The 144179-nt window shown below is 35.5% G+C and overlaps 5 protein-coding genes across 6 annotated transcripts in view; 2 read left to right on the top strand and 3 right to left on the bottom strand.

Annotated features, from left to right (window-relative positions):
* The first annotated feature begins 14518 nt into the window (after positions 1–14518).
* LOC117330501 (extracellular serine/threonine protein kinase FAM20C-like) lies at positions 14519–55239 on the top strand. Its single transcript, XM_033888844.1, has 8 exons — positions 14519–15622; positions 34919–35043; positions 36532–36610; positions 38756–38848; positions 42379–42491; positions 43897–44187; positions 46912–46993; positions 49414–55239. Exons 1-8 carry the CDS (start codon positions 15105–15107, stop codon positions 49697–49699), a joined length of 1587 nt encoding a protein of 528 aa, XP_033744735.1. The 5' UTR covers positions 14519–15104; the 3' UTR covers positions 49700–55239.
* Positions 55240–70223: 14984 nt separating this feature from the next.
* LOC117330493 (nucleolar RNA helicase 2-like) lies at positions 70224–88795 on the top strand. The gene is made up of 14 exons (XM_033888804.1): positions 70224–70404; positions 71824–72061; positions 72421–72504; positions 72830–72849; positions 73164–73235; positions 73649–73766; positions 74674–74862; positions 75369–75517; positions 76338–76544; positions 76869–77093; positions 77397–77470; positions 78020–78179; positions 87476–87610; positions 87986–88795. The coding sequence occupies exons 1-14, from the start codon at positions 70324–70326 to the stop codon at positions 88307–88309; spliced, it is 2076 nt and encodes a 691-aa protein (XP_033744695.1). The 5' UTR covers positions 70224–70323; the 3' UTR covers positions 88310–88795.
* A 257-nt stretch (positions 88796–89052) lies between these two features.
* On the bottom strand, positions 89053–115220 carry LOC117330495 (interferon regulatory factor 1-like). 2 transcript variants are annotated; one of them, XM_033888828.1, is made up of 9 exons: positions 115018–115220; positions 104552–104789; positions 97155–97331; positions 96545–96663; positions 95341–95479; positions 95139–95237; positions 94611–94639; positions 93753–94041; positions 89053–91094 (listed from the first exon to the last, which is right to left on the bottom strand). In XM_033888828.1, the coding sequence occupies exons 2-9, from the start codon at positions 104775–104777 to the stop codon at positions 91054–91056; spliced, it is 1119 nt and encodes a 372-aa protein (XP_033744719.1). In that variant the 5' UTR covers positions 104778–104789; positions 115018–115220; the 3' UTR covers positions 89053–91053. The 2 variants fall into 2 exon arrangements, with proteins under 2 accessions (XP_033744719.1, XP_033744708.1); XM_033888817.1 differs by lacking the exon at positions 115018–115220 and adding an exon at positions 104915–105050 and having other exon boundaries at positions 90801–91094.
* Positions 115221–130748: 15528 nt separating this feature from the next.
* LOC117330485 (interferon regulatory factor 1-like) lies at positions 130749–137113 on the bottom strand. The gene is made up of 10 exons (XM_033888790.1): positions 136751–137113; positions 135467–135718; positions 134474–134644; positions 134044–134198; positions 133640–133787; positions 133219–133269; positions 132749–132795; positions 132431–132521; positions 132060–132187; positions 130749–131875 (listed from the first exon to the last, which is right to left on the bottom strand). Exons 2-10 carry the CDS (start codon positions 135696–135698, stop codon positions 131849–131851), a joined length of 1050 nt encoding a protein of 349 aa, XP_033744681.1. The 5' UTR covers positions 135699–135718; positions 136751–137113; the 3' UTR covers positions 130749–131848.
* Positions 137114–139077: 1964 nt separating this feature from the next.
* The window catches only part of LOC117339158 (mucin-5AC-like), a 12937-nt gene continuing 7835 nt past the window's right edge, over positions 139078–144179 (bottom strand). Inside the window, exon 3 of the mRNA XM_033900623.1 lies at positions 139078–143129. Within this exon, the coding sequence (XP_033756514.1) occupies positions 139078–143129 (4052 nt within the window). The remainder of the gene's footprint in view (positions 143130–144179) is intronic.

Here is a 144179-nt window from a genome sequence, read left to right as displayed (position 1 = left end):
AATGTATGTAAAGCTAAAGTCAAACAATATGTTTTACAGTCTTTTAGATAGGTATTATGTTTTATCTTTAATCATGATATATATTTTTTCCATATCGTCGCCAGGGAAGGTATTTCTGTTTATATACAGGTTTACGTGGTGACGTGAATCCTTACATCTGCTGCCAGATTGTACCAAGTGACATACAAGTAGTTTGTGTTGTTTGTGTGATGATAAGTATTACGTTGGTCTTGGTTTCGTGAAATAGGAACCGTTGCATTTACTATGATTTATTTTTCAATTGTTTATCGTAATTATTATGTGTGGCGAAGTTTTCTCATTTTCAAGTTCATACAATATTACACACAATAACACAAAGACAAGTTCATACAATATCACACACAATAACACAAAGACAAGTTCATACAATATTACACACAATAACACAAAGACAAGTCCATGCCAAGTGAACTGCGATTTGTACTCTAGCACCTCAACAATACAATACCGTACTTTGGGATATTTTGAATGTAGTTATATTTTGGCTCATTCTTCCCATGCGCCAAATAAACCAAAATATAACTACATTCAAAATATCCCGAAGTACGGTATTGTATTGATGAGGTACTAGATACACATGGAATTGGAAATAGGCATTGTCTATGAAAGTCTATAGTGAACAATTTACGAAAAACTCTTATATGAAGAAGACAAAACATATTGCGCTGTGGGAAAGTGGGGAGAGTTGTTAGTCGACTGATTATGACTAGAATGGTTTGACAACAGAGATGACTTTCACATTCACTCCTTGAAGTCTGTTGTATGATCACATTAAACATAGTCAAACATGTGACAATATGTATACACAGATTTGTTTCTAGCTTGAAGTAGTCAATTAGAAATGTCAATTATCTGTAATGAATATCTTAACCGTCTCCATAATAGTTATATTTATGATGCCATTACGTCTTTGGCATCCTAAAAACATGTCTGAATATTTAATGGAATAGGACCATTCAGGATAGAATGTCTTTGTTAACGACAGCAACTTAGAACAAATATGTTTCCAAGACAAAATCAATGCTACGTTACTAATCTCTGACAGTATACGTGTAAGCAACATATCTACATGCATATGGAAAATAATCGCATAGACAGGTACTAGAATCAACATTTGCACAAGAAATATTGTGTATTACGTACGTTCCTCAACAAAAGTAATGCATTTGTCACAGAACAGCGTGACAAAGAATAAATAAAGGAGACATTTAGAGATATATTCATGTATCCAAATCGGGCTTTTCGAATACTAATAAAATTTAAACAAAAACCTTAGATTTCACACAATTTGAAAAAATGTTCGGAATCGCCTTAGCATGAAAGAACCCTGTAACCAACAACCACCAACATGTTTATAGAAGTCAAGAAAGCTAACGAAAACTACGATGCACATGTTTGGATAAATTTCCTGTGATGTCCATGGGTTAATAATAAATTCCTGTGATGTACATTTGTTAATAATAAATTTTCTGTGATGTACATGTGTTGATATATAAATCCTGTGATGTACATGTGTTGATATATACATTTCCTGTGATGTACATGTGTTGATATATAAATTTCCTGTGATGTACATGTGTTGATGTATACATTTCCTGTGATGTACATTCATTGATATATAAATCCTGTGATGTACATGTGTTGATATATAAATTTCCTGTGATGTACATGTGTTGATGTATACATTTCCTGTGATGTACATGTGTTGATATATAAATTTCCTGTGATGTACATGTGTTGATGTATACATTTCCTGTGATGTACATTCATTGATATATAAATCCTGTGATGTACATGTGTTGATATATAAATTTCCTGTGATGTACATGTGTTGATGTATACATTTCCTGTGATGTACATGTGTTGATATATAAATCCTGTGATGTACATGCATTGATATATAAATCCTGTGATGTACATGTGTTGATATATAAATCCTGTGATGTACATGTGTTGATGTATACATTTCCTGTGATGTACATGTGTTGATGCATACATTTCCTGTGATGTACATGCATTGATATATAAATCCTGTGATGTACATGTGTTGATATATAAATTTCCTGTGATGTACATGTGTTGATATATAAATTTCCTGTGATGTACATGTGTTGATATATGAATCCTGTGATGTACATGTGTTGATATATAAATTTCCTGTGATGTACATGTGTTGATATATAAATTTCCAGTGATGTACATGTGTTGATATATAAATCCTGTGATGTACATGTGTTGATATATAAATCCTGTGATGTACATGTGTTGATACATAAATCCTGTGATGTACATGTGTTGATATATAAATTTCCTGTGATGTACATGTGTTGATATATAAATCCTGTGATGTACATGTGTTGATATATACATTTCCTGTGATGTACATGTGTTGATATATAAATCCTGTAATGAACATGTGTTGATGTATGATGTACATGTGTTGATATATAAATTTCCTGTGATGTACATGTGTTGATATATAAATTTCCTGTGATGTACATGTGTTGATATATAAATCCTGGGATGTACATGTGTTGATATATAAATCCTGTGATGTACATGTGTTGATATATACATTTCCTATGATGTACATGTGTTGATGTATACATTTCCTGTGATGTACATGTGTTGATATATAAATCCTGTGATGTACATGTGTTGATGTATACATTTCCTATGATGTACATGTGTTGATATATAAATCTTCTGTGATGTACATGTGTTGATATATAAATTTCCTGTGATGTACATGTGTTGATATATAAATCCTGTGATGTACATGTGTTGATATATACATTTCCTGTGATGTACATGTGTTGATATATAAATCCTGTAATGAACATGTGTTGATGTATGATGTACATGTGTTGATATATACATATCCTATGATGTACATGTGTTGATGTATACATTTCCTGTGATGTACATGTGTTGATGTATACATTTCCTGTGATGTACATGTGTTGATATATAAATCCTGTGATGTACATGTGTTGATATATAAATCCTGTGATGTACATGTGTTGATGTATACATTTCCTATGATGTACATGTATTGACATATAAATTTCCTTAATATAAGTCCTGTAATGTGTTATGTACAAGTGCTGATGGTAAATAAATCTCTGTATACAGGTCTTGTTATATAAACGTGTTGATATACTAAACTCCCCGTTATAAAAGTCCGGTTACATACGCATACTGGTATACAAACATCCGGGTATAAAGATAATGTTATATATACGTGCTGATATGTGAATTTCTTGATTTAGAAATCCTTGATATTTTTTTATATGTTTGACGCAATCTTTCTATCATTTCAACATGGTGTGATTCAGGTCCACGTAACGTTAGTTAATTTACACAACTGATAAGTTTGGAATACTTGTAAAAATCTCGTATGATACCAAGTATCAAACCAATCACGAAATAAATATCACTTTCAAGGTAAATTGAAAACATGATGAATATGTTCCGATATGTAAGTGGAGGATAACCACCCTCACTTGTGATGGATGTTAAAGTCCCCAGCTAAGGATACAATGGCACCGTTGTTAATGATAGACCTGAAGCTCAGACATTACAGACTCTGGTTTTTACGGCAAGTTAAATATGAAGCGTACGCATATCTCACGCGGTAAAGTATAGATAAGTATAGAGAAATTACAACGCTTCGTAACATAAGGAATGCTTCATTGAAATTCTTTATAGATTTGTCAGTCTTCATCATCAGTGTTTATACAATATATTACACCAGTAAAAGTTCAATTGTTATAGATAAATAGCCACCAGTTCCAGATTAATGTAATAGTATCGGGTGGATTATCAGCTATCTCTTCCGTTCTTTAACGACACAAAGGCAGCTCACTGAATATCCTTTATTTTCATTTCTAACAGATCCGTGATTAATTAGCAAGATATTGACTTGTGGTGGTGTAGCGGACCCTCTGTAGGTATCCAAATGTCAGGCATAATAGTGAAGACAACCATGATCTGTAGCATACACACAACAGTAGAAGTGACATTAGGCCATCCCTATTACATCCACTCGTCCTATTCAACCTTTTTAGATACTTTCTTTGACTTTGACCAATGATCAGTGAGTTAAGTACTTTTCCCCCTCTAACGTCTGTCACAGCCGTGAGTTGAATCAACCCCGAAAACTATCTTCAACCATAGACGGTTGCTGTTTGTTTTTACCAGGATACTGCTTACTGAATTGATGACAATTACGTTCGTCTTTTCCTATGCCGTTACACGACACGTGTTAAATTCTTACAAATATATTTACAAACAGAAAATACTTAAGTCTTTATATATTAATTAAGTATTTAATAAATGAACAAAACTGCATCTGTCAGCTGTGTTGTCGTACCTGGACACTTGATACCAAGTGCTCATGATTTGGGAATCCATAAAGGAGGTTACGACAATCAAACGTCACCAATATCGTATGATATTACTGTTATGTTAATATATAGCCTGTGCACGACGTGTACTAACTCAGTTACGATAAAGGGGTTTGGATTTCGTATCTATCCAAATTTCTATTCTCAAGATTGACAAAATTCAATGCACGTCGTAAGAAACCGTTAGATATTTCTGTAACTGTTATCCAAGCATCATTCCGAGACATACATGAATGTACACAATTTAATTATAATTATCACGGCGGCAAAGGTGATATCGGGACATCGGTCCCTTAAGGTTAGTTTCTGTCTTCTTTTTTTTTTGCAAAATTATCCAAATACAAGCGAGAATCTGTCAAAGCGATTTAAATGTGGTAATCAAAAGAAAATAAATGGACCTCTTTTTATCTAGTCAGCTTGTAATATTACCAATATATCACTTTGTTGAGAAAAAACATTATTGATATTCGTTAATTGATTAAAACTCTCTCAGATGTACAAAAGTTGACATCCATTATCTTGGACATAACCACCATTTTCATGAGTGATGGAGCTCCACCTTCGATCCCAATATAGTAAATATCAGTAACGTGATGATAAATCATTGTAAACACCTCCTACAAAGTCAGTACCTGTAAATTAATAATAGTGTATACGGTTTGCTGAGTATATGTTATTATAATTAATTTTCAATCGTTTGTACGCAGAATGCGGCTTTCTGATTGGTTGAGATTTTTTTTTCATACCACTATAATTAATTTTTCTTTGTTTTCATGGTAAATACTCAAAAGTGATTGGCCGAAAAATTCTTTTCATTCTATTATGAAAGAAATAATCATACCCCGATGAAACTAAAAAAAATGACATCAATGCTTAAATGTAAGTTTACATTTATCTACCGGGCAAGTTCATATGTAAGTGATACCGAATGTCCACACATTTATAAAATACTTATGTCCTAGCTAAATACGACAACAGAGAACCCATGCATGCAGACATTGCAGCGAAAGATGTTGCGTTATTACAAAGTTTGATATCTATTTTGGATAACATTCGACTTTTTTCAACATATTATCAATGTATTTATCGAGAAAATAACCCTCATCTTTAATTAATGGATACTGGATTATGTAATACTATCATTCAATAAACCAGAAGTCTTTTAAAACGTCTCTTTGGTAAACCCATACTATCAGTAAATAAAACATAAATAAGTCTTTTAAAACGTCTCTTTGGTAAACCCATACTATCAGTAAATAAATCATAAATGTCTTTCAAGACGTCTCTTTGGTATACTCATGCTACATGTATCCGTAAATAAAACATAAATAAGTCTTTCAAGACGTCTCTTTGGTAAACCCATGCTACATGTATCAGTAAATAAACATAAATAAGTAGTTTAAGACGTCTCTTTGGTAAACCCAATACTATCAGTAAATAAAACATAAATAAGCATTTTAAGACGTCTCTTTGGTAAACCCATGCTACATGTATCAGTAAATAAACATAAATAAGTCTTTTAAGACGTATCTTTGGTAAACCCATACTATCAGTAAATAAAAGACAAAATGGTTAATCCCTATAGCTAGATCTCTGTTAAAGTTATTGAAACGCATGAAGTTGTCCATATTCCTTTCAGTGTAGATAACTGTAGACATGACAACACTGGACTAATATTGTGTAAAATTAAGAAACTCACTATATTCATGGGAAAAGCATCGTGACTGATGGAAAAGATTCTCAAAAGTAAAATCCACTTACTGATACTCGTTATGCTTAAAAATAATTGCTTCACTCGAAATAGAAATATTAAATGATTCATATCTCGTTCGAAATCACCGACTGTTACCTGTGCATTACCTACAAGTTACATGTGATTTATGCATAATTTACCTGTGCAGTAGTGCATAAAGTGCACAGGTTTAAATGCTCCGGAGATCTTTTATTGATTAATTCATAAGATTGATAACCAACAGACACATAGAATAGCATATACCTAGTACAGATATTGCAACCACACACTTATCAAATTAACTAATTAATCATTGATTAGACGTATGCATACTTTAATTAAATCACGAATAATTATACTCGAAGAGCGTTTGCTATCTCTACAGTATTTCAATGTCAAAACATTACGCAAATTAATTCAATTAGTTTCTTAGAAATGGATTTAATACACAGACGCTACGGATAACTAATGAAATCACAGGTAAATTAATTAAGACAAACCGCTAAATGTGTTCTCTCTACATCATATCGGATTTACGTATTGATATTTTAAAGGGTGTAAATGATGTGTAGTGACTATGGCCTAGGGAGTAGACAACGGGAATAAACAAAGGACATAAATCATGATCACCTTTAGTTAGTTGATACTGTAAAAGGAACAGGAACATATGGAAGCATCCATACAAATGATGATATGGAAACAGACGCTAACGTACATATACATGGCTATCAAATATACAATCTGCTGACAATGTATGAGTAAAATTTACATTGACTGCTGATGATACATCTTAAAAATAAGCACTGAAATCCTCTCGGAGGTGTATATCCTACTTTTAAGTTATCACTTTGGGATATAACATTGTGATAGAGTATACATACTGCATATAGAATAATGAATAAAAAATAAAATTACGTGTGTCATATGGTTTATATACCAAATTAATGTACAAATACCACATGTAATTGTAATGAATATATAAGTATAATTCATAATTATATAATAAATTATTATTATTCCCTTTAAGCTTTCTTGCAGTAAGAATTCAATTATTTCCGAATGTAGCATTGCATATAGGAATTACATAAACGTACACTACAATTTATTTGGACAAGATGGCGGAGAACACAACCGAAATAATTACAAGAGGCCCATGGGTCTTAACGCTCACCTGAGTTTTGAAATATTTAAGTTAATTTGATTGACCATTTTTGGCCCCTCCCATAAGCCGAGGGGGTCAGTCAGGGCCAACATGTGCATACCATCAAGCTGTCATCTCATGCTGCTAAGGTTAACCAAATTAGAATCAAATTCCATTAGAAATCAAACAAATGATAGTTAAATTGTGATTTCCACATAAAAACCATAGTAAAGTTAACCCCATCCCCAGGGGCAAACGTTACACCCAAGGGTCATGAAATTCACAATTTTGGTAAAGCACCTTAAGACCCTTCCATACATGAAGATCATTTGATTCTACCTTATTGAGGTCTTGAGTAAAAAGTTTCTTGGAATTTCAGTCAATTCGACCCTTTTTTGGCCCCGCCTATAACCCCCTGGGGGTTAGTCAGTGCCATTATACACGTAGTTTACAATAGGCATCCCATACTCATGATTCTAACCAAGTTTGTATTATTTCCAATGGCAATTGGAACAAATAATGCTCAAAATGTGGTTTCCCTATATAAACTATGGTTAACTTTATCCCCACCCCAGGGAGAAACATGAGAGGCCAGGGTCATGAAATTTACAATTTTGGTAAAGCTTTTTAGCACCCTTCCATCTATATTCGATTCTATCTTATTTGAAATTTCGTTAATTTGGCCCTTTTTGGCCCGCTCATCAGCCCCTTGGAGTCAGTCGGGGCCAACGTGTGCATACTATCAAGCTGTTATACAATGCTGATAGTGTTAACCAAGTTTGAATGAATTCCAATTGAAAGCAAGCAAATGATAGTCAGAAATGTGATATCACTATATAAACTAAAATAAAGTTAACCCCCTCCCTAGGGGCAAACGTGAGACCCCAGGTTCATTAAATGCACAATTTTGGTAAAGCACCTTAAGACCGTTCCATCTTTTAAGAATATTTTATTCTACCTTATTTGGATCTTGCGAAAAAGATTTTTGAAATTTTAGCCAATTTTACACTTTTTGGCCCCGCCCCTCAGTCCCCTGGTGGTGGAGACCATATTATTCTCAATTTTGGTTGATCATAGGTCATGGAACGTTTCCTGCAAAATTTCATTAAAATTGGTTCCGGGGGTTCTGAGAAGAAGTCGAATATGTAAATTGTTTACGACGCACGACGCCGGACAAAAGGCGATCGCAATAGGTCAACTGAGAAAGGTCACCCAATAATTCATACCACCGCATACATGTATATAACACACTCGCCCAGCAAACAAAATAAGTAAACAATGCAGAATAACCCGTTCAGTTATTCAGTAGAGGTATTCTTTCGGACGAAGCATGTATTAGGTATTTACTAAAACATTCTAAAAGTTTGAACATTTTACTTGCAAATAATTCACTTAACTTGAATACAGACGGGCGCCGATAAAAATACGGCTTGATGTAAAAATTCTCAACTCCTAATAAACGGGACATACTAATATAAAATGGATTTCGTCTTCATCGGCCTTTGTACGGCAGTTACTGTACAAAATGTACATAATAACCACCACCCAGTATTTAACCTAAACCACATGTGTACACCTACCTGGCATAATGACTGGCCAGGTAAACAAGATATGCTGACGCATTCATTAAAAAATATCTCTGTCATCACAACAAGTGTACGGAAGTTTCATCTGCATAACCTTCATCGATGATCGATCATGATCAAGGTGTCGTCTGCCTTATCGATTTCCGATTACTGTCATTGAACACCGCCTTTCACCTGTAAAAACATGTAGATATGTCGGTGGAGGTCATCATGTAGTTATCTATATAATTTGTCTTCATCCTAAGCGACCTTACATGTAGCGATCTTACATATGTCTCTCTTTAAGGTTAATAGGGTCAAAGGTGACAGATTCCCTTGGGGTCAAATGGCTCGGTTTCTTTCAGAAATGCCGCACTACATTAGGAATGACCTTTTAGCCGTTGACCTTAAGATTTGCGGAGTGTATAGTTGAGGAGAACGCATATGATTGAGGTTAGGAGATAAAAGATAGTTTGGTCATAAGTACATTATCACATACAAAAAATCATTGTGTACTATACGATAGTCTCTTAGTCACTATGGTTTAGGTGTTTCAAAGTGATCATTGTTAATGTTACATATTGCATCTTACAGAATAATACCCAAATGAAAATGTTATCATTATTTTACAGAATAGAACAGTGTCTGTGCATAAATATGTCCCATGATTTCGTGAATCATATTATCTTTAAAACGTGAGTAAGTTTTTTTTTTTCAGATATAACACAGTTAGTGATCATAAATAATATAATTAATGTACATTATAATTCTAATGAGTAATGACACCCGTTTCGAGTATTTCGTGCTCTTTTATTGATATAATCAGATACCCATAAATAAACAGTTGATTAATTTCGCTGGTCAATGTACCTCCAATGTCAACATTAAGCCCATTGTGATTCCCCCGTGTTCTCATTATGGATCTGTACTGATGGATGAAACATTCGCGTTTAACATTTATTTTTCTATATAATATATCTCTATTACTAAATTCATATTCAAAGGTTGTGATCACTTGTGTATCTTTGACTTTCGGTTGTTCAAATACACACACACATACTCATTAAAATCATATCATGTATCTATCGTATGTGATTGCATGTCTTTTTCACACTTTTTTAACGCAACTAAAAACCATTTCCGGTTCTTTGTAAAACCCCTATGGTCGACAACTGTTCTTCCATACCGACCACACACAAAGACGCTCGCCAGAGTTTACGAATTGAGAGTTTAAAAACAATCTGTTGAAAAAAACTGTCGGTATTATGCACGCTATCACCAGGTCTTCGCTGGAGAGGAGCTTCAATATACTTACTCCCTCCTCACGGTCATGCCACAATAAATTTGGTTTATTGAAGACAAATAAACACATACAATGCAGTTTACTTTCGTGATTTTTGTATTTGTTTTGGCGAGACTAGTCAACATTAGATATATTTTTGTTTTAAATCTAACAACAGTAATATGAGGACAGGTGTCCAGGAACATCAAATAAAGAAAAAGCAACGCATTGTTTGTTTGTTTAACTATAGCAGCCAGCTAGAGGGCTTACTTATAACAATAACAATATTATCTGGTGAATTATTGAATTTTAGAAGCGAGGTATATCACATGTGTTTGAGAAGATGGTTGATGAACATGTTGTAAATCGTAAGCATTTGAAGCAGAAGACGCATTCCCTTCCGGAACACATGGTCGTATCATTTCCATTCTTATTCAGTGGCCGCCGTGTAAAGCAATATTTTGTTTATCGCGTATATATTGACATTTCTAATAGAATTTGAATTAGATCGCCGGTCTACACATCGGAGGTAATGTTATGAAATTTGAAATGGTTGATACTTATCATATTTAAGTATCATTACATCACATACATTTCAAAGTGCGAAAACAGTGGCTGGAAAGTTTACATTTTTCATCGTTACAAATAGTAGAGCCCTTAGCAAAGTCCACATCAAAGCAGATGACACCATAATCAGGAGTGTTGATGGAGAAGGTTAAGATTTGAGTTAATTTTCTTTCTCTCTGAATTTTATAATGATTATTATCGGCTTCATCTGATAAAGTTGTGAGATATGTCTCCATTACGTATGAGTTTTCTTTTTTGTTATTTCAATGGATGCCGATGTGGATAACGATATCACAGGCAGCAGTAAAGACTCGCTGAAATTGCTGATTTGGGATATGATTTAGAGGCTCTATCATGGTGTTATAGTATAGTTAGCCATACAGGTGATGTGCCGGGTACACGGTTTATTGAATAAGACGTATCAAAAAAAATAGAATATATTTTAGCTAGGAATGATTTGTTGTCGGTTGTTTTCTTGAAACGTCATGATAATGTTTTTAATGTACGACCAAAACAGTGTTCTGTAGATTACCTAAATGCCGATTTTCAACGGGCTTAGTAAATTTGTAGATAAAAAACTTATTTCTCTCTCCTCCAGCTGTTCAATTTTCGAAAATAGTTGCCTTCTATACGGGACTTATTTATTATGCATAAGGTGTTTAAATGAGAAGCTTTTGAGACATTAATAGAAATGATATCACATGGAAACAACGTTTAATACACTCAAACCAATCTTGATATTGGTGTGTGAGTGATTCGACTCATGAGAGTAAGGGATCCCCTCATTGTGTGACAGTCCTGGGCCTGTCAAACAAAAACACGTACAAAGGCAATACACAGAAAATACTAAATATAGAGATGGGACAATACATCACAAGGACCCCACTGACATCAAGTGATACATTATTCATTAGGAACTTATGCCGTATCAAAGTTGCCACCGTGACATTCTATCTGGAAAAAGATATTGCAAACATCACAATAAATCCTTGTTTTGTCTAATCGCTGTCAACACAAAACTACCTTGGTGCCTGTGGTATAAACGTTATTTCCGTTCATATTCATAAGTCTGGAAAAACAAAACATCTATAGGATAGACAACTTATTTAAAATAAATCGTTCCCTTTTATGCGTAAACTCATTTTTGAAACATGAACAAATGGAAGAGAAAATCAACTAGTTAAAATCGAATTATAATAAATCTTTTGAACCGATAAATGGTGGAATCAAAATATTCTGAACAAACATGTATGCGTACAAAATTGACAACATCATTTCTCAAGAAAATGACAAAGCGCAAAAATATAAATTATTATTTGCATTCGTCATAACACGGACATATATTATCTAATAAGTCCGTTGTCCTATTCCTTACAATACGGATGGCTTACAAATCCAAAATGTCAGAAGTAAATCGCCGACAAAGATCGGAAGTACTCGCCGGTTACTCCGTGTATATTGACTGTTCATGATTTGCCAGTTTCTTTATCGATGTGTTATCGGTCTACATTGTACTTCGAATACTATTTTATGTCCTTTTGAGGTGAGATACAGCAAAAGAGAGTATATGTACATGTTATAAAACACATACACACATATAAATGTTACCATGAAAGCTTCCCGGTCAAAATCGATCGACCTAAACTTTTACTGGCATATTGAAGGCGTAGACTTTCTATCTAATTCTGACAGAACAGCAATATTGATTCATTTAACCAGGTGTGACGAATCAGGTGTATAAACACTAGCATTGATACATTGTCCTGGTCGATAACCTTGATTCTAAAATTAGTAAAAGTTTGGTTTGTGATAGAAATCGATTATACCCAATCGATTCTATCTTTAACCAAGAATTCAGTCACGTGATCGTGACATTATATGTTGTTTGTTTGTTGGTTAGGTTTATTGTCCAATGAACAAACAGGATCATTTTAACACGATGTGTGTAGCCGCCAATGGCTATCAGGCTTAACATTCTAAAGTAATTGAGACAATGTTTTGGCCAATGGCACTAGAGGACAATCCACGACCTCACTACCCCGAGAATCACTAACCCTCCCAGGTAGAAATCGAACCCAAAACCTCGAATCTTCACTCGAGATTGCATATTCTTAAGACTGAGCTATCGCAGCCAATAACGAGAAAGAGTTATATAACGTGGGTCATAGAACTTACTCATGAATATGTTATATATTGGCTAGTTATGCTCTTGCTTTTATCTACCAAAAGAAATCATAAACCATTTCCATAGTTTTGAAATAACCCACGATAGTTGATAACAATTACGTGTGTCCATGACCTCTCGCAAAAGTTTTAAACCATCTTACCTTTATCAAAACTCTGTTATAGATCATAATTTTGTAAGCTGATGAGATTTCTACTGAATATGTCAATAAAGACGATACCGCATTTCTTCAAGGTATGACGTCATATCGAATATTTCTCACGGAAAGCATTGTTGTAAATAACTCCATGAAAGATGGCGGTAACAATTTGTAAAATTAATATCAATTTGGTGTTGTATTGTATAAATGCCTACTTCACCAGACTCGTGTGTTGTACATTGTATAATGAAGTGTCCTAGTGTCTAATAGAACGAAACTATTCTTTAGGAATGCAGTGCTTCCTCAGAACTCGCGATGAAACACTAATTTATATCTCACAGAAAAAAGTAATAAATTGTTTTTGAATGAGAATGTTTAACTAAAACAATATTTTGAAGCTTGTCGGTCCAATGTTCCTCCACAGTACGTAATAGTATATAAGTGTACTTGAAGTGTTCATAGGAAAGAGCGTAATTTCCCATAAGCTCTAATAAAATTGTGCTCTGCACTTTAGTGAAATCGTTTATATCCTAGGCCTAAAACTGTGGAAAATTGACGCAATATGTGTTTTTATGAAATTAATTTGGCCCATACATCACGTTGAGTCTCAGCTCGTAGTTAACAAGCCGTCGACACATGGGAAATCTTCTGACTGTGATTTGATTTTTGGCTGGCAGGTCTTTGAGAATCTTGTACGCCTAATCTGCAGCCATGGCCGTCCTTGTAATAAAATTACCGAGAAATAACGACCATTTACAAGATTTCCTACTCAGCATACTCCTGACCAGTAAGTAAAGAGGCTGGTATACCCAAGATTTGTTTTTAAATGTGCGTGACTTTGTATTCGCATGGAAACATACGCCGTGAAGAGGGAAGCCTAATTACGCCCACAGCAGTCGTCCCCTCTTGAAAAATTTAATGCTTGCACATAAAATGAGTATACAGACTGGTTAACACTTGTGTCCTTGTGAGCGCAACCCACCCCGCGCCAAAACAGCCAGTCTGCAACAGATGCTGAGGGGTTCCATGCTGAAGGCGGGAAGACTCGGTGCTTTTCACATCGATATCGTTCATGTGGTATTTCTATGTCGTTGTAAATGAATCAAAGCTTCAGGAAACCGTGTACTGTTGTGCTTCGAGCGTACGACTGAGGAACACTGTCGTCGGCAAAGTGTTTATGGAGCGTTTTTATATTTTCTGACGGAAGTTAAATTGTTTGTACATGTATTTATTTATAAACTGTATGTGATTTGATCACATTATTCTTCAATCGTTGTTTCGCTAAACGTACGGGTGAAACGTGTCGGAAAATTACGATCCATCTCCGCTGGTTGTCTATACACGTTGTGTGTCTATCTATATACTTTTCAGCTATACCCCTATCATCCTAGGTTAGCCAGTCAAGCATGAAAGAAACGGATAGTTTAAGTGCTTTTACCTTCAAGTAAATTTGATCAATAAACAACCTATAGCCAGGTCTTTGATTGAGGCACTGTTAGTACTACAGCCGACTCTGGGCGGACAGCTCTTTTTGTTCGTTACCGAATTGACTGCAGGACGGTATGGATTATTACGTGTGAATAGATACCAAAAAACTGCGCCGTGATGTGACATTGTCATATTGTCTGCCTACGCCGACCCTGGAGTATTTGGGCTGTTATATCTGACCGAGGGATATCGTGTTGTTGTGTGATAGTCGATATGCTTGTTACTGAAACAGGATTTCACCACCTTTATTAATTGATCCGTGCCAAAATGGATTACTCACTTTCATCGTTTTACGGGCTGTATATTTGAAAATCGTTACATAGTATATGTAAATACAGGTAATATACACCTATATAAACCAGTATACGTTATCATATAGGTGTACCTGTGCGGAGGCGACGTTTACAAATACGTATATATATATATATAATGAGTACACATACAGGTTTAAGGCTGAGCCATTCACCAGGTACGGCCGAAGTCACATGTGCGCAAGTCTTGACTAAAGGTATGGAGCTAGACAGGAGAGAATCAGTACTAGTGTCACAGCTCTCAGCATGAAGTTAAGACAGAGGGCAGTTATCTCCGGCGTAGGTTTAACAGTGTTAACTTTATTTTACGTGTTTGTGGAGACTATTTATAATGTTAATCCTGAAAAACTACCTGTCTTTTTAAAGAACTCTATGGCGAAAGCCGGAAACGAATATGACGGTTCGCACATCTCTGCAATTAGAAAGCGGCTAGATAAGAGTAACTATACAAGTGATGACTTCAGTCCCGAGGGAGGGGGCGATAAAGCGCCAGGGGTAAAGAAAAATAATTTGCATTCATCTTCTGATGATCGTCGATCAAGAAAAGATGGAGTTGAGAGTTGGGTTGTGTCACCTCTTCTGTTGAGAATTAACGAGACCGACTCGGAGGTGGATATGCTATTAGACAAACTTCAAAATTTTGACAGACGCAAATTCGATTTTACGAAATTAAAAACTATACCATACTATGATTATCTAAAAACACTCAGAAAACGGATTAAACGGAAAGGAACTAGCCTGGACGCTTTTAGGACTTTTATAGGGTAAGTATACTCCCTGTACTGTGTGTAAATAACTGATAATGTATTGTACATTATATTATGTCATATACAGGACAACCTCCAAATATGTCATCACCCAGGAAAGGCATAACACACACGAAATAAATCTAGTCAACTGTTGTTGGTGTGTAATATTCGCTGATAGTGGCGTCCCACGACCCCCTCGCATATGTGTATGGGGTGCTTCTTAGTTAAATTGTTTACATTTCTGACTAGTTTTCTATGGCGGTCGGCTGTCTCGTGTTTTGGTATTATGGTAGCACACCACAGTAAGACAGCCTGGCCATGGGCAATTTTTTTGTTAAGCAAATAACTCCTGTATTATGATATGTATAAAAAATGAAAAAATAAATGTACACTATAATTGGTATATCCAGTATGAAGTAGTACATACAGGCTTCACATTTATTAAAACAAAAATCAATAAATTGGTTCCGGATTTTAAATATCCGGATTTTCCGAACGTGTGTTTACACAGGAAATTTAGTTTCGCCTACAGCGCAAAATGGAAGCCCACAGAAAAGGTAAGATAGCGGAAAAACTTAATTTACAACATATGTCCAAACAAGATTAATTCTGTCTTTGGGATAGAGATATTTAATTTTAAATAGGTTTCAGAAAAAAAATTGTGTAGAGAATTGTGCTATTTTGGGTCAAATATCATAATATTTTGCAATTTTTGAGAATTTTTTGGGCTGTTACCATGGTATTCACAGCTCTAAAAATCACAGAAAATATCAGTTTACTTATCCTTCAGAGCTCTATTAAAATTGCAAATGTTGTACAGATTTCAAATATATATACTTTATTAGAGGTTATATGTAAGGTTAACTGGCAATGTTTACATATCTAAAGCATGTGCCATATTTTTCAGAATTTGGCATTTTTACTGTACACTGCTACCTATGTAGTTGTTGTACGATTGTACAGGCTGGAAACGTTTAAAGTGATCTTAGTTAAAGATAATCCCAGCGTTATATCGAATTTCGTGTCTGTCTTATTATCCTTCATACGTGAGAAAATGAAAGCCACGTATGAAATACCCGCTGACATATTACTATTGTAAGGCATGCTTGGTGTCCCCATTTCCATACAATCTTTAGAAATCTTATGTCTACACAAAAACATTATGTTTCTGAAAACCTTTAGAAACGGTGAATTGTATATGAATGATAATCTATATATGTGTCCCGGGTACCAAATTACTAGTGCAGCCTGTTTGGTTTTTAAAAGCCTGATAGTCTGAAGTACTGTTACCCTCTGGAATAGCATTAGGCCTAGCGATATTAGAGGGAAATTACAAAAGCTAAATCCATCACTTTAAAAATCAGCAATTTAAAATGACAACTTGATCAGGACATGCTCTCTCAACCTATATGTAAGTCAGTAGGTCTTTTCTTTGTTTATAGAAAGGCAAGAAGCTAAGATTTAAGGTGGTCAGATATTTAAACTGACCACCGACTAGCATCAATATTGACCAAAGAGGTGTAGTGGACACATATACGTGTTGGTCAGATCATGACAGCAGGAGGACAAACCGCTTGTATTTGTGCTATATTAGGAAGATTATAAATTGAATCAAACGGTGATATGAAGGATGGGGGTGTCCAGTCCTCGTCTAAACGACTGTCAGAGGGAAGGGGTGTCCAGTCCTGTCAGAGGGAAGGGATGCCCAGTCCTGTCAGAGGGAAGGGGTGTCCAGTCCTGTCAGAGGGAAGGGGTGTCCAGTCCTGTCAGAGGGAAGGGGTGTCCAGTCCTGTTAGAGGGAAGGGTGTCCAGTCCTGTTAGAGGGAAGGGGTGTCCAGTCCTGTTAGAGGGAAGGGTGTCCAGTCCTCGTCTAAATGACTGTCAGAGGGAAGGGGTGTCCAGTCCTGTCAGAGGGAAGGGGTGTCCAGTCCTGTCAGAGGGAAGGGTGTCCAGTTCTCGTCTAAACGACTGTCAGAGGGAAGGGGTGTCCAGTCCTGTCAGAGGGAAGGGGTGTCCAGTCCTGTTAGAGGGAAGGGGTGTCCAGTCCTGTTAGAGGGAAGGGGTGTCCAGTCCTGTTAGAGGGAAGGGTGACCAGTTCTCGTCTAAACGACTGTCAGAGGGAAGGGGTGTCCAGTCCTGTCAGAGGGAAGGGGTGTCCAGTCCTGTTAGAGGGAAGGGGTTTCCAGTCCTGTCAGAGGGAAGGGATGCCCAGTCCTGTTAGAGGGAAGGGGTGTCCAGTCCTGTCAGAGGGAAGGGGTGTCCAGTCCTGTTAGAGGGAAGGGGTGTCCAGTCCTGTTAGAGGGAAGGGGTGTCCAGTCCTGTTAGAGGGAAGGGTGTCCAGTTCTCGTCTAAACGACTGTCAGAGGGAAGGGGTTTCCAGTTCTCGTCTAAACGACTGGTTAAGAAATTGGACACATTTTGTTTAATGTTGTAAGTACGTCTTCGTAATGGACAATGCCAACTGTTGACGATGACTACAGTTGATGGGACTAACTCCGTGTTCAAATATAAATAAAAAAATAAATCAATTTAAAACATAGAAAATGTCATAACTTTAAAGAAAAGGCAAGTGTATGATGTAAAGGGTTTTGAAGAGACATGTGATTCTTTATGGTTCATTGTTGATCAGCTTATTGATAGTTGTCTCCGTTGACCTACGAAAGGACATATTTAAGGAGTAATTACCAATGCAGAAGCCGTAAGACTGGAAATATTGATTATGAATTGACCATTTAAAGCAAAACAAAAACTGTGTTTAGAAAGCGATGAAAATCTTGTGGGTGACTCGTGAGCCCCTCCGCAGGCCTCGACTTCTGATCCCTACAACGTGTTCGACCTTTGACCCTCGACCATAAAGAACCTATTGTATAGCTTGTTAAGTCTACGTCTAATTAGAAATACACGAACAAAATAAATGATGGAAAGTTATAATTAAGACACTTTACGTGTACCTATGCACGGTAGTTCACTGTATGTATGTATTAGATTGCTAAAAACAGAATGAGAAAAAAAACTCAGAATGTAAAAATTCTTAAATAATTAACACACAAAAAATACTCATACCGCAATAAAAGGAAAAAGTCACGATCCTAGGTTTCGTAGCTGATTCATATTTTATCATGTCATTCCCAGTATATTTATATAATTAGCACAGGGACTAGATAATATAAATATGATCATACACACACATACAAATGTCATGTATTATACGCTAGATTATACGATTGCAATATACAATAACTTCCAGACTAATGTGATTTATTTATTTATTTATTTATTTTATTTTATTTATTTATTTATCTACTTATTTTTTATTTATTTATTTTTATTAGCATGATCATATCGAAGAAGCCATTGTACATTTCAGATTTAACGTATTTGTATCGTCTTTGGTAGTGAACCTGTGGACACCAAGTTTCTGTACACATTTATTAGTAAAGACGGACGTTTACATACATACATTTGTATATACATGTATCTTATATGAAAAATATTATCTGTATTACAAATTAATTTTCGCTGACCTTTTTCAATAATATAAAAATGTATGGCCAGCTATAAAATCAATTTCTCTACCATTATTTTGTGATCTTAAAAGGTCGCATTGATGTATTTCGTTGAAGTTAACGTCATTTGATGATGGAAGAAAGTCACGATACGGTTATTAGAAATGATTGCGGCGGCCCTGTAGTAGACGATAACTGGAATGATTTCGTTATTATACCTGACCGTGGTAATTAATCAAGAACATAAATAATTTTTTTCCGGTTTCGACGTGCAATAAACATTTATCTCTGATATAAGAGAGCTACTTTGTGATTTGGAATCAGAATGCTATCTTTCTCAAAATGATCATTATTTAGGTAAAGTGGATATATGTGGTCATGGCTCAGGGGGCGTATGGAAGGCTATAAAGGTTAAAGGAGCACACGGAAGGTTACCGAAGGTTAAGTGGGCGAAGGGAAAGCTCTTCAAAGTTAAGGGGCGAAGGGAAGGCTATTTAAGGTTAAAATGTCGAAGGGACGGCTATTTAAAGTTAAAGGGGCAAAGAGAAGGCTATTTTAGGTTAAAGGAGCGAAGGAAGAGAAGGCTATTTAAGATTAAAAGAGCAAAGGGAAGGCTATTTAAGGTTATAGGGGCAAAGAGAAGGCTATTTAAAGTTATAGGGGCAAAGGGAAGGCTATTTAAGGTTAAAGGGGCGAAGGGCAGGTTACCGAAGGTTTTGGGGCGTGGGAGGAGGTTATTTCAGGAAAAGGGGGAGTATGGGAAGGCTATTTAATTAAGGTTAACGGAGCGAAGGGAAGGCTAGTTAAGATTAAGAGAGCAAAGGGTAGGCTATCCAAGGTTAAAGGAGCGAAGGGAAGGCTATTTAAGGTTAAAGGAGCGAAGGGATATTTAAAATTAAAAGAGCAAAGGGAAGCTTATTTAAGGTTAAAGGGGCGAAGGAAAGGCTATTTAAGGTTAATGGGGCGAAGGGAAGGTTACCGACGGTTTGGGGGGCGTGGGAGGATGTTATTTCAGGAAAAAAAGGGGGGGGGGTGTATGGGAAGGCTATTTAAGGTTAAAGGAGCGAAGGGAAGGCTAGTTAAGATTAAAAGAGCAAGGGGGAGCTGATTTAAGGTTAAAGGAGCGAAGGGAAGGTTATTAAAGGTTAAAGGAGCCAAGGGAAGGCTATTTAAGGTTAAAAGAGCAAAGGGAATGCTATTTAAGATTAAAAGAGGAAAAGGAAGGTTATTTAAGGTGAAAGGGGCGAAGGGAATGCTATTTAAGGTTAAAGGGGCGAAGGGAAGGCTATTTAAGGTTAAAGGGGCGAAGGGAAGGTTACCGAAGGTTTTGGGGCGTGGGAGGAGGTTATTTCAGGAAAAGTGGTTGGTACGGGAATGCTATTTAAGGTTAAGGGGTGTGTGAGGAGGTTATTTTAGGTAAAGGGGAGGTATGGGAGGCTATTTAAGATTACGGGGTGTGTGAGGAGGTTATTTTAGGTAAAGGGGAGGTATGGGAGGCTATTTAAGGTTAAGGGGTGTGTGAGGAGGTTATTTTAGGTAAAGGGGAGGTATGGGAAGGCTATTTAAGGTTAAGGGGTGTGTGAGGAGGTTATTTTAGGTAAAGGGGAGGTATGGGAAGGCTATTTAAGGTTAAGGGGTGTGTGAGGAGGTTATTTTAGGTAAAGGGGAGGTATGGGAAGGCTACTTAAGGTTAAGGGGCGTGTGAGGAGGTTTATTTAAGGTAGATGGGGAGTATGAGAAGGCTTTTTAAGGTTTGTGGTGTAGAAAAGGATATTCAGGATGAACGGATGCAACGTGACAGGTACATAGATCATGAGGAAGAGGGGATAAGACATATTTGTATATTTGTATATATGAAGTTGATAGGAGTTGTAAGGGTGTGTAAAGATATTGTCGTGGGGATGAGACCCATTGGTGTATAAGGTAGGCAAATGATATTAATACTTCATATTGGCAAGCATAGATGCTTGGAAACTCCGTCGAGCAAAGAGGCGTGTCCGGGCAATATTTTGAGGGGATGAGTACATGAATAGGTTATGGTATCACGTGTTACCATAGAGAACAATTGGTAGTATTTGAAATGTTCTGTGTAAAAGTAGGTTAAGAGTATAGAATGAGAAGATATCCGGGCACTAGTCAGACTGTTTTTGTTACTGTCATCAAAGTGTCCTTTAAGCAAACACACTCGATTTACTGTACGTCACTACGGCGCTATTTGTAAGCACGTGTCTTACCACTGAACTGTAAACACAGGTATACCACTCTCTGTAAACTTCTTAATGATGAATACGGATTGATTAAATGTCAGTTTGACAAAAAGCGGAAATAGAATAATAAATTTTTCGCTTTAAGATAAACGAAACATCATTAAAAGTCGTCTTTACAATAAACGGACACCATTAACTCTCAGCTTCACAACAATAGAAACACAGTTAACGTTCAGCTTTACTGTAAACTGGGTTAATCAAATCCAAAAGAAACAGAAAATGTCTTTTAATCTTTTAATTTCAAGCTGTTCAGATTGTTGTAGGGTGCATTAAAATTGGGGGGGGGGGGGGGGGGGGGGGGGGCGATAGGTAAAAGAAGGCTGTATTCAGAATGGTGAAATGGACTGCTTGTAAAAGTTCTGTCACAGAAATACGAATTAAATAGCAGTACAATATTATGATTTTTAGTTCGTCTTTTTTCACTCGAGACATCTTCAAAATAAATATACCTTAACACAGAAACGTGAAAATCAATTGTGTAACAATTTTGAGGGCTAGCGTTGGCTACATTACATAGATAACCGAGTATACGGGATCTGTAAAGGGCCTTCCGAGACTTACTGTGTACGTGTGTATTCACTGTATCTAGGTATATGTATTTATACAAGGTGACAGTACACCATCCATCTTTCACGCTAATGAACACCATTTTACTTATATATGTCTGCTCGCTGTAAGCCCCTGGCGTGGTGACAGGGAAATCATTACATACAAAGTAGATATAGGTGTTAAATTCATGTTTAACCCATTGTAACTCTAGTTACTACATCCTCCCCGGGGGTCAGTCCAAACCCCACTCCCTCACTAGTACACTGTTTCTCGTCCTGGTTGTCCTCTTCCTGTTAATGTAATGTGTTGTGATTATGTAAACAACAGGTTGTCATCTTCCTGTTGATGCAATGTGTTGTAATTATGTAAACAACAGGTCGTCATCTTCCTGTTGTTGTAATGTGTTGTGATTATGTAAACAACAGGTCGTCATCTTCCTGTTGTTGTAATGTGTTGTGATTATGTAAACAACAGGTTGTCATCTTTCTGTTGTTATAATGTGTTGTGATTATGTAAACAACAGGTTGTCATCTTCCTGTTGTTGTAATGTGTTGTGATTATGTAAACAACAGGTTGTCATCTTCCTGTTGTTGTAATGTGTTGTGATTATGTAAACAACAGGTTGTCATCTTCCTGTTGTTGTAATGTGTTGTGATTATGTAAACAACAGGTTGTCATCTTCCTGTTGTTGTAATGTGTTGTGATTATGTAAACAACAAGTTGCCATCTTCCTGTTGTTGTAATGTGTTGTGATTATGTAAACAACAGGTTGTCATCTTCCTGTTGTTGTAATGTGTTGTGATTATGTAAACAACAGGTTGTCATCTTCCTGTTTTTGTAATGTGTTGTGATAATGTAAACAACATGTCCTCTCTATCTCCTCAGTATGCACAAACACGTCCATTTCGAACATACTCCATCATCTAGAAATAACCGGTTTATTTCTTACCCGCCTTTTGGTATTATAGCCAATTTTTTGAATATCTACATCCAATATATACGGTAACACATACTTTGTCTTTGTCCTAAACACCAGAACAACACACAATCAAATTCCTCACCCGATTAGAATTTAGTGGTCATATGTCAAGGTTTAAGGTCAAAGGTCGCACTTTAACATCGACTGCCTGTATGTGCAAAAGCTGTCATATACGAGTTAGAAAGGGTACAGGGGTCGAGCATCCAAAACACATATAATACTTTTGATGACATGATCCAGCATCTGAACTGGCGATCTTTTGGGAACAGGAGGAAAGACCATGTACACAAAAACGAAAAACATAAGGCAAGACACCCTCATCCCCGTCCCGTCACACTAGACACCCACACCAGTATCCATAAGACACCCTCATCCCGTCACACTAGACAATCACACCAGTATCCATAAGACACCCTCATCCCGTCACACTAGACACCCACACCAGTATCCATAAGACACTCTCATCCCGTCACACTAGACACCCACACCAATATCCATAAGACACCCTCATCCCGTCACACTACACACCCACACCAGTATACATAAGACACCCTTATCCCGTCACACTAGACACCCACACCAGTATACATAAGACACACTCATCCCGTCACACTAGACACCAACACCAGTATACATAAGACACCCTCATCCCGTCACACTAGACACCCACACCAGTATCCATAAGACACCCTTATCCCGTCACACTAGACACCCACAGCAGTATACATAAGACACACTCATCCCGTCACACTAGACACCCACACCAGTATACATAAGACACCCTCATCCCGTCACACTAGACACCAACACCAGTATACATAAGACACCCTCATCCCGTCACACTAGACACCCACACCAGTATCCATAAGACACCTCTCATCCGTCACACTAGACACCCCACACCAGTAACATAAGACACCCTCATCCCGTCACACTAGACACCCACACCAGTATCCATAAGACACCCTCATGCCCGTCATCCACACTAGACACCCACACCAGTATACATAAGACACCCTCATCCCGTCACACATAGACACCCACACCAGTATACATACAGACACCTCTCATCCCGTCACACTACACACCCACACCAGTATACATAAGACACCTCTCATCCCGTCACACTAGACACCACCACCAGTATCCATAAGACACTCCTCATCCCGTCACACTAGACACCACTACCACAGTATACATAAGACAGACCCCCATCATCCCGTCACACACTAGACACACCCACACCAGTATACATAGACACCCTACATTCCCGTCCCACACTAGGACCACCCACCCAGTATCCATCCAGTCACACTAGACACCCACACCAGTATACATAAGACACCCTCATCCCGTCACACTAGACACCCACACCAGTATCCATAAGACACCCTCATCCAGTCACACTAGACACCCACACCAGTATACATAAGACACCCTCATCCCGTCACACTAGACACCCACACCAGTATACATAAGACACTCTCATCCCGTCACACTACACACCCACACCAGTATACATAAGACACTCTCATCCCGTCACACTAGACACCCACACCAGTATACATAAGACACTCTCATCCCGTCACACTAGACACCCACACTAGTATACATAAGACACTCTCATCCCGTCACACTAGACACCCACACCAGTATCCATAAGACACCCTCATCCAGTCACACTAGACACCCACACCAGTATACATAAGACACCCTCATCCCGTCACACTAGACACCCACACCAGTATACATAAGACACTCTCATCCCGTCACACTACACACCCACACCAGTATACATAAGACACCCTCATCCCGTCACACTAGACACCCACACCAGTATACATAAGACACCCTCATCCCGTCACACTAGACACCCACACCAGTATCCATAAGACACCCTCATCCCGTCACACTAGACACCCACACCAGTATACATAAGACACCCTCATCCCGTCACACTAGACACCCACACCAGTATACATAAGACACCCTCATCCCGTCACACTAGACACCCACACCAGTATCCATAATACACCCTCATCCCGTCACACTAGACACCCACACCAGTATCCATAAGACACCCTCATCCCGTCACACTAGACACCCACACCAGTATCCTTAAGACACCCTCATCCCGTCACACTAGACACCCACACCAGTATCCATAAGACACCCTCATCCCGTCACACTAGACACCCACACCGCTCCTGGTCTTTCGTCACGACAACAGCTTGATCCTAACTTAACAGGCACTCTTTCTACATAAACTTATCGTCTTTTAGATGAGGAGGGTTGCATTTAGTATGTAGTAAATAGATGTAGTTTGTATGAAAAAGGCAAAAACGAAAAGACAAACTTTAAAATCGACAAATATCCGTATCAAAGGACAAAGGAAAAGATGACAATTCGTCAGCAAATGGGTAGTTAGCTCTTGTGGATCCCGAATACCTTCCCAGAGCCGCGGTGGCCGAGTGGTTAAGGTGTCCCGACACTTTAACACTAGCCCTCCACCTCTGGAGTTGCGAGTTCGAAACCTACGTGGGGCAGTTGCCAGGTACTAACGGTAGGCCGGTGGTTTTTCTCCGGGTACTCCGGCTTTCCTCCACCTCCAAAACCTGGCACGTCTTTAAATGACCCCGGCTGTTAATAGGACGTTAAACAAAAACAAACCAAACAAACCAAACCTTCCCAGAGCTTAGGAACTTTGGAAAAAATTTTCAAAATCTCACTGTAGGTAATATCTAATATATAAACCTGTACACAAACAAGTGTTCCGGAAAGTTTCTGGAGTCACGCGCTATCGATCTTATCAGTTTGTTATTAAATTCATGAATCAAGTGCAAGTACATTCTCGTTTAAAAGGAAGTATGAGATTAACTTAACCTATATCTTTAACAAGATTTGAAGGAATTTGGTTAATTCATGGAAATGTTCAAACTAGTTCCCAACTATGTCCCCATATGAATATCAGGAATTTTAAAAGAAATGACTACCAAAGAAAAAAACTATCTAATCTTAGCGTATGGTAATTTTCATGTATTGAAATGCTCTACCAGCTCTTAACCTCCAATTACCAAACTGTTCAATTCAGTCGTTGTGTTGTCATGATTGAACACCTCAGATCTTCTGAACGGCATACTCTTAACATTCCCGAAACCGTACAACACGCCGAACTACTCAATCTTAATCCAACCGATATTTCGTTATGCGGCCATCAAATCTGGTCTTTCAATCTAAACCCAATTCTAAGTCTTCTTACTCCAGCAATAAAACCAACTCAATATCAACCCAACTCCAAACTCAAACGTCTAAAACAAACTCCCAACCAAATCTCTAAAACCAAATCCCAACCGAAACCTCCAAAATTAACCTCCCAACTAACCAAAACCTCTCAAACCATCAAACCAACTCCCAACCCAAACCTCTCAAACCAACTACCAACGCTGACCTTTTAAACCAACTCCCAATCCAAACCTTTCAAACCAACTCCAAACCAAAATCTCTCAAACCAACGCAAAACCAAACCTCTCAACCAAAACCAAAACTCTTACTTTCATATATCAAACGAGACAGCTCAACAACAACAACAAAATCCGAACCCAAATCTTATATAATTCCCAACCAAATAGTCGAATCAAACGACCTTTATCCCAACACAATCATCAACGAAAAGGTTCTCACTTCAACACATCCTTCTTACTCTAGTCACCGACTTAAATATCATCCAACCCTGTCTAATTTTCATTCCGAACCGTCCATATGTATTTAACTCACACTCACAGTTTTCCCTAACTAGGTTTTCAATCCCACTGAATAAAAGCCGTGAATATACTTTATAATCTGTAAAGAATGTCAGATACATGAGCCCTACGTCTTGCTGAACACAACCCTAGGACTATTTCTGACAACACTCCACATTATCTGGCATTGACCTTAATTTGCTTTCCGGGTGTCGTTGATGTATCTTACTCTCCAGGAACACCTGGTCCTATCAATAGGGCTTTAAGGTGTAAATCTAGTTTTTGTTACATGTTGTTCCCGTTTTATCGATATTCAGTTAGATTTTACCCTCACGTCCTTGTGCTCCATCCATTTAACCTGATGTCCTAGCATCTGACTTGCTGTGTACAGCCTCGCCTTCATGCTAGCGGAAAGTCGAAACACTATAATCCCTCGATCGCTGTCAGTTCAGTTTGGTTCATCAATAACGTGCTATTATGTCAAATTGCGCGAAATTGATGCGATGATCTCGACGATAGGAAGCGGAGCCAACAGTTTATGCTAAATCGGAGTCACACAATAAAACAATGAAAGTGTGAGCGTTAGTTATAATACCATAATAATGATAAATAGTCTAGATGGTATATAAAGTCCAAAAGATTGCTACATTACGTAGAGCTGCCAACTGAAATCAGGGGTAATGGAGATAACGTAAATTTAATATTGACAATAAAACATTCACATCTGAGCCGGATATGAACTTTAAGTAAGTAAAGACGTGTAGATTTATTAGAAAATTTTCTTCACAATACAGACAAATGATATATAATATAACCTTGCTTTGGTATCATGAGTCTGCAAAGGAAAGGTAAGATATGAGATAAATGGGGAATTGATCGCACATCCTTCATTCACTACCCATGAAGACGCCTTTAGTGTTTAAACAATCAAGATTAATTTGTTTACCTTGGTTTTCAGCACGTGGAAATAAACATCAGTGTTAATTTCGTTTGCTCAGAAACTGTGTCAAGCTTGTAACCTACAACAGAAGGATTCCAATTTCAAATCGTCTCGATTTTCTTGACGTTTATTATCAGTGTCATAATCATTCACATCACTGATTTTCTGACAGGTCCTGTTTTAAGTGTAAGGTCATAAAGTGCTATCTCCCTATCATTTAATGAGGAGCATGAATGATTCTAGTATTATAAAGGTAGTAAATTCTTACATCGATCAAACTTATGATCGTCGATGTGGTGAAAGGCATGTAATTTATAAGTACAATATGCATTCATTAGCGGTACATTTCCACTCCATATCTCTGTACCGGTCTACATATTTCTATAGACGTGGTATTATTTGAAGTAGACGACCTTTTCTTTACATATGTATTGCTTTCTTTCTTATATACGAGCATGAAACATTAATTTCGGTTATGGTGACTGTCTTTCGTTGATTTAGGGGTTTGAGGGATAAGGTGGTAGGTCGGAAAGGATTGGACAGCTGTTTACATCGGAAGTTAGACAGTGAGGATAAAATCCATGGTTCCATTTTCCTTATAAACTGTGATAACGCATATAGAACATTTCATAATATCGGGATGTTATTTAATAAGCATGTCGACGTATATATTTAATTATGATTTCGTGACACGAGAACCATTGTATGTGTCAGGAGGAGAATCGTGTTTGATACACGCCACCTAACCCCAATGTTATCCACGTAAGCATGATGATAGATGATTTCGTGAATGACGCGTCAGTATTGCACGTGCAATTATGCGAATATTCATGTTGGCTCTACAATGTAAATCATGACATTAGTGAAACATGAATAACTTGAGGGGATTTTAGCTTTCTCTGACCTCTGGTAACTGATACTAAGAAACGTCTGTGTTAGGGAGGAGGAAGCAATCTCTATGTAATTTGTAACTGTGTTCTCTTCTCACAACATCTCTAGCTTTTCCTTTAAGGATCATAATCAATTTCTACATAATTTGGTAGATATACACTAAGATAAATACGGGGAATTTGGTTAACCAGGAAAAATAACAAAGAAAAATAAGATAATTCGTGTCTGCTGAACGTTTTGTACAGCGAAGCTTTATATACTTCAAAACAAGAGCAAATGTTACTATGAATATTTACACGGTACTTGTTTGAATTATGCGTAAACTAAACCAGATGGCATTTAGTCTTTAGGACGGGTGCGAGACGCCATCAAGTCTTTGTTCTTATTTACTTAATTAAGAAAAACCGCATATAAATGATTGATGTTCATTGTTTAGAGACAGAATGAAACTAAAGCAATTACGTCGATAGGGTAGTCATTATATAGCCTTTAGGGCGACATCAGACTTCATTATCATTTATTTATATGTAAAATTCACGTTTTAACGGTTATCAGTTTAATTGATATATTGTTAAACTGCAGTAAACATGTCAACACGGGTTGTTTTTCTATCAATACAATACATACCTTTTCATCGTAATTTGAATCTGATATCAAGCATGTTGTAGGAAAATTTGCAACTATTAGGTACACTGTTTTAAGCTCATAGTGCCTGTGTTCTATATCTCCGAACAGGTAAATGTCTATAAATGAACTTACTTCTGAAGTGAGTTGATTTGTCTACTCGCGACCGTCTCATCAGACCCGTCGCGACACTCGCTTATATCAATTGTTTGTATTTTAGATTTGTGTACATGTCTGTTTTCTTCGTTTCTTGTTATAAACAAACGCGGGTATCTGATTTCTAGAAGCTAACTGATATAGATATTCCCATGACGAAAGGTTAAAGTTAATAATCGGATTGTTTTTACTGTATACACGATAACACGAATGTCTTTACGTTGTGTTTTAAACGATGCTGGTTTTATCGATGACAACGCACCTGTATCTTACACGTGTTACCACTCGATCAGGACATTTAACGCACGTGTACCAAAATCAGACGTCATATTGTCTAAAACATTCGCCAATATAGCATACCAAAGTATAAAATAATACATATAACACTTAAGAGGAAAAGATTTGCCCTTTAGGGCAAACATTTTGCTCTTGTGGTTAAAACATTTTATTTGACTTTAAGTAGCAATAAAGACGCTGTTTTTCATTAGCAAAAAAAATCCCCTTAAGGTCAAATATTTCACCCTTAAGTATGAAAATGCAATCAGCCATATAATGGCATAACATGTTTTTGTCCATATGTTAACATTTTTAAACATTAGGTGAGAGAAAACGTTATTGATTCTTAAGGTTCACAGATTGGTACATAATGGCAAAAGTTGTTTTAACCTTAAGGGAAATAAATGTTTTTCTGCCATTATGTTCAATATATTTTCCTTCAGGTCAAAAAACTTTCGACATTAATAATGTATGTACATTTTATTTACCCTAAGGTAAAACAAATCTGGCAGATATGTACATAATGACAAAAGGTTTTTGACCTTCAGGTAAATATTTGTTTGCCATTTTGTGACCCGATCATATGTATCTACACTTCAGGTAAAAACAGTTTACCTTAACTGTTCAATAAAATCGTTTACACCTAAGGTCAAATCATGTGACGCTACGGTAAAAAAACAAATAATGGCATAAACAAAAACAAAATTATTTGCCCTTGAAATTAGGTAAAACACTTAACTGGTACAGTGATTATAATAACACATACAAAACAAACTATTTGCTACAAAATATAAGTATACGTGGTTGTCATCAAGTTTGGAGATATAAACGGATATACAATTGAGACTTTCCTTCCGCCCCGATTTTGGGGGAGGAACAAGCGTCAAAGAAACAGTGCTTTGGACATGAGAGGCAACGGTTGGCACAATGCTGTAAGATAATACACTGTAAATCTAGGATTATCTGCTTACTAATTCACTGCCTTACTGATTTACCCAAAGAGGCATTATCAGTTATTTGAGTGACTGAGACCGTAAGTAACATCATTTTATATATAATTACATGATTATTATTTTGAATTATAATGTTATATTAGATGTCGTGGTACTGTGAGGTTAGAGAGCCAGAAACACATGATTTCAGCCTAAGTGTGACGTCAGTCAATCACCGCCGCTATATAGGGACTGTGTTCTAAGACGTCCACGTTACAGGATTCGCCTCCTGAGCTGCAGTCCACCTCGTTTATAGCTCCTGTTACAGTTCTGTATATCTTCTGCCACAAAAGACCTGCCTGAAGCTCCCTAACATGTGTCATTACTTCCTTTGATGAATAGTGCATCAGTCATAAGCGAAATGAGTACACCTGGCTTGTAGCCACACTCTCTATTCTGGAGTAAATTTCACAGTTCATGTGTACATTTTTGTTAAAAGCATATACCCACGCGGGCGTTTACACGCGGATCTAATACATTCACGCAAAATGTACACTTGTAAAACAAAAACACCAACTCACGTGCAGAACACAAACCACCGCACGGAATTCTTTGAATTAAGCATAACCAACGTAATAAGCTTATGATCGGACATGTTCTCGGGAAGAGGCAACATCGTATATTACAGATGTAGGGTAATAAGACAAAATATACTAAGTAAACAGGTCTAATCATGATACATCGAATTCACTTGGAGAAATTACAACATCTTATTATCTAGTTTAGGACAACTAACAGCTACATAAAATGTATGACGCCACAACAACATTGACGTCACGAGTCGATTTCAGCAAAACTTCCACAACGCAAAAGAACAGGGTGGGTCATTCAAGAGCGGTTTCGAGCATGGTCAATCGATTCAGAAACTCTGAAAATATGCCAAATTCGTATGTATTACTACCATCAAACATCTGGTCATCTGGGACTTCCACAGTGACACGTAAATAAACTTTTATAGCTTGCTGACGTTCCGCTTGGTTGGCGGAAGTGAATTTTCGGATTTTGTCAAACCGAGGCTATGGCGTCACGACTAGAAACATTGAATAAACCTGAGATCAAACAACTGAATACCATTTCGGAACTTCAGTTTCTTTGTGTTCATTTAAAATGACATAAATACCTCAGATCTGAGTTGTTCCGGACAGTAACAGTCAGTATCTTATGCACTTACTTACTCTATTCATTATCTTAATAAGGGCTGGTATTAATCATTTATCGTATTATTGTGTCCAGTGACCTAACGGTATCAGGGCGAGCGACGTTTAAGTAGACATGTATTATAAACCTGATTACGCCTGATCATTGGGGGTTTTGTTTTTGGCTCCCGGGAAAACGTCAACATTAACCGATATGCCATGCTTTGTTTAGCATGAATGACGAAGGTTCTTTCCATATCGGGCACTGTTCTGATTAGTCATATTCCGGAAGGAAAATGTACTTGATTGACAGGCGAACCTTTGTATGTTATTAGCAAATATGTTAGTAGAATATGCCAAACATGCCGGGTCAATTATTCCGAGTCTGTATGCTTCAGGGTACATCGTATGCATATAAGAAAATAAATGCTGGACCTGAGAACCATTCACAATTATTTCATCGGATACTTTAGCTACAGTATTTATAAAATATCGTGACAAATCAGTTTCCCAGACGTGCAATTCACATACGGAATACATTTTGAAAACGTATCAAATACTTTAAATTTAGTACTCTTTTAATATGCAACCATTAACTCAAATATAAGTGTACACTTTTTTATTTCTATTTATATATTGTATGTCTGTTATATTTATAGCTTTATAAAACGTATGAATAATCAACCATATATAAATCCGGAACGGAAGTCCAAAATGTTACAGGAGATACTTGCTGAACGCAAGCAAATTTTGAGGTAAATGTTTGGTTTTTGTGCACGCTTCCCCGAGTATCAGATGTCTAGGATTTCTCTGTATCAAGCTTTGCCATGACAGTGACTTATCACAAATCAATTTTTCATCTGTTGGTATTCCTTTTCGTTTTGTGTTTAAGATAAAGTAGATGTCTCGGATTTTAATAACTGTATAATTTTAGGTAGTAAACTTGATGCATTCGAGTTCTAGTCATCTGTTGCTGCGCATATTACACGAGCACCATCCTTACTTCACAATCAATGTATTGCGCTTGATAATAGTCTGCACGCGCGTATCCCGCGGCAGTTTTCGCATGGGAAACACGCGCATCTGCTTGCACAACAAAGCATCTTTTGATACAAATATCTAATTTGCACAACTACGCCAAACATTTTAATTGAATTATATCCGATTAAAAAAGCTGAGGATAACGTTTGTATACAGTGACATTAATATACATGTACGTGTAACGTGTAAAATTAATTTCTTATTTAACAACCTGTCATGAATGTAAATTATTTCGACTTTATGTAAATCTCGTCATGCTTGAAGTCACGTTCTCGTGAGCTGTACGTTAATGGAAATTAAATTTATAAATTAAAATAATACATGTCCAATTCGACCGTACAAGAGCTTTCAGAGGATTGCTAGTATTGAAGAGGTTTCCGAACGGAAAATATTTCGAACTCACTTTCCGAATGGAGTATATTTTACAGAATTTTACTTGAATTGTTATTGGTGAGCCCTATAGAATGTTATAAACAACTCGGTTAGCAACAAAACCAGCCGACATTAACACATATAGATGATGGATTTAACCCTCAAGGGACAAGTCCAATGATTAACTGTCGGGAATACTTGTGTAGTGTGTTCCTTCCAGATTAGTTACGGAATTCAACTCCAAATAAAAGCTATTGAATTCGCAAATAGAGCCTATGGAAGCGACAATGTTTCAGATAATAATGAAGACTTCGGTGAGAACTAAGTGACTTTAAAGGTATCTCCTTGCTTGATTATTTTATTCGAAATTAGGGCATGTCACTTTTTCCTAAATACATCCGCAATAGATATAAGGAAATACTCACAACCTTGAATGTCGGACAGAAAACATTCTACATGCCCTGTTGTATACGACCCAGTCGCGGAAGCTAAACAAACACCCCGAGGGTCACGGAGTAATACATCAAAGCACTATCGTAATCAGGTTTATGTGTGTTATGTGTAGAATGCACTGACTGCCTGTCACACAGACTGGTCACTCCAATGGTCAGTCTCAGTACGTACATGAATGGTCAGTGTCCGTTACTAATGAATGTCTGGACATTATTGTGACGGGGCCGTTAAACAGTAATCACGTATATCTTGTTTGACCATTCAAGGACCCCTGGCCATTGCTCTGCTTGTTGTTAATACACTATAAACATGTACAGTTTTTATTAGATACATAAACACGTACAATTCATTAGTGTGTCTCTATTTGTGGTTTGGAATTTATTGGTGTGATCATAACGCCACCTTAAATGTTATCATTGTTATGATACTTACCTACGTAAAAAGTCCTCCCTGACTGGTGACACACTCCCACGTTATTGATGTCCGAGATAGTTGTGAGACATTTCAGCTGTCCTTATTTTTACCTCACAATATTTTTGCTCAATTGATCTCTGTATACAAAAAAAGTGTAAGTTTGAATGTGAAGCGAAAGCAAATATTGGTTCGCTATTGTCTCGGGCCAATCACAACTGCCTGTCATATATTTAAAATGGTTTTATGGTATATAGAATGTAAACACCGACTATTTGTATATCTATCATATAAACTGTATAATTGTTGTTGGTGGTTGAGGAGAAGGGATGTTTAATTAAGGTTTTCAATGCTATCTTGTTTTTATTACATCGACATGTAACATGTAAATTGTTTTACGTATTGACTGTCGCTAGTGTTGTCAGCTTATATAATGGCTGTATTTAGAGTTGTGTTGAGTAGAAAGCATACCGTTGGTTTTGATATTAAAAACTGAACTGTGTTTCCGTAATGAAATTCTGACGTTGGTTTTTACATTAAAAACTTAACATTGTTTCCGTAATGAAATTCTGACAATTGGTTTTTATATCTAAATTGAACTCTGATTCCGTGAAGAAAATTTGATGTCGGTTCATAAGGGAATATGGCATTGTTTTGCGCCTGCAAAATAGACCCTCGTTTTGAAATAATAAACAGGAAACAACGTCATGTATGTCAACTTCATCTTCGCAGAGTCATAAAATCCTCGAGCGGTGCCGCATTCCCCCCAAGAAATATTGACTTACCTGAAACTTTCTGTATTTTTCGAATATATTTACCTCTTGACATGTTGTCATGTTTGGTGTGAATATTTGTAGATTTAATTTCTGTACTGACAATCGTTAACGTTAACTTTTGCCAATTTAGCATTGAGACTGAGTATTGTATTCGTATTGGTAATTCTTGAAAATATGAAGACATTCCCTGTGATAATTTCAGGTCCCTAACGACGAGTTGGGAGAGGTTCCACAAGGGTATCCATCAGTACCATCTGTATAACCCAGACGAGTCCACCGTCGACGATCTACTAAAGGATGTCACCCAGGAGCCTATCGTCGACGTCGGTACGTGATCATTGAACCATATTAACCTATAGGAATAATTATATACATTTTAGTTTTTACAGCTTATCAATGTGCTTGATTGTACTTGGGCCAATATTGGGGTCTCAGGGCCAATATTGGGGTCTCTGGGCCAATAATGGGTCGGATATGGAAAAGGTATGTACTATTCTCTATATATACATTGCACGCGCAGTAAATCAGTAATCACCAGACAGCCACATATTTATATATTTCGTCTGACAAAGCAACCTTAAAACTTTATAAACGCCTTTGCTATAAACCAGTTACAAGCCTTAATTACTGGGCATTGTCAGAGCGTTAGGTATTTAGATATATGCTGACACCTAGCGAACAGATCCCTATAAATTTGAATTTTGAATCTGAATTGATGAAATGGAGATAGTATATTCCAACTTATTGGAAAGGCCCAAAAGATTTTATTTTAGACAGTATGAACATTGTTCATATTACATTGCCTATGGGAAGTTCGAGCATTGATGCCCTTCAAGCAGTTACAATATCTATTGGCATGAGAAATTTTGTAAGGGAAAATCGTAAGATTTCAACACAGGACTGCGGTATCTAAGTATTTGGAATAGTCTTTATGGTTTTATCGAAGTGATATACATTAGACACTGGAAGTACATTTCCAGGAAATATAGACCTAGTATTGTCATGAGTACATGTATTTATAAATTAATCCATTACCTGACTATCGGTTCTCTTCATCACTTGATTTACAAGAATCTACTATTAATGTCGTGCCGAACACATGATCAAACAGTTCCAGAAATCTTGTAACGAAGTAAAACTTAAAAAATAGTATTTGGACGTGAGACTTGGCTTACTTAACTACTGATGAAAATTGCTGTTCGGAGAGGTCATTATCCTTCGTTTCTTGTTTGAGTATGTCGGCAATTCACTGTTACTTAATCTAGTAAAGATGTGTTATAGGTGTGAAGTGTTAGATACATGTCTATTTTGTTCTACAGAGGACCGACATATTTTGTTACTTTCGTGATAATGAAAACTGACCAAGACAACGTCCTTTATTCTGCATGCTTTTTGTCCCCTAGAAAATCCTTGTATGGACAAATATATACATATATATAACAAAGTAACACAAATAACGAAGAAAGACAATCTCGAACTCATGATCTACGGCACCCAATCGCCTAGCCAGAAAAAACCGCAGCTTAACCACTGCGTTATTTCCACGTTATATATAAGCTGTGACGTATGTTAACATGTTATAGTTTTATATCAAAATTTCTATATATTGTCCGTGTTCTTAAAATGCAAAATGCACAATTATATCTATATATCTATATCCGAGACTGTAACCTGGACATTGGGAACCCTAACAACAGGTTACATATCATAGTTATTATAGTTATTATTCAAAGTTAATGCTTTAAAATGTGATAAATTCAAACGCTAAAGTACGATTTAACTTATCTCTAACACTTTTTATATTTTTATTTTCAGAATTGAAAGAGGGTGGGACACAACTGAAGCTGATTATAACATTCAGTGATGAAGGACAGGCATTGTTCAAACCTATGAGGTGAGAAAACTCGTTAATGACAAAAGAATATTTCAAGTCACTTTAAGACGTCGGTATAAAATGTTACACAATTACCATTCGCTGAATAAAACGGATAATTGAATCGTTATGCGTCGTCATATGAGCGGGCGATTATTGTAATGAGTTATCTATAAATCAATTAATGTTATACAGCTGGCGTTATAGAGTTATTCTAGTCAAAGTCTGGCACCATCACCATATTTCTGTACTGTGTGAGGGAGTGTGTGAGGGTGTGTATATTGATAACATGATACACATGCATACATAATAAACCCCAATTCAGTCTAACAGCACGTATTACTCCGGTTCGAAATACAAAATGTGTGTGTATCAATGCGGAAGACCTGTCTATACATATGTGCACACATGATTAAACCCAATCTAGAATTAATAATTACCGTTTGAACTCGAGGCATTGAAATATGATAATAACATGTTTAAGGAGACCTTAGCAAAATGTGAACGCATTTATCGAGTAATTCAAGGCTAGATTTTTCTCCGAAAGATGAAATAATAGATGACTATCTATGAAGTTTCTTTCAAAATTACTTAACCGAATATTACCTATTAAATTCATATTTCAATGACGATGAAAAAATGACCCACTGTGAGATTGATGAGAGTTGTTAAGATGAACGTTCTTGATGTTGTTTATTGTAGAAATTGTCTTAATTAAGTGGCATATCATTGGTGCATGTTCAACATAGCTTATATCCACAGCACATACCGGGAAAGAGGACAGGGGTTGGAGTTGATTGGTTTCGTTACACTTCCTTAAATCACCCTGGCTGTTAATAGGACGTTTAACAAAAAAAAAGTTTCGTTATTCTTTTAGTAGCGGATTGTTTACAATCATGTGTAAACTATATCAATGAGTCTTAGGTAGGGGGTGCTCTAATAGCGAACACATTAAATGGTTAAGATTCAATCTCTGTATGACAGGGTCCGCGAATGTGCAAGTCGATTTATATTACTCTTGAAAGTTGATGTTAGGTTATGTCCTTTGTGAGCAAGTTACAATTGTGAAGGATGGCATGAGTCATAAAGAAAATGTGGTTAGTCTTACGTAACGAAACAGTTCAGACAATATTGAATACAAAAGCAGTTTGTAGGCAGGCGTGTCCTCTCTATTCTACAGGTAAACTCGAGCGTTTTCTTTTTGTCGTTGTAACATGTAATTTCCGTCTGCATAGCTAGGAGTAATTGCTGTCTAGCTGCACCCTAACTTTCATTCTCTTTCCCTCCGCTTTTCTCTGACATGTCGTTCTACATCATTCCAGTTTCTTTCTCCTCTCACCTTTTCTCTAACATTTTTTCTCCCTTGCCAGATGTGTGCCCTCTTCTCCTTTCCCTAACATATTCCATCTCCCTCACCAGTTCGTTTACCCCTGCTCTCCCCTTTCCTAACATCTTTTCTCTCTTGTCCCTTTTCCGTGCCCCTCTAAAAATGTTGATACTTAAGATTGTCTATATGGACAGAATTACAGATATTAGCTATATAATAATATTTAGTATGAAAATAAATACCAAGGTAATCATGTTTTTGTTACAATTGTCTGTTCAAACTAAAATATGATCATTCCGTAAAAAGGGCCCTAAACGAAATAGTGAATCGAATTTGGAAAATTCAATTTCCTTGGCATTTAAAACACCTCCGCTCCTAGGCTGCTTCTATTCCATTGTCATTTTCATGTTATTATTTTTCCGTATGAGCGGTTGTTATATATATTGAAATGTATCAGCTATGACAGAGAATATTTATGGGGCCCCGTAGGATTGGGCTGTTCTGTCAGAATCATGAGGTCGTCTTTCCATTTCTTGTAACACATGCATGGCACATACCATATAAGCGTAACAGATATTTCAGTTGTTCCACGCGCCACTTGAAATTAAAAAAAAAAAAAAAAAAAAAAAAATTCTCATACAAAGTGGAAGGAAACAATACGAGGTTATTTTACTGAAAAATAATGACTATTTGAATGACGTTTGCAGACGTAGATTGAGTAAATCAAAGGCATAGTGTTAGGACACATGTCGTTTAAATGTGGCAACATTTTATTGCTCAAACATGAAGTCATTTGATTGCGTCAAGCCATTCTAACCATGTGTCATTGATCTTTTCAGGTACCCCCGGGAACAAGAGACGCTTCCAAACCATTTCTACTTCAGTGACTATGAACGCCATAACGCAGAAGTAGCCGCATTTCATCTTGACAGGTACGGGATCCTATTGGTCAAGTGTACTGTCCACTAGGATCAATGGTCCATAACAACAACACATGACCACTTACACCTGTACATATATATGTAGGTTAATAACGTCGTGAAAAAGCTTCCTTTAATTAGTAGGAATATGCCGGTGATCACTATTGTTTAAAGTGACTCAAACCTACAAGGAAGACTATCACAAATATTCATTGTTAACAGATTGAAGTTTTTCCTATGCAAAACAGAACCTTTATATAATAACTACAAAGAAAATCCGTTATTCAAAATTGATAAAACTACCTCTCTAATAGAACTAAGATTAAGCTGAATAGATGAAACTACCTCTCCATTAGTAGTAAGTTGTACTACGTTGTACGGAAAGGTGTATACTTCCTGTTCTACTACATTGTAGGAAAGGTGTATACTTCCTGTTCGGACAAGCTGTCTTACTTTGGACTGAAACTGGCACAACACATACAAGAATGCTTGACTAATCATATAGGGCGTAATACTATTATATAATGCTGGACAAGTTACACAGGGCGTAATACTATTAGATAATGCTGGACCAGTTACACAGGGCGTAATACTATTAGATAATGCTGGACCAGTTACACAGGGCGTAATAATATTAGATAATGCTGAATCAGTCACACAGGGTGTAATAATATTAGATAATGCTGGACCAGTTACACAGGGCGTAATACTGTTAGATAATGCTGGACCAGTTACACAGGGCGTAATAATATTAGATAATGCTGAATCAGTCACACAGGGTGTAATAATATTAGATAATGCTGGACCAGTTACACAGGGCGTAATACTGTTAGATAATGCTGGACCAGTTACACAGGGCGTAATACTGTTAGATAATGCTGGACCAGTTACACAGGGCGTAATACTGTTAGATAATGCTGGACCAGTTACACAGGGCGTAATACTGTTAGATAACGCTGGACCAGTGCAACAGGGCGTAATAATATTAGATAATGCTGGACCAGTTACACAGGGCGTAATACTATTAGATAATGCTGAACCAGTCACACAGGGTGTAATAATATTAGATACATGTAATGCTGGACCAATCATATAGGGCGTAATGGTATTAGGTAATGTTGGGCCAATCTAACTGGGTGTAATAATATTTGATAATGCTTGACCAATCATATAGGGGGGGGGGGGCGTAATAATATTTGCTAACGCTGGACCATTCACAAAGGGTGAAATAATATCGGGGTCTTTTGATCATAATCTCATCATGCCAATCAAGATTGAATTATTTTCAATAGAAAGTTAACAAAATGCATCTAAAATACCTTCCTTCACCGCTCTTTCTACCAGTAAACGTGCGGCTCGGGGCAATAAAGTTCAAAACTGATTATGTGTATTTCAAGTCTCTTCCAAAAATGAGGAGTATTTTGCCAATATGACTAAACCAATGTAAGATTATTGTTGTGATTAAAACTAATATAATAAGTCCTATTCTTCAGTTCCCCGAGGATAGATCAGCAGATCAGTTTGAATTATTTTGCTAAAAAAATATGATTTTCCAAGTAAAAGTATAGAAAACTTTCCCTCTTCGGGTCATACATTTAACAAAGAGTAAGAACCAGAAAACCTATCCATCCATGTAGATTACTGTAAACGTACAAATTTTTCGGACTCAAATTTTAGCGTAAAACTAAATTTAAATTGATTCGCGCAATGATAAATTGACGCACTAACAATACTGATTAAAAAATTACAACTAGCACAAGCATAATTTAGCGGATGTATAACAGCGCGAAAATGATTGAAGTAAGATTTCCGTTACAATAAGATCACCGTTAAAATCAGATTACTACTAAAATAAGCTTACCACTGAAATAAGATTACTGTTAAAATAGCATTGCCTCTTAGATCAGCTGAAATAAGAAACCGCTAAAACAAGATTACCGTTTAATAAGCTAAAATAAGATTACCGCTAAAATAAACAAAAAAAGAAAAGATAGCCTTTAAAATAAGAGTACTTCTGAGATAAGCTAAAATAATATTACCACTAAAGCAAAATTACCGTTCAAATACGCCAAAATAAGATTACCACTAAATAATATTACCGCTAAAATAAACCAAAAAAGAAGATAACTGTTAGAATATGTAAAAATAGGATTACCGCTAAAATAAGATCATCGTTAAAATTAGCTGATACAAGATTACCGCTAAATCTAGATTATCGCTTAAATTAGATTACCACTAAAATAAGTTTATCGTTAAAAATATAATTATATCTTTACAGTACTTGAAATTATCAAATTATTTAAATAACAAGTGTGATAGTTCCTTAATTCGTTTAGTTTTGGACTTTTTATCTTCAATGTGAACGAGAAGTTGTCACCGTTGGAGAAGATTTTAATTGTGAAACACTTGGTGGCTCTGTCCTAACTTGCATTTAGAGAAATTTCCTATTAATCATAGTCAGTCACACGTGCCAAAATGTGGTGCTCATAGCAAAGATCATATGCATAAATTAATATTCATTACTTATATACAAAAAGCACAACATCGCACTGTATTTTAATTCTTATTTAGTAGAAGTGCCTGGCATAAATGTCAACTAGTGTATCAGTTTAACTCAACCAGATATAATTAAGACGGTTGATTAGTGTCAATCTTGATGAGGTTTTTATTTATAAATGCATTTGGGTCAGTCTGTCATGTTCCTTCTACCGAAACTGCACGATCAACATATATACTCTCTCTCTCTCTCTCTCTCTCTCTCTCTCTCTCTCTCTCTCTCTCTCTGAATTAATACAGGACATTTGAGGCATAATTTGTGTAATACAGGGCGGAAAGTAATTATTACCTGATAAATGACACCTACCTCACGTTCAGTTGTTCACGATTTTTGCCTTAAGCATTACTTAAAGTCCTACAAGGACGAAACATTTATATGGTGAGTATTTGGCATATATTTGCAGGTCTTTGGTACAATCTTAACAGATCATCACTTGCATTCTTCGTTGATAACACATTTTCACCAACATCACGGAAATTCAGACCATACACTTCGAGAATTTCTTTCTGTTCGCTTACTAAATACCTAAATACCGTCAGTGGGATAAAAAAAACTTTTTTAATGCACAAATGAAAGCGTCATTGCTAAAGGAAGTTCTTTTCTTTTCTCAGGAAAAGTAAACATGGTATTATACCATTGACAAGATTACCATTCATTCACTCACCAAGAATGATGTGAACTTGTTATACCTCAGACGCTCAATACGTCATACTTTATACCCGATAGAGTTTTTTGCGTGTTTTCAGTCGCGTTTGAGTGGAACACTGAAATACAGTGTCATTCATATTGCTTCATATTCGTTCTATTTCTGTTAACGAACTCTTCATTTCCTGAGTTTCTCTATCGGCGATGTCTCTTTGTGTTACCATCAAAGTACAAGTAATTGCAAGTATCGATGAAATAATCTACCATTACAAGTATCTACGAAGTAATCTACAATAACAAGTATCTATAAAGTAATAAAATGTTTACTTATTTATTTTAGAGTTCTGGGGTTCTACCGAGTTCCACCAACCGCTGGTCGAATAGTCAATATGACTCGAGATATAAAGCGTCTAGCAGACCATAAACTAGCCAAAACTTTTTTCATATCTCCAGGTAAGAATTAAGAGTTTAGGAGATCATCTTATATGGACAATGATTATCAACACATTATTTCACATATGTGACCTTTGTACAATCCTTATATACTGTTTACAGCGGAATCCAATTGGCATGTACATAAATTTATTTATCAAACTACATATTTGCATGTTTTCCGTAATCTGTTGTAATATTTTTTGTCTATATGTTTAACAATACACATGGTATCATATAACAGTATACCAGTCGGACTGTCATATGTTACTTGTCTGCCACACACACCTGGTTTAAATGGTTTAATCAAGGTCTATATTTAATTTTTTTTATTTCTGCCCAATTATATTGGATCCACATAGACACTTTTCTCTAAATCAATCTATTTCAGCATTTTTCGCAAAGACGTACTTAGTGATCATGTGGACTTGGACACGTTAATAAAATGAGGTTTAGGATATTTTGTATCTATACATAAAACATTTAGGATAACGTCGGGTCCCTGTGATGTCCATTAATAGCATTACCCTCCTACAAAGCACATCCTCAAGTCTGAACATTTGGAAACACTTAGTGCATTTAGAGATGAAAAACTTCTGTTTCATGTTATAAACAGACCGACAATCCAATATTAATGCATAAGGAATCTCCTTAATGAAATAACATGTAGTCTTTGATCATTACTTTATATTAATATGAAATGGCTTTTTATATCTCCTTTTGCAAGTAATCTGTTTTTTGTTTTATTTATTTTTAAAATTTTGATAACGCCTGAAAATCTCTTCCACGAGTGAAATGTTTCCGTGAGAATTTGTAATGGGAGAATTGTAACAGGATGCATTTAGCTTTTAATTAAATTCCGAATGATAATACAATTAAGTGAAATCTCATACAGTTGTCCGTTCTTGTCTTACTAAGATAACTCATCTGGTTTATGTCATGTCCAATCAGAATAAATACTCATTCTACATTCTACAGAGTACTTGAAGTTCAGTTTGATACGGGGGTATACTGTGACAAATAGATAATTCGTATATAATATGAAAATCCGTTTTAGAACTTGTAACTTTTTTTGTTCTTTTTTTAATTATAGATATGCCTAAAAAAGTAATGGTTGTATGCTGTATCCCCGTCTCGGTCACCTGTAATGATCACTAAAGACAAGATTAATTTGTATCAGTCCTGATTCGTAAATATAATCCGAAAAATTGAATTGGGTAACAGTCAAGATTCGGAAGCGTTCTTCATATTACATGTAGCAAACTGTTTTATTACAAATTCACTGACGGAGTTATTTAAGGAGAACCCATTCACTGACACAGTTGTTTAAGAACTGACGGAGTTGTTCTATGTCGGCATACGAATATATTTCATGAAGTACCGTCCAGTTAATGCTTTTAATATCAATGCTTGTTTTAAATTACAGCCAACAATCTCTGTTTCCATGGGAGCTGCTCGTACTATTGCGACACAAGCCACGCGATTTGTGGTACCCCGGATGTACTCGAAACGTCAATGGCGGCCTTCCTTCCGCCAGATAAGATAGCAGCTCGCAAAACATGGCGGAACCCATGGAAACGGTCATACAGCAAACATCGCAAGGCCTACTGGGAAGTGTACGATGATTTGTGCGATAAGGTGAAATTGAAGTCCCCATATAACACAGGTCGCCGGCTACTAGATCTCATGGATACACATATATTTGACTTCTTAACAGGTACGTTCATCAGGTATATTGGTCAAATATGCTTTCACACTAGTCATATGACGACGGACTTAATTTGAACTATTCTTATTTCAATTTGACATCTACTGATTATTAATTAGACTCAGTAATATGCCTCACTACGTAAACTGGCTAACCATTTTTTTTAGATAATGTCAACTGGAACAGGAAGAATAGATAGGGTCCCTTATGTCCAGAAGTACACTATTAGACAAATGCAGTAGGATCGTAAACAAATATCCTTGGACCAAATATGGGGATTCAGAAAGCTGATCACTCTGCGCAAATGCATAGAGTTATAGGCAAAAAAATTGTGATCATGACAGTGGTTTATAGGACGATATATATCATATCTTGTTCCGATATATCTTGTTTATACTGCTGCATTGAAAGAAAATAACAGAGAAACAGAATCTTATAAATAGCTGACATGGATATGCGGCAGCTAATCCAAAACTTTTGATGGTTTCCTTCTTTTATCAGCGAAATACTATTAAAGTGAATTATTCCATCTTTAGAAAACACGTTGAAAAGACTTCCTCAGGCTAATGTCATTTACCGACTTGTAAAACAAATCAACGAATTTGAGAAACACTACTTACCAACCCGACCATTATCACACGTGGCGCCTGGTAATGGCATTTGTTGGTGGCTTAATGATAAATGATACCGCCTAACATGGGAACAGAAGAGAGAAACAATCACTGACATCTGGGTTTATTGTAGGAAAATTTATATAGGTTTGCTGATTTTATATGTCAGTATATGGTATCGTTATGTAGCGCATTCAACAGTACGTGTTATTAATCTGAGGTGTCGTGTAACCTACTGCTAGTACGTGAGTTTGGCAGTGAGTTCCAATCCTTCTCATATCGAGGAATGAAGGTGGATATGAGTAGATGTTAAATGTAAGACCCACGTGGGGCAGTTGCCTCGTACGCACCGTAGGCTGGTGGTTTCCGGGTCTCCGGCTTTCCTCCACCTCTAAAACCTGGCACGTCGTTAGATGCCACTGGCTGTTAAGAGGACGTAAAACCAGTTAAACCATGAATCTATGTTAGAACTGAGATAGTGAGATAACTACGAAGCCCTCTATGATCCTGAAGAGCTCGAATATCCGAGGTTACTTCTGTCTATCAGATTGCGTATGCTATATGTTTGTATGGATGGACTTTGGCAAATGGTACTGTTAGTCTGTAACTGCAACTGCTTTATTTTACATTTTAAAAAAATTTCCATAAATCATAATTTGATAACATGGTAGGTTTTAGAGGTGAGATCCTTCAAACAGAATTATGTTTTACCAAAGAAAAAGACTATAAGTCACCAAAATATGTTTTAAGGAAATAGTCTTTCTCTAATTCTTGTGCTGACCATCAATGCCCTATCTGACCTTCAGTAGTGTTTTAGAGATGTAATAGAGTGGGATCCTAAGTGACGACCATTACTTGCATTACACAGAAATGAGCACTGTCTTTTGTGGAATCGAAAAGGCTAAATAAAGTAGCCCTCCCAGCTCTAAGTAGTATATATAGACTATAGGCAGATGTTTACTGGTACGTCATTATTTATAAACTCTTGTCATAACGCAGAGTTTGATAGGCTTCAACGTTCAACATTATAAATTGTGACATCACACAAAAAACAGTTTAGAGCATTTTGAGGTAATGTTGCAATATTCCATTTCCTTTTGTCGTACTTTTTCTGTCAAATATAAAGCGTATCTGTATATCATTAACTATGATATAAACTTCATTCATTATTCATTTACACGATGTCATTTATCAGACTAAATTATAAGTCTTGTGTTAATATGCACGTCAACATATAAAGCTCGGCAAGTCAATGCTGTGTCTTGTACAAAATGGTACGACTTATTTCTCCATGCCAATTATTCCTTTTTTCCGGTGTGCGTTCGAACATCTAGGTAAAGATGGCAACAATTTGTTCACCTGTCTCGTATTTAATTCTCAGTTTGTCGTGTGTCTCGTCACAAACATTTGACATCCGCTCAACTATTTGCGACCATGACAAGTTGCATTTACATTTTAATTACATATCCATGTAAGTTGGATTTAATAATTAAGGGTTTTAGTTAATAATTATGAAGACTTGTCACATCAATGTCAAGGTTTCTACTATTAAATGTCCATCCAAATACACATTAGCATAAAAGTAAATATATAGAATAAAAAACACATAGAAAGCAGACATTTTGATGGAGGCCTAACCGAAAGCAACTTTTAATCATACGTCCAAAATGGCGTGTGAGCAGCTAAGAAACATATTACACGCAGTAATGAAGGAGTACACTTTAGATGCTGTTTTATGATTAAATCTTCATGGTTTTACTTGTACCATGAGTTGGAAGCAAAAAAGGTTTATTTTCACCGATGTTTTGAATTTTTACCACATTATTTTTCTCGGTTTCACTCAGTACCCATGACAATGTCAAACACAATTGCTGCTCATAATGACATCAATTCCTCAAAAGGAAATTCCACACACTTGGTTTTCATCAAAAGATGTTATTTCTTTCAAAGAGATGTGTAACCATTGTAGTGGTTATACAATTCCATAACGCAGTACACACATCTCAACAAAATGTGGAAATGCATTTTTACATCATAATTGGAACTGTATAACATTTCAATGTTCATCATTTTTAAGTAGCAATTCATACACCCACTAATTTATTTTTTTCAATACTTTCAGGAAATATGGATAGACATCACTATGAAACGTTCAAAGATTTTGGCAATGACACTTTCCATCTTCACCTTGATAACGGACGATCGTAAGTACTTGATCTTTTTACCCACTAAACAGTGGAACCTCATGACTGAGGACATATGTATGTATGTAAATTGCTCTGATTGACGAATTTACGGATATAATAAGGAAGGATACTTTTTTCACTTTTTTTTAAAACAAACGTCCAGAACGAAAATGATGTCGTACCTAAATTTTAGCGAATAAGCAATCTGAGCTACAATTTTCCGCATACGATGTAATATGTATGAGGTCGGATTTAGATGTAATACATGTATAAAAGATCAGATAAAATGCAATATGTATAAGGTCGGATAAAATGTAATATTTATAAGGTCGGATAAAATGTAATATGCATAAGGTCGGATAAAATGTAATATGCATAAGGTCGGATAAAATGTAATATGCATAAGGTCGGATTAAATGTAATATTTATAAGGTCGGATTAAATGTAATATTAATAAGGTCGGATTAAATGTATTTTTTCTTAGTGATAAATACCTGCCCGAAAATATTAGTCATAGTGTGCGGCAATTTTTGAGGATTTTGCAGGTCTTTTTTTCATGAAAATGACTTATATTCTTAAAAAAGTATACATTATATCACAATATCCATGAAAAAAAAAGATGAAAAATTATTTCTTTCGTTCTGACCCATGAAGTAACTTTTTTCAAATATTTAGAACTAGGTTACACTGCACTGTAGATTCCTATAGTATATTGAGAACGAAACCGACACTAATACCTATATACAAGGATGATAATGTGTACCACCTCTAGGAAAACCATAACCATGCCAACTGCTGTTAGAATGTAGAGGGCTTAACAGCGATCCTTACGATCAGCGGTAGAGACTGGCATTTTGATAAAAGTTGTATATAAGTACGTATTGAGTAGGTCTACGTATCAACAAGCAGCTGTTCTTTAAGAGGAATATGGTACGGAGTCACTTATATCTCTCACGCGAGGTTAAGTGATTACGTATGTTTTAAATTGTTTATTTTTTATTAACGCACGTTTAATCAATGTAACACTGGAGAACCCATTGTGCATTGCAATGCTGTCCGTAAATATTAAATAGTGTTTAATGTTAAGACTCAACCAATTATTGTCATAATTGATATTTTTATTCAAATTCTTTCTCATTATCCAATAATTACTTTCAAAACAACAATCAGCGAAGATATGTTGTAATTTGATGGTGGTGTAATTAGAAATAGTTTCAGAAATTGTTGCTAAATTGAGTTCCGGCATTTAAATTAACCGTCTGCATAAATGTTGTGATTGGGTAATAGACGAGCTAATTAAAACTTGTATTTGTTGAATTACTCATAACTATAGGTTGAGTAGACGTATAATTCCCCAATGGTCTACTTGGTCATCTCCACATATTTCGTATGTGATTAAACTTAATGCTAAGTGAAATGCTATTTGTTTGTATCTAAATATAATATTCAAATAACTCCATGCTTAGCTTATGATTTGTAAATTCTCAATTTGTCTTAGATTTATGTGTTTTCAATGTGTCTAAGCCTAATATCCTACGTTCAATGTAGTGTGAACAGACCTCATTACGAAGCCAGCACACACGCCTCGAATGCCTGCTTTCCCTATTAAAGAAGTATTATCAGATAGATATTTTTTTCTCTAGCTTTGCGGGCGGCAGGTTTCAGTTTCGTAGTTCAAGTAGTGCAGGATTACGGAATCGCTTATGTAACTAACATCAGTTATCTCCCTTGACATCGACTTGTGTGTGTACCTCATTATCAACATACTCTGAAAAGTCACGGCATGCACGTCAGTTCTTAAAAATATTTTTCGGTAGCAAGTATTTTCTAAGTAGCTGGCGTCTGACCTACAGTTCATAAATACATGTATTGAATAAGCAGTTAGTCATTCCAAAATAACACAGCACACCGAAAAACAATTTTGTAATTGTCCCGGTACCTCAACATATATTTTTGTGTAAGGCTCTGTCATTGTAATGTGTGTACATTCTAACTGCTATGTTTACAATCTTAAATTTGACATTTGCTTCTAGATTATAAAGTGATGATATATCTTTTATTATTTCGTCAATCTGATCATCGAAACTATTCGCTATATATACTTAAACCTTCAGCAGGATTCCAAATTGATCTACACGCTATTCAAGAGAGTAAAAAATTCTTTTGGGAAAAATATTTTCTAGACTTCTCAAATAATGCCTATTCACAGTAGTATTGTTGTGTATTTAAAAAAAATAGTGTATAGAGAAATTCATCAACTCGACTCCCTTCAGGATAAACAAACTGGTTGATTGGACAGGATATCACAAAAATCACGTCTTCACATTTTTACATTTTTTAATATGTCAGTATTTGAAGTTGTAGATGATACTCTGATTGAATTAGACTTTTGTTACCTAGTGTTACGAATTTCATTCTAAGATTTTTTGTGACTGCAGGTTTGGAAAATGGCGACAAGATGAAATGAGCATCCTTGCCCCAGTATTCCAGTGTTGTAAAATCCGGTATTCCACCTTCATGAAGCTTGCTAAATTCTACATAGGTCCAGATAAACTGTCGTCCTTACTGAAAGCCTCAACATCACGTGACAGAATATTTCCGGTCCTCATCGAGAACCACCTGCTCGCTCTGGATAGACGTGTCATGAAAATTCTAAAGGAGATAAGCATATGTATTGAAAACGGAAATGACATCATGGATGTTATAGGAGACGACCATTTCTGATGGAATCACAATAATTCAAGACTACTGGAGATTTATTCGTTACGGATGAGGTTATGTAGTAGGAATATTGTGATTATTATTTGAAAATAGGTGGAATTATCCAATGGCGGAATATACGACATTCCTACATGTTTTACATCAAAGGGGAGGAATTGTAGTTTAATTAAATTACAATCGAAACACCTCGGAAGCTGTCGGAGAGCGAGTGTTTTTGGCTTTTTTCTGAATCTGCCGAAGTTTATTTGGGTCATGTCCCTGTCGGAGATTATATGACATTCGCTTTATAACAAGATGAGTTACAGGAATGTGTTACATTGTAGAGTATATGTTCAAATCTGGGTCAATGATCACAACGCAGATTTAGGGATGACTGCAGGCTGACAGCATACCGTGAAAGCTTTACAGACATAGCTAAGCTAGCTCTAACATGTCGCGCCGAATGATCTTATGTGGCAGAGATCACGGTAATTGATTGGTAGAATATGACAGAATACTGCATAATTTTGGTGACAACTGGTCCACAACCTAATTATAATTCTGACAAAGCTCGTAGAAATAACGGTTTTTGCGGGAAAAAATTGATTATTTACATTGAGTAGTAAGTGAACAATAAAAAACGAACTACAATGAACTTGACTGAAGCATTCCAACAGGTGATTACAGAGATGCCATTTCAGTGTAGAAAGAAATGAGTTTGGTCATATTGTTTCATCAAACAGAGCATACTGTAAAATAGGCAATAACAGTTTGGTGACTTTAGTGTATTTATCAATGTTTTGACACAATTGTTAGATTTAGTTTTAAAGTATGTCTGCATTTTTAAGTCTGCAATCAATCCCATTTAATACGTCTTCGAGATTTTGAAAGGAGTATTGAACAAATTTAATTGAACCACTATTACTACTAGGCGTCGCCATAATTTTAGCTTAGATCAAACCCAGAACTAAAATATTAATCGTGAAATATTTCAAATATTTTAATAGTAATATAATTTCTTCCAACGCGATTATGATTATTGTATGATAAAGATAAAGATAATCGTCTGATAAACAATTATGATAATCATATGACAAACAATAATGATGATCCTGTGATATACGACGATGATAAGAAATGATAGTTTCAGTTGATAAGGCGTGGACGGTTACAATAATATATTTTTTTCTATACTACCCGTTATTCGATTTTTATTATAAGTTGCAACAAATTTCGCGAAAAAATATTTGGTACATGTATAACAGTGCCTTAAATGGAATGTACCATTCTGGTTCTGGTCGACACAGTGCAATTATAATAACATTAATTCATATGTGATTCGTTCATTTTAGATAGTTGTTGTAACAAAGTGATGATGTCACACGCGTGATCGCATTGTCAATTATTTCAGCATACTTATATCGTTACAAATTTTGAACTATGACTAAGAGAAGACATGTTAAATGGTATAGTTTCCAGTGGTAGTCGCGGTATGCTCACATATATTGCCATTGTCACTCTCATAACAGCATATCCGATAATACATTTATGTAGTATACACAATGATTACATTGGTTTTAATGAGTTTGTATAAAGAACAAACATCCCAAGATTGTCTTTTTACGATTTTCAAAACAGTAGTTCATAATTATTTACGATTACACAAAGAGGGATTCAATTAAGAATTAGTTTTTAATTGTTTATGTCGTTAGTTCATTGTTTTAATAAAATTAGATGAAATGATGATTTAGAATTCGACGTAGAGTGTCCCACCACGTTTTGAAACTATACCTCAGTTAAAATGTTTAAAATCAAATCCTAACAACAGAGCCATGCTCTCTTTTGTGGAAATACAATACATACATTTCGTTGTTTATAAACTCTTTGTTATAGTTACAGTAACTGGGAAGAAACTCCAAATTAGAAAAAATAATGCCTGACAAATGAGACCTCTTCTTGCGTGACACACTTGCTTATTAGAATCAATATGAAAGCATTGCTATTTTCTGGATTCTGTAATACTTACGGATGACTGAAGCCACGACTAACATAATATCATTGTATAAAATCATATTATTGCTATTCTACATTCCAAAAAGACCAAATATGTATATGACACGCTGCTGTATCATAACAATTATAACTCATTACGTGCTTACTCGTTACCAGTGCGATATTGTAAAACATATGTTCTGATATTATTAGTTTGTATTTATACCGTTTTAAATACGCACATCCTTTAATGACATTATTTTAGCCTTCCGCCTTTAATATAAATATTATAAAAAATAGTTTTACTGTAGTATACCATTATATATACAATAAATCTATATTGTAAAACACTAAGTGTTTACTTCAGCTTAACAGAACAAATCATGGTGTTCCTGGAATCTCAAAATATGTCAATATTCTTTTATTAGGAAGACAATTTCTGATCTGTTACATGATTATTTCAAATGTGTTTTGATAAGTATTTGTCAAGTATTTTTTCACTGATATTCTGTCATATCATCAGTGTGAGATTTATTCGTTTTGTGTTTACCATGCCTACTGTATATCTACAGTACGGTATTATCTCTTTACTATACCTACTGTATGTCTACAGCTCGGTATCATCTCTTTACCATGCCTACTGTATATCTATTGTACGGTATTATCTCTTTACCATGCCTACTGTATGTCTACAGCTCGGTATCATCTCTTTACCATGCCTACTGTATATCTACAGTACGGTATCATCTCTTTACCATGCCTACTGTATATCTACAGTATGGTATTATCTCTTTACCATGCCTACTGTATATCTACAGTACGGTATTATCTCTTTACCATGCCTACTGTATGTCTACAGCTCGGTATCATCTCTTTACCATGCCTACTGTATGTCTACAGCTCGGTATCATCTCTTTACCATGCCTACTGTATGTCTACAGCTCGGTATCATCTCTTTACCATGCCTACTGTATGTCTACAGCTCGGTATCATCTCTTTACCATGCCTACTGTATGTCTATAGTACGGTATATCTACGGTATATCTACAGTACGGTATATCAACGGTATATCTACACTACGGTATATCAACGGTATATCTACACTACGGTATATCTACAGTACGTTATATCTACACTACGGTATATCTACACTACGGTATATCTACACTACGGTATATCTACACTACGGTATACACTACGGTATATCTACACTACGGTATATCTACAGTGCGGTATATCTACACTACGGTATATCTACACTACGGTATATCTACACTACGGTATACCTACACTACGGTATATCTACAGTATGGTATATCTACATTACGGTATACACTACGGTATATCAGCACTACGGTATATCTACAGTACGGTATATCTACGGTATATCTACAGAACGGTATATCTACACTACGGTATATCTACGGTATATCTACAATACGGTATATCTACAGTACGGTATATCTATAGTACGGTATATCTACGGTATATTTACAGTTCGGTATATCTACACTACGGTATATCTACGGATATCTACAGTACGGTATATCTACAGTACGGTATATCTACGGTATATCTACAGTACGGTATATCTACACTACGGTATATCTACAGTACGGTATATCTACAGTACGGTATATCTACACTACGGTATATCTATACTACGGTATATCTACACTACGGTATACCTACATTACGGTATATCTACAGTATAGTATATCTACAGTACGGTATATCTACAGTACGGAATATCTACACTACGGTATATCTACACTACGGTATATCTACATTACGGTATATCTACACTACGGTATATCTACAGTATGGTATATCTACATTACGGTATATCTACATTACGGTATACACTACGGTATATCTACACTACGGTATATCTACACAACGGTATACCTACACTACGGTATATCTACATTACGGTATATCTACACTACGGTATATCTACAGTACGGTATATCTACACTACGGTATATCTACACTACGGTATATCTACATTACGGTATATCTACACTACGGTATATCTACATTACGGTATATCTACATTACGGTATATCTACACTACGGTATACCTACATTACGGTATATCTACAGTATAGTATATCTACACTACGGTATATCTACATTACGGTATATCTACAGTATAGTATATTTACACTACGGTATATCTACACTACGGTATATCTACAGAACGGTATAACCACACTACGGTATATCTACAGTATAGTATATTTACACTACGGTATATCTACACTACGGTATATCTACAGAATGGTATAACCACACTACGGTATATCTACAGTATAGTATATCTACACTACGGTATATCTACATTACGGCATATCTACACTACTTTATCATGTCTTTACCATCGATGTCTATATATTACATTCCAACTATTGTTCACGCGGTTTGTATTTATTATATAATATTTACATGTGCACGCATGAAAAATGATTATTGTGGTTTCATATGAAGGTTATGATATGGTATTTGAAATAGGTGAACATATTATATAACAATTTCGTGCGTAACCTTTGGGCAGTTTTACATTGACAATGTTTAGTTGGAAATCTAAAGAAACAGCTCAAAACATAATCAGAGAGAACAATATTTATACATATCCCTGTGTCTCCTAGTCTAACATGCATTTTTCACATAAGTTCATGTTTTTGACAATAGATGTTTTAATACATATCTAAGTCAATTCGACCAGAATGAAGTAAGCATAACTTGAAGCATATTTCTTACGTTTTATGTATTGGTGATAATGTATTGTACATATTTGTATGCGGAACTGCTAACAATATTTTAAAATGAAATAGTTTTGAGCCCAAAGGTTTGCTTTGGTCGAATTGTCTCTATATTCTGAGGTCATTTGTACGTGAGCGTGGATGATTTTGTTTGTAGTCATATTTTTTAAAATGGAGATTATGGTGTAATTTCGCATGTATCGTGATGAGTAATTTAAGTGTCAAAAGAACGATAATTTATAGATATCGTGGTCCCTGGGGAAACACATGTAGAAAACATGTATGGTGCTATTGATAATATAAAGATTTAATCTTCGTCCAACCTGCACACGCATATCTCGTGTTTATCTACTGTTATTTCAGACATTGCCTTCAATTTTAAATTGACATGAATAAACGATAAACGTTTCCAGGAAAGCAAGCACAACCACAACAGTTTGTAATTAGTTATTTCACATTTCCATCATAGAAACCTTTTCAAAAAACAAACATAATTATAAGGGGAACTAGATATATTGCGCTTCCCACATTATCATGACACAAGCAATTAAAACATTTGAACTGTGTACATATGGGATTATATTTTGTATAATGAATGAGTATCAGAAACACTGCCGTGTGAATGTCTAACAAAAAGTGTGTGTATATAATGTGTGAGCAATACGCTACGTGCAATCATGTGTGCATGTGTGAAACCAAAAGTACATATGTGTGTACGTTTTAGTAAGTGTGAGAAGCATACATAATTCATGTCTTTGTCAAACAGTGCTATTGTCGAGAATTCCAAATAAACTATAGTTTTCTTTATATAGATTTTGCTTTTTAATTGAATCTGCCAGTATTTCTTGATATCACTTTATTACAAATGGAAGATAATAAAGATACTTTTGTGAGTGTTAAAATCCAAGTAAACTACATTTATATATGCAGTGTACAACGCGAAATAAATAGTTCAGTGTCAACATATGGCCGATATTGCTAAGAATCAATAAACCAAATATTTACCTGGACACATTAAATACAAAGATTTACCTGGACACATTCAATACAACGATTTACTGGGATACATCAAAAACAAAAATTACAAAGATTATCATGGACACATCAAAAACAAAGATTTACCTGAACACATTGAATACAAAGACTCGCCTGTACTAATTAAAATTATAGATTTACCTGGACACATTAAAAACAAAAACATAAATGGACACATTAAAAACAAGATTTTCCTGGACACATTAAATACAAAGATTCACATGGAACGTTCAAAACAAAACATTTACCTGGACTCATTAAAACGTAAGATTAACATGAACACATCAAAAACAAGATATAAATCGACAAATTAAATAAAAAGATTCACCTGGTCATATAAAAACTAAAAAATTGCTTGGGCACGTTAAATACAAAGATTTGATCTGGTCACATTAAAACAAAGATATAAATGGACACATTAAATAGAAAGATTCACCTGGTCACATTAAATAGAAAGATTCACCTGGTCACATTAAAAACAAAGATTCCCCTGGTCACATTAAATACAAAGACTTACCTGGACACATTAAATTCAAAGATTTACCTGGACACATTAAATACAAAGATTAACCTGGACACATTAAATTCAAAGATTTACCTGGACACATTAAATTCAAAGATTTACCTGGGCACATTAAATACAAAGATTTAACTGGACACATTAAATAGAAAGACTTACCTAGTCACCTTAAATAGAAAGACTTACCTGGTCACATTAGATAGAAAGACTTACCTGGACACATTGAAAATAAAGATATAAATAGACACATTCAATAAGAAGACTTACCTGGACACATTGAAAATAAAGATATAAATAGACACATTAAATAGAAAGACTTACCTGGACACATTGAAAATAAAGATATAAATAGACACATTAAATAAAAAGACTTACCTGGACACATTGAAAATAAAGATATAAATAGACACATTAAATAGAAATACTTACCTGGATACATTGAAAATAAAGATATAAATAGACACATTAAATAGAAAGACTTACCTGGTCACATTAAATAGAACGACTTACCTGGTCACATTAAATAGAAAGATTTACCTGGACACATTAAATTCAAAGATGTACCTGGACACATTAAATACAAAGATTTACCTGGACACATTAAATACAAAGACTTACCTAGTCACATTAAATAGAAAGACTTACCTAGTCACATTAGATAGAAAGATTTACCTGGACACATTGAAAATAAAGATATAAATAGACACATTAAATAGAAAGACTTAGCTGGTCACATTGAAAATAAAGATATAAATAGACACATTAAATAGAAAGACTTACCTGCAAACATTGAAAATAAAGATATAAATAGACACATTAAATAGAAAGATTCATCTGGTCACATTAAATAGAAAGATTTACCTGGACACATTATATACAAATATTTACCTGAACACATTAAAAACAAAATGAGAACAAGTGAATGCAAAATTTAAGCATCTGCTTCTTCCTCGAAATGCGTGGCATGCAGAAATGGCCAAAAGTGAACTTTGACCCTTCAACATTGACCAACCAAAATGTGATCAGATGTAGAGCTTGATGAGACTACGGTATAAATACCGGTATGTATCAAATCTGTGGAGGGTGTCTACAGTTATGTCATTGACTCAGAACGGGAGGGCGAGTCCAGCCAAATCTGGATTTACTTCATACTGTAAAAGAAAATAGAATTATTCCCAATACGATCATAATAACCCCTATATAAATAATAAAATATTTTATTAAAGTGTCACGCATTGATCAACAGTAAAATACAATTCGCAATTATAAAATGTAAAAGTGATCAATACCTAGCCATAATTATTTGACTTATGAGACGCTATGAAACACTAAAACTCATAAAATTACTCGCAGACAATTGACATATAATCCACTCATACATTATTTGTGACTAGAAAAAAGTATCATATCAAAGCATATTCACTGTGTATTGTACTTGAATATCAAACGTGAAGACATCCTTCATTATATATATAACTTAAATTCGATTCCTTAATTTACTGATATATAAAAATGAACATTCAATTCCTTGGAAAAGTTTTCTTCCAATGAAGGAGACAGTAATATAACTCACAACTGTTAGATAAAGAACATAATTTTCATTATATTTATAACTTGCATTCTATTAGAAGTTTCTCATCCTCCACTTGAACTATTTAAAATTAATCCACTCATACACTGGGACTAAAAAAATATCATTTCAGAGCATATTCACTGTATATTGTACTTTGGGTATAAAACGGGAAATCGTCGTTCATCACACATATAACTTGAATTCAGTTCTAATACATTGTATATACTAATGAACTAAGGTCTTTGGAAAAGTTTTCTTCTATTACAGAAGGTAGTAACATAACTCGCAATTGTTGGCTGGAGAACACTATTTTTCATTATATTTATAAATTTATTATCCACGTCGATGTTTAAAAAGTCGTCAATAATATGTGAACATTTTTCAAGAAATCATTTCTTATATCATTATATAACTTGCACTCGATAAGAAAGTACAAATGTATACCTAAAAATCATTAGCCTTTGACTATCAAACTGTAGCGTGCCAACATCGTATGTTGTATAAGCAGAGATGCTGTTATATAGAAATAGAAATTTAATAACTGATTGAAATCCTCGCGCTATTCATATATCAGACTCTGTTGGTTACGTTTTAAGTAAAGATCGAGTTAAAACGCTGATGCAGGACTGTCTGAAGTGTCATAAATCACATGTGAAATAAAACACGTCATCAATAGTTTTCAAAGTGAAACTGAAAGATTTTGCAATGTCCTTTTACCTGATCAAACATGCTATTCGGCCAAGGGGTGACACTTCTTATTCCAATCGGTGTGCCAATAGTTTTGAAGATCTTGACACTAAACAACAAAGTAAATAACTTATTCTGCTGGGGGGGGGGGGGGGGTATATAGAATTGCTCGTGTTCGTCCCGTCCGAGTTCCAAATCCAAACATATTTGTTCATATACCTCATAATATAATAACATTAAGGACTACACCTGACCCCATTCTGACGGTTTCATTCATGGTTAAAGGGTCAAATTTCTTCTTTGATCTCTAATGCATGAGACACATTTTTACGAATCAGTGTCATATCTTGAGAACCTCTCAACACGTTCAGTTGATATTTATACCATAGCTAGCATCATAATATCACGTTCTATACCAGATTATATTCTGGTGGTTATTTGCTAAGGTTAAAGCGTCAAAGGTCACATTTGACCCCTTCTGAATGGGATACAATGTACCCTGTCTCGTTCCAAATCAATGTCATATATTACCTAGAGAATACTTCGTCAGATTTGGCTTATATTTATACCACAGAATCATAACAACATGTTCTTGGCATTATCTCGTCTCTAGTTTAGAATTCTACGGTATTCTAAGTATACTGAAATTCGGCATCATATCACGGAAATAATGATACTGGAAAAAACACTTAGATGTCGAATCAATTGCCGGGGCATGTGAACACCTTATATTTGGGAAGGGTCGAATCAGTTGCCGGGGCATGTGAACACCTTAGATTTGGGAAGGGTCGAATCAGTTGCCGGGGTATGTGAACACCTTAGATTTGGGAAGGGTCGAATCAGTTGCCGGGGCATGTGAACACCTTAGATTTGGGAAGGAGAGATGTTATTACATATCAATTAAAAATACACATATACATGTACGGGGAACTCTTCAAGCGATCTTTTCCGATTTCGAACTGAATTTGGAATTTTGACCGTTTGAAATTTGGAGCTTAGCTCAAAGTCAAAAACTATGACTAAGATAAAAATAATCAATGAGTACTGAGCAACAGACTAATGTCTACATAGGTCCTCTTGTTACTTTTTGTCACGGAACTTTGGTGTCTGTCTAATTCAAGAATTTTTGTTTGGCTCAGTCTCTTAGAAAAATTAATTAACCAGTTTCAACTAAATGTTTGTATATAGTTAGATCATAGGAAGTATATCTCAAATCAGGAGATAAAAATACCTCGGTCAATTTGTTTGAAAGGGTAAAAACATGAAATAACTTCCTAAAAGACAATACAAAATTGTCAACACTTAATTATCCATTACACTTCAAATAGGACATAGTGGATTTTTTAGTCGCTTCATATGGTGATTCTCATCGTCAGATGGATACACACGGTTAATTGCACTAGCACGTACTGCTTAGCGTTGTCAAGTCAACCGCAGGTATCCGAAGATGTGTGATACAATGTATGACTTTTTAAATTTCTTTATTTCTTTCTTTTTCTTTCTTTCTCTCTTTCTTTTTAATAATCCTTCATTTATTTTCAGGTTGACTTCAAATTGTACACACTTGTACAAATTGTTGAATCACTTCTATTCAAGTTCACGGTTGATGCTGTACATAAAAAAAACGTGCATACCTGACTGAACTTTGTTACTACATTTGTTTGTTTACATGCGGTGGTTCATTCACTTAAATTGCTCACATTGCATGTATGGATAGTAGACGGAACCCAGACAATAATAAAAGAGTACGCTCGTTCAGTTCAACATCCACTCCATCTCCAGTAGCGAGATCTTCAAAAAAGAGCAAACCCCATTCTGACTCTCTGTATATCACTAACTACTCATCTACTATGGCCGATACTGATACTGGTTTCGCTAGTCCTCATCACTCTCAGACTGGCCAAAATCCAGGGATCTCAAATCAGCTCCTGTCCCAGACAATGGTCCAATCTCCACAGATGGTGCCAATGGTTCAATCTCCGCAGATGGTGCCAATGATGAATTACCAACAGCCCTCTGGGTCCACACTAACAAATAACGATATCAAGCGCATTGCGATTGCTGTTCGTGAAATCCTTTTACCAGATATCGGTAACATTGTTGACAAGCATATTGCTCCTCTATTTAATCGTGTTTCTTCCCTGGAAGCTGAAAACGCCGAGTTACGTCTAAAACTAGATGATTTGGAACAATATGGCCGGAGAACACTAGTTCGATTTTCAGGTTTTCCTGAAAACGAGCGGGAAGACACCACCTCTACCGTTCTTGATGCTGCTACCTCCTGTGGTGTTGATTTGAGCGTAGATGATATTGAGCGTTCACACAGAGTTGGAAAAGCTGGCCGAGGTAAGCCTCGGCAGATCATTATGAGGCTGAAGTCTGTTGACAGCAAATTCAAACTGTTAAAATCCAGCCGAAACTTTCGTAACGAACCATCATTCAAAGGTATATCGGTTAATGAAGATCTCACTAGATATCGCGACGAATTGGCCTTTCTGGCAAGGAGACTTGTCAGAACTAAATCTATTCTTCAGACATGGACAACAAATGGAAAGATTTTGGTAAAGGACAAGTCTTCCAGACTACACACTATACGAACTGAGCACGACTTGATGCCATTTGGTCATGTCATTGACATGCCAAATGATCACCCTATGTAAAGGCTTATGCCAATCTTGCGGTTAATACATCGGTGTTAGAATGGTAGAGGGATTATTCTGGACTGTTCGCCCCTCTTTCATTGCACCAATTGACCAAATCTTAGTTTGTGACGTAATAAGTTGTGTCTCAGATCATATTAAAAATATTCACTTTGTTCGTTCCATTCTTATTATCATCTTCACTTGAAATCCTCAATATATGTTACATATAAAATGTACATTTATTTTAAAATTATGGTACATTCACTTGAAATCCTTAATATATGATACATATAAAATGTACATTTACTTTTTTACTAACAATCAGTTAATATATGATTCATTGGAAATGATCAAGTACATCGTAAGCTACGTGTTTATCTCAAGCAATGATGGTTGTTCTATTAATTGACAAATTATGTATGAAAGAGGTAATTTATATTTTACCATACTGATATAAAATGCTATGTTATTATAAACACCAGATATGGAACTTTCATTTATTCGAAAATGTATTACAAAATGAAATTCCATTCGTACTTCTATAATGGTTTAATCATTATTCCTGATTATCCCTGAAGGCTGATACCCCTTGTATAAGTTTGTGAAATATTACAAAGGTGAAGTCAACGACTAACTCGCCTGACCTTATCCGTTTATCTTTTATCCTGAATTTCAATATAATTATTGTTTCAATAGTTTTTGAAGTATGATGCATATGCTTTTGTTTTTTTATCCTTCTGGAAGTTATAATGACATACTTGCTCCCAGTTTAATACCAATCACATAAAATGCAGTTGTATGGGGTTTTGTTTGGGTTATTTTTCTTGATTCAGAAATATACAATTGGTGTGTTCATTGAAAATTATCTAATGTAACGTGAGGTACCATTATACCGCTGCAACAATATTTGGTCTCATAATTATACATTTGAAATTGTGTGTCTATTCATAATAATTGTGTTGGTCATTTTTGAACTAACACATTTTACTAGTGTTATCTTAAACTGTAATAGAATACTCCATTATGTGATCCTTTTGATCATGATTCGTCTGAAATTTAATACTATCACTACATACTTATCTCATATATCATTATGTGATTTCATAGAAACATTTATGAAACCGTCTGATTCATTCATAAATTTATCACAAAAATGTAACCAAGCCTTCGATACTAGTGCTTTTATCTTTGTTTAGAACTAGATATATATGTATGATAAAATATTCTACAGTGTGGTACATTTCATATTAATCTTCCTAATTTGATCGGAACTATTAGGATAAACGTCAAAGTAATAAGGTGTACATATGTAAATACTTTATTTTTTCTTTCGCGTTTCATTATGTTTGACTTGAGCTTTGTACATCCACAGATAAGTATGTTGTGTAATATGTAGTCATGAAATGTTTTAAATGGGATGTTTATTTGATTTGCTAACTTTCCGTTTTCAACTCTACATGTATCTTTAGATGTCGAATATGTCATTAACTTGATTACATTTATGATAATCTAAATATTCAGAAGCTTGTATTATGTAATTAGCATTGAGCTCTTGTTCATCTTACACAAATCTTTTTCTACACTTACCAATACCATACTTTAACGATAATTTCCACTGATAAACATCGTATCACTCTACAAATATATAAATGTATTGATACCCTGGTCCGCTCTGAATCCATCCTTAGCATATTTACCTTGATGTTTGCTTTCCTACTTACCTTACTTATACTTTTTCTGTTTCCTTTCTATTCTCGATCCCCTTCTGCCTTGCCTATTATGCCATTGATTTCATTATATGCTGAACTACCAGTTCTTGCACACAGTTCTGATTCTTACATTACCTTATTTGGCATTACATAATGCCAGTTAGTCTAACGCTATATCGTGCTCGAATTGGTAGCTTTAACAACTGTGTTCAGTCCTCAAACTATGTCATCTATTTGAGTATCCTCAAGTCTCTTTGCGTTGGGTTATTACTACTGATTCTATTAATTTGTTTGTCATTTGTTAGATCTCAAATCAATTCCATCCGCAATTTTTGTCATGGTAAGTTCTCGTATAATATTATCGTTTCTTTAGTAGACATTGCTTGTCTGTTTTCTCTCTTTTTTTCGCTTATCCAGTGGCAACTAATATTGTCTGGCGATATTGAAGTAAATCCTGGTCCTTCGTCTCTGAATTCATCATCATCATCACTTTTTTCAAATATAAGTGATCAGCTTGATCTTGATCGTAACTTTTCTTTCGTCCATCTCAATGTTCAAAGTCTTAATAACAAAGTCGATATACTTTATACCGAACTTAACAAATACTCTATATTATCATTTACTGAGACTTGGCTAAAAGTCACTGATATCTCTCCGGAACTCAGCTTGCCTGGTTACTCTGACCCATTCTGTTACTGTAGGCCTGACCGTATTGGTGGTGGTATATCGGTCTACGTTAAAGATACGATATCTGCAAAACGAAGGCAAGATCTAGAATTACCAACCATAGAATGTGTATGGTTGGAAATAGTTCTTGGCACAGAGAAGTTTTTGTATGGTACTTTTTATAGACCTCCAAATTCTCCAATTATCACCTGGTCTCACATATCTCACTCTGTTGAACAAGCCTTTAACACGGGTATAACTAACATTGTATTTACAGGTGATTTCAACGCTAACTTGTTGGTCGAAAATCAGTCCTCTCACTTGCGAGATATGCTTATTCTCTATAACTTGTCTCAATTAGTAGAATCCTCAACATTTTTTACTGAATCCTCAAACTCACTTTTAGATATTGTGTGTGTTAGTGATAGTAGCATAATTAGTAAATGTATTGTCGGAGAGAGCTTCCTTGACCAACCGGTTAGATACCATTGTCCTACTTTCTGTTCTTTTAATATAACTAAACCGATCCAGCAAAGTTTTAAGCGTAACATTTGGCTCTTCGATGAGGGAAATTACGATTTATTTAGAGGGAAATTGAATGATTTAAACTGGAATACACTGATCGACGTTGATGATATTGATGATTCGGTCAAAAATTTTACAGACACATTGCTTGCAATTGCTAAAACATGTATACCTAACAAAATTATCACTGTACGATCTAATGAACCACCCTGGATGTCAAATGAAATCAAAAGATTAATTCGTAAACGCAAACGTGCCCACAAAAGAGCCAAACGTTCTCCAACAGATGCTCACTGGACAAGTTTCCGCCAAATTCGTAATAAATGTATCAATTCTATTAAAAAGGCTAAAGTCGCATATGTCAATAACCTCTGTGAAAACCTTCGGAAACCTTCAAATCTCAGTGTGAAGAAGTGGTGGAAAACTGTATACTCATTATTTCCTAATCGTAAAAACTCTTCAATACCCCCACTTCTTCATAATGACACTTGCATCTCTGACGATTTCGAAAAAGCTTGTTTATTCAACGATTTTTTCTGTTCCCAATCTAATATTGATGATACTAACACTGCTTTGCCTAACATTGACTATGGACATAACTATAATCTATCTAATATTAACATAACTGCTACTGATGTTAAGGATGCAATACTGAATCTTGATTGCTCTAAAGCCATTGGTCCTGATCTTGTAAATGCTAGATTACTCAAGGAATCTGCTGATATTATATGTAAACCTCTTTGTTCTTTATTTAACAAATCTCTCGAATCTGGTATCTTTCCTACAGAATGGAAGTCAGCTAATGTCACGCCTGTGCACAAAAAAGAATGTAAATCCATCTTAACTAATTATAGACCTATTTCATTACTTTCCATTATTGGTAAACTCATGGAAAGATGTGTTTATAAATATGTTTACAATTTCTTACATACTCACTCTCTACTCTCCCCTTTCCAATCTGGATTCAGGCGTTGCGATTCACCCATTAATCAACTACTTGCTATCACTCATGATATTTACTCTGCTTTAGATAATGGTAAAGAAATAAGAATGGTAGTTTTTGATGTTAGTAAAGCATTCGATCGTGTTTGGCATAAGGGACTTTTATGTAAATTGTCATGTATTGGGATAAGGGGTTCTCTACTAAATTGGTTCAAAAATTATCTTCTTCATCGAAAACAAAGAGTAGTAATTAATGGTAAATTCTCTAATTGGTCAAATGTAAAAGCCGGAGTTCCCCAAGGTTCAATTCTTGGCCCGTTGTTGTTTTTAATATTCATTAACGATATTGTGGAAGACATAAGAGCTAATATAAAGTTATTTGCAGACGATACATCCTTATACGTCATTGTCGATACAGTTAGAAACACTACAGATATTTTAAATCACGATTTAGATAAGATTCATGAATGGTCATCTAAGTGGTTGGTTAAATTTAATCCTGCAAAAACTGAAACCTTATTAATATCTAAAAAGACAAATAACCCACTACATCCTCCATTAACTATGACTAATACCTTACTTACTGCTGTTACCTCACATAAACATCTTGGTTTATTTCTTTCGGAAAATGGTGGGTGGACGGTTCACATAAATTTTCTAAGATCTAAAATTTCACCCAAATTAAATATGCTACGTAGATTTAAGTTTACTTTAGATCGTGCATCACTTCAAACTCTGTATTTTTCTATGATTCGTCCAATTTTTGAATATGGAGACATAATCTGGGACAATCTCTCCAAAGCCCAATCAGACATATTAGAAGATCTTCAATTAGAAGCAGCAAGGATTGTTACTGGTGGAACTAGACTTACTAGTAGGGTAAAACTTTATCTTGAAACAGGCTGGCTTCCACTAGAACAAAGACGCAAACATCACAAGATTATCCACTTTCATAAAATAGTTCATGGTTTCCTTCCCCAGTATCTTCAAGAATTACTTCCTCATCGAAATAATAATATTCATGATCATAACACTAGATTAGGTAATAATTTCCGTCCACCTTCCAGTCGCACAAGCCTTTTCATGAAATCCTTTCTGCCATCTGTAATTAGTCTTTGGAATGCACTTCCTGATGGAATAAAAACCAGTCCCTCAATAACAAAACTAAAATATCATCTAAACGCACAAAATCTTAAAGTCCCACCATATTTTCTTATCGGCAGTAGATTGGGTCAGATTCACCATGCAAGATTGAGGATGGAGTGCAGTTCACTAAAATATTATTTGTTTCGTAGGAATCTGGTAAATAGTCCACTTTGCTCCTACTGTCAAGTTGATGAAACTAACGAACATTTTTTATTACATTGTAGACTTTTTTCCGACCTTCGAAATCGTTCCCTCTTTGCCCTAAATCATCCTATTTCGACAGAAATATTACTTTTTGGCAGCAACAACTTAACTTTTGACGAAAATTCCTTGATTTTTAAATGTGTGCAACAATTCATTATCAGCTCCAAGAGATTCGATTAATTCCACGTTTCAACTCTGTATTTATCGTTTTCACAGTTGTATCAGCATGCAGTTCTTTTTAAATGAACAATGGTATCGGCAGTCTCCCTCTTTCTCTTTCCCTTCTCATCTTATCATTTCCCACTACCTGTCTCTTTCCAATATAGAGTTATTTCAATATTCATATTCATTCTCCCACTTTGTTACCATGCTAAATTGATGAGTCATTAACGGAGACGGATTAATATAAGTTTTTAAAAAACTTGTTTCTGAATCCATTTCATGCTGTATTTTTTTCTGATTGTGTCTACTTTTCAGTTGTTACCAATGAATGAATAAAATAAAGTTTACATTAAAAAAAACAACTGCTGTGGGGAATGGAGGAAGGGAGACAACTATGATAAAAAAAAAAAAATATGTGCCGTTTCGACGTCTTTTTGGCCTGCTGAGCAGTATTTTTCTAGTAACCAATCATGTAAAACGAATTCATGAAAAATAGTACTGTATTACTGTTAATATTTCATCGCCATCCAATATAACGATAACCTTCTTTCTTTGGCAGCGGAAAGACGATAATCTTTGGTCTGTCACCCCGTGGGTATAAAAGACGATAATCTTTGCCCTGCCGGTATGAGGGACGATAAACTTTGTTCTGTTACCACGCGGAGGTTTGCACATGTCGGAGCACAAGAGAGTTGAGAGTTTCAAGGCGCAGTGCTAGTATTTCATATTTCATCTTTTAAAGCTCATCATAAAACATTAGATACATTATCACAACATTTATCAATACATAGATGTCTACTTTGTTATTCAAACACTATTCGTGGATGGTTTCATTAGCCGGAATGATTCTGGTCGTTTCTGGCCGTTTGACCAGGCCAACGGACTTTCCTGTTGGTAGGCCAGGCCATTCCGTCAGCAATGTCCGTCGGTCAGATCAGAAGTATATATAACATGTAATAGTATATGCGAACATGAAATATCTCCTTGCAAATGTAGATTATGAAAATAATAAAATAAAACAAGTCCTTTCTGCTCTCTCAGGCTTCTTCAATCATTCGGTCGGTATTAATTTAAAGCCACATACTCACGAAGAAACAGATATCAATGTTTACATTTTGAGCTTTTTACAGTTTTCAGACTTGATACATACCTAACAGATTATCGTGAATCAGAAACTGACAGAAAATGTGTATTTATGAAAGTATACGGGGAATTCCCAAAAATAATAACTGTGGCTGCCGGACCAAGTTTCTCTGAAAATTAGTCCCACAATGCAACGGCTGGTTTTACAGGCAATACAAAATGGTGGAACGCCGCAAGCGTGGAACTGCGAAAACGCAGACAGATTCTGCCAAAGAAAAGACACAAAAGTGTGTGGAATCGGCAAAACCCGAGTATTTCCTTAGGAAAGGAAATTATTCGTTAGAACTTAACGAGAGAAGAAAAAGGAATAGAGTCGAATTCCGATTTTCTGGACGTCTATTGGATTGCTGCATGGTTAGCTTTTGAACATTGTCAACTTCACCGATCTAAGATTTTATCGATGTTTTGTTGTATGCATGTTGTTACATTTTAAAACTAAGTATTTAAATGTAAACTATGTTTGTTTATTTTGTTCAGTTACTTGGGTATTACGCGAATATTCTGTTAATATATTTAAATGAAAGCATTATTAGGCAAAGTTCACGTATGCTCGATATGTAAACAACGGCCATGTGTGTAGTTTATGTGCGGTGCACGTTGTTATAACCTCGTTCTCGGCTCCGTGACAAATCTCGCTATTTAATCACTGATGTACGGAGAGCGTGAATGAGCATCTTGGATTGCCATTAATATACGTGTGCAAGTAGAATTTTAGGTTGTTCGGGAGTATGTGGCTTTAAAAAAGAACTGGTTGATACGTACGTAATAATGTAGTTAATACACAGTTCGGAAAAATAATCTGCTTTAAAATCAATAGAAACATTTCAACTCAACGGTCATTATAGGCAAAATGAAATTAAAGCTTACCTTCTTCATTAGAAGCCATTTTGATTTAAAGATTGTATGAGGTCTTAAAGGGGCATTCCTTCGTTCGGATATCAGAGACGTGCAAAATTTCTATTGATAACATCCATCCCCCAATGAGGATTATATGAGCTTTAGTGCCTACCAGTTATGAAAAGTAACGCCGAAATGTACAGAAAAATGGCGTTACGTACACAAAAACCGTATGCTTTTGCGGTAATAAGTGATACTTCTGGTCGAATTGAGAATTTTTATGATTTAATACTTGCAGCACTTTTATTTCCTTTGAGAGTTGGTTTGGTTTGGTTTATTTTGTTTAACGTCCTATTAACAGCTAAGGTCATTTAAGGACGGCCTGCCGTGCGTGCAACTTGCATGCGTGTGGTGAGTGCGTATGTGTGTTTTGGGAGGCTGCGGTATGTTCGTGTTAAGTCTCCTTGTCATAGGCCGGAACTTTTGCCGATTTATAGTGCTATCTCACTGAAGCGTACTGCCGAAGACACCCAGCAGGACACCCCACCCGGTCACATTGAGAGTAAAACTCTCGTATCAATATAAAGTTTGTTACTTTTGCTACTTGGGAAAAATACACATTTCCCATTAAGCTTCATTTTGGCGACATCCACTTAACGAAGGAATGCCCCTTTAAGTTCCATATTGGTAATTCATCTTTTCATGATCAAAGGGACCTGGAAATTAATTACAGCTTCATCTATTTGGAACAATACTAGTGTCTTTAGAATTGTTTAAGTTTTAGATTAAGATTTAATGAAAGTAACACCTCTTCGCGATATGTAACACATGTACAATCGGGGTATAATGTTCATCAAGTTTTAATCTATAGACCCCCCAAACTCTGCAAATAGTCTAAAGACAATAGGAGAGGTCGAAATAATCTAGACTGTAACTTAATTTGATTATTCCCAGGTACTTGTGCTTAGGATGGTACAGATGTAATTTACCATTACGATATGATCCCTCGTTTGTGTAGTATAAGAAATAAAAATCATTAAAAACTACAGCAGTTATCTCTTTGAGTCCGAAATTCATAAAGGATTTTGGTTTTGGCTATCTTGAATTCGACATTTAAAGGGAATATGTTTGCATCTTGCTTGTTCTATGTGCATTGTTACACTTCTTACACATTAAATACCATTTCAGATTATCTAGACGTGACCTTCGGTTGAAAGTGGCAAGCCTAGAGTGGTAGCATCATTCTACCTAGATCTGTATCAGAGATAAATGGCTTATCTCAGTAAGCATGTTTAAATAACTGTCTCCTTCAACGAGGCGCGAGGCGAGGTCGCGCAATCACGAGATTGCAACGCGTTTTTACTTAGATGTTTTACCAGTGTTACAGTCATAATCATAATCAATGATATATTGACAGTTTTTTCCCGCAAATTTATTGATTCCGTACCGATGATAATTTCCCTCCTATTTTCAACATACAAAACTCGCATTTCTCGCGTAATATCCAGAGACTTATATACCATATATGTCGTACATACAGTATATTTATATCAACTAAGAGACGATTTTTGTGAGGAAATATCGTAGATCATTTGCGTTCATTTTCCATTTGTAGATAGTAACACCACCGATTCCCCTACCTTCCCATTATCACGATTTCTTTTTTAACAACTGCAGGTTTCGGGAAATACAGGTCGATGATGAACATGGGAAAGATTTGTGGTAAACATCATCATCTCGTTTGAAATATTCTGTTTCCTTGTGAGATATGAAATCAGCGTTTGGCGCTTATTGTTATACAAATTATGTATAATATATGTATATTGTGTCTCCTTTATCACCACCCTCATTCTCTCAGGTCGTGTTAGGCCTATAGGGGTTATCTTTCTTTAGCTGTGTTGAAATACCTTCATTCGATAAACTTCGGTTAATTCCGGTATCAACGAATAGAGGAAATCTGATTGGATAAAAATTCCCGATAGATGGCGCCATATGTCTTGACTGCCGGAAGTGGTCATTGCAACACGTGTTAGCCAAATTGAGATCTTGAGGAGTGTTCGCGTAATTGTCACTAAAGCTTGTGTCAACTTTAAGACGAAAATGAAGATCGAAGTAAATGAAAAGAAAGAGAAAAAGGTTAAGGATAAAACAAAAAAAGATTCAAAGAAGTCTAAGGACAAGGTAAAGTAGAACGAAAGATTGAAACTCGCACGATTGTTTTGACAAAATGATGACATTTGTCTGATTGCGAAAGCACCATCATACCACATGGCTTTCTTATGGTTTAATTCTGTTGAATACAAATTTGTATTTATTGCTGATTGAACTGGTTTAATTGGATTTGTTATGTACCACAGTTTGTTTCGCTGATATGACAATCTGTACTCGGTTCTTCAACTATTTTCGTTAAGAAACAAACTGTGTCCGTCTGACATGTTGGAAACACGTGGTCAGGGCAGCACGTGCTCTCGGACCTGGTTTACTCACATATTGGATCGCTGATATTTTTAAACAAGAAATATTAATGTTAGTTAGGATATTGTGTTTTTCAATCGTACGTTGTATTTTGGGCGAATACATATAATGGTCGAAAAATATAAATTCAACACAACTGTTGTTTCGAATTCGCTAATGTTTAGATATCTAAAAGTTTTACTTTAAATATGTATAGGCCTATAAATCAGTCATATACAAACTAGCCAATAACATTTTTAAAAAATAATTTAAAAATTATATTTTTTATTATGACATGTAAGAGATTTATATTATACAAAATACATTTTAGTAACCAGTTGACACCTAAATAACTTACCTTCATCTTCGTGGTACTTTAGCCATAAATATTTCTTCATTCAGTCGGTAAAAATGACGATCTGTGTTTTGACTTTGTCGGTGAACAGACCGGGCTAAGCCTTCTGTCGTTTCGGCGAATTCTCGAAAAATGATTCAATAGACTGCTGCTTTAGTTGTCGCTTCATGATTACAGAATGAAATTATAATCATCGGTCTTTTTGTTCTACAGTTCATGTTACTTTCGTTTTGCAAACTCCTCATTTCTTCACAAATGCAACATCCATGTCATGTGTGTTATAAAGTAATCGGGGTCATATATGCGTTTGACTTTAATTGTCGAAGCCATTTAAGCCTTTATTCGACATAGATCGACCGCTGTCAAAACACAAACACGCGGTTCGTGGCCTGATCAATTAAGCCATCAATTAATATTGGTATGATTGATATAATTACATCGGTTAATTCGTCGGGGTATTGAACGTCCAGGTCATTGAATGAAGTGTCAAAAGTCGCCCTGGCGCGTGAACAGGTAATTAACTGGCCTCAAGCTCTTACCTGTGCAGTCGGTAAAACACTACACAGTCGGCGGTATCTGGGGCTCACCACGGGTTAACAGAGTTTTGAATACAAAGTTGGGCGGGGCAGATTTTTTTTTACTATGGCGCTACATGATTTTACTATGGCGGGTAGACATTTTACTATGGCGCTGCTCCATAGTAAAACAGCCCGTGGTGATCACTGGCTGCCGCCGGTGAGCTTTCGCAATCATTGATTGCACTTGTTATATCCTGATACTATATATTTCAGAAAAAGGAAAAGAAAGAAAAAAAATCTCTGGAGAATGGTGTAGGTTCTTCACCAGAGCTTGAACCTAAGGATGAAAACGATGTGAAAGAGGTAGAAAATGGAACAGCTTCAAATGGGCTAAATGGTCATCAGAACGACAAGGAGGAAAGTGACCAAGAAGTAGAACTTACACCAGAACAGGCTGAGGGAGCGTTCTCAAATTTTAGAATTTCAGCTGAGACTATAACAAAATTGAAAGGTATGAAGTGGTTTCAGGATTCTAAAAAGTTTTTGAAAAATACATGTATGTTTCCGCTAACCCTACCAACCCTATAATTATGTGTCTATCCTGAAGTTTTTTGGTCATTTTCAAGAAAGTGCGATCAAAGTCCAGTTTCCTTGTCTATAATATATATAGTAGAAACACAGATACTGTATTATGTTTTTAGGCCTTAGTGTATCAATTGTTAGGTATCTTTTCAAATGGGTTCTTGTATGCTTCCATGTTGTGTGATTTGATTAAATCTCAGATTATACACATTTTCCTTGAATACCTCTTAGCAAAAGTTATGAGGTTGTAACAAAAGTAGTTATAATATATTTATTTCTCACCTACAGCTAAAGGAATAACACATCTGTTCCCTATCCAGTCGCAGACCTTTAACTATGTGTATGATGGAGAAGATGTTATTGCACAAGCAAGTAAGAATTTGTTTATATTGCAGATCATTCCTGCAAACATTGATGTGTACAGTATCACAGACATGGAATAATTCAGTTTTTAGTAAAATGGTGAAGAAAATAGATTAAGAATTTTGAAACATTATGACAAGCTTAGTTTTGGTTTTGATTTAAAAGATCAATTTTATCTCCTGGTTCTCTTTTGTGCACCACTGTGGGATGATATACAGTCTGACAGTCATAATTAACATATTGATGAAATTTGGATTAAAAAGAAAAATAATGTTATTACTTTTAAAATCAAAGGTTTTAAAATGTTTTGATAATATAACTTGTTATGTTTCAGGAACGGGAACAGGAAAGACAGTAAGTTGATATCACAATTTTTGATAAGAAAATTTCTGTTGATCATGATCAGGTGGTATTGAAATAGAACTATTAAATACTGTTTCAATACATTTGAATTACCGTAATAAAGTTGTATCTAGCAAAAAGACATGTCATCAACCTTGTATTTCTAAATTTAAGTTATTACCATTCCACTACATTAGAAGATAAAAAAAAACTTATTTTATTATTTTACATGTCAGGTTATATTCTTATTATGACAACTTATATTATACATTGTTATTTGTCTTTGGGATAAATTACTTAGCAAACATATTATTTCATTGTCATAGCTGTCCTTCGCACTTCCATTGGTGGAGCGTCTCCATAAGGACAACACACAGAAAAGAGGCCGACCACCAAAAGTAAGTACCGTACATTACTATATTTGAAGACAAAAACCACTATACACAAGTTTATATTTACATCTTTAAAAAAAAAAACAGAATGGTGTGTGACTTTGAATAATCTACAATATTCATCCAAGAAATATTTCACATATTACTGAGGGCATCCAATAGACCCTTGAGAGTATTTTGTGACTCTCCAAAATCATATTTGACTCTGGGGATTGAAGGAACATGTCTATTTGACATAGGTTTCAACCCTTAAAATTTCTGAGAAATGATTATTTGACTTCTGAAATTGCTAAAAATCAAGAGTCAACTGGATGCCCTGATTGCTGTATCTTCTTGCTTCTGATCAAACAGATTATGATAGACATCTGTGGGTGTTAAAAAACAGGACTACATGTATTTTTTTCCGATACATTACATAGGTTTTAGTGATGGCACCAACTAGGGAGCTGGCTAAGCAGGTGTGTAATGACTTTGAGTCCATCAGTGACAAAATCTCATCCTTCTGTATCTATGGTGGCACTCCATACTATCCCCAAGGTAAGAGAAGGCTAGAGTGATGATGTTATGTGCAGTGTATTACTGCTGCCAGGGCTATTCCAGTAAAATATATATCCTTCAAGAGGACTCCAAATTCTATGCATGGTGGGTTTCTGTTTCTGGTTTCCTCCTGTGGATGTTTTACTGGAACAGCCCTGCAGATGTTGAAACTTCTTTTAATAGTAATTATTAGTATTGTGTCAATGATTATAACCATTTTCTAATAAAAAAGGCAACCAATTCTTAACAATTGATTATGAGATGTTAACACTGATGATTGTTTTTCAAAACCAAAATGCAAGTTCTACTTTAATTTTCACTAACAGAGAACTGGAGTGATATCTCATTTTACTCTTAACTATAACCTCTTACCAATCATGCTATTTCAAGTTTTCAAGAATTAATTGGATAAATATATATATGACAACTGTTAATCAATAAAGCTTGTTACATTGTCATGGCATGATAAAAATAAAGATACGAAACGTCATAGATTAAAGCTTGTATAAAATCAAAATGGTGGCAAACTCTGCTGTATATGAGTATAAAAGAAATAGGCCTATTCAATCCAAGGTATAAAAAGGGGGTAGGGGAGGTAATATTTTTTTAATGATTATGTAATGGTAGGTTAACTGATGAATAATCGAAAATTAATGTTGAAGTCTCAAACGATTCTCAACACTCGTAAATATTAAACTGTACAATAGGCATCATATAGCATTGATGTTAGGTTGATTTACTCTGAGAATGCGAAACATGGTCAGACTGCTGACTTGGAGAGGAATAGAACATATCTGACAATATAAGGCAATGTCTGATAATGCAAATGACAGACATGAAATGTAAGCAGTGTACAACCTTGCATTTCAGATATCATTTAACTATCATTTTCTTGATACTGTTACAGAAAATGCTATCAGGGCTGGTTTAGATGTATTGGTGGGGACACCTGGCCGTATTCTTGATCATGTGGAAAAGGGCAATCTGGATTTCTCTACCCTACAATATGTGGTTCTGGATGAAGTGGACATGATGCTGGACATGGGCTTTGCTGATAGTGTTGACCAAATCATCAAGTCAGCCTACACAAACAAAGGTGGGTGGTAATTGTCATGTCGGCTTTTATCAATGAATTGAGACTTGCTTGTTTACATATTAACTAACCAGCCTTCATCTGTATCTCCTGTTATATGTAGATGTTCTATATATTAAGGTGTACGGAACAGTTATGGGCTGTATTGTGGAAGTATTAATAGTAATGATAATTTTTTATGCCCATGCCATTAAATGAAAGGGAGGAGGTATACTTTAGTATAGTGTTTCCCATGTCCGTCCCGTCCCAATGCAATGTAACTAGTTAATCTCAGGAACTGCTGAGGTTTCGGGTTGTCAAGTGGCAGTGGGGGCATTTATGTCTTCCAGACATTTTCTAGTTATATCAACTTGCATTAATCATGATGTTGGCCCCTGATGGAGGCACGCAAGGAATATTGTAGAGGAAACAGGAGTACTAGCAGATAATGAGGTAGGGCAGTTTACTCCCATACCTTTTTTACATAATTTATTGTGCATTCTATGTACTAAAACTTTGTTCTATTACAGAGGAGGGGACCAAGCCTCAGACCCTACTCTTCACAGCAACACTGCCCCCATGGGTGTACGAGACTGCCAAGAAGTACATGGATGTAAATAACATAAAGAAAGTGAACCTGGTAGGAACCCAGGAGAGCCGTACCTCCACCACAGTTGAGGTGAGCCAGGATAACTACAATTCCCTAATATGTCATTATTTTACAGACACATTAAATGTGTAATTGTCCTATTTTTTCCCTAATTATGGTCAAATATATCAAGCTCCCCGAGACTTCATTTAACTCTTTACCACTTAGCACTCCCTATACTTTACCACCTAATGACGACATCTGACACCCCTACCTGTATCCCTAATGACGACATATGACGACATTTCAAATTTGTCACCTTTTTGTAGGGCTTGCTGACTTACCTGTAAATATGAGTTGAAGTGAAACTTTATTTTTGGATTTGAAAACTAAAATTCAATTCTGGAGACTCTCATGATTAATTTGGTGTATGACAATCATATCTTCAACAATAAATTATTTTCTTCTCCGTGTTTTAAATCATTAATTAATTAAAAATTTTCAGTTAGCTATTAATCATTCTAGGGCTTCACCAAGTATAGCTTTTGGGGAAATAGCAGGGGCGTCATATGTCGTCATTAGGTGGTAAAGAGTTAAAGTAACACCTAGTTTTAAATTAAATTTCAGATATTTATTTTAGATATACAAAGTTTTCAAAAGAAATTCAGGAAAACATTTCAAATTCTGTTAAACATGAAACAACACCAATGTGTTTATGGTTTCTATCAAAGATATATAAAAAAAAAAAGCTGATGAACCGGGCCATACAAGGTAGTGAATACTTCTGAAGTCATAGAAATATTTCTTCATAGATTTTACAGATACATTTTTTAAGAATTTAGGAGTACAAGTGTTAATCACAGATTGAGTTACAAAAAAAGCATATTAATAACATTTCTATTCCCTCTAGCACATGGCCATCAAATGTAGCTATCACGACCGAGCAGCTACTATTGGAAATGTTGTGTCTGTGTACAGTGGTGAGCACGGACGTGCCATGATCTTCTGTCAGACGAAGCGTGATGCTGATGAGCTGGCAGTCAGTCCACTTATCAAACAAGATGGGCATGTTCTCCATGGCGACATCCCACAGGGAAAACGAGAGTCTGTGCTTAAGGTAAGAGTGCTATTGTACTGAAAGCTCATTATGATGTGTGTGTTGCCACAGGTAACTCCTTGTCATTCTGACAAGGATTCTGGTTGTGATCTTGTTTTTGAGATTTTCTACATATTTTGATATGAGTAACTTCAACAATTGTAGGGTAATAGGCTTTTCAGACAAATATTTGCATTGTTTGTGTCTTTGAACTTTTTTTTGTAGAATATCTGACGATAAAAAGATATTGCAAATTGAATGGGAAACTGCTACTTTTACATGGTTTAATACAGTTTTTTATCATTTTTTTCACCAATACCACAGAAATATATGGTTTTATTATAGATGTTCAAGGAAGGCAAATACAAGGTCCTTATCACAACAGATGTGGCAGCACGTGGCTTAGATGTCCCGTTGGTTGACCTTGTGATTCAATGTAATCCTCCCAAGGATGTTGACTCCTACATACACAGATCAGGACGGACTGGGCGTGCTGGTCGCTCTGGCGTCTGTGTGTGCTTCTACAAACCCCAGGAGGAACATGATTTAGCCTGGGTGGAGACAAAAGCAGTGAGTAATATAGAATAAATTTCTTTTGAAGAATTAGAAAACCAAACTGTCTTATGACCTCAAAATTGTTGCACAAAGTGAAAACAGTATTATAATCCTTTTATTTGGTTGTACTAAAATTATACAAAGAACAACATTATACAGACACTTTCATTATCTTTATTTTAGCCCAATGTATTGTCCACCTCTACCCAATTGAAAAGTAAATTTGAGGTGTGAAGTTAAATGTAAGATATTTTATAAAATATTCTTGTACTGTTTGGAAAAAAATGTGTAAACTAATTTTTATTTTATGAATTTCAGAGGATCAAATTTAAGAAAGTTGGAGGGCCATCTACAGCTGATCTGATCAAGGCTTCAGCAGACGATGCTGCTAGGTAAGAACTACTTATGAATTTTTAGGAATGTGGAGAGGCAGTTAAACCATAGTGATAATAATTTGCAACATTTAAACTTGGACAAGGTTTGCACTTGACAGTGATAATAGGTGATTTGACACTTGGTAGTCTAGCTCAATATGGTGGCTAACTTGGATTCTCATTGCCATCTAAATTTGGCCTGTTGTCCATTTTCAAACCTTGTGTTTCAACATGCGAGCTTTAGCAACTGACTTCAGTATTCCATTTTAAAATTTCGTAAGTTAAACTGGAAGCATTTTTTTGATAGGAAAAAGTACTTATCTCCCTTAGACCATTATTGCATACAACAAACCTTAAAAATTGTAGCTTATCTCCCTTTGACTATACGGTTGGTGGACGGTTTAAAAAAAGCCTTACATAGTGTGTGTCTTGAAAGAAAAATATAGCAGATTTAAATTCTTAAGAAAACAAGAAAAGCCAGATGGATGTCTCCACTCAACATTAAAAAAAAAAATACACTAGTTATCTCATGAGCTCTAGCAACTTAATCTTTTTGTTTTTATCCAGGTCTTTAGCTATGGTGACAGACGAAACTCTGCAATATTTCCGAGAGTCCGCTGAGAATCTGATCGCAGAACGTGGTGCAGTGAATGCTTTGTCAGCAGCCCTTGCTGTGATGTCTGGAAGTAAAAGCATTGTACCTCGCTCTCTCCTCTTATGTAAAGAGGTAAGTTAAGATCTCTTCAACAAGACCAAATTTTTAATCTACCGTCATCAGATGGGATCACCAATGGTCAGAGTCAGTTGTTTGTCTCTAAACACTCCTTGTTATTGCTATTTTTTGAAAAGTACTGGAAGGATGTTTTAGGTCGCCTGGGAGACAAAGTCTCGATTGACCTATTCTAATCGCCCTTTGTCCGCCATCATGCCTCCGCAAACAATTTACATTTTCCACTTCTCCAAAACAGCTGAACCAAATTCAATGAAATTTGGCAGGAAGCTTCTATGGCTAAAGGTCAACTAAACTTGTGAATTATATGGTCCTTTACTTTACTATAGTTTATAACAGGAAGTCACATTTTTGACTATTATTTGTTGGATTTGTATTGGGAGTTCATACTATAGTTTATAACAGGAAATCACATTTTTGACTATTATTTGTTGGATTTGTATTGGGAGTTCATTCTAATTTGGTTAACATTATCAGCATAGGATGACAGTTTGATGGTATTCACATGTTGGCCCTGACTGACCCCTTGGACTAATGGGTGGGACCAAAAAGGATCAATTAGATTTACTGAAATATTTCAAATCTCCGGGGCCTGTTCGTTTATGCGGACAAACTGGTTCATCAGTTTTTAAATGTAATAGTTCAAACATATATCATGACGGACCTACAAATGTTAATAAAGGCCTTGGGAGTCTTTGTCAAGGCTGGACTGAAAACAATATAAAATCATCAGGTCCGTGTTTACTTCATAAAGGAACAACACCGGTCCAACTGGTCGTTTGGACCGCAAAAACGAAAATAGCCCTGGTGACCATTAAGGCCCATTGGCCTCTTGTCTCAGAACTTTTTATAGGTTCTCTAGTGCTGCCACGAAATACCAGTATATTGCAATATGAACACTGTGAACTGGTTTTTAACGATGTATGTGTAGTTTTAAATTGTTTGCCTGCATTATATATCATTTTAATCAAATTTCCATTTGCTCTGCATTGTCACTTTTTAACCTTACCAAACATTATCATAATTCCCATTCTGTCCCAAACATGCCTTTTTTTTCTAGACCAATAAGGAAGTTTGATGATTATTTTAAGGGTTTTGGGGCCTAAAATAAGGGAGAATTGTTAACGACATAAATATCAACATTTTTACTCAATTTCAAAGCAATTCAAATGAATTTGAAAGTAAATAGTTTATTTATATTTATTTGAGATATTGTATGAAAACAATGAAAAATTGAATTCGGTAAAATGCAATCAAAATACATTTTGATAATCTAAAATTCTTTTTCTTTAAGTTTTAAGGCTTCGTGTATATTTACTATATTACAAAAGCATTTTAAGGTTACAGAAGAAAAGTTAGTTCACTTATCAGTGAGGAGTTTCCTTAAAATCTGAGGATAGGTTGTAAATTAGTTGGAAGAAATTGCCAAAAGGTTACTTCTGATGGGGTCCCTAATGATGGACCATTTTGGGTATTGAGAATAAGTTGTTTCCTTTTGAAAACTTTGTCGGGGCTTTTTCTGTAAATGTTTTGGTTTCCATTATTTCCAAGTTATTTATTTGTCAAATTCCCAGATTTTGATCCAGAACATTTCCTTTACTATTCATGAATTAAAATATACTCGGGGATCGACACTAATAGTAGCCCGGCAGCCCTGGGCTGCCTGAAATCTGGTCGGGCTGTCAGAATGTCCAGACCAGCAGCCCTGTGGGCTGCCAACATTTTCAGCCAAATGTATAATGTCCAGCTAAAATTGTCCTCGTTTACTTCAATAATTTCATTTTCAAAACTGTTTATATAAAACCTGTTGGTGTAAGATCTAATATGTTTATGCTCAGAATGAACTAGACAGCAGGAAACTGCATTTTAGAGACGTTCCCCCAAATCCCCTAGGAGGGGTTTCACCATTGACCGCCCGGGCTGCCTCATTTCGAAACCTGGCAGCCCAGCGGTCTGTCAAGGTGACTGAGTTAGTGTCAACCCCTGATACTTGCCAGAATGTAGAAAAATAGTTCAATCCCAAACCAAGCATACCCTGTTATTGAGAAATCTAAGTTTAAGTGTTACAACAAATTTTACCCTGTGTCCTATAATAGTAGCCACAGTCATTCCTTTTTGCAAAATGTGTCGGGCTTTACCCTAGAAATCTATTGCCTAAATATCTTACTTCTAGGAGTTTTGGTTATTGAGAAGAAATCATTTCAGTGTCTTTACAAATTTGACCATTGTCACTTCGAATAACTTTATTTTACTATAGTTTATACTTGGGGAAATCACGTTTTGGAGCATTATTTGTTTGATGCCATTGAAAATATTACAAACTGCTATGGCAGTTTGATGGTATGCATATGTACATGTTGGCCTGACTGACCCCCATGGCCATAGGCTGTTGGGTTAACGTTGGGCCTACATGAGGTGACTGTTAAGGCCTTTTGTTATAAAACAGTGTTATGGCTATACTATTACTAATAAGGATACAGCTTATGTATTAGACAAGTCACAGTGTGTTCCTTGTGACCTGACCTTTCCATTGTTCCACTGTATTTGCAGATTTGACGACTATTACCTTTGACCTACTTTAAAGAAAACTTTTAAACCTTTTTCCAGTATGTTAACCATATGAGATAAGGCTTTCATATTTGACATGTGTGTTCCTTGTGACAGGTCCTTATGTTGGTACCATAGTTACCGATCCTGCTGACCTAACTTTGACCTTTGATCTAAACCTCTTAACCTTTGTCACAGTATCAATAATATTGGGAGGGGGGTGGGGACTCTATGGAAAAAAGTAGAGAATGCAGCAACAACCCAGAGGAATCTGCCATAGATACAGGTGTATCAGTTGTCACAGAACGATAACCGTATTAGTTAGGGCTTTCATATTGGACAGTTATTTTGAATTTCACCCAACTCAGCTAGCTATGTTGTCTACTGACAACTGTTGTTAGTGAAGTTCTTGTTCGTCGCGGAAACCGCAGAAGTGAGCTTTTCCTTAAAAAAGGCATGTGGTGAGAGGTCGTGTTGGTGTGTTTTGGGAAGCAGAGGTATATTTGTGTTTCTTTCCGTTTAAGTTGTGATAGCATTGAACTGATGCCAACTTTATAGTCTACCTCAGTGAAGCATACTGCCAAAGACCCAAACTGGTCACATGATACTTATAAGGGATGAAACTATTCGTCCAAGAACCGAAATTGGTGTTCAATGGTTAAGAAGATTATTGTACAGTGTATGTGAATATAGATATATAGAAGATACACCCTCCAGCACCCTGTTATCACAGCATACGGTTGCTTGTGTACCTAATGAATATGTAATTGTTTTTTATGTATATTCAAGTTTAATATAAAAAAATGGGTGAAATGGTTTACCGCAGTGTAACTGAACCGCAATACTTTTCTTTCGGATTGGTACATGGTATAGCAACGGTAAATTACGGTAAATGCACTGTGAGTGGTAAATTTTTGTATGGGTGTCTATTTCACTATGTGCCGGGGGAAGGTAGAATGAAGATATATACAAAAGCTGGTTTTTGATTGGTCAAGCGAATTTGATGAGCCCCAATCGGAAGAGGCTGATATTTTGACGGGAAAATGGCACTAGTGCTGAGAGATTCAGTTGCTTCCTATTGATCTTCCATATAGAAACATTTTAGTTTCCGATAAAGGATGCGACGGCAGCTACTTGCCGAATTCGTTTTACATATCGTATTTGACCTAACAAGGGCACGGGTAATTGACAGTGGGTGCGCCCTTATTAAGATTTGTTATTCTGAAGTTTTATGAAACAGATTATACCTTATAGCAGAATACCCAAGGCTGTGGAAATGGTAAAATATTCAGTCATAAAAATATTCCAGATGAAGATACATTGTATCTATTCATTATCATATATTAAGCTTAAACATCACTTGAATATTCCTGTAAACTTGTAAACCATGCCAGCTGATCTTTAGACCAGAGAACTGAGTGTTCCACCATTTATATTCAAATGGAACTCTTTTGTGTTCTATTTATGGATGCTCTTTGCACTGACATGTCATCTGTAGGAATAGACAAATGTGGGGAAAACTTGTGTTCCAGTTACTTAATTTGCTGAAGAAAATTGGACACATAAAGTGGCAAAACTTTTCACATGAATTATTCGGTCAAAGATTTATTTCCTTGAAAAAAGGTAGGCCAAGGGGCGCCCTTATTAGGTTGAATACGGTATATTCAATATCAACTATTCATCTATAAATTTGTATTTTGGTTTACATATCTTAAGATAAACCGAACCTGAAAAAAACAAACCGTCAACACTATACCACAATACGTACCAAACCGTGCTGAAAGTGTACCGTTTCAACCCTAATGAAAAATAGCATTCTCTGCTAATTAATCAGATTGATTATCAGTTAAATGTTAAAATGTAATTTTCAGCAAAAGTAAACAAATCATTATTTTATATAAAATGAATTGATATGGATAAAGAGGCTCACAAGCTACATGTACATGACTGTGTTTCCTGGTGAAGCTGGAAACTATAGGCTGTCCGATAAACTCAGTCAAAGTAAGAATTGACATCTAGAGGCAAAACTATTTATGTGTTAAGTTTGATATTTTTCCAATATTTCATTATGTGTGAGCGATGACTTCCTTTAATGCCTCTCCCTATTATACCTGTATATTTAGCTGATAATATGTGTGTGTACTGTTTGTGTTTCACCTTGTCTCTAGGAATGTATGTACTGTTGTATATACCTGTAATCAAGTCCAGGTATACTTTACCTGTAGTGGTTATGGTATACATGTACATGTTTGTGTATTATATGATTCACATCAAGGTTTTCAGAAACCTGAGTCAGGACTGGGGTATTTGTTCCTACGTGTGTGGGTGTGTGTTTGCAATAAATTTGGTGACCTGGCCCTGGGTTAGGGTTAGGTGTTGGGGGTCAGTCATTACTTTGCATTTTTGTTTCATTGATCACAATTCCATTGGGGGAAGGGGTCAGTTTACAATTATTAATAAACAGTAATCTGTACAAAATTTATTTTTCACTTTTTGTTTAATCAAAATGTAAGAGAACATAAAAATGTTGTTCCATTTTAGAATTTTTGGCTGCAAACAATATGATATTGATGTTGAACCCCCAAAACAAGCATTTGTACCTGCTGTATCAAATACATTGTATATGCCTAACTGTCATACCGTATTTAACAATTCTAATTTTGTGATCTAAACTGGAAGTGATGTCATTGAAGTTTTCCGTGTGACACCACAGGGTATTTGGATATGTTGCTTTGTTGTCTATAGCTATTGGAAGTGAGCTCAATTTGTACTGTAATGTAGAGGGGATTCTGCATATTATCTGTATTATATAAATGGCTATCTAGTTATTCTGATCTTTTATTGGCTCGGTATAGATCTAGACGAAGCATTATTTATGTATGCATTAAGTAGATGACCTTTGGCTATGTGCCTAATGGTCTGAACAATAATTTTCAAAAATAGATTACTGTGGGCATCAACTAGTTTTACTTGGAATTCCCAACCTTGGGCTAAATATAGGTTTTACTTGGAATCACCATTTAGTCTATAAAAAGATGCAGGGAAAGACATACAATACAGCTGGTGACTTTACAGCCCTAGATCAATATGTACGTGCAGTATATCAATATAGAGTATACAGTGTTTGCTAATGCATTGCAAATCTTCTAATTGATTTATTAAGAAGATAAAGATTAAATAAGAAGGTAACTTAACAGTTTGCATTCACCTATTAAATAGTGTTTATATTTATGAAAGAAAACTTTTAATGCACATAATTATATCCCAAAGATATGATGTGAAAAGCATTTCGTTATGAATAGTTATGGTAAATAGTTACGTTTCTATAATGCTCAAGATATATCTAATATTTGTACACCTAAGTACCAATCTTCAATAGCAGACTTCATTGGACTTGATATTTAAGATATAGTCGTAAGGTGTTGACGCAAATGTCTTAGGAAAACTTAGTAATCAGCTTTGTTAATGGGAGTACATGCTATTTCAAGTTTTATCTGATCAGGATTTCATGGGGCTGATAATGGACTATGTTCCTATTGGAATTATTACATACACCTGTATTTAAGCCTAATTTCAAAAATTTGCAGTTCACTCCTGAAGTCTTCCTTCACAATTCACTAAAAAAAATGTAATAGATGACAGATGGTCATGTCATAAGACATATAAAAAAAATCACAAATGTTCTATTTTACACAACTTAAATGTCAGTCATGCAAGCTTTTAAAATATTTTAAACAGGAAATGAACTTTGAAATCAGATGTAATTGTGTTCAGGTTTTTAGCAATGTCCATTTTCTCTTCAAGCTCTTTCTTTTTTAAACACTGTTCATTAAAATTTGACTCCCATCTCATAATGCTACAACTAGAATCCAGACTTCTTCAAATCTTAACACTAATGAAGCCGAGTAACTTATTATTAATTTTCCCCTTGATGTACCCCTATAGAAGGAAAAACAATATTTGCCCATGGTAGCAGTATAACCTTGAGTTAAGATAGCTCTTTATTTACGTTTTTGCTTAGTGCACAAACATAACCAGGGCCAGCTGCAGCTTATCTTAATCTGTTATGTACATAGTCGGGGCCTGTAATTTGTTACTATTTTTAGGCTAGTTGGTCACTGGTGATGTGGCTTGCGATTTTCTGAAAACGTTCCTAAACAGGAAGGTGTCACGGTAGTGTTTGCCTTCAATACAGCTGCATGACAACTTAATAATATGTGAACATGCACTTAATGCCTTGTAGTGTATACATTAGTCTGTACATAGACCGTAATTATAAGATATGTACTGTGATCTTGTGGATTCAGTTGGTGAGAGTTGTGTAATATTTTAAAATTACAATTTGAAGAGAAGGATCTGTTTTTTGAGTTCCATATGAATGCCAAATCTATTGCTGTATGCTGACCATGACTATACAGACAACAGTGACAAATCTATTGTATGCTGACTATAGACAACAAAGTGACTCATCTTAATGGTTACTAAGATGTACACTGACAATCAATAAATACCTTCCATCATATTTGATAGATTAGGGCCAAGCTTTGATTTGTCTCGCAGATCTTAAGAGTTAACTTGGTCTTGTCATCTTGATTAGGCCAAAATTAATCTTCGTCAACTTAATTAGGGCTGAACTTGGCTTTCCTCATCTTAATTAGGGCCAAACATGATCTTCCTCATCATAATTAGGGCCAAACATGATCTTCCTCATCATAATTAGGGCCAAACTTTGTCTTCCTCATCATAATTAGGGCCAAACCTGATCTTCCTCATCTTAATTGGGGCCAAACTTTGTCTTCCTCATCTTAATTAGGGCCAAACATGATCTTCCTCATCTTAATTAGGGCAAAACGTGATCTTCTTCATCTTAATTAGGGCATAACAATGCTTTCCTCATCTTAATTAGGGCCAAACGTGATCTTCATCTTAATTAGGGCTTAACATTGCCTTCCTCATTTTAATTAGGGCCAAACCTGATCTTCCTCGTCTAAATTGGGGCCAAACTTTGTCTTCGTCATCATAATTAGGGCCAAACTTTGTCTTCCTCATCATAATTAGGGCCAAACTTGATCTTCCTCATCTTAATTGGGGCCAAACTTTGTCTTAATTAGGGCTAAACTTTGTCTTCCTCATCTTAATTGGGGCCAAACCTTGTCTTCATCATCTTAATAAGGGCCAAACTTGATCTTTCTCATCTTAATTAGGGCTTAACAATGCCTTACTCATCATAATTAGGGCCAAACGTGATCTTCCTCATCCTAATTAGGGCCAAACTTTGTCTTCGTCATCTTAATTTGGGCCAAACTTGATCTTCCTCATCTTAATTAGGGCCAAACTTTGTCTTCCTCATCATAATTAGGGCCAAACTTTGTCTTCGTCATCTTAATTAGGGTCAAACTTTGTCTTCCTCATCTTAATTAGGGCCAAACTTTGTCTTCATCATCTTAATTAGGGCCAAACCTGATCTTCCTCATCTTAATTAGGGCATAACAATGCCTTCCTTATGTTAATTAGGGCCAAACCTGACCTTCCTCATCTTAATTGGGGACAAACCTGACCTTCCTCATCTTAATTAGGGCCAAACCTGATCTTCCTCATCTTAATTGGGGCCAAACTTTGTCTTCCTCATCTTAATTGGGGACAAACTTGATCTTCCTCATCTTAATTAGGGTCAAACTTTGTCTTCCTCATCTTAATTGGGGACAAACCTGACCTTCCTCATCTTAATTGGGGCCAAACCTGATCTTCCTCATCTTAATTGGGGACAAACTTTGTCTTCCTCATCTTGATTAGGGCCAAACTATGTCTTCCTCATCTTAATTAGGGCTTAACTTTGTCTTCCTCATCTTAATTAGGACCAAACTTGGTCTTCCTTATTTTGATCAGGCTAAATTTGGCCTTCATCATTATTAGGGCTTCATCTTCCTTATCTTAATTAGGACTAAGCTGGTGATATATAATTAGGACATGATAGTGTATGCTAGCCGGTACACAGCATTTGTCATATAATGATTTGAAAAGTCACAAGCTTAGCAAACAGATGAACGTTGCTGTAAAAAAAATATTTTGAGAGATATCAAGAATAATCTGCCCAAATGGCCTCACTTCCACATGTACACCTTTTAGAAATATGAGGGCTGATTGATAAGCTGTGAGCCTCGTATTGAAGGAGATACTCAAGGATGTTCTTTTAAGTACTACTGTTCTCTGACTATATAGGGCCTTGTACCAGAGGACTGGTCTCATTCGGTCAGTTTATATCACCAAGGTAGCACTCATAAACGAGACAGGTGTCTTTTGCAAAATGGACAAAATCAGTTAGGGTAAGGTTGAAAGAGTCTGCCATTGCCATGGCTGCCATTCACTATTGTAGCTTTAAATCGATTGAGCATCCGCTTTATTCACCTGATCTTGCTCCATCAGACTTTCTTCTATTTCCAAAACTGAAAACAGCTATTTCAGGCACCCTAACCCTAACATGCAGTGGATGACTTTCTGAACAGCCAAGAAAAGGAGTTCTATAAAAGTGGCCTTGAGGCCCTGATACTGAAGGGGATTACGTTGAAAAATAATACAATATGTCTTGCAAAATACAAATCCTTCATTACGAGGCTCTGTTTGTTCGAATCCAGTACCTATATTGAACGAGTAGGCATACCCTCACTTTTACTTACAAGACCCTATTATATATACAAGGAATTGTTTTGTTGTGAATTCTTCTATCTAACGGGCTTTGTCCATTTCAGGGCTATACAACATATATCTACAGGACCAACATAGAGATGCGTGGCATGACATATGCTTGGAGAGCTCTTGAACGCCAACTACAGGAAGAAACCAAGGAAAAAATCAAAGGCATGAGGTTCACCAAAGACCACATGGTAATTAAGACACGATATAGCTGTGTATTTCTGCATTCACAGATTGATACACACCTGTTTTATCAAACCCTGATATTATCTATGCACATTTTTGACAAAATGCTGGAGCCTCCTCAGTTTTTGAAACGGTGAGGAAGTATGAAGTTTTTATGGCATTTGGGGCTTAAAGAAAAGGAGTTAAAGTAAAGACCTCCCATGGAGGGACCAACAGTAAATGGAATACCTCATACCCCCTTCTACTATTGTCAGGACATAATAATCTCTGGAGGCAATGTAATTTAAGGATATTGATGCATCCATGGGATCGGTTTTGCTTTAGAATGTCATATGTATTAAAGAAATATGTTAAAAGTCTTCTTGATTTTTATATTTCAGGCTGTTGTGTTCGACATACCTGCAGATTGTGACGATTACATTGCCAACACATGGGTCGACTCGGACCGAGATTCTCTCATAAAAGCTACAGAACTTCCAGAGATGGACGAACAAACATACAGCAGCTTTGGACGTGGAGGGGGTAGAGGTGGCCGAGGAGGTGGAAGGGGTTTTGGTGGACGAGGATTTGGGGGCAGGGGACGAGATCAAGGTCGAGGAAGTCCAAGAGGGAGGGGCAGCGGTGGGGGATTCAGAGGGGGATTCAACAAAAGAAAAGTAGACTTTAGCGGCGAACCACAAAACAAGAAAATGAAATTTGATTGAACAGATGATTAATTTAAATGAAATTTACCATGAAGATTGTCATTTAAACACATGTTAAGAGATATGAAGATTGTCATTTAAACACACATTAAGAGATGTGAAGATTGTCATTTAAACACACGTTAAGAGATAAGAAGATTGTCATTTTAACACACATTAAGAGATATGAAGATTGTCATTTAAACACACGTTAAGAGATATGAAGATTGTCATTTAAACACACATTAAGAGATATGAAGATTGTCATTTAAACACACATTAAGAGATGTGAAGATTGTCATCTAAACACACATTAAGAGATATGAAGATTGTCATTTAAACACACATTAAGAGATGTGAAGATTGTCATTTAAACACACATTAAGAGATATGAAGATTGTCATTTAAACACACGTTAAGAGATATTAAGTGGTCTTGGAACATATTGAATGTAACTTGTTCTGTTGTCGTATTTATCCATGCTATATTAAATGATATTGTTGTAGATATATTGTGTTCTGTGATCTTTCATGATGACCTAGTGGTCTGTCTTAATCCAGCTGGAAGTTAAGCTGCAGAATTGTTGAGATATACAGCTTAAAGATAGATCTCTATTTTAGAATTCTGTCTGAGAAATAATGATAAACCTTCACCCGTCTCAAAATTGATCATGCACAACTAATGACCAGGTACAAATCCTACAAACAAAATATTAGAACCATTCTTGTACTAACAGTTATTTATATTGAAAAATAACACAATTATGAAATTTATTTACATTTTTTAATAAACGTAATCCACAGAATGCATAAATAAAACATCGAATTTGAAACCAATTACTATATAACAATTTCTAATGACTATTTTCAGAAAGTAGGAGAATAAACAAAGTTTGGTAATTCTTTATCTTTTTTATTTTTATTTATATATATACAATGTATAGAATTTTAACAATAGATTCAACAAAATGTAGCAAGCCCCTGACAGTAATTTGACATTGATCCCAATCATAGTCAATCGTGAAGAGAAAAGGTAGTGTGTGAAGGAGTGGTTCGAATTCACAACCATCGGCTATCCGTGTCCAATGGACTGATGAGGTGCATATTTACTACATTATTCTATAAAGCCTACCAAGCGTAAAAGAAATCGGCAAGATTTAAGTACTAGAAATAAATAATGGTTTTTCAAAAATTAAATCAAAATGCCGTTCAGGGAAACGCTACTTGACATATCGTGTGCATACCAACTTCAGTGTCAAAGAAAATGGTCGGAAAATGTTGAATACCAATGTATCTCTTAGTCAAAAAATCACACTCTGAAATGACTTGTTAAAAAAGGGAATTGCCACCATATTATGAATCGTTAAACAGATGCGTTAGATTTGAAATATCGGGTTTACTGAAAATATAGGATCCAATTTTTCCGTTTCGATAAATCAGTATAGATACGATTTATTTTCAGTTTGAAAGCTATCCATTATCATATAAGACGAGGATACCATGAAATATAATTCATATTGCATAAATTTTATCTCCTGAATTGCAAAGACATCATATTTTGTTTACCTGCAAATTACGGGGATATTTGTATATAGCACCGTTAAAAAGCACCCGATACATCCAAGGGTATTTTTTATTGTGCGAATTCAGGTTTTGGAGGGAGAAACTAGCATTTTGACTTAAGTTAAATCTTGACTATTGTGTCAGTGAGGGTTAATAAACCATGGATCAGAAGCCTTTGGAAATATCATATTTAGACCTATTTTAGTCCGGCCCTTGCCATTCCACATTCTCGATACACCAAACGTTTACTTTCACTCGGTACAGAGATCTAGAGCGAAAGCAAACGTAACCACCAGTTTCGAGGATGATCTCTTGACTATTAAAGTTTAAAATGAAAATGAGACTTAATAGTATAAGAATTCCGCTTTGGATTCTTTAAGAAAATAATGTAGGAATGTTATTGTGTAAATTTACAACTTGCAATCATAAATTTATAGTGGAAACTAGGAGATAACAAAATATTTAATAATATAGAATTTGTCATTATTGCAATACACATAAAATCGATCGGAATTCCACTATTAGATGACATGTCCTTATTTGAATACAGAAAGAAAACTATATATACTCGGGATAAGTATGTAAATGTATACGAATTGCCAAATGTTTTTAAATTTTCAGAAATAATGAACACAAAAAATGTCAAAATTTAAGAGATTTATGAAAATAACGTTTCAAAAAATTTCTTTATCTGTCCTCCACATACATCAAATTTGGTTTGTTTGTAGATTGTTGTTACTATGTATGTTTTTCTTTGTATCTAATTTTGTGAAGAAAATGAGATAAAGTTTGACATATTTGCATGGACATACGTGAGGTCAATTCTTTAGATCGGCTGTTTAAGTCAGAATTAGTCACTTTCCAGATACTTATCCACTTCACTTCAGTGTTATGAAAATATCCATTGTAGATAAATTATGTAGTTCGGCTAAATCAGATTTTTTTTGATTTTTTTTTTTTTTTTACAAATAAGTCAGAATTAGTTCAATTTCACTTTTTACACGTCAAATCACAATCACTTGTTTTGAGCATAGTAGACTTAATAGTGGATAGACAAGAGATAATTTCACTGATATATATACATGTATATATATAATATGTATAGGCGTTCCGTGAAGTCAGAAATAGGTTATCCAGAGAGACAAAGTCCCAGTTTGTCCCCGACATCAGATGGTGAGAGCTCGGCCAAGTTCACTTGACATCTTATGGTTGTGATATGTATCCGGATTGTTGATACATCAAATCTGATAAAAAAAAAAAAACACGCATTTATAAGAGGGCATATTAATGATTTTTCAAGATACTGGCTAAATGTACCCCCAAACACTGTTAACACACCGGTAAAATGTAGTTTGTGTGTTGTATATATGTACAGATTGTGTGTTGTGTATACATGTACCCCCAAACCACACACCAGTAAAATGTACAGTTTGTGTGTTGTATATACCCCCAAACAACACACCGTAAAATGTACAGTTTGTGTGTTGTGTATACTCCCAAACACAACACACCAGTAAAATGTACAGTTTGTGTGTTGTATATACCCCCAAACACAACATACCGGTAAAATGTACAGTTTGTGTGTTGTATATACCCCCAAACACAACATACCGGTAAAATGTACAGGTTCTGTGTTGTATATACCCCCAAACACAACATACCGGTAAAATGTACAGGTTCTGTGTTGTATATACCCCCAAACACAACACACCGGTAAAATGTACAGGTTGTGTGTTGTGTATACCCCCAAACACAACATACCGGTAAAATGTACAGTTTGTGTGTTGTATATACCCCCAAACACAACACACCGGTAAAATGTACAGGTTGTGTGTTGTGTATACCCCCAAACACAACATACCGGTAAAATGTACAGTTTGTGTGTTGTGTATACCCCCAAACACAACACACCAGTAAAATGTACAGATTGTGTGTTGTGTATAACCCCAAACACAACACACCAGTAAAATGTACAGTTTGTGTGGTGTGTATACCCCGAAACCACACACCAGTAAAATGTACAGGTTGTGTGTTGTATATACCCCCAAACACAACACACCAGTAAAATGTACAGTTTGTGTGTTGTATATACCCCCAAACACAACATACCGGTAAAATGTACAGGTTGTGTGTTGTATATAACCCCAAACACAACATACCAGTAAAATGTACAGTTTGTGTGTTGTATATACCCCCAAACACAACATACCGGTAAAATGTACAGTTTGTGTGTTGTATATACCCCCAAACACAACACACCAGTAAAATGTACAGGTTGTGTGTTGTATATACCCCCAAACACAACACACCAGTAAAATGTACAGTTTGTGTGTTGTATATACCCCCAAACACAACATACCGGTAAAATGTACAGGTTGTGTGTTGTATATACCCCCAAACACAACATACCGGTAAAATGTACAGTTTGTGTGTTGTATATACCCCCAAACACAACACACCAGTAAAATGTACAGTTTGTGTGGTGTGTATACCCCGAAACACAACACACCAGTAAAATGTACAGATTGTGTGTTGTATATACCCCCAAACACAACACACCAGTAAAATGTACAGTTTGTGTGTTGTATATACCCCCAAACACAACACACCGGTAAAATGTACAGGTTGTGTGTTGTATATACCCCCAAACACAACACACCGGTAAAATGTACAGGTTCTGTGTTGTATATACCCCCAAACACAACATACCGGTAAAAAGTACAGTTTGCGTGTTGTGTATACCCCCAAACACAACATACCGGTAAAATGTACAGTTTGTGTGTTGTGTATACCCCCAAACACAACATACCATAAAATGTACAGAGTGTGTGTTGTGTATACCCCCAAACACAACACACCAGTAAAATGTATAGTTTGTGTGTTGTGTATACCCCCAAACACAACACACCAGTAAAATGTACAGTTTGTGTGTTGTGTATACTCTCAAACACAACATACCATAAAATGGCCAGATTGTGTGTTGTGTATACCCCCAAACACAACATACCATAAAATGTACAGATTGTGTGTTGTGTATACCCCCAAGCACAACATACCATAAAATGTACAGATTGTGTGTTGTATATACCTCCAAACACAACATACCATAAAATGTACAGAGTGTGTGTTGTGTATACCCCCAAACACAACATACCATAAAATGTACAGATTATGTTTATACACCGACACAAATTACTTTTTTTCATTTCCATATAAATATTTCTCCACAACAGATATGGACTTGACCTAGCTTGTGATCACGAATGTCTAATCGCCCTTTGCATGCAACGATCGAGATGGGTTTTTATAACTTTATCAAAAATCAAATGTTTGTGTCAGTAGTGAGGTAGGCGATTAGGGTTATCTAAAATATGTTACATAAAAGGTATTGTTTCAGCTGATACTGAGAGCCAGAAATAGATTGAGGTCCAGGCAAACCTGTACTAACTGATCACCGCTGTGTTAAATATACTGTGGTCTCATTATACAAGTGGTCTCTTAGCACAGGTTCAGTTACCGTGAAGCAGTTGCAATGGTGATCTAAAACGTGGTATCTGAACACAGATGCTCTTTAAAAAGTGGTCCCTTAATAAAGGTAGTATCTAGAATAAGGATGGTCTCCGCCTCCTAAGTAGAGATTATCTATCAACACAGATAGTTTCTTAATACAGCTGGTCACTTAATACAGGTTCACATACCAAGACAGTAGTTGCTATGGTATCCAATGACGTTACTATGGTAACTGGTCTCGTAAAACAGGCCAGTTACCATAATTCGTTTGATAACTGGTCACTTAATACATGTTATATTACCATGAAGTCATTTCTGTGGTAATTGATCACGTACTACAGCTTCAGTTACCATGGAATCGTTGCTATGTGTTTTAGAATTTGCTTATTTACCTCTAACCGGAACAGGAAGTTGCGTAGTCTGAGAAGGATTTTGGTCTGACAATTCCCCAGGAATTTCTACCTGGGCTGCTATCACCAGATTGCCTTGATAATCAATGGTTTGGGACATGACATTTAAGTCCGACATGTGACATTCAGGTGTGGTGATCAAGTTGGAGTATTCCGGGACGGATATTTGTCTGGATGTTGACGGAGTGTAGGGGTTGGAATTGAAAAGGCTAGGTAAGGCAGTGTCATTACTCTCTTCGTCGGAATCTGAATCATCGCTGCTCTCGTTCTGCTGTAGGAATAAAAAATGGAAAAGGTGAACAAAGGTTAAGGTTCTTGCAATAAAAAAATTGTATACAACAAATTAACTTGTGTGTACACAAATTATTGTTTCGATCATTTTGTGCTCGAATGATAAAAGTCGACGAGCAAGATTGTATCTGTTTGAGATTCCATTACATTTTGAAAACAATGACCACCCGACAATTGGTTTTTGTGTTATATTTATACTTGTTTCTACGCTGATTATTATTTTGATAAGTCACAACCAGATTAACTAGAAAATTTAAAGGAACGAAAGCTTAATAAAAAATCATCATACGACCAAAGTCTGATAACCATCATCATGAGACCATTATTTTTGGAGAAGGTATATGAATGGAAGTGGGTACGCATATTGTGCCACAAAGCAGCTTCATGCAAAGGCAATTTTTTTAAGATTCTGGTTTCCAACCAATGGAAGTTATGATATTAGTTACATGTTAAGTCATCAATCGAAATATGTCATATATGAAAATATTCATCAAATAATTACCGGTAAGCGGTTTTTTTAAAATGTTGCATGTATCAAATCACTCATACCTTATCATAAACGGTTACTCCGATATCATCTGAAACACACGAAAAACAATGTTATTGTCACGCTACTATTACATTAATAAACGACAAGATAACAATAATGACTACAATCAAATCTAAGGTGTTTAGCAGGCATCACGAGACGGTGTGTTGACTCTACTATATGTTTACAGAGACACTAATGTAAATACAAAGACCATATCCTGTGTAAATAAAAATACAATAAAACCTACCTAAAGGTCAACTCTCTGCAATAAATACCTGTCCATCAATACCACTTCTATGGGGTTTACAATTTAACACTTTTGATATAAAGACCATCAATTTATTTGAGGGGCCTGTATTGTTGACATCTGAATGACCTTTATAGACAGTGCTGCGATCCTGCAAACAATGACTTTGCGACTGACTAAATGGTCTATATGATGATGGGCCTGTTTGGGTGACATTTGAATGGCCTTTATAGACAGGGTTGACAATGTTGCCTACAATGACCTTACGACTGGCCACACGCTCTCTAGTAATGTTTACCTTTAGATTCAGACGGAGCCATTTTCTCTCCATAACGAATCATCACAAATCCACAGTAGTGGTTTGGCAAGGTCCCTGAAATAATTCCCAGCTCTTCATCTGAAAAGATAAAATGATTCAATATACTTCCTTTATCTACTTACATCTTAATCAGTAGATATTTCAGCAAAATAAACCGTTGCTTTACATCTCGAGACTTTACCTGCATATTCTGTCTTCACACGGGCCTCAATGGCGGCATCAGTGTCTTTGCTCGGCACAGGCAAGCTGACATCCTTCACATCAGGCTGGACGTTTGGACTGTCTACTGCTGCATCGGAAGAATCAGATGATTCGATTTCCTAAAATGACAAAGTTAGCTGAACATTTTGTTGCATACGGATCTGTCGTCATTGCTTTGAGTCCAATGGAAACCTGACTTCAACAATTCTGTTTTGATATAAACATCAGAAACCGATACTGAACAATTATATTTTGGTATAAACTTGAGACACTGAGAATGTGAACAGTTCTGTTTGGGTATAAACATCAGACACCGATACTGAACAATTCTATTCTGGTATAAACTTCAGACACTGAGAATGTGAACAGTTCTGTTTGGGTATACACATCAGATGGTAAGACTAGATTGCTATATAAATGTGTATATTTCTAATTTTGAGTTGACATTTCATCAGGGAGCAATATCAACCCTGTATTTCACGAGAGTATCTTAATCAATCTATACATTATATATGTCAAAAATATATTGTATGATTTGGTAAAATAAATTCAAAATTGACTGTCATATACAGGAATCCTCCCGGATCTTCAATGAATTAGAATAATGGAAGAAAATTTACAATACATTAGAAAAACATCAACGAAATTTCCAAGAAAACATATGGATTTAACTTCCTAATTATCGCCTTAAGATATTCAAAAAGACTATATTTATATATATATATATATCCATGTTTTATGTCTATATGTGATCTTTGTAATTTACTTGTGTCTTGATAAAGGGGCAGATTGCCTCGAAAATTCGACAATTTACTTGTCTGTACTGCTCTCGTTATTACTACTTGACAAATTATATATATATATATATTTATCACTTTTACATTATTGTCCGTGGTCATGCTGGATACATTAAACTATTAAATCTGGTTCTGAATGTTCCTCGCACAAGCACTACTGTTGTGTCCTTCCAATTGGATACAATGTTTAATTTTGCTCTAACATTATTTTATGAATTCAATCATAATGTGTCCAAATCTAAAGAATGGTTAATTAAGACCGGAACGAAAAGAGAAGTTAGAACAATCAATTAACAAGTAAAATAACATATACTCTAAATTGGAAACTGGCGTAACGCCAGAAACGCTTCACTGCGTCATGTTATAATAATTTCAGTGATAACCTACCTTTTTCACAAAATGTTTCTTCCTTCGCCTGGATCGTAAACTATAGGACCCTTGTGGTTTCTTTGGGGACGTGGGGCTTTCCACACCGCTATCTTCATCAGAATCCACGCTTTGCTGTCCTTTAAATGAAGATATGTCATAATAGAACACGAGTCTGGAATCTACATACCTTTATTTTTTATAGCCAATGTTATGTAGTGTGATAGATCAGACTCAGTTTAACGATCTGTGATTTGTAACAAAAAAAATGAATGTTGGAATCATCTTAGTAAAAGAGTTGCTCTACTTCCCTTGTATAATATTAAACTTTAAATCATGAAAGCTACACATGTCTATTATGTTTTTTCTTACCAACATACTTCAAAGCTTTTTCGTTTCGTTGCGTAAAACTAGTTTCCAATTTGCTTTCAATGGCGAAAATTGTACTTAACTGTGTACACTTAACTCGCATTTCTCTAAACCACATAGACTGACTGTAAAACGTACATACCTCATTTTAATAGGAATGATATAGTTGTTTTATGTCAAATTATAAAATCATATTTTATATTCGGTACTTATGACATTTTCAAATATGAAAAGATTTTCTTTAAGCATTATGAATACTTACTAGATCTTTTAATCGTTTTCCTCTTCTCCTCCAGAAATTCAAACAATCGATAAGCATTGTTTCCTCTAGTTGTGCCTTCTGTTTTTATTTCTTTGACGTCACCAAGACTGTTTAGCGCACACCGAAAATTCGCCTTCCATCTTTTAGGGTTAGGATTTTGATCTTTAGTATACCGTCCTGTAAAAAAAAATCAGAAAATAAGGAATAACGTTCAGTCCGAGTCCAATAAGGAATATCGTTCAGTCCGAGTCCAATAAGGAAAAACGTTCAGTGCGAGTCAAATAAGGAATAACGTTCAGTTCGAGTCCAATAAGGAAAAACGTTCTGTAAAATTTTAATAAGGAATAACGTTTTATCATGGTAAAGTATGGACTAACGTTCTATCAGAGTCCAATATGGAATAACTGTATTCCCCTAAAGTACATCGCTAATTCCCCCAAAGTAGATGTACACTTCCATATTTGCAATGATTCCTAAATCTCCTTGTTCTCCTAAAGTAGGCTTCGCGTTCGTAACCTACATTTATCATAAACAACAAGGATCGTTATATTTTTCAAGAACGAATATATTTGTCCTTACAGAGTACTGCTATTTACATAAAAATGACACCAAAATATGCATTGAAATCGTATGCAAAGTCACTACCGCCTCCAAAAAAATTATTAAGAAAAGTTCATACCATCAAAACACTGACAAGAATGATTACCTTCAATTTGATTTTTTTTCCGGGACAGGATGCTCTCAATGTACAGCATTTAATCAACATTATACAAATGTCTTTTGAGATTTTTTTCTTTCAATAATCCACTTAAGATATTAATACACTATAAATTTATCACGGTAAAATATTGTTCAATTGATTTGCAAACTTAAGCTTTTAAAATTGATTTGCTGAATTTTAAGTAATTTGCCTGAAAAAAATGCGGTTGACAGAATATTTCTTATTTATTTCACACAAATCTCGGTGGGTCAAAAACACTCCCCTTTAGACCACTAGACTTTTCAAATGAAATTAGTTGGAAAACGGAATCTCCAAGCGCGTACAGATTGGTTTGTGTACTTTTGAATAATTTGCCGGTTATATTAGTCGTATCGTCACTAAATGATACTAATCATGCTGATCCCATTTGGATGAAACATGCTTTCCATAAACATCCGACGCCAAATAAACGTGTCAGCACCTGTTCCCTTAACCTAGCTCGATTCTGACCAGCCCGTAAATACTGATAATTCCGAATTCCATCTGACCCTGTCCATACATGTACACTTGATTAGGAGAACAATGCTTTGATAGGCGTATGCTTACTGAGGAACTTGTTAACTAATACCGATGTTTGAAAATAGAATTGAAAATCAAACGATTTTACAAGGATTCTTTATCAAGATTAAAACGCTCGTACTATACAGTAACTGTTGATTTTAGGTTTAATAGTTTTAATTAACAAATATATGTGATAACCTGATAACATTAGCATCAAAAAAGTAAGAAAAAAATATACAATGTATATAAATAAATTAATTAAATTAACATAAAATCTAAAAATGTAATTTTACCGGTTAAATTCATTTTAAAATTCAAGTACATTATCATATATTACATAAAAAAAAGTAAGAAAAAAATATACAATGAAAGAAAATTAAACAAAAAATCTAAAAATGTAATTTTACCGGTTAAATTCATTTTAAAATTCAAGTACATTATCATAGTAGAACTGACAATGGTATATATCAACATGTAATTTGGCTGTGAAATATTTTCACAACAAGTAAAATTTGTCTCAGAGTATAAGAAGTCCAGAATTTAGTTGAATATGAAGGTTCCCTTCTGTGAACAAATTGATTAGACTACAGGTGACTGTAACATTTTCAACTTTCTTCACAGGTTACTTGATCAATGATTGTGAACTTTGAATGAACAAATGTATGACAAACGCGCACAAACTTTTTATACAGTAACATATATATATAAAAAGGAACTAGATTATTTCGATCACATCTGTACAATTCATCTATCATACGGTGCAATTACATGGACCATTGGTCATTTGAATTTTAACTTTGAGAAAAGAATCCATTGATTTTAGCAAGATACGTCGAATTTTGAACAAGTTCTTGATGCAGCAAGAGCGATATTCATTTTGGCTAGAAATATTGATGAAAATTTGAGATCAGTGGTATTATATAGCTATGAGTTAGAATAAAAAGAAATATACCAAAAACTTCAACAAACAGAGGAAAAGGTAGTCCGTAGGAAAAGGCCTACAACGGGGAGACAACAATCATTCACAAAAAGGGGAAAAGGTAATCCAAAGGAAAAGACCGGCAACGGCGAGACAACATATCTTCAACAATCAGGAGGAAAAGTAGTCCATAGGAAAAGCAGACAACGGGGAGATACCAAAACTTTATAACAGACAGTGAAAAGAGTAGTCCATAGGAAAAGACTGACAACAAGGAGATACTAAAATTTGTTATGCTAGAAGTTTTGTCGCAAGAGTATCGACGGCTGGAAGAATATATTTGTTAAGCATATGGATATAATAATAACTTAATTGTTCATGTCTTAGTTACCGAGCGATTCCGTATCATATAATTTTGTGTTATTTCAGATATTTGTAGATATGTTTTTATGGAATTAACTAACTTTGCGACGTTTTCGTTTTTGTCCAGTTTTAAGATATGCCGCTCGGAGTTTACTAGGGATTTTGATCATTAAGATATTTTCCCAAACATAAGTTTATTAACAGGCTGCATACTGCTCGTGATAAAAAAAACATCAATTAGAAATTAGCCAGATCGTTTAGCAGCAGTTATTGTACAATTTTACATTTACAAATGTGTGTGGGTGTTTAGTTTTCTTTTCTTTTTTTCAAACTGGATACACATAAAGGCATCCCTGTAATCATTTTACTTCTGTCGTGTTCCTTTGTGGAACGTTTCAATGTTAAAACATTTTCTTGTGATTAACATTGTAAAAAATTGTACAAAAGAAACTAAAAATATAAACACATTTCAAAACGAATTGAGAGTTACATAGAGCCGAAACTTGTGATCTGTGTCTTAAATCTTCTGTTTTATGTTTAAAAAAGTGATGTATACTAGGTTTCTTTTTATCTATTTTGTTAAACTTGTATTTTATAATCTACATCGTCTATTTGGTATTCTAAATCTGAGTATTCATGTACATAACCAATATCTTGTGGTTTGTATTTTAAACTTATTATTGGAAGTATGTGATTTATATTGAAAATATTGTGTTCCTAATACAAATAACAAGTTTTACAATATATATTTATATTTAAATGGAAGCTCGTTAGTTTGAATATAGGTCACAAGATATTATGAAACACCAGTTTTACAATATATTGTTATATTTGGGATATTGAATATAAAACACAAGTTTTACTCAATATCAATCACAAAATATCGAATACATGTAGTCAATATACAAAACAAGATTTCTTATATAAATCAAAATATATCACCAGGTATTAATGATATACAAGACTTACTGAAAATTACAAATACTAAAAAAATAAATGCCAAAATATTCCAGATATATTTATAAAATATTGATAATTTTTGTGAATGTTTTGTTGGCAAACATATATTACCGTTTGGTATCGCATCACATAATAAACAAGCTCTGACATACATCGCAAAATTTGTGATGCAATTAAGTAAATTATTAGGATGTTGATAGAGAAAAATTAAATATTTGGAATATTTTTGCAGTGAGTAGGTTAATCTAGTTTAAACAATATTTATTTGAGAATAAGTAATACAATACAATAAATCAAAAGTATACAAGAGGATTTGGTAACAAGCTTAGAACTTATGTAAAACTATCTCCTTATTAATGATGGACATAGATATAAAGTAGAGTGATCATGGGAATGCTAATGTTAAACAATAATGTTACTGTCCGAGTACTGTTCCTGTTTTCCATAATTACATACAAAATAAATATACAACAAGTATAGGCGGCTAATGTAGTAAAGGTACGTTATAGGTACAATGTATTTAACGTATGAGAAAACGACTGATCCAAGTAAATACTATGTAATCACGTAAGTACTTTGTAAGATTTGACTTAGCATAACTATGTTTTTAGTAAGACATACATATACACCAGAAATGACATGTTCGAGTAATGTGATACATACATACATTATGACTTGACTACACAAAACGCTCACTCTTCATTATAAATTTTTGTACTGCCAAAATAATTTCCTCGTTTTTTTTTTTGTACAGTAAGGTCTGGACTTCCCCAGAGTAAACAGGCCGTATCTAAATCATAATTCAATGTTTAGATATATTGTTCTCTTAAATCTGTATACTTTTCACATGCAAATAAAAAAATGGAAGATGACCTCGATGTATCCACATGAACAAAAAGGATCGTCACTAAGATTTTTCTCAAAAAGATGTGCTTTTAGCTACTTCATTGTAATCGGAGTCTGGTGTGATAAATTTGGGCTTTACGGTTTCCACAGGATAGATAACTTAGCGATTTATTTCTGTCTCTATCAATATATTTTCTCTAATGGTGGAGGGTAAGTTGTTCCATAGATGAATAGTGGTTGGAAGGAATGAATTTTTGTAGGAACTGGTATTAGTCTTGATGGTGAATAATTGATTTGATTGTCTAGTTATTTGGCTATGTATTTGTGATATTGAATATAAAACACAAGTTTTACTCAATATCAATCACAACATATCGAATACATGTAGTCAATATACAAAACAAGATTTCTTATATAAATCAATATGTATATATTGATATATATGATATACAAGACTTACTGAAAATTACAAATACTAAAAAAATAAATGCCAAAATAATCCAGATATATTTATAAAATATTAATAATATTTCATATTAAAATATTTTTAATGTTTTTTTGGTATCACATCACATAATAAACAAGTTCTGACATACATCGAGAAAATAAATTTGTGATGCAATTAAGTTGATTATTAGGATGTTGATAGAGAATAATTAAATATTTGGAATATTTTTGCAATGAGTAGGTTATATCTTAATATACAAATATAATGTTCGCATTTTTATGAATATAAACAAATATATTTAATGTGTATATGTCCATGTAGCTGAATTACTTCAACAGCCAATTAATTATAAAAACAATTAAAAAAAATCATAGTCTTCAATAAAAATTAACACTGCAATACGATAATAGAAGGAAATGTCTGTCTAACTGCTACTGTTTTAGAATACAGTGGTATCGATATTTGGGTTAAATATCTATTTCAAAGACAACCAACACAACATTTTGTTGTTTTTTTTTATTATTATCATTATTTTATCATTATATGGTACTTACAATCTGTATCAAAACAAACAGAATAACAAACATTTTACTGCGCTAAGAAACAAAATGTAAAAACTATGATGTTATTGTGTGGATTTTTTTTTTTTTTTTTTTCAAAATACAACTATTCGGTTACAGGAATTCATATGAATATATATATTAACCATTTGATGTTGATTTTCCAACCCTAGTACATAAGAAAAGGGAACAATGAAGAAAGAGCATGAATTCAACACACCTAAATGAACTTAAATCAGATAAAAAAATCCTTGCGATCAAGCACTAATAAATAAATGCGAGTATATCTACACATCACTTATGTTGATAATTCTAAAAATGATACTCATTACATGTAGAAGGCTCCAGATATTCAAATTAATCGATAATTTGTTACCAAAATAAATTACATACAGTATGTAAATTTGTAAACAAGTTTTAATAACTCGTTTTAAGACAGTATGTCAAGTGTTAAAAATACAAATAACTGCATTGGAATCAGAAAAATACTTTTTAATTTCAACAACTTTCTCAATGTTTTAAATAACATTGATTTTAAGGAATGTATCTCCTAAAACATTGTTGAAATATTAAAATAATTAAGAATCCCATTTAGGAGATTCAATCTTGGGATATCTAACTCTATAATAATAGGGATTAAAAGTTAAATTTAAGAATATATAAAATGGAGAATATAATTGGTTATGTTTAGGGATTCTGTGATATTAAAACTCACCTGTAAATATAAACTGAAACGACGGCGTTATATTCCATTCTGATTTCTGATTCTGTAATGTACATGCGATCCTAACACTTACTTAGCTTGTTGTAATACTTAATGCAATATAAAGTGTTTTTCTGAAGTGAAAATAGAATCCACGGAAATTTCTGTGATTTCTGAGAAACAGAAACTAGGTCGGCTATAAATGATTTTGGAAAATGTTAACACACGGCGCCCCCCAAAGGACTTACTGTGCAGATCAAAAACGATTTTCGAAAAATTTGAGAGCGAATATGTTTTATGAAAACATGATTTTGCAGTTTCTTTTAAAACGAAGCAGAACACCTTGTCAAACTAAATACGTATAACTTTTCTAAGAAATGAAGTTGATATGTCAGTGTTTACAATTTTTTTAAACTATTATTAACCATTAGTCCTTGACAGACGATATACATTATGTATTGTACTAGTTGTAGCAGCGTACTTTTATCGTTAATATAGTGTCTCGGACACATTTTCGCCATTTATAATATCGCCCTTTAATTATACCACAATAAAAGATTCAAATCATCAAGATTTGTGTCAGGGATAGAGTTTAGATTACTGGTCATCATATAATTATTACGCCAAGGGGCAATGGTTACTTCAAATCGAAATAAACTCAATTTTGTGGGTGATTTAAGTGTTTAACGAAAACTCTTATTTAATTTTATATCACATGGACTGCGTGGTCATAACTCAGTTTGCAAGTATCGATTTTACTCAATATTTCAGCGCAAAAACACACAAAGATTGGTGCCTATTTTGATTGCCTACTTTTCCAAGAGCAATGTATCAACATTTAGGTTAGAAATAATAATCAAAGTGTGAATAATGAATTAGCAACGTGGATAGATTTATGTTTAAAGTATTGATATTAGTAAATAAAGAATAAGAAAATAGAAAATATTCGAAAGTACTTGCTTTTCTAAATATTACTTTTAATTATTTTTTAATTAGTATGCATATTTTAGCAGAACTGTAAAACGGGTAAAACTAGGAAAACTAGAAAAGCAGAAAACAATTGTTTATGAATTAGTTATAAATTACGTATATTTTTTATTCATGGTATCATTGTAGAATGAGTTCGTTGTCATATAATAAATGTAAGGATATCAACACACATTGGTATAGAACAATTGATAATATCTGATGTAAGCTTTTTTACTGCACAAAGGAAACAACGAAAGCATATCTTATATAAAGATACCTACCCCAGCGTCTACACAGAATTAATGCATAGTAGAAGTCGTTACAAAATAACAATACGTAACAATTCAATCTGGTTTAGGATACACTACCTGTATGGATGGCATACTGTTCGAACACATTGGCATCTTTATCGATGTTCCAGCCATTCCGGGCCCCATGCTTCCAGTTGATTCTAAATGTTCCCTGTTCCCGGTCCTCCCAGGTCAGTCCGTCCGTCTTATTATTGTTAAGTAATTCAATGAGCCATGGACGCATCTTCTGGCGCTCAACAGGACGCCGGCCTCTTTTGTTGGCTTGAAGATCTGACTTTGTCATTTTTTGTTCTCTCTGGAAAACAATATGAAAATGCAGTGATTATGGGTAGGTGGTATTCTCGTATCGTCTACATCATTTATTTACAGGGTTAACTATTTAAGTCTTAACACCAAACTTCAACAATAATAATATCCAACCTGCCGTCAAACCGATGTCAACATTTACAACAATAAATGAACATCATGTTCTGCCATATCAATGAAGCCTTGTGAGTGTGTTCTGTTATCAAGCTGGTGTCGACTTGTGTACAATTGACCGCTCATTGAAATAGATCTACACATGGCCAGCCTGCTAATATGGTGTGTTCGGCAACGTACTGGGTTTTCCGAGTATGTATGGAAATCAATGTGGGACCTGATTTTATTATGCGAGCTGTCAAACTTTAAAATGTGCTATACACACTAGGATAGGTCTTAATACACATGAATTATAATACATTCTCATGTGGTCGAGGATTTCACAAATTTCTTGGTGTTTTGTCTTTTCCATTGGATTTTCAGTCAATACTGGTTTATGGCCGATATGATCTACCATATTATTCTCTGTGCACAGCCATTTTGGAAGTCACGAGCCGACATAGTAAACAAAGATTGTCGAAATTGATCATAACCTTTAGTGATAACATTATACCGTGTATTCAATTTTATTGAACCTTAAATACGTTATTACTTCTTCAATCAAAATATTAAAAATCTCACAGATACGACCACTCTAGTACACCATGGACATCCTGCTAGTGGAAATGCCGAATCGTCTGCACTGTCCGTGTTAAAATCATTCCATAAATGGTTTGTTGTACAAATGGTCAAAATCGTAAGATGACATGATATTCAGTTTTGAACAAAATCCTTACAACATTAAGCTATCATGTCTCTTTGTATTGCTTTTGAAAATGTATCATTGATTGACTGATCAAACAGCATAGCGTCAATGTCGCACGTATCCCGTATTCTTTTAAGAATTATGATCCTAAATTCTAAAAATACGAAACTGATTAGATTATCGACAACCCCTTCAATACTTAAACATTTGCTTCGGCCATTTTGATTTTTCCCGTGTTCCCTAAATTATGGATCTCCAACCTTTTAGTACATATTTTCATTGACGAGTCCTAGAAGGACGAAACTAATATATCATGTCCCTATTATCAAAGACAGGCCCTAGAAGGACGGAACTGATGTATGATGTCCTTATTATCAAAGACAGGCCCTAGAAGGACGAAACTAATGTATGATGTCCCTATTTTTCAAAGACAGGCCCTAGAAGGACGAAACTAATGTATGATGTCCCTATTATCAAAGACAGACCTTAGAAGGACGAAACTAATGTATGATGTCCCTATTTTTCAAAGACAGACCTTAGAGGGACGAAACTAATGTATGATGTCCCTATTATCAAAGACAGGTCTTAGAAGGACGAAACTAATATATGATGTCCCTATTTTTCAAAGACAGGCCCTAGAAGGACGAAACTGATACATGATGTCCCTATTATCAAAGACAGGCCCTAGAAGGACGAAACTAATGTATGATGTCCCTATAATCACTACATGGTTTGGTCTTATAATAATTCCTTGGCTAATACGAACTGGGGTCCAAATATCCCCAATTGTAAATGGGCGGTGAACAATACAATATACATTCGTACGGTTGTTTTGGCCCTAAATTACTTCAATATTGTGGAGGGGCCATAAACAATACATTATACATTCGTACGGTTGTTTTGGTCCTAAATTACTTCAATATTGTAGATGGTCTGTTAACAATACATAATACATTCGTACGGTTGTTTTACCCCTAAATTACTTCAATATTGTGGAGGGGCCATAAACAATACATTATACATTCGTATGGCTGTTTTGACCCTAAATGACTTCAATATTGTCCAGGGGCCATAAACAATACATTATTTATTCGCACGGTTGTTTTGGTCCTAAATTACTTCAATATTGGGGGAGGGGGGGGGAGGGGGGGGGGGGGGGGGGGGGGGGGGGGGGGGGCGTAAATAATTCATTATTTATTCGTACGGTTGTTTTGGCCCTAAATGACTTCAATATGGTGGAGGGGCCATAAACAATACATTATACATTCGTACGATTGTTTTGGTCCTAAATTACTTCAATATTGTAGAGGGACCGTAGAAAAATACGTCATACATTCATACAGACACGAATTGATTCTTCATCGTATTACATTGATAATCGATATTTTTTTTTAATGCATACTCGCACACCTTTGAAAGTCACAAAAAAATATGTACGATTTTAATAAAGTCGTAAGACATCTAAATTATGTATGTTTGCGGTTAACTATGGAGAGAAGTCCTATATAATAAATCCTAATAAGAATTTATCATATAACTTAAATACATAAAAATTATATCATAAATATACATAAATTATAAAATAAATACATATGAATACTATCATCAATATGCATAAATTATAAAATAGATACACATGAATTATATCATAAATATACATAAATTATAACATAAATACATATAAATACTATCATCAATATGCATAAATTATAAAATAGATACATATGAATTATATCATAAATATACATAAATTATAACATAAATACATATAAATAATATCAATATACATAAATTATAAAATAGATACATATGAATTATATCATAAATATACATAAATCATAACATAAATACATATAAATTATATCATAAATACACATATAATATAAATATAACGAGAAAAAAAGCATATTGGTTCCCAATAGATATCGGATATATCAACCTTATATTTACTATTTATGTCTCGCATACATATCAAAATATTACATATTATTTTATTGCATACATTACTACAATAAAACATAGAATTATGATTTAAGTATATTTGCTTACGCGTTTTATATCATAGTCAACATTAACAATGATTCACACAAGACGATCATCATATTGGTATTTATTTTGCATCAAGATGAAATTATTTGCTGCTTACGTACAATTTCACAATATCAGCATCCGTATTCATTATTCAAACTGGAGAAATTTGTTGTCATCCCAAACACAAAACAATAAATTCACATTAAATTTCCGTTATGTTAACTATTGATATCAACTTTACATAATTTGTCGTTATTACTTCAAACTGAGAAATGTACGTCAGCCAATGGAATAAATCTTCAAAAGAATAAACCTAAAAAAAAGACGAAACATCAAACGCGAAAAGACGAAATAAATGCACGCAAATAAGCGACTTTAATTCTCGTCTTTTCGGGGTTCATTATTTTCGTCTATTCGCCCCGAAAAGACAAAAATTAACAAATCTTAATTTCCGACTTTTCGCCCCGAAGAGACAAAAATTAACAAACCTTAAATTTCGGCTATTCGCCCCAAAAATTAACAAACCTTAATTTTCGTCTTTTCGACTTTTCGCCCCGAAAAGACAAAAATTAACAAATCTTAATTTTCGACTTTTCGCCTCGAAAAGTCGAAAATTAACAAAACTTAATGTTCGTCTTTTCGACTTTTCGCCCCGAAAAGACGAAAATCAAGCTTGCTAATTTAAGGTTTGTTAATTTTCGTCTTTTCTGGGCGAAAAGACGAAAATAATGAACCCGAAAAGACGAGAATTAAAGTCGCTAATTTGCTTGCATTTTTCGCGCATGATGTTTCGTCTTTTTGGAGCGAAATGACGAAATTTAAGTTTTATTAATATTCGTCTTTTCGGGGCGAAAAGACGAGAGGACGAAATGGCACAAATCAGACACCGTACGTGAATGACATTATATTTGTATTGTGTTAACAAAAACATCAAGTTTGGTAAGAGATCAATGTTGCCACAGTTGAAGGTTGTTATACTGTTTGTATATAAATGTCCCCTTCGATTGGTATACTAGTACTCAGGAAGTAGCGGAAATAATAGTTTCATATTTATTCAACTGTCAGTTAATTAAAACACAATATGCAGAGTCCAAAATAAAAATAAAACATAAGTAATGCTGGGATATTTATAATGTACCATTATGACATTTACAATGTACTATTATGACAGTGATAATGTACTGTTAGAATATTTATAATGTATTAGGATATTTATAATGTACTATTAGGATATATAAGATGTACTATTATGACATTTATAATGTACTATTATGACATTTATAATGTACTATTATGACATTTATAATGTACTATTATGACATTGATAATGCACTATTATGACATTTATAATGTACTATTATGACATTTATAATGCACTATTATGACATTTATAATGTACTATTATGACATTTATAATGCACTATTATGACATTTATAATGCACTTTTAAGACATTTATAATGCACTATTATGACATTTATAATGTACTTTTATGACATTTATAATGCACTATTATGACATTTATAATGTATTATTATGATATTTATAATGTACTATAAGGATATTTATAATGTACTATAATGACATATATGATGTAAATTCATAAAATTTATAATCTACTACTATGACATTTTGCGAAAGTCTACTTAATAAAGGTCCTCAAAATCCAAATCACCTTAGTGACAATGGATAGGTACTACGAACTGAAGGACAACGAATGCGTTGCTTTTGGAATAATAATATTTTATAAAATTAGTCACAATCTTCCTACATGTATTTTGTTTTTTATATTTTTTTAGATCACATTATCGTTTCACAATTTGTGACTATTTTTTTCTAAGTTATATAAATATGAAAAACAAGAGAAGCATCAATGAAATTTGCAAAGAGTTTCTTTATATTTAAGGATTGAATCTTGATTTGGTCGATTTCATGGGGTCATGAATTGAGTTGCTCTTGAGACAAATTTAATGAACTGCGAATTTGTCTTAAGAGCAACTCGATTCATGACCCCATGAAATCGACCGAAAAAGATTCAATCCTTATATTTTACTTTTCCTTATTTTTTTTTTTCGAATAAAAAGTCGGTCTAGATATTAATGTCTCGAAGCTTTTGCAAGTCAAAATGAGGAAAAGCCCGGGGAGTTCCGTATTGTGCATGTCTAGTCGGTCGAGTAAAATAGTTTGCCATTTTAGGATTAAAAACAGCATTATTTTGTCAAAATAGAAGTATTTAGCATATCTGGTCTTTCATGAAATACAAGAATACATTATAAATCTGGTTGATCAGTGTTAATCTGGTCAAATTCATGAGCAAATGAAACAGATTAAGTTTGGTAGTTTCATTGAGTCCAACTTGAGAAGAAATTGAAATATAATGGTATGAAATGTTGTGTATAAATAATGGTAAAAATTTCAATTGTGACAATGAAATCTTCAAGGGGGAGTTTTATCGTCGTTATGGTTATCAGACAGGTTTTCAATATCAGATGTTCTGAAAAGATTGTACACAAGACAAAGTAAATAGCGCAATTCTAATATGGATCCAGTAATAGATACAGCATCTAGTAATAGATACAGCCTATGACTTATGACAAATATATACCGCATCATATAGATGTTTCGTCCATCTGTGACTCGTCAGCGATTCTAGATATATCTTAAATGTACAGCCGTTTCGTCCATCTAGAACTCGCCAGTGATATTAGAGACATCATACAGCTGTTTCGTCCTTCTATGACTCATCAGTGAGGTTTAGGTCTTACAACGTAACAAGATGGTAGGTCTTACAAAGTAACAAGATGGTAGGTCTTACAAAGTAACACGATGGTGGGTCTTACAAAGTAACAAGATGGTAGGTCTTACAACGTAACAAGATGGTACGTCTTACAAAGTAACAAGATGGTACGTCTTACAAAGTAACAAGATGGTACGTCTTACAAAGTAACAAGATGGTCGGTCTTACAAAGTAACAAGATGGTCGGTCTTACAAAGTAACAAGATGGTGGGTCTTACAACGTAACAAGACGGTAGGTCTTACAACGCAACAAGACGGTAGGTCTTACAAAGTAACAATATGGTGGGTCTTACAAAGTAACAAGATGGTGGGTGTTACAAAGTAACAAGATGGTAAGTCTTACAAAGTAACAAGATGGTAGGTCTTACAACGTAACAAGACGGTAGGTCTTACAACGTAACAAGACGGTAGGTCTTACAAAGTAACAAGATGGTAGGTCTTACAAAGTAACAAGATGGTAGGTCTTACAACGTAACAAGACGGTAGGTCTTACAACGTAACAAGACGGTAGATCTTACAAAGTAACAATATGGTAGGTCTTACAAAGTAACAAGATGGTGGGTCTTACAAAGTAACAAGATGGTGGGTCTTACAAAGTAACAAGATGGTAGGTCTTACAAAGTAACAAGATGGTAGGTCTTACAACGTAACAAGACGGTAGGTCTTACAACGTAACAAGACGGTGGGTCTTACAAAGTAACAAGATGGTGGGTCTTACAAAGTAACAAGATGGTAGGTCTTACAAAGTAACAAGATGGTAGGTCTTACAACGTAACAAGATGGTAGGTCATACAACGTAACAAGATGGTCGGTCTTACAACGTAACAAGATGGTAGGTCTTACAACGTAACAAGATGATAGGTCTTACAAGGTAACGGTAGGTCTTACAACGTAACAAGACGGTAGGTCTTACAAAGTAACAAGATGGTGGGTCTTACAAAGTAACAAGATGGTAGGTCTTACAAAGTAACAAGATGGTAGGTCTTACAACGTAACAAGATGGTAGGTCTTACAAAGTAACAAGATGGTAGGTCTTACAACGTAACAAGACGATAGGTCTTACAAAGTAACAATATGGTAAGTCTTATAAAGTAACAATATGGTAGGTCTTACAACGTAACAAGATGGTAGGTCTTACAAACTAACAAGATGGTAGGTCTTACAACGTAACAAGACGGTAGGTCTTACAAACTAACAAGATGGTAGGTCTTACAAAGTAACAAGATGGTAGGTCTTACAAAGTAACAAGATGGTAGGTCTTACAACGTAACGGTAGGTCTTACAACGTAACAAGACGGTAGGTCTTACAACGTAACAAGATGGTACGTCTTACAAAGTAACAAGATGGTAAGTCTTACAAAGTAACAAGATGGTAAGTCTTACAACGTAACAAGATGGTAGGTCTTACAACGTAACAAGATGGTCGGTCTTACAACGTAACGGTAGGTCTTACAACGTAACAAGACGGTAGGTCTTACAATGTAACAAGATAGTGGGTCTTACAAAGTAACAAGACGGTAGGACTTACAAAGTAACAAGATGTTAGGTCTAACGAGGGGACAGGGCTATAGATTATTTCTTAGCAAAGAAAACACGTGGCCGCCTTGCGGGTGACAGGTGCCCAGTGCCTTACTCCGATTCAATAGAAATTTTGACGTCGCATAAATGTTCTCACCCAAGTAAATAACTGCACCTGTTCAATATTAAAAAAAACTTCATAATGTGTATTGAAAACACATATGAAAGTTTATTTTACCTTGAACATTACTCGACAAATTTGATTATTGTATGGTGAAAGTCGGTAGGTAATTATCATCGGTAATATAATGATGAGTTGGAGGAAATATCTCCTTAATTGCAATCATGATAGTGAAAACATGACAAAGTAAGGTAGTTATTACATGTATTCATTTGTTCAATTCGAGCGTCGTTTCCCTGAAAACTGGATACATATGTATCACATGAATGCCGTAGACTCCATGGCTTTAACTTAGAGAGTTGACTATTTATCGTGTAGTAATTAATTGGCATGAGGCGGCGACACTTCACCGTCAAAATGGCTGTTCCATTACTTATTCTAGTCTTAATCGATAAATGAATCGACATAAGTATAAATGTTTGACTGTTTATCGTTATCTATAATAGACATACATATTATAAAGCGTTATCGTGCAATATCATGTTTGCCTGCAAATATACTGTCATTTTTAACGACCATTAGTTATCGGGGACCTTGACATTCGATCTTCAGACATGAAAAACAAAATCCCATAAATTATGGAAGTACTTAATGAGTTTCACGGACCCATAGAAACTCAATATTCTGTACATTTACATGATAAATCCATTTTCAATAAAAAGTAACGATGACATTAACTTTTGACCTTCACACCAGTAAAGCAATTTCAAACAAACAATTTCGGCAAGAAGCGCTGTATGGCATTTAGATTTTATAAACCAAAGGAACTACAATTCAAAGCCCTGAAACCAATCCCTATTATTATTAGAGTACTAATGATTTTTACTTATATAAGCAAACCCACAACAGCAAGGAAGCTACATATGTATGTGCACTTGGTATTTCATAAGCCGGATCGCGCACACAAATTGTTTGTCGGACAACCGAGGACATTGTGGCCTATGTATTGGGCTTCATAACCAGTTTGATGGATTGAAGGTAAAAACTTAGAATTGATAATTATAGCAAGGATGTTTTTTTCAGGAATACGAAACCTACGATCGACATCCTATTGAGGAAGCCGACCACTTTTTCTTTGTTTGTAGTATACCAGAGAATTAAACTGTACCGTAATCTGAACGATTTCATACCGCTAGCGCTAGACCTGTAAATAGTACTACATAAAATTAATGTTTTTCAAAAACCGTATACACCGACAGTGGCTGTACATTGTAGTCTTGTATGCCGGATACTTACAATGGATTCGCTTACAAAGGAACTAATGTCCTAATTGCCTTCATGTGTATTATAGTCATTTAAAGTAAAACACAGTGTGGACGAATGTTTCTGTGTTGATGTCTCCTTACTATATGACATCTATTTATACATATTTGGGTGTTCAAAGTCCGCTCCGGGGAACACTTTTTAAGCCTTTTGATCTTACAGAAGCTGACGTAAAACTTTAAACATAATTTTATCTCCAATTAAATGATTTTTTTCTTCTTCTAGATACTTGCTAAGTAACCGAGGGGGGGCGGGTGGGGGGGGGGCTAGAGATAAAGTGTCTGGACACCATAACCACCCGTCCACCGGGGCTTCCTTTTGTAGTTACAAACGTGAAATAAAAGGATTGTTGCTGTTGCTGCTGCTGTTGTTATATCACATTCTGAAGGACAGATCAGACAGACTCAGGATTCAAATATTCCCACGGTTCTTAAAGTACAGCGGGATAATTTGTCTCGGTCGGCATGTAGATGCAAGTGTTGCACGTGCGGTGACGTCGTAGTCGATGTGTAGAGCACACGAGTGTGTGTCATTCCTAGCCGTATCGTACGTTCATGCGATATTGATTTTTTTTTCTCGTTCTCAGTGGTCGTTTTCAGTGTTGAATTATCATCTTTTGAGAGCTTATTTTTTTGTTTAGTATATAAAACAAAAACTCAGTTTTAAGCTGGTAAATGTTGGACCTAGTATAAATTCAGCGACTGAGATCTTAGGCATTGAGAGTTGATGGTGTTTCAGGTTGGGCGGCTCGTTTGATTTTACACAGGACTGTTTTTTTGTTTTTTTGTTTTTTGTGTGTTAAGTTTGATGCAGAAAAGAATTCTTAGTAATTTTTCTGTGCGTTTTGTATTATTGATGGTTATATGCTTAATAAACCATATACACGACGGGCTAGTCGGCAAATGGGATTTGTGTGTTTGCCGTTGCCTTAGTATAGAGGAGACAGGTTCATATCGCTACTGCTAATAGTAGACAGTATAAATGTACAAAATAACTTAGACAAGATATACTAAAAACATAAATAATATAGGTATCCGTAGTCTGTGAAAAGAATAGTCTCTAGAATTGGGAGATTGTTCACCAAATTGCCGGAGAAAGGGGAAATGCGGTTATCATGTATACTATTAGTATAATCTTATCTTGTCACCTTAGTGTTACAAAATATTCCTCATTAACTTGTACACATTTATTGTAAGGAGTTAGCCTAACCGGTCACTAAAAAAGCTCAATAAAACACCTTCATTCTATTCATTTTCATCTAAACGTGTACTGGCCTCTTTTTTGATATATTTTTTTTTTATGGCCAATTACTCTCCATTGTTTTTTCTCTATTGCAACTCATGATATGAAGCATTTTCCAATGTAACAAAGGAATATTATGTAAATACCTATACAGTAGACAATTAGTTCAAATAAAATCCCACAACGTCATTTTTTTGTTTATATATCTTATTTTATGCAATATATGGTATATCAACAATGCTTATATAGGGGCATGGTTAGCATTACAATATGCAGCATGTAAACACAATGTCCACTCATGGTACAATTAACGAGCATTTCGATATCAATTATTAGTACTTTAACCACACAAGATAAACATGCACCATTGTAATTAAACTCCCTTACCTGGTCGGCACTGTTACAGATGAACTATAACCGGTAGAAATAGCAGCTTCTGTATATTTGTAGTACAAAAAAATTAACGCGCGCTAGCAGTTCTCTCCCCTTTTCCGAGAATCGACTCTATTTTTAGCTCCGCCAGCTTTCAAAATGCAGTAAGGTTGATTTTTGTAAGCGAAGTCTACAGGAGGTGTGGCCGCTAGGTGGCTGTCTGGTCTGTATACAAGTGTGGTACCTACATATTACGATATACACACGTCATTGTTCAATGCATTTGCATTGTTCTTTTGTAAGAAGGGTGTACTTAACGGTTGAGGGATTTGAGGGACCAAACAGGGACAGGACACAGGTTTCTGTAACAACGTAAACAACGCATGTAATCGTTAACTATGCCGGTCGATACATCAGACATGTCTGACACTGTAGGGTTTTATTGTTTTTCAGCAAAGCCGTTTAAGTTTACGTCATAATGAAGTAATTATTTCCATAAATGCGTTTTCCATAATACAGATGAGGTGATTAATATTGGGTGTATATTGACGGGCGAGTCGAGTACCTGTAATTATATACTATATCGTCCGTCCGTCTGGTGTACAATTTTGTTTGTCCTTCGATCTCCTACATTTTTCAATCGATCTCTGGTATAGGCCTACACAGAGACCTATATACTAGTATATAGGTCTCTGGCCTACATGAATCGACTATATTTTTGCAAAAGTAATTTTGCTTTGCTTAATTATTACAGTTTTTGTCTGGAGATTTAGATCTATATTTTTTCGAACGATTTCTTCGAAACTTCTTTATAATCATGACATGAAGTTTGCCCGAAAAGAATTTTGATTCAGTTATTTTGTCAAAAGTTATTGCCCTTTGCTTATCTCGGTATTGGTTTTTGTCTGAAGTTCTAGGCCCTACAGGAATTCATCATAGTCATACTATCAAGTTATGTTTACCTGAAAGAAATTGAATCGACTATTTTTGCTTACGGTATAATTCTTTGTTAGAATATTGTCCAGAGATCTACAGTTTTCTGTGGTTTTTATAGGCTTTATAGGCTTTATAAGCATTATATCAAATTGTGTTTAACGAGTTGGAGTCGTTTGATTATTTGTTTTCCTAGTCTGCCTATTTCTCGAATTAGTTATGTCATAACTGGCCCAGTCTTGTGTGTATGAACTATATAGTTGGATTAAGGGGATGGCATGAACACGATATAAATATTTCTCAGTCCTGGAAATTGATATTGATTTTGAACATTTTTAAACAAAATTATTTTTTAGTTATCTTAATCAAAACACTGTGTGCAATTTTGATTAAATATGTGATTTGTGAGAAAATGTTATATATTTTGTGACCGCTTTATAACTGCAATTCAAGGGGAAACATTTATATTTTTACATTTGGTTAGAATGTGGAACTTTATCGAGCTTATATTGGTTGTTGGTCTTACCAGAGACTTAGATACTAAATATAGATCTCTGGTCTTACACAGTCAACTTATTACAAACATCAGATGAAGTCACCTTATTTTAGAGATAGAGACTGGTTGATATAAAAAGATCCCTCGACAACATCGATTAGGTAAAAGTTGTAACACACTTGAAGATGAGGTTCACTATATTTTCGACTGCATTTACAACTCTTCCCCTAGAATACATTTTGTTGAAAAATATTAAATAAATACAAGTCTCCCCGATAAATAAATGTATATATGCTGTTGTCATCTAACGAATCATAGCTTTTGCGCGATGTTAGCCTCTTCATTAAAAAGTTTTGAACTGAGGAAAGTACGCTTACAATGTGCTTAAGTATATGTTCAATCTTGTATATATATTCAATTATGTCTAATATATATACATCCCTGATATATTTGTTTGTTTGTCTTGTTTTGTAACTTTGTTTGTTTGTCTGTTTGGTTACATTGTTTGTCTGTTTGGTTACATTGTTTGTTTGTTTGGTTACATTGTTTGTCTGTTTTGTTACATTGTTTGTTTGTCTGTTTGGTTACATTGTTTGTTTGTCTGTTTGGTTACATTGTTTGTTTGTCTGTTTGTTACATTGTTTGTCTGTTTTGTTACATTGTTTGTTTTGTTACATTGTTTGTGTGTCTGTTTTGTTACTTTGTTTGTTTGTCTGTTTTGTTATTTTGTTTGCAGTTCGATCCATGATGTGTTCTGCTTGAATGTAAATTGCAATAAAGTTGAATTAAATTGAAATTGAAAACGATGTTAAAAATGGTTGCTTTATTTATTTTTTTTTTCTTTTCTTTATTTTTCACTATGCCAACTTTACCAAGTTATCCAAAATTGTCATCGCGCAACGTTGATGATAGAGTCACTTAATTAGCACGATCAATGAAAGCGGTACAATAGTTTTGTAGGAGATCTAGATAAGATAGAATGATGTTTTACACCCTCTCAATTCAAGTCGATTCTGGTTTGGTACAAAATGATGGGGTTTGCATATTGTTATGTTCTGGTGGGATTTTAAAGGCTCTTTATATCTGAAAATCCACGTGGTTGGGCAAGGTTAAACATCCACAGGGATTTGACACGAATTCCTTACCCATAGTGCCTAATATAGTTTGGTATATAATACATTTCGTGCCAAATTCCTGTGACCATGCCTCCCGTATCTCGCAGTCTTGGTCAGGCGAGACACAAAATACAGTCCTATTATTTAAACCTAAATTCACGATACAACTTTCTAAGTGTCATATATCACAGTACAGAGTAATAAAAGATTGGTAATATTTCAAACAACGTGATATCCAGTCGCGGCTGATCAGACACTAACGATGAAGTAGAAACTTTAATGATTAAGCCTATAATAGTCATATCAGTGTCACGTGTCAAGTCGCCATAATACATCGGTAGCATGTAACATTTAAACAAGAATTGGTGTCCGGCCAAACTTTGGTGATGACGTCGAAACAAGTGTGTGTATGTACATATCAAATACAGTGACGGTTAGAGCGTCGGCCGACGTAACCTCAGGTGGAGATCCGAGGTGCGTGGTTCGACACTCACTTCCTGTGTCGGTTTGTGTTTCTCGGGAAGCTGAGAAACAGACTGGTCTGTGCTGTCGTGGTTAGGCCTTTGGCGAGACATAATTGATCTGGATGGCATGCGACTGACCTCCCGTATGTTGTTCAGTGAGGAAGTCACCAACTACTACACGGATACCACGCCTCAAAATGACCCTGGCTGTTCACGGGGCGTGTTTTATAGGAATCAGTCGCCATTGATACTGTAATGACGTGTGCGGAAACGAACTCAACTTTAATGTGACTATTACGAAATTGATATATCCATCAAATTAGATTTATAATTACGAAAGTGCTAATAAAGTTAGATTAGATAGAATTATACAGGTTCTATACTCATTTCAGTGTGCTTTGTCCAATCAAATCATACCACCGTTAATTTCGGAAATTCCGGAAACATTTAGCTGACGATGCAGTAAAATAGGCCTACAGCACACTGGAGTCTAGCTTTCTCTTCACCGCTACTGTCCAGAGATCATGGTGGTAAGTTTTATTCTTGATGATTTGTTTTTATAAATACAAATTGCACCACAACAAGCAGATGGAAATGCCATAAATTAGAAATTTGACGTTAAATGGGCGTCCGTTCAGACATGTACGAAAACGAAAGTAGAAAGTGTGAGTGGAAGACTATGGAAGTTAAATCCTGAACGAGAGGCCCAGCCCGTCCAGTAGGCCAAATCGTGAACCATTGTCGGTATGTTATCAATGTATCATTACACTTTTTTTCATTCGTGTTTTAATTGCTTAAAGGAAGTTTAAACCATATATTTCCATTAAGGTTTTGGTATATATGCGTGACGTGTGTGTGGATGGTGTCATCGCGTACTATATTATTTACTGTTTAATACAAGGTGATGGGTTTACATAAGTATCTTAATTTGTTCCGGTTTTCATAGGTTTACATATGTATCTGTTCCTATTTCCATTTGTCGTTAGTGTTCATTGTAATAAAATACTTGAACTGAAATAGCAAGTGAATTTCTTCTGAAAGTGGTTGTATTTATCAGTGATATAGAATTATGCTTTCGCTAAGATTTCAAAGCATAAAGGTTAGGAAGCTGATATTAGGGGAGGATTAGTAAACATTCTGATAAAGATCATATGCAATTACAGACTTTTGAAAAGTTCGATACATGTTTTGTTTTTTTAGCATGAAAACAATATTAACCGAGAACGAAGGTTAATAAAACCATATATTGACTGAAATCAAAAGGCTGTAATAATTTTGTGATGAACTTATTTACAAGGCAAGATAGTGTACCTTTAAATGTCTTTATAAACGAATTCCGCCCGACACACGACAACAACGGACATGCATACAGTATAAGAGAAGGTATCTCTGGCTAGGCGAGTAGGTGTCACTAATAGTATACATAATTTTCATTGAGTTTAAATATTGTTTAGTCCAGCATTATATTTTATATGCTACCATACTTTGGTGATAGTTTTTGTTTGAGTCGAGTTATCTCCCTCAACTCAGATCTTGCACGTCCCTGACTTGTAACGGGGACATACACGTCCCTGACTTGTAACGGGGACATACACGTCCCTGCCGTATAACGTATAACGGGGACATAAATGCACGTCCTTACCGTATAATAGGAACATACATGCACGTCCCTGCCGTATAACAATGACGTACATGTAGTGTACCTACACGTCCCTGTCGTATAACGGGGACATACATAGATGTCCCTACCGTATAATAGGGACATACATGCACGCCCCTGCCGTATAACAGACATACATGCACGTCCTTGCCGTAAAACGGAGACATACATACACGTCCCCGCCTTATAACAGGGACATACATACACGTCCTTGCCATAAAACGGAGACATGCATACACGTCCCTACCGTATAACAGGGACATACATACACGTCCCTGACTTATAACAGGGACATACATACACGTCCCTGACTTATAACAGGGACATACATACACGTCCCTGCCGTATAACAGGGACATACATACACGTCCCCGAATTATAACAGGGACATACACACACGTCCCCGCCTTATAACAGGGACATACATACACGTCCCTGACTTATAACAGGGACATACATACACGTCCCTGACTTATAACAGGGACATACATACACGTCCCTGCCGTATAACAGGGACATACATACACGTCCCTGCCGTATAACAGGGACATACATACACGTCCCTGCCGTATAACAGGGACATACATACACGTCCCCGAATTATAACAGGGACATACACACACGTCCCCGCCTTATAACAGGGACATACATACACGTCCCTGACTTATAACAGGGACATACATACACGTCCCTGCCTTAGAACAGGGACATACATACACGTGCCTGACGTATAACAGTGACATACATACACGTCCCCGACATATAACAGGGACATACATACACGTCCCTGCCTTATAACAGGGACATACATACACGTCCCTGCCGTATAACGGTGACATACATACACGTCCCTGCCGTATAAACATATGATCCTCACAAAAGAAATGATCAAATTAAAACCCTTGTTCGGACATTCTTTAATTTCGACACTTCCATAGCAACTCATAGCTTGTTTTGTGGTGATGTACAAATACTGTATCAATGTACTACATCCTAACTCAGAGATAACAAATACTGTATCAATGTACTACATCCTAACTCAGAGATAACAAATACTGTATCAATGTACTACATCCTAACTCAGAGATAACAAATACTGTATCAATGTACTACATCCTAACTCAGAGATAACAAATACTGTATCAATGTACTACATCCTAACTCAGAGATAACAAATACCGTATCAATGTACTACATCCTAACTCAGAGATAACAAATACTGTATCAATGTACTACATCCTAACTCAGGGATAACAAATACTGTATCAATGTACTACATCCTAACTCAGAGATAACAAATACTGTATCAATGTACTACATCCTAACTCAGGGATAACAAATACTGTATCAATGTACTACATCCTAACTCAGAGATAACAAATACTGTATCAATGTACTACATCCTAACTCAGGGATAACAAATACTGTATCAATGTACTACATCCTAACTCAGGGATAACAAATACTGTATCAATGTACTACATCCTAACTCAGAGATAACAAATACTGTATCAATGTACTACATCCTAACTCAGAGATAACAAATACTGTATCAATGTACTACATCCTAACTCAGAGATAACAAATACTGTATCAATGTACTACATCCTAACTCAAAGATAACAAATACTGTATCAATGTACTACATCCTAACTCAGAGATAACAAATACTGTATCAATGTACTACATCCTAACTCAGAGATAACAAATACTGTATCAATGTACTACATCCTAACTCAGGGATAACAAATACTGTATCAATGTACTACATCCTAACTCAGAGATAACAAATACTGTATCAATGTACTACATCCTAACTCAGAGATAACAAATACTGTATCAATGTACTACATGATCCTAACTCAGGGATAACAAATACTGTATCAATGTACTACATGATCCTAACTCAGAGATAACAAATACTGTATCAATGTACTACATCCTAACTCAGGGATAACAAATACTGTATCAATGTACTACATCCTAACTCAGAGATAACAAATACTGTATCAATGTACTACATCCTAACTCAGAGATAACAAATACTGTATCAATGTACTACATCCTAACTCAGAGATAACAAATACTGTATCAATGTACTACATCCTAACTCAGAGATAACAAATACTGTATCAATGTACTACATCCTAACTCAGAGATAACAAATACTGTATCAATGTACTACATCCTAACTCAGAGATAACAAATACTGTATCAATGTACTACATCCTAACTCAGAGATAACAAATACTGTATCAATGTACTACATCCTAACTCAGAGATAACAAATACTGTATCAATGTACTACATCCTAACTCAGGGATAACAAATACTGTATCAATGTACTACATCCTAACTCAGAGATAACAAATACTGTATCAATGTACTACATCCTAACTCAGAGATAACAAATACTGTATCAATGTACTACATGATCCTAACTCAGGGATAACAAATACTGTATCAATGTACTACATGATCCTAACTCAGAGATAACAAATACTGTATCAATGTACTACATCCTAACTCAGGGATAACAAATACTGTATCAATGTACTACATCCTAACTCAGAGATAACAAATACTGTATCAATGTACTACATCCTAACTCAGAGATAACAAATACTGTATCAATGTACTACATCCTAACTCAGAGATAACAAATACTGTATCAATGTACTACATCCTAACTCAGAGATAACAAATACTGTATCAATGTACTACATCCTAACTCAGGGATAACAAATACTGTATCAATGTACTACATGATCCTAACTCAGGGATAACAAATACTGTATCAATGTACTACATCCTAACTCAGAGATAACAAATACTGTATCAATGTACTACATCCTAACTCAGGGATAACAAATACTGTATCAATGTACTACATCCTAACTCAGGGATAACAAATACTGTATCAATGTACTACATCCTAACTCAGGGATAACAAATACTGTATCAATGTACTACATCCTAACTCAGAGATAACAAATACTGTATCAATGTACTACATCCTAACTCAGAGATAACAAATACTGTATCAATGTACTACATGATCCTAACTCAGGGATAACAAATACTGTATCAATGTACTACATCCTAACTCAGGGATAACAAATACTGTATCAATGTACTACATCCTAACTCAGAGATAACAAATACTGTATCAATGTACTACATCCTAACTCAGAGATAACAAATACTGTATCAATGTACTACATCATAACTCAGAGATAACAAATACTGTATCAATGTACTACATGATCCTAACTCAGGGATAACAAATACTGTATCAATGTACTACATCCTAACTCAGAGATAACAAATACTGTATCAATGTACTACATCCTAACTCAGAGATAACAAATACTGTATCAATGTACTACATCCTAACTCAGAGATAACAAATACTGTATCAATGTACTACATCCTAACTCAGAGATAACAAATACTGTATCAATGTACTACATCCTAACTCAGGGATAACAAATACTGTATCAATGTACTACATGATCCTAACTCAGGGATAACAAATACTGTATCAATGTACTACATGATCCTAACTCAGGGATAACAAATACTGTATCAATGTACTACATCCTAACTCAGAGATAACAAATACTGTATCAATGTACTACATCCTAACTCAGGGATAACAAATACTGTATCAATGTACTACATCCTAACTCAGAGATAACAAATACTGTATCAATGTACTACATCCTAACTCAGGGATAACAAATACTGTATCAATGAACTACATCCTAACTCAGAGATAACAAATACTGTATCAATGTACTACATCCTAACTCAGGGATAACAAATACTGTATCAATGTACTACATCCTAACTCAGAGATAACAAATACTGTATCAATGTACTACATCCTAACTCAGAGATAACAAATACTGTATCAATGTACTACATGATCCTAACTCAGAGATAACAAATACTGTATCAATGTACTACATCCTAACTCAGAGATAACAAATACTGTATCAATGTACTACATCCTAACTCAGGGATAACAAATACTGTATCAATGTACTACATCCTAACTCAGAGATAACAAATACTGTATCAATGTACTACATCCTAACTCAGAGATAACAAATACTGTATCAATGTACTACATCCTAACTCAGGGATAACAAATACTGTATCAATGTACTACATCCTAACTCAGGGATAACAAATACTGTATCAATGTACTACATCCTAACTCAGAGATAACAAATACTGTATCAATGTACTACATGATCCTAACTCAGAGATAACAAATACTGTATCAATGTACTACATCCTAACTCAGAGATAACAAATACTGTATCAATGTACTACATGATCCAAACTCAGGGATAACAAATACTGTATCAATGTACTACATCCTAACTCAGAGATAACAAATACTGTATCAATGTACTACATCCTAACTCAGAGATAACAAATACTGTATCAATGTACTACATCCTAACTCAGAGATAACAAATACTGTATCAATGTACTACATCCTAACTCAGAGATAACAAATACTGTATCAATGTACTACATGATCCTAACTCAGAGATAACAAATACTGTATCAATGTACTACATGATCCTAAATCAGAGATAACAAATACTGTATCAATGTACTACATCCTAACTCAGAGATAACAAATACTGTATCAATGTACTACATCCTAACTCAGGGATAACAAATACTGTATCAATGTACTACATCCTAACTCAGGGATAACAAATACTGTATCAATGTACTACATCCTAACTCAGGGATAACAAATACTGTATCAATGTACTACATCCTAACTCAGGGATAACAAATACTGTATCAATGTACTACATGATCCTAACTCAGAGATAACAAATACTGTATCAATGTACTACATCCTAACTCAGAGATAACAAATACTGTATCAATGTACTAAATGATCCTAACTCAGAGATAACAAATACTGTATCAATGTACTACATCCTAACTCAGAGATAACAAATACTGTATCAATGTACTACATCCTAACTCAGAGATAACAAATACTGTATCAATGTACTACATCCTAACTCAGAGATAACAAATACTGTATCAATGTACTACATGATCCTAACTCAGAGATAACAAATACTGTATCAATGTACTACATCCTAACTCAGAGATAACAAATACTGTATCAATGTACTACATGATCCTTACTCAGGGATAACAAATACTGTATCAATGTACTACATCCTAACTCAGAGATAACAAATACTGTATCAATGTACTACATCCTAACTCAGGGATAACAAATACTGTATCAATGTACTACATCCTAACTCAGGGATAACAAATACTGTATCAATGTACTACATGATCCTAACTCAGAGATAACAAATACTGTATCAATGTACTACATCCTAACTCAGGGATAACAAATACTGTATCAATGTACTACATCCTAACTCAGAGATAACAAATACTGTATCAATGTACTACATCCTAACTCAGGGATAACAAATACTGTATCAATGTACTACATCCTAACTCAGAGATAACAAATACTGTATCAATGTACTACATCCTAACTCAGAGATAACAAATACTGTATCAATGTACTACATCCTAACTCAGAGATAACAAATACTGTATCAATGTACTACATCCTAACTCAGAGATAACAAATACTGTATCAATGTACTACATCCTAACTCAGAGATAACAAATACTGTATCAATGTACTACATCCTAACTCAGAGATAACAAATACTGTATCAATGTACTACATGATCCTAACTCAGGGATAACAAATACTGTATCAATGTACTACATCCTAACTCAGGGATAACAAATACTATATCAATGTACTACATCCTAACTCAGAGATAGCAAATACTGTATCAATGTACTACATGATCCAAACTCAGGGATAACAAATACTGTATCAATGTACTACATCCTAACTCAGGGATAACAAATACTGTATCAATGTACTACATCCTAACTCAGAGATAACAAATACTGTATCAATGTACTACATCCTAACTCAGAGATAACAAATACTGTATCAATGTACTACATCCTAACTCAGAGATAACAAATACTGTATCAATGTACTACATCCTAACTCAGGGATAACAAATACTGTATCAATGTACTACATCCTAACTCAGAGATAACAAATACTGTATCAATGTACTACATCCTAACTCAGAGATAACAAATACTGTATCAATGTACTACATCCTAACTCAGAGATAACAAATACTGTATCAATGTACTACATCCTAACTCAGAGATAACAAATACTGTATCAATGTACTACATGATCCTAACTCAGGGATAACAAATACTGTATCAATGTACTACATCCTAACTCAGGGATAACAAATACTATATCAATGTACTACATCCTAACTCAGAGATAGCAAATACTGTATCAATGTACTACATGATCCAAACTCAGGGATAACAAATACTGTATCAATGTACTACATCCTAACTCAGGGATAACAAATACTGTATCAATGTACTACATCCTAACTCAGAGATAACAAATACTGTATCAATGTACTACATCCTAACTCAGGGATAACAAATACTGTATCAATGTACTACATCCTAACTCAGAGATAACAAATACTGTATCAATGTACTACATCCTAACTCAGAGATAACAAATACTGTATCAATGTACTACATCCTAACTCAGAGATAACAAATACTGTATCAATGTACTACATCCTAACTCAGAGATAACAAATACTGTATCAATGTACTACATCCTAACTCAGAGATAACAAATACTGTATCAATGTACTACATCCTAACTCAGAGATAACAAATACTGTATCAATGTACTACATCCTAACTCAGAGATAACAAATACTGTATCAATGTACTACATCCTAACTCAGGGATAACAAATACTGTATCAATGTACTACATCCTAACTCAGGGATAACAAATACTGTATCAATGTACTACATCCTAACTCAGGGATAACAAATACTGTATCAATGTACTACATCCTAACTCAGGGATAACAAATACTGTATCAATGTACTACATCCTAACTCAGAGATAACAAATACTGTATCAATGTACTACATCCTAACTCAGAGATAACAAATACTGTATCAATGTACTACATCCTAACTCAGGGATAACAAATACTGTATCAATGTACTACATGATCCTAACTCAGGGATAACAAATACTGTATCAATGTACTACATCCTAACTCAGAGATAACAAATACTGTATCAATGTACTACATCCTAACTCAGGGATAACAAATACTGTATCAATGTACTACATCCTAACTCAGAGATAACAAATACTGTATCAATGTACTACATGATCCTAACTCAGAGATAACAAATACTGTATCAATGTACTACATCCTAACTCAGAGATAACAAATACTGTATCAATGTACTACATGATCCTAACTCAGGGATAACAAATACTGTATCAATGTACTACATCCTAACTCAGGGATAACAAATACTGTATCAATGTACTACATCCTAACTCAGAGATAACAAATACTGTATCAATGTACTACATGATCCTAACTCAGGGATAACAAATACTGTATCAATGTACTACATCCTAACTCAGGGATAACAAATACTGTATCAATGTACTACATCCTAACTCAGAGATAACAAATACTGTATCAATGTACTACATGATCCTAACTCAGGGATAACAAATACTATATCAATGTACTACATCCTAACTCAGGGATAACAAATACTGTATCAATGTACTACATGATCCTAACTCAGAGATAACAAATACTGTATCAATGTACTACATCCTAACTCAGAGATAACAAATACTATATCAATGTACTACATCCTAACTCAGGGATAACAAATACTGTATCAATGTACTACATCCTAACTCAGAGATAACAAATACTGTATCAATGTACTACATCCTAACTCAGAGATAACAAATACTGTATCAATGTACTACATCCTAACTCAGAGATAACAAATACTGTATCAATGTACTACATCCTAACTCAGAGATAACAAATACTGTATCAATGTACTACATCCTAACTCAGAGATAACAAATACTGTATCAATGTACTACATCCTAACTCAGAGATAACAAATACTGTATCAATGTACTACATGATCCTAACTCAGAGATAACAAATACTGTATCAATGTACTACATGATCCTAACTCAGGGATAACAAATACTGTATCAATGTACTACATCCTAACTCAGAGATAACAAATACTGTATCAATGTACTACATCCTAACTCAGAGATAACAAATACTGTATCAATGTACTACATCCTAACTCAGAGATAACAAATACTGTATCAATGTACTACATCCTAACTCAGGGATAACAAATACTGTATCAATGTACTACATCCTAACTCAGAGATAACAAATACTGTATCAATGTACTACATGATCCTAACTCAGAGATAACAAATACTGTATCAATGTACTACATGATCCTAACTCAGGGATAACAAATACTGTATCAATGTACTACATCCTAACTCAGAGATAACAAATACTGTATCAATGTACTACATCCTAACTCAGAGATAACAAATACTGTATCAATGTACTACATGATCCTAACTCAGGGATAACAAATACTGTATCAATGTACTACATCCTAACTCAGGGATAACAAATACTGTATCAATGTACTACATGATCCTAACTCAGGGATAACAAATACTGTATCAATGTACTACATCCTAACTCAGAGATAACAAATACTGTATCAATGTACTACATGATCCTAACTCAGGGATAACAAATACTGTATCAATGTACTACATCCTAACTCAGAGATAACAAATACTGTATCAATGTACTACATCCTAACTCAGAGATAACAAATACTGTATCAATGTACTACATCCTAACTCAGGGATAACAAATACTGTATCAATGTACTACATCCTAACTCAGAGATAACAAATACTGTATCAATGTACTACATGATCCTAACTCAGGGATAACAAATACTGTATCAATGTACTACATCCTAACTCAGAGATAACAAATACTGTATCAATGTACTACATGATCCTAACTCAGAGATAACAAATACTGTATCAATGTACTACATCCTAACTCAGAGATAACAAATACTGTATCAATGTACTACATCCTAACTCAGAGATAACAAATACTGTATCAATGTACTACATGATCCTAACTCAGGGATAACAAATACTGTATCAATGTACTACATCCTAACTCAGAGATAACAAATACTATATCAATGTACTACATCCTAACTCAGAGATAACAAATACTGTATCAATGTACTACATCCTAACTCAAAGATAACAAATACTGTATCAATGTACTACATCCTAACTCAGAGATAACAAATACTGTATCAATGTACTACATCCTAACTCAGAGATAACAAATACTGTATCAATGTACTACATCCTAACTCAGGGATAACAAATACTGTATCAATGTACTACATCCTAACTCAGAGATAACAAATACTGTATCAATGTACTACATCCTAACTCAGAGATAACAAATACTGTATCAATGTACTACATCCTAACTCAGAGATAACAAATACTGTATCAATGTACTACATGATCCTAACTCAGGGATAACAAATACTGTATCAATGTACTACATCCTAACTCAGAGATAACAAATACTGTATCAATGTACTACATGATCCTAACTCAGGGATAACATTATTTAGACAAATGTAGATTTTTAGTTAGGGAATGTTAGAACGAATATATGACAGTTTTACAAAATATGAACTCCAAATAATCTACAAATACTCATAGTGATTATGTTTTGGTATCAATTGAAAGGGTTTTGGCACAAAATGGAAGTGTTTTTTGGCGGAGAAAGTAAGCGTAGCAATCTTATATTCCAATGTTTTCCAGTTCAAAGATTTTAAGGTATATTCAACAGGAGAAAACGGGTGAGTGATGGTGAGATCAGAGGTGAGCCCTAGCAGAGGTTCACTACGCTATATAGGGGACTGGAATGCACTCTGGGAGACATTGGTGATAGGCCTAACCTTGGGTGTATCCCAATATTATATTATATATATGGATTATAGATGTTGGATGTTGGTTAGGCCCCCAGTTTGCTATAGAGGTTCTAAATGTATAACTTTTCAAGTAATGAAAAGAAAACGGGGTCTAATAAGCTTTTTCTTCGTTTTGAACATTCCAAGTCAGATCATTACAACTGCCACTTTTGTGTTGTGGAACATTTGTAATGATAATGTCGTCCGTTAAAAACTTAGAACCTGTGTATGGACTGCTGATTGATTTTATATCTCTTGATTTCCCGATTTCATAAAAACTGTGGTGACGTTTAATATTATACATACGAGTGTTACATGAATGTGAGCGTCTGCAAAGGAGGAAACATGAGGTGAATGGACCCAGGGGAAATACCTCTATACTCCAACTGTGAGGAAGGCTTTGGGTTCTGTCCCCTTGCCGAGACATACCAGAGTCTTTAAAAATGGTTGTTGCTACTCCTGCTTAGCGCTCAGCATATTGGGAGTGGGACGACTGGTTCGCCTGTTGTCAGTATAATGTGACCGGGTGGGGTGTCCTGCTGGGCGTCTTCGGCAGTACGCTTCAGTGAGGTAGCACTATAAATCGACAAAAGTTCCGGCCTATCACAAGGAGACTTAACACGAACATACCGCAGCCTCCCAAAACACACATACGCACTCACCACACGCATGCATGTCGCACGCACGGGAGGCCGTCCTTAAATGACCAAACCAAAACTATACTTCAACTACGCTATGGCATGATGGGGGCGACACCAGAAAGGTACTAGGTTTAGTACCAATATCCGGTGTTGTTACTATATTGATAATGACTGACTATATTAATAGATAACTTAGGATTGTGACAATTGTGGTCGTAATAGGTTCGATAAATGAATGGCTAAAACCTATAGAACTTTTTTTTAAAAAGGATACGAGGAAAAGTTGAGGAAAAGTGACAATTGTGGTCGTAATAGGTTCGATAAATGAATGGCTAAAACATAGAGAACTATTTAATGGTCAAGAATATAAATCAAAAGAAACGAAACCATTCATATGTTGTTTTATTTTATTTTTGACAATGTAATACATAATCTCATAACAATTGCGTTGATGACAATCAATCACAATAATGACCATACAAACACAAATCGTATATACAATCGTAAACAATTGATTATGTACATGTTTACAACCGGACAAACAGATGTGCGTATCTACATAATGACTAGTTTGTCCTTATTATCAAAGTAACATAGTAGATGGAAAAACAGTTTTGTCCATTATAAGGTAAAAATCTAGTACAACATTTATCACAAACTCCTACAAAGTCAGCCAGAGCAAAACCTCATATGGCATGTTTTACATAGTTTTATTGCACATGGAATGCTACTCTGTCAATAGGTAGATCACAAATAGAATCTAATACACACTGCTCCGCCGCAATACACTTGGTCCAACATAATATTTTATTAATGGGTTGATGACTACCTTGTTTAAGTACTGAAACGGTTATCTTTTACCACTTTTAACGGAAGTAAGGTTAGCACTCTAGATCATAACTATGATAGTGTTTTACCACTTTTAACGGAAGTAAGGTTAGCACTCTAGATCATAACTATGATAGTGTTTTACCACTTTTAACGGAAGTAAGGTTAGCACTCTAGATCATAACTATAAAAGTGTTTTACTACTTTTTTAGCACTCTAGCACTCTAGATAATACTTATTAAGTGTTTTAGCACTTTCACTGGAAATGATTAAGGATAACACTCTAGATTCTAGATAATAAGCATTAATTGTTTTTAGCACTTTCACCGGAAGTAAGGTTAGCACTTCATTACTGTAGTGTGCATTTTTATCACTTGTACTGGTAGTAAAGTAGTCAACACTTTCACTCCATATAAGGTGGTCACTGATGACTTGTAGCTTTTTCTCTGAAGGTATTTTACAAATTTTTAATCTTTGTAGCACGATATCAAGAAAGCATTACAATGTATTTTGATATTGCAAGAGAAGTGGATTGTCGCCGAGAAAAACACAAGCCACCGAGTCATCATACCAATGCCATTAGCACAACACAACCAATGTAGCCAAAGTCAGCACAGTTTGGGACAGTACTATCACAGACATCAGAAAATGTCCAGCTCATAAGTCAAGTATGCTTGTGTATACCTGCAAAGAAAAACAACAAATTGAAATATTAAATTTTCTAAATGCAAAAAAACAACACTTGATCAAAAAATAATTTGTTTTCAAGAATTTTTGCTGTTTGCAAGGAAGCTGCTATTTCAAAACCTATCTTAAAAATCCATTAAATAGTTAACATTATTATTATAATTGATCTTACTTGACATACCGTTTCCTGTTGTAAGCCAATAGGAATCTGTTCTGTTCTTACAGCATCTGTCTCGCACACAACCTGGAACTCCATGAGAGATGGGCTGGAGTTTTGAAGTATGGTGTATGTGGTTTCTACATCTTCCTCTGTGAGTAAAACGTCATCAGTTAGTGTGTTGTCATTTTAAATTATATATATTTCTCTCTCCAAACATGTGGAAAACTATATAATACAAGACATATGTGTCAGATTTGTGATGTGAGCGAAAAAATACAGCGACTACAAAAGTAACATATAATACTATTAAACTTGACAAGAATGAGACAGGTAGTATTAAACTTCATCCTGTTTGTTCCGAAAATGTTTGGCATATAGTAGGCAATATTTACCCATTGCAATATCGGGTACAATCCCAGCTGTCCACAGAGCCTCGTTTGTTGAGATCTGCTCAGGTTTTATAACATCTTCTAGTAACAGCATCTAAGGAAGTCAAGGGACAGTAAATCATTAGAAACAGTTATATCGATGTATCTGTTTACATGCCACAACTCAATATTTCCATACGGTTTGCAATATTGTGTTTTTCTCCGATTAATATTTTCCTTCAAAACAAATGTTATAGACATGCCTGATGCACAAACTCCATTTGATTCCCTGTAAATATCGGTGTTTTACCAGTTTCCATTGAATATAGAATACAAACGTACCTCCACAACCTCCTCGTCTGTTAATGTACTGCTGGTAATTGACGCAGCTGTAAAATTAAAAATCAATTTTAGAGAAACGAGAATAATTATCTAAGAAATGATTAGAATACATGTTTGATTAGCTATGTTACCACTACACCATGTAGAACCAGTGATTCTACAAAATCATTACAGACTACTTATGTCAGAAAAAGATTTGTTAACTATTCCACTGATAGCCTCTTTTACAAAATAATTAACTTTTGAGCTTAATATTTAAAATTGTAAATATCTTTTGTAATGTAGTAATTATTTGAATTGTTGGATATCAACCTAGACCAGCTGTCATAAGCAATTACTATAAAGGAGGTATGTATTCACTGGTATTGTGGAAATCATCATGGGATCATTTTAGTTGAGTAGTTACAGATTCCATAGATTTTCAACAGCTTGTTCACGTTTTTTAAGCTTTAATTAAAAACAAAACTTACAATCATCTGTGGACTGTTGTGTCTGGAGTCTGGCTTTTAGAGGGTCGATTTCTGAAAAGAAAGCACATCTCAAATTAAAGATTAAACAAACGTGATGTAACATACATGTTGTCATTATTGATTCTGTATATAGAGGTTTGTTTTTACATATTGGGGACTAAATACAAAGGTAAAAATCGATAAAATTCCATTGATCGAATTGTTGTCGGTAGTTACTAAGGCCGTCACCAGCAATTAGCATGCATTTTAAAGTGAAGTGCAACTAGTCTGTATGCTGTAAGATAACATTTATTTGATATAAACTATCCACTATACATACAGATATGATGCTGGCTAACTGAATTGAATTAAATCTCCTTTCAATCTTTGTCATAATGAAGAGTGGTAACATTATTACTAATATTTTTCAAGGTCTCCTTACCTATGTGGTAGTCTGGGCAAATTTTGTCAAAGTTTGGAAATTCATGATGTTCCGTTTCCGGTCTTACTTCCGGAAGTGACTCCGCATCAGATGCTGAACAAGCTGTTTCGTCCCCACTGTCAGACCTGACAGAGCCAGGAGAGGCAACCTGTAAAACAGTAACAACAACGTACTGCAAAGGAACAAAACAAATCAAAACAGAATTAATACTAGTTTAAACATCAACTTGAATTAAACATTTTTAATTAAATATCACACCTTTTATTATGGAAGGAAGGTCTGGTGGTGTATCTTACACAAAGGAAGTTAGTTATAGGTAAGAGATTTGGGTCAGACATCGGAATACATTATTTCCTTTTATGAGTTACATAGAAGACGTATTAAAGATGAAACATAAAACTCACCCCAGACAGGGAACCATCGTCAATGAAATCCACGCTGTCGGCATCACTCTCGCTGTCCGAGTATGTATACCTCCGGTTGGGGATGCGGGTACGTTGAGGTCTGGTGGCCGCACGGACAGGTGATTTAGCCCTCACCTCGATCTCTTCAATCGGTTCTATAAGGCAAACAAAGGTACGTCAGACAAAACTGTCGAAAACATGAGAGACTTTGATACTGGCAAGTAAATGTTAGTTCTGCCAGCAGTCGTGAAACAGGGGGCATATTTTAAAGTATTTTATTTAATACTATCAAATAGCATTCTGGTACTTCCTTAGATGCAACGAAATACGATACATGATTTTCAACAGATTTTATGATAGCATATAACTTAGCTATCCTTCCTTCAAGGTTTTCGTAGGTGTTCATCAGAAACGTAGAAAGTTTTCTTACTTGTGATCTTTGACCTTTTCTCTTCCAGAAAACGGTAAACTTTGAAGGCGTTTTGTCCCTTTCGGACCCCCTGTTCCTTCACTTCAGCAACATCCGGGAGACTGTTCAACGCACAACGGAAGTTGGCTTTCCATCTTTTGGGATCGGGAACATCGTTATCCATGTGCTTACCTAAAGTATAGTAAAGCTTCCCTGTTGATTTCCGTTTCGTTTATATATGTAAAGGTTGTTTTTGATAGCTATATTATAGACATTATAAACATACATTGTCACACGGGACTTCCTTTCAGATATACGGTTAATCTAATTTGCCTGTTTTTAATATGAATCTGTCCTCTGTTATAAAGTAATTTCATTGACTCATTGATTTTATTCGCCAGTGTAATTCTTGCGAGATGTTTTAGTATTTCCCTTATGGAGCCCCTTGGCCTAATTTTTGTACACATTGTATATCTATATGAATCGGCCCGTGTTCTATATAAATGTGTTTGTATGGAGAATGATAGGATTACAAATAGTTTAATTCGAATCAACCATGTATTGTTTAGTACTTACAAGACTTAACACTACACAGTGTTTACCAAAACTTAACGGAACATGTGTCACTACTACCAACGGAAGTTCTTTGTTGTATTGAACACATTTTAACATATTTATTCTACATTTTTGAACTCAAAAGTTATGTCCAAACAAGGAAAACGAGAAAATATATGTATGATAGGTAATGACAATACTTTTCCTTTTTGTTTGACCGGATGTTTTTGCTGTTGTGGTTGAATTTGACCAGGTTAACAAACTTTAACCATTTAAATAGTTCCCTACCATTAATGTTTTTGTTGTAATGATTAAGACAGCTACAGAAACTAGGACAAGCCATTGACAGACACTTGTACAAAGTCACTAAAAAACAAACACCGCTAAATGCGGACCAGGATACCTCAATAATACACATGTAGATTTGTGTACATGCAACAATCTACACACCATACATACCCGTGTGTCGTGCCCATTTCTCGAACAGGTCGGCATCCTTGTCTGGGTTCCACCCCTGGCGAGCTGCGTGTCTCCAAGATATCCGAAAAGTTCGGTCCCTCTTTGACAACCAAGACAGGCCAGTGATGTTTTCATGGAGCAACAGATTCATCAACCATGGCCTCATCTTTTGGCGTTCAATGGGTCGAATCGGCTTTCTCATGATAGGTGTTGTTTTCCGTGACACAACCATTTTTAGTGAAATTCAGCAGCCTACAGTGATATTAAATAGAATATAGTTGCACCGCTGTATAAAATGCACTCATCTGCTATCGATAGTGTATCTTATCTTGACCCAAGTAAACAAGCTGTAAAATCAGCAAATAAAGGGTCATCGCCAACAAGGAAGTAAATAAAATGTCACTGAACACCCATATACGGGTTAGCGATTATACCCAGTTCTCTGTATTGAATTATATTAAGCTATAAATAGCCTTTTGTTGTTAAGTGGACAGTTGAGCCTTAGTGTGCAGCTATCCGGAACGTGTATTGCAGCAAAACATGCAATACATAATTGCTCCATGTAGATTGTACCGAGAAGGGTGGACTAGGCTACAATGTTACCGAGCAGGGGACGGGTAGATTATACTGTATCGAGAAAGACCATCAGAATAAAGGCATAATGTTCATGTACCGTGGAAAGAAATTTGTAAACACGTCGGTGTTTACAGCGACACACGAATTAACTGTCCAGTGGACTTTTAAATACAATACGTTTCTAACAGACAGGCCCATTTGAAGTGAATATCAGTGAATATCAAAAATCTTGCTACTACAAGTCTGTAATGTCTAAGATTACAAAGCCATCTGGTAACTGTATACAATTAACGAATACCGTTTGCATGTCTGTGAAGAATGGCAACATATGTGTCTATGCATGTGTACGGGATGTCAACAAATCTCAGATTAAAGTTCTTTCGTTTTCGGTTAGTATTCTCGATTCGACGAACATACAATATATAAAGAAACTATGTGCAATCGATACTTAAATTGTTAAAACCTCTGCCAAGATAAGACTAAATAACGACATGAAAAATCCTATTAATGCATTGTTTGCTTATAATCTAAAACATTAAATACCTGTTAGACAGTTGTTAATACTTCTAAAAGATGTTCTTGAAACTAAATTAATTTGCAGTAAATCACAACTTCATGTTGTGGTGGCCAGTGTAGGCGAGTTATTTACTTATTCAGATGAGAATAATCTGCATGCTTCACGCTGAAAAAAATAATTAATATTCTTACCTTTTCCTCAGAAAAACTATCGCCGACGGATGTCCAAGTCCTACTTTGGATTCACTATGTATCCACCCGTTGTTCTGTTATAGACTAAACACTGTTTTGGCCGCCGAGCTCGACAATCGAACAGTTATATACAACAGTCATGTCACATGACGTCGATTCTGGGAAGTCCTGCACTTCTCAATACACACAATCCCGGAATAACCTGTTCTATTTATAGAATAGTGGGAAGTCTTGTTGCTATGAATAACTCTGACACAGAAACTGGAGATTTTTCAACGTATTTTTGGATATCAAGCAATGCCTTTGTCTGAGTATGATTCGTAATCCCCATGATTTTGTTTACACAAAGCCGGCTGTGTTTGTAGGTCAACTATGTAACACGTGTACTTGAAATAAAAACGATGTCTGTTGTAATTACTCTTTGTTGTGCAACTTATATACAGCTCCTGTTTGTATCGTAATGCGCCAGTCATAAATAGACTATTATGACGAGTGATGTACAGTCTGATAGAGCATTGATCTAAGTGACTATTAGGCGAATCTGTCAAAGCTAGTGTCACCGTTAAAATTACAATTTATCAAAACAGTATATATACACAATGTTGACCTTGTATACAGATAGCTGTCTACATACATGTATTTGTGTAAGCCTGGATCATGTTCAGAGACTGAAGCTTGTTTGTTGTAAAAAGATGACTCGCAAATTAAAGACAACAAAATATTATATTGTTGTTAAAAGGTCATTTATTGAATGACTGATGAACTCTTGCGAGTCCACAATATATCATTATTCAACATGAATAATGTTTGATGTAATGGAAAAAACAGAGTGTATTTACTGAATATAATGATGTAGCAACAAAGATGGGGTACAAATGATGGCACCGATGATGAGCATTAGATACATGCAATGGACTGTACATACAGTACATGCATGTAGATCAAATGTTCATCATCACCCCATTCAAAGGTGGGCGGCCACAACCACTGGTCCGAAGGGCTAAAATACAAAGACGGGGACATAGCACAAACTACAGTAATTACTATACATACCATACGGATATTTTAACATTGGATTTCTTTCTTTGGGAAGTTATTGTCATATAATCCTGTTAGAATTAGAGGACAATATCAATCGGTTTAATTCTTATATTTGTTTACCTATAACAGTGTTATTGCATTCTAAAGTCAAAATTGGCGCTGGAAATGAGAATTATGATATAAGTTTCTGCTTGACGGGTAAGATTAATTAACAAACAAAAAAAGAATGTTATCAGATCATAATTCTCGGATGACTCCCATTCGTTTATTGATATATATATAAAAAGCAGTGTTCGTGACGTCACTAGAGTAATTACTTGGATTTTTGATGTCACGAAAATTCGCGCTTCTGGACTAAAAATATATCGATGTAACTCAACAATTTATGTAGTTCTTTTTATATAAAATGTGAATATCCTATAATTCTCACAGCATTACAGAGAAAATAAATCTTAACGCGTTAATTGCTAAATAAAATAATTTTATACAAACCTATATTGATGTATACCTTAATCTACCTGATTTCAATCTTAGAAGGTTTCTCAATCAGTTTAGATTGTGTGAACATGACCTCGAAATAGTTAAAGGTAGATTAAAGACATTACGAGAGTACAAAAACTAAATACAACCTATCTATATCTTTGTCAATGGCGCCATTTACCGTTCAAGTTCTACCTTCTACCTTTTACAAACATGTCGTCATCCAATACGGAGATACCATACTTCAGACCTGTTATCAAACATACATTAGAACTGAGAAAGACACCTGCACCATTTTGTTACTATGTATATATTGTTATTTCCATGCTGCTCTTGTTAAGCCAACATTTGTAATTGTAATAGTGCTTATTAAGTTTGAATTGAATTGAATATTGATAAATTGAAAGATAAAAGAAATGCAATTATAAATTGCCCGGTTTACGGGAAATAGTAAGAATAATGGTTAAATTGAAACATATGGAAACACTCTGTCCTGAAAATTTCATCAATGTCCGTTTTCAGGACCCTATACCAATGAAGAAGGCCGACCAATATCCTGATCACATTAACCCACAAAAGAGACCATGCAACCACTGCAGCTACACGGTAAACTTTTCACATAGGACAGAATGGTTCCCTATTTTTCACCATTATTACATTTTAAAACCCGTTTTTATTTCCTGGAGTAAACCGTTAAATTTCTTTTTGCGTTTATCTTTTCTATCAATATATGTTAACCGTTGGTTGGGAATTTGTGTCAAGTCGTTTGAACATGTAAACCACTGATTGAAAATATATACTTGGTATTATTGAAAGATAGTGTGCTGACAATTTTGTAAATCACCTGTAGGAAGGATAATGTTTGAAAATGATATCAGATGAAAATATAAGGAGTGGATATTGGAGCTGGGAGGATGTGACAGAATGGTGAGTGGTTGATATTGTAGCTGGGAGGATGTGACAGAATGGTGAGTGGTTGATATTGGAGCTGAGAGGATGTGACAGAATGGTGGGTGGTTGATATTGTAGCTGGGAGGATGTGACAGAATGGAGAGTGGTAGATATTGTAGCTGGGAGGATGTGACAGAATGGTGAGTGGTTGATATTGTAGCTGGGAGGATGTGACAGAATGGTGAGTGGTTGATATTGTAGCTGGGAGGATGTGACAGAATGGTGAGTGGTTGATATTGGAGCTGGGAGGATGTGACAGAATGGTGAGTGGTTGATATTGTAGCTGGGAGGATGTGACAGAATGGTGAGTGGTTGATATTGGAGCTGGGAGGATGTGACAGAATGGTGAGTGGTTGATATTGTAGCTGGGAGGATGTGACAGAATGGTGAGTGGTTGATATTGGAGCTGGGAGGATGTGACAGAATGGTGAGTGGTTGATATTGGAGCTGGGAGGATGTGACAGAATGGTGAGTGGTTGATATTGGAGCTGGGAGGATGTGACAGAATGGTGAGTGGTTGATATTGGAGCTGGGAGGATGTGACAGAATGGTGAGTGGTTGATATTGGAGCTGGGAGGATGTGACAGAATGGTGAGTGGTGGATATTGGAGCTGAGAGGATGTGACAGAATGGTGGGTATTGTAGCTGGGAGGATGTGACAGAATGGTAGGTGGTGGATATTGGAGCTGAGAGGATGTGACAGAATGGTGAGTGCTTGATATTGGAGCTGAGAGGATGTGACAGAATGGTGGGTGGTAGATATTGTAGCTGGGAGGATGTGACAGAATGGTGGGTGGTGGATATTGGAGCTGAGAGGATGTGACAGAATGGTGAGTGCTTGATATTGGAGCTGAGAGGATGTGACAGAATGGTGAGTGCTTGATATTGGAGCTGAGAGGATGTGACAGAATGGTGAGTGCTTGATATTGGAGCTGAGAGGATGTGACAGAATGGTGGGTGGTGGATACTGGAGCTGGGAGGATGTGACAGAATGGTGGGTATTGTAGCTGGGAGGATGTGACAGAATGGTGGGTATTGTAGCTGGGAGGATGTGACAGAATGGTGGGTGGTGGGTATTGTAGCTGGGAGGATGTGACAGAATGGTGGGTGGTGGATATTGTAGCTGGGAGGATGTGACAGAATGGTGGGTGGTGGATATTGTAGCTGGGAGGATGTGACAGAATGGTGAGTGGTGGGTATTGGAGCTGGGAGGATGTGACAGAATGGTGGGTGGTGGATATTGTAGCTGGGAGGATGTGACAGAATGGTGGGTGGTGGATATTGTAGCTGGGAGGATGTGACAGAATGGTGGGTGGTGGATATTGTAGCTGGGAGGATGTGACAGAATGGTGAGTGGTGGGTATTGGAGCTGGGAGGATGTGACAGAATGGAGAATGGTGGATATTGGAGCTGGGAGGATGTGACAGAATGGAGAGTGGTGGATATTGGAGCTGGGAGGATGTGACAGAATGGTGAATGGTGGATATTGGAGCTGGGAGAATGTGACAGAATGGTGAGTGGTGGGTATTGGAGCTGGGAGAATGTGTCAGAATGGTGGATATTGGAGCTGGGAGGATGTGACAGAATGGTGGGTATTGTAGCTGGGAGGATGTGACAGAATGGTGAATGGTGGATATTGGAGCTGGGAGAATGTGACAGAATGGTGAGTGGTGGGTATTGGAGCTGGGAGAATGTGTCAGAATGGTGGATATTGGAGCTGGGAGGATGTGACAGAATGGTGGGTATTGTAGCTGGGAGGATGTGACAGAATGGTGAATGGTGGATATTGGAGCTGGGAGAATGTGACAGAATGGTGAGTGGTGGGTATTGGAGCTGGGAGAATGTGACAGAATGGTGGATATTGGAGCTGGGAGGATGTGACAGAATGGTGGGTATTGGAGCTGGAAGGATGTGACAGAATGGAGAGTGGTGGATATTGTAGCTGGGAGGATGTGACAGAATGGTAGGTATTGGAGCTGGAAGGATGTGACAGAATGGAGAGTGGTGGATATTGTAGCTGGAAGGATGTGACAGAATGGTGAGTGGTGGGTATTGTAGCTGGGAGGATGTGACAAAATGGTGAGTGGTGGATATTGTAGCTGGGAGGATGTGACAGAATGGTGAGTGGTGGGTATTGGAGCTGGGAGGATGTGACAGAATGGAGAGTGGTAGATATTGGAGCTGGGAGGATGCGACAGAATGGTGGATATTGGAGCTGGGAGGATGTGACAGAATGGTGGGTGGTGGGTATTGGAGCTGGGAGGATGTGACAGAATGGTGGGTGGTGGATATTGTAGCTGGGAGGATGTGACAGAATGGTGGGTGGTGGGTATTGGAGCTGGGAGGATGTGACAGAATGGAGAGTGGTGGGTATTGTAGCTGGGAGGATGTGACAGAATGGTGGGTGGTGGGTATTGGAGCTGGGAGGATGTGACAGAATGGAGAGTGGTAGATATTGGAGCTGGGAGGATGTGACAGAATGGTGGGTGGTGGGTATTGGAGCTGGGAGGATGTGACAGAATGGTGGGTGGTGGATATTGTAGCTGGGAGGATGTGACAGAATGGTGGGTGGTGGATATTGTAGCTGGGAGGATGTGACAGAATGGTGGGTGGTGGATATTGTAGCTGGGAGGATGTGACAGAATGGTGAGTGGTGGGTATTGGAGCTGGGAGGATGTGACAGAATGGAGAATGGTGGATATTGGAGCTGGGAGGATGTGACAGAATGGAGAGTGGTGGATATTGGAGCTGGGAGGATGTGACAGAATGGTGGGTATTGTAGCTGGGAGGATGTGACAGAATGGTGAATGGTGGATATTGGAGCTGGGAGAATGTGACAGAATGGTGAGTGGTGGGTATTGGAGCTGGGAGAATGTGTCAGAATGGTGGATATTGGAGCTGGGAGGATGTGACAGAATGGTGGGTATTGTAGCTGGGAGGATGTGACAGAATGGTGAGTGGTGGGTATTGTAGCTGGGAGGATGTGACAAAATGGTGAGTGGTGGATATTGTAGCTGGGAGGATGTGACAGAATGGTGAGTGGTGGGTATTGGAGCTGGGAGGATGTGACAGAATGGAGAGTGGTAGATATTGGAGCTGGGAGGATGCGACAGAATGGTGGATATTGGAGCTGGGAGGATGTGACAGAATGGTGGGTGGTGGGTATTTGAGCTGGGAGGATGTGACAGAATGGTGGGTGGTGGATATTGTAGCTGGGAGGATGTGACAGAATGGTGGGTGGTGGGTATTGGAGCTGGGAGGATGTGACAGAATGGAGAGTGGTGGGTATTGCAGCTGGGAGGATGTGACAGAATGGTGGGTATTGCAGCTGGGAGGATGTGACAGAATGGTGGGTATTGGAGCTGGGAGGATGTGACAGAATGGTGGGTATTGTAGCTGGGAGGATGTGACAGAATGGAGAATGGTGGATATTGGAGCTGGGAGGATGTGACAGAATGGTGGATATTGTAGCTGGGAGGATGTGACAGAATGGAGAATGGTGGATATTGGAGCTGGGAGGATGTGACAGAATGGTGGAGAGTGGAGCTGGGAGGATGCGACAGAATGGTGGAGAGTGGAGCTGGGAGGATGCGACAGAATGGAGAATGGTGGATATTGGAGCTGGGAGGATGCGACAGAATGGTGGAGAGTGGAGCTGGGAGGATGTGACAGAATGGTGGAGAGTGGAGCTGGGAGGATGTGACAGAATGGTGGATATTGGAGCTGGGAGGATGTGACAGAATGGAGAATGGTGGATATTGGAGCTGGGAGGATGCGACAGAATGGTGGAGAGTGGAGCTGGGAGGATGCGACAGAATGGTGGGTATTGGAGCTGGGAGGATGTGACAGAATGGAGAATGGTGGATATTAGAGCTGGGATGATGTGACAGAATGGTGGGTATGGTAACTGGGAGGGTGTGACAGAACTTATATTGAGATGCGTGTCAGGAGCACAACTGAGGGACGAGAGGAGAGATAGTAAGTATGAAGAAGAAACAAATAGAACATTGGCAAGGAACATGAAGGCTCATAACTGGAACAGTGAATGTTGACAAGAAACGAGGAGAGGTAGATTATCATCAGGGTTAGAGAGTATACACAATTTATACATGATCAAACAACCATATTGCAATAGCAAAATATAAATACAAACCTTCTTATCTAATTTTATCTAGAAATCGGTCGTCGATATGTAAACGAGGCCTTGGACCGACCGTCTGAGATCCTTGTTATCTAACGTACCTGACTATACCGTTGGTCGGGTTTTTTGTTTTTGTTAAATAACATGTCTATCTATTTGCCCACAGTAAACTATTGATTTGAGGTCATATATTACACAACGACCTGGTAACCTTGATTTGAGGTAATCTTTCATACAGCGACTTTGTAACTCTGATTTGATCACTGGTGCCTGACTCGTTTTATAAAATAATAACTATTAAGAATACAACTGTACTCTTAGATTTCATTATTTCATAAAATGAGTCGGGCACCTGTGATTTGATGTAATCTTTCACACAACGACCTAGTAGCTTTGCTTTGATGTAATCTTTCACACTGCGACGTGGTAAATTTGATTTGATGTAATCTTTCACGCAACGTCCTAGTAGCTTTCATTTGATGTAATCTTTCACACTGCGACCTGGTCAATTTGATTTGATGTAATCTTTCACACAGCGACATGGTAACTTTGACACCACAAGGAACTGGTTACTTGTCAAGGCTATACACATACACTTCATGATATAAATATATCTAGACTTAATATAACTGTTGTTATCTGTTCGTCACAAGAAGGTCAAGTAGGAAGCAGATTTGGAATGAAATCGATAAAAGTAAAATTGATTTACATGGTTGTTTAAAACAAATTCTACCAGTGTTTTATCACTTATAACGCCCTTCTAATCGTAATGCGGCACACACATACATTTATAACTGTATACCTGTTAGGTATATC

The sequence above is a fragment of the Pecten maximus genome, chromosome 1 (assembly GCF_902652985.1).
Source record: "Pecten maximus chromosome 1, xPecMax1.1, whole genome shotgun sequence".
Lineage (NCBI taxonomy): Eukaryota > Metazoa > Mollusca > Bivalvia > Pectinida > Pectinidae > Pecten > Pecten maximus.
This window is presented reverse-complemented; position numbering and strand designations above follow the sequence as displayed.

Bases quoted from the DNA above. Each gene is read 5' to 3' on its own strand.
- LOC117330501 (XM_033888844.1), top strand. From the start codon at position 15,105: ATGAAGTTAAGACAGAGGGCAGTTATCTCCGGCGTAGGTTTAACAGTG. The intron at 35,044-36,531 runs GTACGTGATCAT...TTTTATTTTCAG, and splicing joins GGAGCCTATCGTCGACGTCG to AATTGAAAGAGGGTGGGACA. The intron at 44,188-46,911 runs GTACGTTCATCA...CAATACTTTCAG, and splicing joins TATATTTGACTTCTTAACAG to GAAATATGGATAGACATCAC.
- LOC117330493 (XM_033888804.1), top strand. From the start codon at position 70,324: ATGAAGATCGAAGTAAATGAAAAGAAAGAGAAAAAGGTTAAGGATAAA. The intron at 72,062-72,420 runs GTATGAAGTGGT...TCTCACCTACAG, and splicing joins GACTATAACAAAATTGAAAG to CTAAAGGAATAACACATCTG. The intron at 87,611-87,985 runs GTAATTAAGACA...TTTATATTTCAG, and splicing joins GGTTCACCAAAGACCACATG to GCTGTTGTGTTCGACATACC.
- LOC117330495 (XM_033888828.1), bottom strand. From the start codon at position 104,777: ATGACAAAGTCAGATCTTCAAGCCAACAAAAGAGGCCGGCGTCCTGTT. The intron at 96,664-97,154 runs GTAAGTATTCAT...CTTCATTTAAAG, and splicing joins GAAAACGATTAAAAGATCTA to GACAGCAAAGCGTGGATTCT. The intron at 94,640-95,138 runs GTAAACATTACT...CGTGTGTTTCAG, and splicing joins GGCTCCGTCTGAATCTAAAG to ATGATATCGGAGTAACCGTT.
- LOC117330485 (XM_033888790.1), bottom strand. From the start codon at position 135,698: ATGGTTGTGTCACGGAAAACAACACCTATCATGAGAAAGCCGATTCGA. The intron at 134,645-135,466 runs GTATGTATGGTG...ACTATACTTTAG, and splicing joins GAAATGGGCACGACACACGG to GTAAGCACATGGATAACGAT. The intron at 132,188-132,430 runs GTAAATATTGCC...TTTTACTCACAG, and splicing joins TGTACCCGATATTGCAATGG to AGGAAGATGTAGAAACCACA.